Source organism: Triplophysa dalaica, chromosome 3 (assembly GCF_015846415.1).
Source record: "Triplophysa dalaica isolate WHDGS20190420 chromosome 3, ASM1584641v1, whole genome shotgun sequence".
NCBI lineage: Eukaryota > Metazoa > Chordata > Actinopteri > Cypriniformes > Nemacheilidae > Triplophysa > Triplophysa dalaica.
In genome coordinates, this window is record NC_079544.1 from 25,387,214 (window position 1) to 25,530,168 (window position 142,955).

General features: G+C 37.8%; 12 protein-coding genes across 17 annotated transcripts in view; 4 read left to right on the forward strand and 8 right to left on the reverse strand.

Annotated features, from left to right (window-relative positions):
• Positions 1-3,310: 3,310 nt before the first annotated feature.
• ap1m1 (adaptor related protein complex 1 subunit mu 1) lies at positions 3,311-18,559 on the reverse strand. Its single transcript, XM_056743355.1, has 12 exons — positions 18,339-18,559; positions 17,111-17,267; positions 16,747-16,814; positions 16,456-16,586; positions 16,186-16,333; positions 15,673-15,799; positions 15,363-15,505; positions 15,176-15,247; positions 14,939-15,097; positions 14,715-14,840; positions 6,030-6,105; positions 3,311-4,760 (listed from the first exon to the last, which is right to left on the reverse strand). Exons 1-12 carry the CDS (start codon positions 18,378-18,380, stop codon positions 4,738-4,740), a joined length of 1,272 nt encoding a protein of 423 aa, XP_056599333.1. The 5' UTR covers positions 18,381-18,559; the 3' UTR covers positions 3,311-4,737.
• A 3,023-nt stretch (positions 18,560-21,582) lies between these two features.
• LOC130418116 (lipoprotein lipase) lies at positions 21,583-27,313 on the reverse strand. The gene is made up of 10 exons (XM_056744082.1): positions 27,129-27,313; positions 26,396-26,568; positions 25,935-26,114; positions 25,477-25,585; positions 25,055-25,288; positions 23,670-23,912; positions 23,405-23,525; positions 22,977-23,153; positions 22,717-22,824; positions 21,583-22,633 (listed from the first exon to the last, which is right to left on the reverse strand). The coding sequence occupies exons 1-10, from the start codon at positions 27,217-27,219 to the stop codon at positions 22,492-22,494; spliced, it is 1,578 nt and encodes a 525-aa protein (XP_056600060.1). The 5' UTR covers positions 27,220-27,313; the 3' UTR covers positions 21,583-22,491.
• Positions 27,314-34,120: 6,807 nt separating this feature from the next.
• tpm4b (tropomyosin 4b) lies at positions 34,121-51,867 on the forward strand. Of its 3 annotated transcripts, none has more exons than XM_056742793.1 (9): positions 34,121-34,255; positions 36,577-36,702; positions 45,561-45,694; positions 46,496-46,613; positions 47,036-47,106; positions 49,453-49,528; positions 49,612-49,674; positions 49,839-49,908; positions 51,462-51,867. In XM_056742793.1, exons 1-9 carry the CDS (start codon positions 34,142-34,144, stop codon positions 51,542-51,544), a joined length of 855 nt encoding a protein of 284 aa, XP_056598771.1. In that variant the 5' UTR covers positions 34,121-34,141; the 3' UTR covers positions 51,545-51,867. The 3 variants fall into 3 exon arrangements, with proteins under 3 accessions (XP_056598771.1, XP_056598773.1, XP_056598772.1); XM_056742795.1 differs by lacking the exon at positions 51,462-51,867 and adding an exon at positions 50,329-51,455; XM_056742794.1 differs by lacking the exons at positions 34,121-34,255; positions 36,577-36,702 and adding an exon at positions 39,117-39,492.
• Positions 51,868-52,982: 1,115 nt separating this feature from the next.
• Positions 52,983-58,916, forward strand: rab8a (RAB8A, member RAS oncogene family). Its single transcript, XM_056743223.1, has 8 exons — positions 52,983-53,151; positions 54,170-54,230; positions 54,558-54,618; positions 54,783-54,860; positions 55,005-55,094; positions 55,522-55,587; positions 55,697-55,747; positions 55,893-58,916. Exons 1-8 carry the CDS (start codon positions 53,028-53,030, stop codon positions 55,983-55,985), a joined length of 624 nt encoding a protein of 207 aa, XP_056599201.1. The 5' UTR covers positions 52,983-53,027; the 3' UTR covers positions 55,986-58,916.
• Positions 58,917-59,178: 262 nt separating this feature from the next.
• Positions 59,179-62,696, reverse strand: cib3 (calcium and integrin binding family member 3). Its single transcript, XM_056744141.1, has 6 exons — positions 62,631-62,696; positions 62,182-62,216; positions 60,632-60,743; positions 60,293-60,440; positions 59,883-60,078; positions 59,179-59,315 (listed from the first exon to the last, which is right to left on the reverse strand). Exons 1-6 carry the CDS (start codon positions 62,679-62,681, stop codon positions 59,294-59,296), a joined length of 564 nt encoding a protein of 187 aa, XP_056600119.1. The 5' UTR covers positions 62,682-62,696; the 3' UTR covers positions 59,179-59,293.
• Positions 62,697-65,343: 2,647 nt separating this feature from the next.
• admp (anti-dorsalizing morphogenic protein) lies at positions 65,344-67,277 on the reverse strand. The gene is made up of 5 exons (XM_056743009.1): positions 66,980-67,277; positions 66,575-66,711; positions 66,373-66,495; positions 65,977-66,178; positions 65,344-65,813 (listed from the first exon to the last, which is right to left on the reverse strand). Exons 1-5 carry the CDS (start codon positions 67,275-67,277, stop codon positions 65,395-65,397), a joined length of 1,179 nt encoding a protein of 392 aa, XP_056598987.1. The 3' UTR covers positions 65,344-65,394.
• A 1,770-nt stretch (positions 67,278-69,047) lies between these two features.
• Positions 69,048-82,010, reverse strand: pnhd (pinhead). The gene is made up of 9 exons (XM_056743668.1): positions 81,887-82,010; positions 76,774-76,890; positions 75,025-75,189; positions 74,140-74,220; positions 73,401-73,531; positions 72,911-73,178; positions 72,290-72,471; positions 71,541-71,599; positions 69,048-69,339 (listed from the first exon to the last, which is right to left on the reverse strand). The coding sequence occupies exons 3-9, from the start codon at positions 75,071-75,073 to the stop codon at positions 69,189-69,191; spliced, it is 921 nt and encodes a 306-aa protein (XP_056599646.1). The 5' UTR covers positions 75,074-75,189; positions 76,774-76,890; positions 81,887-82,010; the 3' UTR covers positions 69,048-69,188.
• Positions 78,766-82,096, forward strand: LOC130417447 (serine/threonine-protein kinase NIM1). Its single transcript, XM_056743010.1, has 3 exons — positions 78,766-79,084; positions 79,835-80,103; positions 81,335-82,096. Exons 1-3 carry the CDS (start codon positions 78,766-78,768, stop codon positions 82,094-82,096), a joined length of 1,350 nt encoding a protein of 449 aa, XP_056598988.1.
• A 14,499-nt stretch (positions 82,097-96,595) lies between these two features.
• Positions 96,596-104,013, reverse strand: ccl25a (chemokine (C-C motif) ligand 25a). The gene is given in 6 exon segments (XM_056743011.1): positions 96,596-97,661; positions 97,941-98,052; positions 98,197-98,314; positions 99,845-99,918; positions 100,516-100,676; positions 103,993-104,013. Coding segments are annotated over 6 exon segments (501 nt in total). The 3' UTR covers positions 96,596-97,646.
• A 3,775-nt stretch (positions 104,014-107,788) lies between these two features.
• On the forward strand, positions 107,789-119,186 carry ranbp3b (RAN binding protein 3b). Of its 2 annotated transcripts, none has more exons than XM_056744529.1 (17): positions 107,789-107,819; positions 112,533-112,588; positions 113,307-113,343; positions 113,426-113,512; positions 113,634-113,705; positions 114,306-114,371; positions 114,759-114,872; positions 115,060-115,160; positions 115,387-115,506; positions 115,763-115,857; positions 115,962-116,031; positions 116,595-116,691; positions 116,780-116,904; positions 117,089-117,209; positions 117,298-117,440; positions 117,526-117,724; positions 117,925-119,186. In XM_056744529.1, the coding sequence occupies exons 1-17, from the start codon at positions 107,798-107,800 to the stop codon at positions 117,966-117,968; spliced, it is 1,569 nt and encodes a 522-aa protein (XP_056600507.1). In that variant the 5' UTR covers positions 107,789-107,797; the 3' UTR covers positions 117,969-119,186. The 2 variants fall into 2 exon arrangements, with proteins under 2 accessions (XP_056600507.1, XP_056600508.1); XM_056744530.1 differs by having other exon boundaries at positions 107,793-107,819; positions 114,771-114,872.
• Positions 119,187-119,851: 665 nt separating this feature from the next.
• On the reverse strand, positions 119,852-122,837 carry capsla (calcyphosine-like a). 2 transcript variants are annotated; one of them, XM_056744534.1, is made up of 5 exons: positions 122,705-122,837; positions 121,780-121,899; positions 121,166-121,343; positions 120,793-121,002; positions 119,852-120,221 (listed from the first exon to the last, which is right to left on the reverse strand). In XM_056744534.1, exons 2-5 carry the CDS (start codon positions 121,854-121,856, stop codon positions 120,120-120,122), a joined length of 567 nt encoding a protein of 188 aa, XP_056600512.1. In that variant the 5' UTR covers positions 121,857-121,899; positions 122,705-122,837; the 3' UTR covers positions 119,852-120,119. The 2 variants fall into 2 exon arrangements, with proteins under 2 accessions (XP_056600512.1, XP_056600514.1); XM_056744536.1 differs by lacking the exon at positions 122,705-122,837 and adding an exon at positions 122,252-122,356.
• Positions 122,838-133,686: 10,849 nt separating this feature from the next.
• The window catches only part of LOC130418405 (neurturin), a 20,622-nt gene continuing 11,353 nt past the window's right edge, over positions 133,687-142,955 (reverse strand). For both annotated transcript variants that reach the window (XM_056744532.1, XM_056744533.1), the window contains exons 3-4: positions 137,592-137,859; positions 133,687-134,559 (exon numbers count right to left, since the gene is read on the reverse strand). In XM_056744532.1, coding sequence (XP_056600510.1) covers positions 134,105-134,559; positions 137,592-137,832 — 696 coding nt within the window. In that variant the 5' untranslated portion in view covers positions 137,833-137,859 and the 3' untranslated portion in view covers positions 133,687-134,104. The remainder of the gene's footprint in view (positions 134,560-137,591; positions 137,860-142,955) is intronic.

The window sequence follows — 142,955 nt, forward strand, 5'->3', positions numbered from 1 at the left end:
GGCCGACATGATGAAATGAAGATAATCTGTTCCAGTTTCATAATAGTCTGAAATTACAGACAGTAAAACTCACCTCATTCACATGAGGGTTTATAACCCCGTGGGTTTATCATATTCACTTACACACACACACGCACACACATACCTGTTTTATATTTCATACACAATGGGAAATGAATTAAACTGCAAAACCTGATCTGGAAACCAAATGTCATAATAAACGTGTTTTTGTGGAAAGCAAAAGTCTGAGAGCACTTCTGAAAGCGCTTCCATATGACTTTTCCCCCCCAATGTGTAAAACCTGTTACAGTTATGTAAGAAAAGATAAAACTTAACAATAATAAACATTTATTTCTATTTGAGAATGTTCTAAAAAAACATCTTTGCAAAAAAGTTTGTATATTTTGTATACCTTTCATAAACTTACTTAAAATGACAGTGTAATAAATTCAATTTGGTCTATACTTGTCTGCAATCTTCTGTTGAAGATTTACTTCCAGTAAAAGTATAATGAAGTATACTATATAAGTATACTTGTTTTCTCTTTTGATCAAGTATAGCCTATTAAATACAATTTTCATAATAGTGTATGCTGTTAATCAAGTATGCTGTTAGGATCACTTAGGGAAAACTTAAGCATGATTTTAGTCGAATTACTACTAAACTAGAAATACTTTTATAACTAAACAAAACTGCTATTGAACGAGTAAACTATATCTATCAGTTCACTGGCAGTACAAACAAAATTGCTGTTGTCAACACGTGTACTTAAAGTTGACTAATGTAACACATATAGTATCCTTAAAAGTATACTTTTATAAACTAAAAGTGGGCCAATCTAGTCAATATAACTACACTGACATTAGTACACTTTCAACCAAAAAAGTGCACGTCAATAATGTACCTAAAGTGCTCCATTTTCATACACTATTATTGTATTTAATACACTAAAACATTGTTCTGAAGTGCTTCTTAAGAGAATCATAAGAACATATAAGTGTACTCAACTTTGCTATTTTGAGACACCATTCATATGAAGTAAAATTTGCTTTTAACATACTATCGATGTAATAAAACATGTAGTTACCACCTGATGTACACTTCACCCATCTTTCATTTACTAGTGCGGGACATACAGTATAGCCTACTTAAAAATGTACATGATCTTTACTTAAGTAAAGGATTTAAAATATATTTGTAGTACATTTATTTGGTAATGATTAATAGAGGGAGTCACAGCATATGGTCAACGGAATTCATTTCCAGGTTTAAATGAAAACATCCAAGATTTCTAAAATATAGTCTAGATTAGTATTTTATTAGATTAGTGCATAATTCGAGGGACATAGAATTTGTCCTGTGACTTCGTTCTCATTTGTATCTCAAGTCAAGCTATGTTCTGAACTTCACAGAGGAATAAAGGCCAATAAAATTTCTGGTCAGTGATTCAATCCTCATTGAGGGCTGGACTAGGTTTAACATTCCTGTGGTTTCTGTGTGCGCAGATACTGTGAGAAAGCTTCCTGAATGATCTGCTGGTATGAATGGAAGCTATGATGTGAAAGTGTGATTTACCTGCTACATGACGAACTGTGCAACGCACACAAAAGCTTTTGTCATTTCTGCAACTACAGAAACTGGCCAATCCAGAACCAAGAATGTCATAGTGAACCCCAAACAATCACTAATTACAGTTTGTAACAAGAAACAAATATATTCTGGGAGTAGAATATAAAAAGAGTAGTTGAAATGTGCCCTTATACCTAAAGTGACTTCAATAAATATATTTACAATCTACACGTTCCCAATCAAACATGACCTTTGTGTTGCTGTCGTAAAGAGCAACATTTTTCTATTTTGAAATGTAAAATATTCTGGCTACGAACCTAACCTGTAAAAATGTTAAGGGACTCCTATTTTAATGCATTGTATTGTCTTATAAATAATTGCTATTACAGTTAATACATTATAACTTACTTAGCAATTCAATGTTACACTACACATTTTAAATTGGTTATAAATCTTTACAACTACATATAATGCATTACAACACATTTTATGAAGAATTATAATGCATTTAACCCTTCAATAACTCTTTATAATGCATTATACATACATGCTTCAAGGAAAGTGTTACCATGATTCCTAACGTATATTCCTGTCATATGCATTCAACTTTTATCATCTAATTGTAAGATTTATGAAATTTGCTATTAAACATTCATGTAATATCAAAAGTTATTAATAAATGTATTTTTTACAATATACATATTTTGTATGTAAATATAATATAATAAAAATATATATTACACATAACTTGATCGAATATAGTAAACATACTTATATACTTCAATTACACATGTCCATAGTAAAAAATACATAAACAACCTAGTTGGTGTTGTGTTCCAAATATGAAAGTTTTTTTTTAATGTTTAATGACAACAAAGCCTACAAACACAGAATTCTAGGAGACGTCTTTTCATTAAGCGAGATCTCAGGACATTACTCAGAACAGTCAAGACCTGTCAATCAAAAACGTCAAGCACTTTACATTTGATCAACTGTATTTTACTGTTTTTTCTTTAAATGTGTCTGTTTAATTTTATAACAAAGTGAATGCAGAGTAATGGAACTATTAGGAAAAAAACAAAGAATTGCTTTAAGTAAATAAAACTTTTGCATCCGACACATGACGTGTTTGAAATGCGTGAGTTACGTGCTTGTCAAGAACGTCCTGAACTTCATAGAACGTGAACAATGAGATCCTAATGAATGGATGAGTAAATTCAATAGGCCGGGATCTGAAAACCTGCTGGGATGAACTCAAGAACCAAACCTGATGAACAATTTCACAGGCAGGAATCAAGAGACTGAGAAAGCATGAACTCGTTGAACAACATCCCACACAGAGGAAGCCCATAAAATGTATTTACAAAAGACGCTTTTAATCCACTACACGCGATGTTTGTGTATTTATCTGCACATAGACATGAAGCATGTGCTGTCACACGTTCTGAAGAAGGTGGGGACGCAACAGAAATCTCGGTTATTGTTTTTTACTCCTGGGGATTTGTAGCATAATGATAATAAAAGGCTTTCAACATTGCAGTTACTGTTTTTTCGCAAGAAAGTGATTTTAACAACAAAAAATTAACATATATCTAACATTTCATAGTTTCTAAAGGTTTATAATTTTGATGGATAGTCTAAAATAGCGATACAGATTTAAAACCATTTATGTCAGTACAATTTATTTATGCATGTAAAATAAGATTCACACAACTTTAAATAAGAAGACAGAGCCAATGGATTATTTTGTAAACAGATGCTTTATGATGTTTGAAGTACAGAGAGATGAATTATGACTCCCAGGAGATAGAGGAAGATTTTGAGTGAAATGGTTTGATGTCACATTTCAGCTCCATGGTATAAATGGTAACCCTCACATTCCATATTTTAAAGGCAAATCAACACAATATATTATAATACATCTAGCTGTCTTGTGTTGTAAATGGCACCATGGTTGACTTGTGATTTGAGTTTGGAATAGTTGTGTAGAGATCATGTCCTGCATTTCTGCAGTGTAGTAAACTTACACGAGGTACTGCGACTGTAACAAATAATAGTGAGTTACAAACACACAAACATCAAATAAATCCAAAGAAAACTCGCAACCAAAAGACCCTTAATGTGCAGGAATCACGGCCTGTCATGAAAACTGACTAAAATGATGTCGAGCCATAAAGTGCTACCAAAACAAATGCAAAACCTGTGTATTGACGCATTGACTTTAATACATTTGACCTCATGACTGTTGTCTATACTGCTAGATAAACAAACAAACAAAAATTTCTGTGTTCTAAAAGAAGAAGCATTTACAGTATGGAAACATGTTGATCTGAAATGTGACATGCAGGAGATCGAACACATTTCCGTTGATGCTGAGTGACAACGGTTTTGTTCACGTGACATGTAATATCTGTATACTGTCAAACACACATAGACACACATGACTGGTCCATGACAACACCATTCTGCGTCCCATCAGGCCACAGTAGAACACACCCATCCGCAGTATTAGAAACAAATCCAGAAATGTGTGATGAAACTCAGAATTTAAATAAATCCACATCAAAACGCATACAATAATAAAAAAATACCAATAATACTGTTTCACATAAAGAAAACTAATGCTGGGTTCACACCAAATGCGAACAATCGGGTTCCACGCTCTTTAAAAAAAGTTACTTATTTTTGCTTGAGTGACGCGATCTGACAAATATTTAAAATCGCCTGCTGCAAGTTGTGTCTATACGAGTCTTTGCATTGACTTGCGTTTGGTGTGAACCCAGTGTAAGATTGGTTATTGTTTCCTTGTGATATTGTTTATTCTCTAGCTAATTTATTTCATTAATGATTCAGTGAGATATAGCAATGAAAATCTTGTTTCACCGCTGAGATTTCATTTTCTTAATACAAGACATACTTTCAGATTTTTTTCAGTTTTTGGGATGAAATATTTTCAAGAGATGCTCTTCTATTTTCTTGGTCGTTTCATTTATATATGAAAAAATACAAATTAAGTAAAACTGCAAAGGTGCAACTCATCACGTGCTGTATTTCACAGATCACTAAAATGTTGTCAATACTGCAGATGAGTGTCTAGCCTAGGCACAGCAGAGAGAGTGAGAGAAAGAGAAAGAGAGACCCGTGATGCTCAGCAGTAATGCAGTTTATTTACTGCGTCCGCAGCTGATAGTCTGTAAAACAGAAGGAAATGAGCAGAGCTTTAATTAAATGCACAGAAGCACAGGAAAACACAGCAGAAAAGTTAATTTAATGACAGCTGAACTTTCTCTCCACACCCTTCACAACACAATCAAAACCTCAATCAGTCAATAACAGTCAGTATGACCGAATGAGGGTGTGTTCACACTTGACAGATTTGATCGATTAAAAGGACAGCGTGGATTTTTTTGGAGGATCTATTGACAGAAAAGCAATATAATATACATAACTATGTGTTAAGAGGTTTATCAAGACCTTATATAATAAAACCTACCGATTTTATTATCTTAGAATTGTCAAATTCTATCTACCTACACCACAGGTCCTCTTGCATGGAATTCTCCATGTTGTTTCTACAGTAGCCCTAAACGGACACACTGCTCTACATAGCGCATTTCGTGAATATGTCATCTCCTTAGGCATAGAAGTAAAGAAGTGACGACATCTTTGTCCTGTTTAAGCCACAGTAGGGCTTCAAAAATAAGGGGGGAGGGGTGAAGTGAGCCATTGGTTGCTATTTGCAACCTCACCACTAGATGACGCTAAATGTCATTCACTGGACCTTTAAAACAAACTCCGTTGCGATTTTTCTGATGGATCACTTCATTTGAGAAAGCGATGCCATCTGAACACAACTATCACATGATTAAATGACATATAAAGAAAGTTTAATGGATCTGCATTTGTGCAAACATAAGAGGAACTCCAGAAACTGTTTTGACTCCTTCAAACATTTTATGAGCCCATCTCGAGCTCTTGGCTAGTTAAAAGCACATTTTGCTCAACACACTGCATTGCTCAGTACATATGATAAAAGCTGATTAAATGGGTTGTGATCTTTCTGTTTTTAGGTTCTAGGTTAAAAATGCAAGTATGAAGACTGAGTGAACCAGCACTAAAAGTATCTTTTTCCTTTTCTAGTCCAGACAAAAAGAACCAGAATTCATCTTGTAAAACTGATCTATCTCTTAAATCGGATAACATGCCCCCAACAAATCTGCGTCCCAACAAAAGTGCTTGGACGGCTTAAATCTGCAGAAACAACATACTGTACCAGTGTTTCTATTTTTAGAATGATTTCACCACCTCTGCACGCTTCTCTTTTCATAGAAAAATGTCACCTCCGCACTCACAAACTGATCTCCCATCGTTCTTTACCGCATTGCTTAATTATTGCCAAATACCTGCAATGCTGTAAACACATGAAGACAGAAAACATAAGACGTGAGGAACAAACGTACCCCCGTTCTGGGTGATGTAGCGAACCCAAGGCAGGGCCTGATATCCGCTCTTCTCAATGATCTTCAGGTAACGCACCTGTCAAAACAGAGAACGCATCATTATGATGTCATGCAATGCATTGTGGGTGAATTCATTCAATCCACATGTTCTGCAATAGAAGAATTGATAGTTGTAGGTAAGTTTAGATTTTAGACATCAGTGTCTCGTGAGGTCCCCTCAGGGCATCTGGATGAAGGTCACAGCCGGGTACACGGGCAACCGAGCTTGGGAAAGTGGCTGAGTAGAACTTTAAAGCCGGAAGCACATGAAGAAGTGAGATTGGGGAAATGGCACCTTACTCCGGGCAGCGGTGTTGCGTCAAGCGTTGTATCTGTAAGGCCGGCCTTGCATCACTGTTCACAACAGAGCATTTGCACAACTGTTCCAAACATGCTGAAAGAGCACAATCACGTTTTGTAAGAGCCGCTCGAATCCCCAATACCCAGAAGTGAACAAGAACATGGCATTTTCTATTTTAATACACTCTTTAACACTTTCTGCTGTTGTTACACCTTCGTCCAAACAATGGAAGACGGCCAGACGGGTGGACGAGCGCTGCCTGCAACAGGGTGGACATTTTGATTTAGGCGTATTGAATTATAGTACTGTAGTATTGTCCATCTACTGTAGCTTTGTTTGTTAAGGTTTTAATCTTTGTTCTAATTGCAGACTCTATTCTCTAAGACAGAAAACCTCCCTGTCTCAACGTTCAAAAATACACTCCTTCAGATGCAAAATAGAAGCAGAGACTCGCACGAAAATAAGAGATGTTCTACAAAAGAGCATTTCGACGAAGTCACTTCAAATAAACTTAAGGACAACCCTGCTGTCCTCCCACGCGGGTATTTTCAGAAGCGCTCTGGCGATCGTGGGCCGGTAATGTGTCACTCTTGGGTGCCGCTCACACAAACTCACCGGGCCACCATCGGTGTAGAGCCGGGCGGGCCGGAGCGTGAAGAGATGGACAGACTGTAAAGGTCTAAATGTAGTTTAACGTCAGCTTCTGTACGATGTTTGTTTTGTGTAAATGTAGCAATTGAATGTTGTTTTGGTTGTGTTTATGTGATGCTCTTGATGAGTACAGTGAAACGGTCTATATTTGAATATTTTTATATATTTTGTCTTCAGTCAAACAGAACTGACACAAAGCGTTTAACCTCAGTTGTGAACTTGTTTGCTTTATTAACAGATATCTTATAAACAAATACAGACTTTGTCAAAATGATAACTTGAATGTCCCATCCGGCTAGTTTCACATTGCTCAATTTTGAATTCGAAATCTAATGTGCAGTTTAATGTACACATCAAAAACAACAAAACACTCCAAAAACTCACTGTAAACATGACTGAACTACAAAACATGCACAAAGTCATAACATGCCAATTTTACAGTTATTACATTTATATTTATATTGCAGCATTCTGAAAAAATAGTAGGGTTGTTCCAGAATAAAAGTTAGTGTTAACATAATACATGTCTGTGCCCTGTGAATATTATTTTGTATTTCTAAACACATACGCATACATTGAAATAAGTAATACAATTGTATGTATAATTTAATTTTATATAAATATTAATTTATACATGCAAATATTTCCTCATATTTACATGTATGTGTAAGTGTATGTGTTTATAAATAAATAAAAAATATTCACAGTGCACACCATGTAAACACAAACTTTTCTGTGCGATTAATTGTTAAATAGCCCTAAAAAATACCATTCACAATACCGCAATACAATATAAACACTATAAAGTAAATATTTAGTCAGTTTACATGCGTAAAATAAACAGATTTCTATCAAAAAGCAGCTTAAACAGTCTTCAACTGTTCGAAAAACTGCATTGACATGGAAGTTTGAGACTTGCCAGGTTTCTTGGGTGCAGTTTACATGCATCGATAAATCGGAGTAATGTTGAAAAAACTAACTCTGCGGAGCAAATTTTGCTTACGCCGTATATGTGCTTTCCCCGATAAAAGAAAAACGTTTGTCACTATTACATGACTTGTGCTTCTTATGCATAATCGGGGTAACACATGCACTCATTGTCATATACAATTTTTCTAATGATGATTGAACCAGATGTGTATATACACCCGGTAATATTGAAAAGCAACCATAATTGATTTTTTCCTCTTTCATTTGAGAAAACATGCTACTTATGCATTAACATTAAGAATAAAAATATTAACATCGTAAACTTGTTCCCTGGAGGTGATAAAAGCTTTTCAAACAATTGAATAAAATTGTTTCAATGCAAAACATAGTTTCCAACTTTCCTTTTTTTTGTGTGTATCTAAACAATGCATATGTACTGGGCATTGACCTCTGGATACTCAATTGTCCGATCACATATCGGGATTTATAAAAAATAAACTCTAGCTCTTGACTGTGCAAACGTTAAAAAGGCCACATTCCCCTTGATCACATTATTCAACATTTAGTTAATGTGTAATGTTGCTGTTAGACCATAAACAATACATGCAAAATGATGAAGCACAAAGTTCATTGCCAAGCTAGATATTGTCTCTTTTCAAGGACTACAGAGAACGGCTGGATCGTACTACAGCCCTCTACTTCCCGGGTCCATGATGTCACTATTCCGAGTGCTTTTATTAACCTCCGCCCAAAGGAATATGCCAAAAAAATGGCAGACTTCCAAAGAGAAGATGCCAATCAGTCTGGCGTCCTTCCCCTCGCCATAGTAGGAAATAAATTGCGATCTCTAACAAAGACTGACATTTGCACATGTACCAGCAGACCTCCGTTTCAGTTCGATCGATCCGCATGTTTTTAACTGATGAAGTGAAGTTGACGCAATTGTTACAGTTTAGTGCTAAAAGCCGAAGTTTTATGAATACACGTGCGAGAGGGGGACCGACCAATCACAACAGCCTGAGAAGCGGAAGCTGGGACATCTTCACACACACGCACTAAGGGGGGACCCAATCATGACAGACCTGGTCAGCTTTACCAATCAGAGTGTTTCAGAAGGAGGGACTTTATATAGGCCGGAAGAAATCCAGTCGTTTTGTGGGAAGAGGGACAGTAGTGAACAATAGACTGGAAATATGTGAAATATAAAGTTTTTTTTTAACTAGAACATGAACATCCATTGATAAACACCCCAAAAACATAATCAAAGCCTCTAAAACAGCAAAAGAATGGGACCTTTAAGGATGAAATCCACACAATGCAACGTGATGGCTTTAGTGCTGATGTGTGTGTATCGCTTAGATCTTGTGGTCAGTGGTTTCTCTTCACGCCGGTCTTTTGTTAAATCAGCATGTGTGAGCTCACAGCCGGACTTTTGCGCAACGAGAAACCATTACAGCAGCCGACTCAGCTCTCACAGGGTTACCTGCTTACAAACAAACAAGCATGAGGGGATTGCACACGGAAGCTTGTATACGGTAAACAGAGAGCTTGTGTATTTTGGTTGGTCGCCTAAGTGAAAATACCATTTTTTAGGCAGTTATATTATAAACAATTATAACTTTAGGGCCTTTTAATGTGACACTAGAGATGCTGGCCTCGACTGAAATTATTAACACAGTTTTATTTACTGATATAAATTATAGTTCTGAAAAATTGTTAAACACGTCATAGAATCTGCCAACCGCATGATCTCCAAACATGAAGTCACGTTTAAATCACACATATTTCAGAAACGCAAGAGTAAAGACAGAAGCTCACAATTGAAGATTACACAAGTGGCTGTTCATCAAATCATAATTATATCCAATGCTGGGAAAAGTATTTCTGTTTTCACATAAAACCATACACGTTAAAAATAGCACACTTGTAAGAGTACGCATCCGTCTATTTGTGACTGTGACTGGGCACTTGTAATGGTCAACACATGGGATTCTCTACGCCAGCGTCTGACAGACTGTCCGGTCCCCTGAGACAGACTGCAGATCAGATTGTGGTTGGCCAGTCTCAGACAAACGGCCCGAGGCCTGACCACACCGCTGGCTGGATCATGAGCGTGAGACTGTCCCTCCATCAGCGGGCGGCACTGATCTCAGGGGACCTGACGCCTGGCACCGATGAGTTTGTTTCAGGGCTGGAGACAGCGCTGGCGTATCAAACCCGGGCTGGGCGGCAGGGAGAGGTTATCAAAGCCTTCCTGAGGTTTCAGAGCAGGTCAACATTCAGACTGTCTCTCTCACGGGAACGCGACAGTCAAAACAAGTTCACCGCAGAGTTGTGACCCCACCTCAAAGACCTTAAGACATTAAAGCATTCATATTTTACACATCTCAAACTGAAGCCCGCTGGGATGGATGTGATGCGGCAGATTTCTGATACATCTTGATTTACTGCACACGTTTAACGTTCCCTAAAGCTGTAATTGAGCACAAGACATTTGGGGGAAATAAGATGCTGTCCGACAGCTGCGGGGCAGACGAGAAGCAGCCAATGAAAACGGCAAAAAATTAGAGAGGAAATGGCGTATAAGTTAAGCATTTAATTCGATTTGACGTACGACTGATTTACCCTCATCATTTTGCCGAAACATCCTCACTGTGAGGAGCAAATTGAGTTTTCAGAAACATTTGTCGTTTATATCCGTGTGGGCTGTTTAACTTACTATTGAACAGAGGAAATCAAGCCGTCCAGTCAAATTTTCCTCTTTCAAAATAATGGATTCTTTTACTGAAGCCGTTTTCATTCTGCGTGCAGGGCACACAGAGTTCAGCCATATGACCTCGAGCGACAGAAAACTGCAGTTTTCAACATCAGATCTCTCGCGTTTTCCCAAAACTCCGTATTTATGTTTTTTTCTTGCATTCTCTGTAATTTGCCTGATGTGTCTGTATGTCACGGCAGTCTGTTATTTAAGCGTGTATGGCCTGCAGACTTTATTGTTTCTTTGGTTTGTGGGTTAAAGAGAAAGACTGAATGTCAAGCGATGCGAGTGTGATAGGAGTTAAAGGTATTAAAGGAATACTCCATGTATAGTAACACTTACAAAAAAAATATTTACGCAACAACAAGCCAAGAACCAGCATTTTTTTATAGCTTTAAACCTGGAATATTTTTCTAAATCAGCATCTACTTAAAAATATGTACACGCATACACATACAAAAAGATTCTTCAAAATGTTCTTTGATGCCTTAGAACAAACTTTTGGTTCCATAAACAACATTTAACATCTGAAGAACCTCTATGTTTCACAAAAGGTTCTTTGTGGCAAAAAGAGGTTCCTCAGAACCATTTAGGTGTGTCCTCGACAAAGGATTTGACAAAGGACTCGACAAAGTCGAATCATTATTGTCACGTCTCGCCTGTAGTCGACGGATAGTCGAAAGGCACGTTGAATATACAACAACTACAGAATGTACCTTTATAATAAATAATAATAAACAACGAAACACGCCAGATTTATGACGCAATGTGCAAAATAAAAGTGTTTAGGTAAAATGTATGAAATGCAGGGGAACATATGAAGAGTTTGGTTCCAAAATGAAGGAACTCTTTTTTTTATTGTGCATTCTATGAATCAAACTGCAGTTGGTTTGTTTTGATTTAAGCCATAATAACATATAAAAAATACAGCAAACTATTACACTAAAACATAAAAAACATGATTTTTGAAAACATTTTAAAACTGAGTTATCTAATTTTGGAACCAAACTCTTCATATTCAAAACACAAGCCACAAAAAGTAAAATGAATGGATATTTCCCTTAAACATCATGTAACAATGCTGTGCCACACAATACTAGACCAGATCTCGCCTCAAAACTATTTTCAAAACTACTCGATGATAATGAATTACTTTTTACAAACGGGAATATAGCACATTCATTAGCAATGAACTACCAATAAAGTGACTTTATTTACCGAAAGTAAAGGAGGAATGCAATAAAGCATGAGGTTCCATATGTTCCCCTGCATTTCATTTAAACAGTCAAAAAGTCCATTTCACCAATTTTCCGGCGCATTCTTTCTCTGTCCTCCTGACACACACACTTGCTTTCAGTGAAGAGAATGACAAGTTCTGAAAGTCTGCACCGTGCTTGCTATATGCAGTGATTTTGGTAAGATTACTTTAATCATTCCGTGTAACGATTAGTCTAAGTAACAAACCACGTGCATTTACAGACAAAGTGTTAATTCATATTTATATGCCCAAAAATTCAGTAAGTGACAAATGTTTAGAAAAGTTGAACACATTCATTTGCGAGTCATCTGTGGGTGGGTGCGTGCGGAACAAGCTGCTTCTCTTTACCGGTCTCACAGCACAGAAGACGCGGAGGCATGCGATTCTGCACTGGGTCATAGGGATCATAAATAATATTTTTAGCGGAGCAGTGCCCGTCTGCTACACCACTGACCCTCTAACCAATATGACATGATCCCCATTGCATAACAACTCTGCAAAGATTCGACTATGAGATTGGTAGTCGAATCAGGCTCCTCCTATCAAAGCATCGACTATTCGGAGTCACTCCAAGAAACTTTGACTGAATGGTTCTTTGTGGAACCAAAAATGGTTCTTCTATGGCAGACAAACATAACATGTGTGTAGTTCTAATCATGCCACATACTCAGATCTCTTAAAGGGAAACATTTCTCATTCAGAGGAATCAAACTCTTGAACTTTACCTCCTGATTGAGAAGGGCAAGAGAGATGCTCAGAAGAACACTTGCCTTTATTCTTAGCGTATCAACACCAACATTGCACGCGTGAAACTGAAGCACAGAAAACACTAAATCAAGTAAATGATAAAAGACTTAAATCCAGTGAGACTCATTTAAATGTGAAGGGCCTGTATGCGTGTTTAAGAAAGCATTCAAATCAATCGGCAGTCCCATTCTGTTCTGCCCGCCTTCATAAACTGCTGACGCTTCAGAACACAAACACACGGAACGACACACAGCTGACCCTAACAAATAAACACAGCGTCTGCTAAAACACATGATTCATTGTGTTTCATGAGTTGTGTCTGTCCAGCCTTTGACCGTCAGCCAGCGTCTGGATCACAGCATCAAAGCCACAACACACACACAAACACAGGGTTTACATTTAACTGTTAAATGAAGCAAAAATATACATGCTACCCGGAAAAACAAAAATGAAATGCAGATTCTCTTCAAAATGTTTTGACTGATAATTTCATGAAAGTGTACTGTATATTGACATGTTCCATGGCATTCCATGGCATGTGCACCAGTAAAGAAAGAAAGGCAGTTGAATTTCAATGCTTGTCATGAAGATGCGGATCCCTCAACACCAGAGCTATGGCACATCACATAAAAAAATCCTGGTCATAATCACTAGTACAAATGCGTCAATATGAGCCACATGAAGTGCAGACGACACGGTTGATTATAATACACACAATCCAGATTTAAGAACGTAAAAAAGTGATTATTTTTTCGTTTTATATGAATATGGATTGTGGAGTTCACTGCATTATAAATAAACTACTTTCTTTTTCTGTTCAAAGGGTACAAAAGAGTCACAATACATTTCTAAATCTTGCAATGCATGGTTTTCTGTGAATGTCTTATTGCTTCAACAACACTGTCTTTCAACAGTCTGATCAACTTTCAATGACACAGTCTGTAAAACAAGCAGATCTGTAGTGCCATCTATTGATCAGACACAATAAAAGAGCACTCGCTGTCCGAGAAACAGGTTTACAGCACCCAGGGAAAAAAACTACTACATTAAACATTAAAGAAACAGTCAGTAGCGCCACCTGGTGTCAGAAACATGAAGATACAACAACAGGACATCTAGGCTTTTTGTTCTTATGAGCAGCTGTAACATTTTAACCAAACAAAGACCAAATACTGGTTAAATGATACTACAGTACAAATTTAGAGATAATTAAAAACTTAGGCTAAGGAATGGCATTCCTGATGAAAAAAAGGAAAAATTCCGCCGGTAGATATGGTTGCTAACACCAAACAGCACTTATTCTGTCGCACAACAGAAAGACAGAAATGGCCGGAGAGAGTAAATTACATCAGGCATGATTTAACAACATCTCAATTATCCATAAACTTATATCACTTCTTCATTTAAACACATACATACTACCAGTCAAACGTTTAGGGTCACTTAACTGAAATGTTTCTCACAATCTTAAAAAAACCTTCTGAACTGAAGGTGTACAATTATGTGTATAATAAACACCATTTTTTTGCAAACACAACAGACTGCAAACTGGCGTTCAAATCTTTCACCTTTTAACTATACAATCAGTCGTGGCTGGATGAAATCAAGACCCGCCCTACATTATTTTCTCAATTCAGAAGTTGTTTCACTCGGGTATACGTCACGATATGGGGGATCATAGACAATCCTTAATTCCTTTTGATGCCGACTTTAAGTGAAAATCAATTGCCCTGACATATCGTAAAATATGTCATTGTCATTGCCATTGCCAGTTTTGTCTCAAGCTGCACACCAGTAATATTTTATCTCAGGCATTTTAATAAAATCTACTTAAATATCCTGATTTAACAAAGGCATAGTCCTGGGTTAAGCTAAGCCTTGTCTGTGAAACCAGGCCATAGTTATTCTATAGTTTGCATGTGTTTTCTGAAATGAGGGCACGGTCTGCTTTTCACATACACAAAAAAGCGTATCAAAAGAGAGATTTGAAGGGAACAGTACCTGAATTCCAGATGTGGTGAAATAAGGAATCTCAAACTTCACACTGATTGGTGGTTTGCCTTCCTTGTCTTCAGCTTCCACGCTGGGAAGCCCAAAATGAGCTCTCATCAGGTACTCCTTTCCCCCCTGAGATCGATAGATCCACACATACCATCAGCTGGGGGTTTGTGTGTATATTACAAGCAAACAAGACTCTGAATATGTGTGTGCGAGTGTGTTCTTACAGGGAAAGACTTGATGGACCAAACTATCTCACTGTTCTCCGGCACCCACTTCACACTTCCCACGGTGGTCTTGAACTTGGGCGAGTCGGCATCAGTCGGGACAGGAATGTGAATCTCCACATTATTGGCGGTGGAACGTCGCTTAAACTGAGACTTGGCCTGAAGAAACACACAGGAGCGAGTGTGAGACAAGGTTTTTGAGCTCATATACAGATGAAGTAAGGTGTGTGTTCTCACTTTGATCATGTACTCGATTCTGCTGTGTGAATGTTTCTCAATCACAGACTCGATCCAGATCAGAGGCTTCACCTGTTCAAACAGGACATTAAAACACAATCAATCAGAAGCAGAAACGGAATCAAGCAATGGACGCTTTAACTGTTTACTGATAACATTCATGTGTTTGAAAGACGGAGACACACACATGCGTGTTTAGGCGGTATGACATCAGCTCAAATTCTCCGTCTGGAGGGATGAAGGAGATAGTGCGATCGTTCTCAAAACGAGACAGACGCACACACTGGTGAAACTTCACGTCCTCCAGCTCCACAGATTTACTCTTACCACCTGAAGACAGAAAGACGAGTCGAATCATAAAAACACAATGCATCAGAAGAATCCACCGTAAAATATTTTGGATACATTTCTTTATAAACCAACGTAAAATAAATATATAAACAGCTGAATACGGTGCTGACATCTGTAAGGAGAAACCAGATTTAAAAGCGACTCACGGCCAGTGTTCTCGAACAAAACCTTGTCATTCAGACCCAAACGTAGCTCTGGCATTCCCGAGAGAAACACTCTCATCTTTATAGAGCCGACGATCTCGCTGCGAAGAACGTTACCATTCGCGCTCACCTGGAAAAAGATCAGAACCACAAGTCACTCACATAGAACACATAGGTTGATCTCAGGGATCTATACATGGGTTATCACATAATCCAATGATTTTGTTTAGAGTTCCATTTATCTAGTTGCTCTGAAACTGTATTCTGTTGCAAAGGAGAGAACCCAAGTTCAAGCTAAATTAGTTCAGCATTTTCCAGGCACTGTTTGAAACAATAACTATTCTGTACAAGCCAATTGGGTGAAACGTTCATGTTGTAATGAAAACAAGCAGCATTATCACCTCACACAACAAAAGCACAATAGGATGGACGTTACTGCGACCTGCGTCCTGTTTGTTATTACAAATTCCTGTGTTTATTTTCAGCAGCTCTAACGCTGTGTTTCTAATTACATACCAGGAGGTTGACAGACTCGATGACGTCCAGGAAAACCTCGTTTTTCCTGTACTTGATGCCTTCTGACCTCCAGGAGACAGCATTGGTTACGGTCGCGGGGGGCCGCGGAGCTCCGGTGTCCAGCTTGTGACCTTCCTGCGTGATGTATCTGTGTATCGACACGCAATGATAAACGCGCACGGCAATCATAACTTTCCATCAGTTTTTCTTGATTGACATCCACTGGTGGGCAAAAGAAAGGTTTGGATAAAGATGTAAAAATGGACTCACTCCTGAAGGATCTTGCTGTCAGTTGTTTGAGGGTAACCGAAGTCCATGAGTTCATCCAGCAGCTCGTAGATAATGACAAAGTTATCTCTGATACTCTCCTCCTCCAATTCCTTAAAGTATTCTGAGAACACCTGAGACACACAGTCACTCCTTTATACAAATCCTTCATCATAAGAAAGATGTTAAAAGGCCCCAGAGGCTAAAACGGGGCACTTATTTCTCAAGCTTTGGTTTTTGAAGATTAAATAATTTACTAAGCATAAAATAAACCGTAAAACTGATCTAACCAACCTGCACAATTTTGTAGAGGAATGAAAAAACCAAGGAAACACAAGCATTCTTTTTGGATGTTGCAACAACTGTTTGCTCGCAAGTTAAGAAAATATGTTTAAAAAACACAAATCAAGCAAACTCTTCCTATTAAAGCTCCGTTTTCCACTAGAAGCACCATACTTTCATCAAAATGATTAGCTCTTTCAGCATCATATTGCAAATACACATAATTTTATTTAATGTGATACCCAAAAATACCCAATGAATAAATCGTTTTCCTGTACCATTGGTACTTAAAAATCAGAGTACTAAGCACTAACAAATAACAAATTACACTGTAAAAACTCATTCAGGATCAGTTAGATGGTGTGGGGGAGGATACGATACAAGTTGTTGTGTTTAATCCACATGAAACGCACTCCTCCATGAGCCAGGATGGGTGACAGCGTGCCCTCTTCCTCTTTATCCATCAGCAGGCTCATAAAATGCTCAATCTCTGACATGTCCACATCACCGCGATAATTACGACAGATCAGGACCTGAAAAACACATGTGACTTATAAACAACCATAATTCAACGTTTTCAATATTAAAAAAGTAGTTCCCAAAGTTCTCAAGCTTTCCTTCTTCAACATCTTCTACTGCATAAATTCTGATTCCAAAACGTTCCAAAAACAAATGCAGAGAATTTTGTAATCCGTCACAAAATCTGTTTTCTTACTTTACTTATATAATGGAGTAAAACTGATCCCAGTTCAGAGGGTCAGAGCTGACATTAGACCACCATGAATATTTCCCCAAAACACTAGAGTAGCCATAGTTACCAGAGCCAGGAATGAACAGATTAACAGATTAAACTATAAGAGCTTTGTAAAAGGTTGAGTTTCTTTTACCACGAAAATGAACCATGGTTTTACTATAAATAAAACTATTGTAATCAAACATGCTTAGTATAGTTAAAGCATGGGAAGGTTACTCCAAATTAGGCATGGTTTTGATTCAATAAACAGGTGTTTGTAGTAAAACTGTGGTTATACAAATGGCAATCAATCCGCCAAAAATATAATGCAAAAGAAAAACTTTACTGCAATTTATGTCTACATTTGACCGTAAATATACTACATATTTAACTACCTTGGAATATCATGTAAATGCCAATAATTCAGTGCAATGGTATTACTGTCACTATAACGTTCCCACACTTACGACAGGTGGACAAGGGTTTCCAAACCCTTCATATTTGTCAAAATTCTTAATTCCAAAACAATAATAATCATTTTAAATATTCACATGAAAATATTTTTATTCGTTTATTTATCGTACCTTCTAACTTATGTGAAAATAAAATGAAAAATACTCAAAACTAGTATAAAATGTAACTGAATTTTCAGGGACTGAATTTCGATTTAATCATTAAGGTAACGTCAAACAATACTCAGCTACGCAACCAATTTAATTTATTTTAATTCAATAAATGTAACTGCTTTCAGACGAGCAGAAACGTGTAAATATATTTTAAATCAGGAATTATAATTGATATTGAAATACTCTCACGTCATGTTTGCTAATGGTTAGCTTTAGCCTGCGGTGCTAGTGAACCGTTATCTTACCTTCCCCTTGAGATCCAACACATAAACCGCGCTGGCCGACATCTTCTCGCCTTTAACGACACCTTATATTGCTGAGCTACAGAAGTCCGGTCACTTCTGAGGCATTAATGAATTTAAAGAATAACTGTCATCCGTTATAGAAGCTCAGACAACATCCAAAATCACCAGAGTGCGGATGAGAGATATTTTGAGGAACCGGGAGATGCTGCTGCGATGAGCTCGTGTGACCGCAGCGCCACCTGCTGCACTGGAAGAACGGTTGGATTGAATAAAATAGATCATGTCTCTCTCTCTCTCTCTCTCTCGCTCTCACTCGGTAAAATGTGTCCCTCACTGGAGTCCACCCAGTGAATCTCAGCCATTTCCACCACTGGTGATGGCTGCTAGATTCGTCATGTCCAATAGATGTCTCTTGATGCCAAGCAGCTCTACAAGTGCTATTTAAAGTATTTTTGTTCAATGAACTTCTCTTGAGGTTTAGCTGTCAAAGAAGGTTGTACATTTAGCCTACTGCATATTGAAAAATTTAGAATCAGACGGACTCAGAAGGTGTTTATGTACTTAACGTACAGCATTCCAGTAATGGCCCACCTTAAAACTTTTTGGATTTCGTAAATCAGAAAAAAAACCTTGCTAGTTTGACATTTTAGTTTCTATGCTGTTTTAAATGGTTGCTATGAAGTTGCTAGGATACATCACTGGAGATGAGATATAACAGTCAGTGTCTGTGGTCAGTAATGCAATGATCTGCCAGTCCAGGCTGGTGAAATCCAAATGCTCGAAGTTTCTCAATGTTCTCATGAAAATGTTCTTCAAAATGTGCTGCAATGCCATTTTTCTGTGATACAACCTCAGGCTTTAAATAAGGAATTAAGTCAACATCTTTAAATGAGCTCATATTTTATTTCTTCATTTTTTATCTCCATTTTGAAATGGACAGGGTTTTGAGTGGCTGTTATGGATTTGCATGATTTTTAGTTTGTTGGCCAGAAGTTTGATTTTTTTTTATATATAAATGTCACATTATCATCAAATACATAAGCATACACCTGATTGGAACACTTCACTTAACATCCAGTCAGAAATTCTTTAAAAACTGTGTGGAAATTGGTGAATCTATATCAAATGCTAAAATAAACTGATGTGATTTTCTTAATAAAGACACAGGTTCATATATGTGAGGAGTCTCACTTTTACTGACATCAAAAACACGTGTGCAGAGAACTTTAGTGTGTCGGTATGTTCTGCATGCCGTTGTTCAATGTGAGTTATGTCACTGACGTCAAACTTTTATTTACGGTACAAGTAGGTTCACAGACACAATGTAACCTTGAGATCTAAATGACACTCTAAATGAAAACATTTACAGTTAAAACATATATAGTAAGAGTTTAACGGAGTGTAAGGAGTTTTCTAAAATAAAAACCATTTTAAATCTTTTAAAACAAAACTGATTTAAATTTAATCAAGATTATACTAGAAATATCATATCATATAATATATATTACAATATGATATAATATAATATAATATAAATATGTAATACATAATTAGCCATAAAATGTAGATGTATTGTATTAGAAATTACCTATATTTTCTAACACTTCTTCACTTTGTTCAAACTCGCTTCTGCTGTTCATTTAGTTACTATTCTAATATTATTATCTATTATTATAGGAAGTAAAAACTATATGCAGACACACACAGGCCTCATTAAGCACTGACCAAAACATCACGAGATTGAAGATGTGATATTACATTATAAAGACGGGGGGCGCTGTGCTTGATGTTTCAGATGTTTCCATTGACATGTGTTTGTGTAGGTGTACACCTGCCACAATAATTCTGTTTCTGATGAGGTGTCTGTCAATGCACACCTATTTCTGAACAGTAAAATAACTGGAGAAATGAGAACATTAGACACATTATCTCTTTAACCTCAAAATATTACAATTTTGAAAATATTTTTAATCAAAATCAAGCTCATGTTAAAAAAAATTCCATCAAATTTTGCGTTTTTATTCATTGTCCTGCATTGCTGTATTGTAAGCACGCTTTGGCATTAATTATTAATGTTGATGATCATGTTAATTAGGCTTTGTCGACCAGGTAGCCAACAATAGCTATTTTAACACATCTACTTACACCGACACCACTTCATCTGACCAATCAGCAACAGAATGGACAAAGACATCAGTCAGTGAACACAACAGGGTTGAAACACTTTCATCGTGTTTTCTATGTAACCTCTCCCCTGGTTTTTAGATCTGTGATTTATTGTTGGTTTCCCAATGTTCCCAAGCCATCAACCCCATGAACTCTACATGACTATACCAACGTCTGTGTGTCTCAAATGTCTCTGTGCTTTATCAAGCCTTTACAAACCTGAACATGTGAGTTTATAAGACACCATTCAAAACAGTATTAAAGACTTCTCTACTGTATGAGTAATGTTACTCAATGCAAGTCAAGCAATACTTCAATATAATTTTAAGAATGCTTCTGAGACGTACATAAAAGTTGACTTTTCCATTTGTTCGTTTAAAAGACGTATATCAACTTCTTTTTTTATATGAGCGCACAGGCAGATGAATGAATAAAACCGAAGACAACATTCACCTGACATGCACTCAAACATCACACTATCCAAACTGTTGCACAACAGGTTTGTGCAAATCCTCACAGACGGCAGGTCTCCTTTCAAACATTCAGCAAATTTGTTTACAGGATAAAGAGAAACATATTTGTACAAACATTTTAATGAAACATTATGTATTGCCGGATGACAAATAAATTTGCCATTCAAGCGTTGCACATGTGTCATTTCACAACCAGTGTTATCAAAAAATATTGCGAAAGTAAAAATGTAAACAAACAACAATCACATATTCAAAACCGTGAAATATCTGTCACATAAAGATATAAAATGTCTGGCAAAATATCTGGCACGTGTGTGAGAGATAGGGGAAATATTTCATAAAATCCTGTACAGGCTACCGGATGAGTTTTAGAAGAACAACATCCGAACTTGTGCTCGGTTTTTTGGCATTTGTTGGTTTTGGAGTTGAATAATGAGTGAATAATGATTAATTTACACTCTTGATATGATTTTATTGAAACACATTAACATAATGATGATCATCATCTTCATCAAAACGTATATACATTTCAGAAGTATACAGCACACAGGACACTTTTCACGTGTCATTTGTCGGATGAAAATAAAGAAAAAAGAAGAGATGAAAATTGTTAGCTTCATTTTTCAGAAGCATTTTATTTGCACTTTACAAATGACTTTGTGCTCAAATAAAAACTTAGGCACTTTGTAAATGATGTATTAATCAAATGTCTGTAGGAACTAATGGTTCTTCTTTTAAAACACAATATTTACCTAAAACAATAATTTATTACAATTCATGTATAATTTAAGAGAGAAAAAAGGGAAAAACTAAATCAGATTGGAATGTTATGTTATTTATGTCTGGTTGCACTGGTTAAAGTTCACTGCCTATAATCTTGAAAATGCACCACTAGAAAATAAAATATTATCATTTATACAAACAACTAATGTACTTTATCACTCTATAGTGCCGGTTTCCCGGACATGGATACATTTTACCCAGGACTAGACCTTAGCTAAATTATGAAATTTAGGTGATTTTAACAAACATGTCACACTAAAAACATTACATTTTGAGCATTTTGAGACAAAACAAAAGGCACTAATGTATTTTAAGATATGTCCGTTCAAGTTTTTATCAGATAGGACAGTTCTAAGACTAGCCCTTTGAGTTTAAATTACAACTTCTGTTCAGACACAATTTTTATCTTGATACGTTTCATTCAGTTAAAATTCTTAACTCTAGACTACTAAATCAACTTGGATTAATATTAAATAATGTTTTCCTAAATAATGTCCAGCTGTATGTTTTGACCATTAATAAACATACTGTCGAATAAAATATGCCAAAAGGACCATGAAGATATTTTGCATTATTTTGAAAGATTACTTGTATACAGTTAAATGAAAATCATAACTTGGACATTTGTAGAAGCCCGGTTTAGGAAATTCAACCAAAACATTTTTCACATAAAGTAAGTAAATACCATAAAAATTCCCTAAACCACCAGCACACAGAGCTTAACTATGATCTCATGAACTTGTGTTTGGCTTTGAAGTGACTTCTGCTGGGATCGCTGTCGTTTCAAATATCAGTTTGTCTTTTGTCATATCTGCAGTTGCTTCATTGATACCCTGTTTGAAGAAACTTCCATGATGCTTCAGTCTGTGCTGCCTGAAAATCCAGCAATGGAAAGAATGGTGTGAAGACCTGACATTTGACACAAATTAAATTGTGTGAGTAAAAACACACAGTACCTCTGCTCTCTCCTGTGCTGCGGGCTTTCATTCGCTTTCACAAAGATAACAGAGTCTCCGCCCTGAGTCAGCAAACCATACTCACCCTCTTTAGGTTTAAATATCACCCTGAAAATGTAAAAGCAAGTATGTTATTAGGCAACTTTGACAGGTGACAAACGATAGATGTTTTGTGGCTTTGTAGGGTCACTTGCATCAGTGCGTCTGAATATTGTCACCGTCACACACACACCCAAGTTATTTAAAAAACAACGACTCACTTTTCCTGCGTTTCTCCTGATTTAATCCTCATCCGGCGAATCATGAACTCATTGGTACTGAAGAAGCCGTAGAGATACGAGTCCTTCTCCCACTGGAGCTTCACCATCAGCAGCTCACCGATGTCCTTATCTGACGTCACCAGGAATGAGATGGTGCTGTTGGTGATCATGATGGGACTAGATGGGAAGACGAGGGTTCATTTAAAAAAACACTGCATATTAACCTACGTGCAGCTGAATGTTAAAACAGAATGAAAAGAAATACATTCCCGAAAGTGAAACGCAGTATTTGTGAGACAAAACAATACTCAATTTAATTTTGTTGAATGATCAACGGAAACATATACAGATTAATACGAGAGGGAGTAAATTATGAACAAATTTTCAAAATCGGGTGAACTATTGCTTTAAGTTTTCTAAATACTCACACAGTGATGGTTATATCATCTCTCTCATCAGTTGTGCCAAAGAGAGACACTTTCATTGGCTGCTCCAGTAAAGTCATGTTTGTGCTGCTGAACACATGCACCTTCATCTGGTAATGAAAAACTGAGTAACAAAATAATAATACATTCAGTTTAGATCAATCAGGGCTTATCTGTTACTAAAACAATGAACAGATACATCAGATGTGATCTGTGTGGTGGGATACTACGTGTCCAAATTTCATGCTATAACCTACAAAAATCTCACCCTTGAAAGGCATCATGTCCCGCGTTTTGAGGTACATCTTTGCGGTCCGGCTGGAGCGGATTTTGTTGACGTTGTAGCCCAGTTTGTTGCAGCGGTTTTTGCGACAGCTCAGGCACAAGCCCTTGTTGAAGGCGTCTCTGGAGCTGCAGCGGAACGCAAAACTCTCATGTTCGCGGTTCACCAGCGAGTCGATGAACAGGTGCACGGAGCGCTCATGAGAGCATTTGACAATCTGGTCCATGTCTGATTTATGTCAGGAAGAAGAGAGAGGTCACAGACTTTATATACAACACATGCTTGTGGTTTGGCTTCAAGGTTCTCACTGCCCTATACTGGAAAAAATTGGAAACCATTAGAGACATTCTAATGGGTTTAATGGTTATAATGGGAATTGTTTTGGTTTTAATGGGGACTATAATAACCTAATGTGTTGAGTTTTATTGGTGGAATTCTGCCTGGTGGTTGGAAACCAATAGAACACCTTTATATACTACAGGAATCATTTCTGAAACACACAAAATCCAGGAATTTTGTGATGGTGCAGTTTAATTACAGTCGGCATTAACCACTGATCTATATAATGACTGGATTGTGCCTAGAACACTAAAGCAACGACAGGAGGTGAAGCCAGCAGAAGCGATCGCGCTGCCATCTTGGTGTGCCCAACTGACTTAAAACTATACATTTTATTTCTTTCTGTCAATCATTTTATGTAAAGCACTTTGAATTGCACTTGTGTATGAAATGTGCTATATAATTAAACTTGCCTTGCCTTGCCTATGATTTAAGTTCACATGTATGTTTAAATGAATTGTTACTTCTGATGTTTTTCCAATGCTTATGTTTATTTTGGGCAGAATTGTGATGAAATCAATGCATAGAAGGTGAGTGTGTATTGCACACTGTTGTAATGGCACATGCGTAAATGTTTAGAAATAAAGCTTCATGACTTAAAGAAAATATAAAGCCTGTATTTAGATTTCAGCATAAGCTCATTTGTCATATGTTGAGATGTCTCGTGAGTCTACTGATCTGATACATACACTACTGGAAGGAAAATGAACTGAACTCAATTTAATAAGATGAGAAAATTCCCGAATTAAATCATTAACCATTATCATGCTTACGACATTTGCGTTGTACTGTGAGACTTGATATAAAAGCTAGGTCTGTTAATTTACTGTTTTATCATTAATATGTGATAACTCCCTATTTATTTAATACAGCGCTCGGGCACCACCAACATGGCGGCATGGTAGCTTCAGTGTAATGACGTCATGAGCAATCCAGTCATTTATATTGATCAGTGGTATTAACCCATTATTAGAAACATAAACCATGTGATTTTTGACGCACCAACATGCAAAGTTGTAATTGTCACATACTGTAGATGCCATAGGTGGCAATGAGCTTCATTGTATTTTGAATGCTGCAGCCCGGTTGGAAGGTTCCACCGTTTGGGTAGATGTCCACGTGACCCACGGGTTTCTGGATCCCGATGCTGAGGTCCGGTGATCCTCTGGTGTTTGTGTGCAGGACATCGACAAAAGTGGCATCATCAGGTGACAAACGCCGAAGACTGTCGGCATTCTCAAAACTGGGACCTGCTGGGTCCAGACCTGTACAGCGCAACCAAAACACACAGCAAATAGCATGAGACTCATTATATACTCTTCCTGATAGCAATAAAATAAGAAAAATACCCCTATGACCTCATATACGAGGCCAAATAACCTGCATCATTATTCTCTATAGTGCTTTTTTACCTAAATCATAAGGTGTGAGTGGTAAATGAAAGGCTTCTCACCTGTAATTCTGTTAATTTTGTTGTTTGTGAGGTTTCCTGCCACGCCCGCCACGTGTGCACCAAGACTGTAGCCCAAAAGATGCACCTTCTCTAGTGGATAGTTTAACTCCTGTAAAACAAAACAAACCAACTCACCTCAAGAAACCCATCCAGTTATATTTCACCCAATATTCACCAAAAAGAGACTGGATTTATAGTTAAAACGAATGTTCTCGTGAAAGTCCCTTATGATAATAATGGGATAACACATCTCAACATATTATGGAAATGAGGATTCAGAAATGAGAAAGGCCTTAAACGTGTCCAAGAAACAGATAGGGTTTATATATGAAATATGTATTTGTAACCCACACACACATCAGTAAACGTTAGTCAGGACAAAAATAACTATTGCTGTGTGTTAACTGTCAGGTGGCCCTGCCCTGCCCGGAATGTAAGCAATGCTTTTCTCTTCACACCTCCAACCAGTTGACAAACTTGGCCACATCCTCTCCCACCAGTCTGGTGTTTTCTGCTGATGTGGGGTAATGATTACTGGCCCGGTCCAGCCAGTCCACCACAATGACATTAGCATCAGGCTCACGCTCGAAAAGAGCCGTCACAAGTTTATAGATCCAGCTTTCAAACAGTCCGGCAACCTGCAGGCAATATCACAAATTAGGATTGTGTGAATATAGAATTATTCACTGAAACATACAGTCCCTTAACAGATTAACAAAGAAACCCATAGTTACAAAACTAACATAAAATAAATAAATAAAATAAATGATAAACAGTAGTTTAAAATAGGAAGTCTACAAGCTTTAGTAAGCTCTTACACACTGACACTGAGATCAAATGTAAATATTGTTGACGACACATGTTTTTTTTTACTGCTTCTATTTGTCATTGACCACTTAACAAAATGACAATGACTCACCGACCATCCATGGATGATCAAAAAGGTTTGGACATCAGTCTTGAAGTGACAGTCGGAAAGGGACTCTCGTTTCCCTGGGATCAGGGAGCAAAGATCCTCGTCAGGGAATTCTGCATTTCTGATAGAGAACTTGGACTCAATATGACTGTAGTCCACTTCTTCAGTGGAGTTACCTGAAAGTACACAAACCTGTTCACATCATTCACATGAAAAATATTCCATAACAATAGATAACTATTCTAAAGTTTGTATTATTTTCTGCAGATAATTAGGTCTATATTTCAGACCTTTCTTATGATTTTAAAGCTGTGGGTTTCTTTACTTGTTAATCCAGAATCTAGAAGCTGACTGTATAGAATACAACCATTGTTCCTCAACCTGCCATGCGCATTACGTAAACAATAAACAATTTTAAGCAATTTTATATTAAATATGATAAATTAAATAGTGAAATATTAAATATAAGTATCCTTACCATAAACATGGTAGACGATAACATACAATAAAATATAAATCCTACACTTATAATTCTATAGAATACATTGATTTACTAAATAGACTTAAATATTTAATATATAACGTTTTGGGTTTTTTAGTCATAACACTCACAGATGCCATCAGGCAATGCAAACAATATTTAATGCACTAAATATGTTATATAAAAGCACGTGTTATAAAATAAAATAATTAGATAAAATTCAGTCTGTAAATAGCTAGAGTTAAAACATCTTACTTGTAAAGTGAGCTCCAGTAGAGTTAGAGATCGGTTCGCTCGCAATAAAAGAAAATCCAATTACCAGCAACAAGATACTTTCTTTTCCCATAGTACAGTATAAACAAATAATATACAGTTATTTATGGCCGTAAAAACAGCCGCACTTTCTGATTATTCTCGCGCGTGTAGCGTGTGAACCTGCTGCTGCGCGCTGCACTTATACCAAACAAGGCGTGTTTTTTTCGTGCTCTTCAGCGATTGGGCGGGGGGGGCAGGCTATCAAGCTATACGTTCGCGGAGCTGCGCAGACCAATCGACGTATGGCATCAGAATACCGCGATACAGAGTCGAAAGCTGTCACTCTCGCGATAGTCTATGTCGAACGCCGATGGGTCTGCGCAGGCTGCCCCACGTGAAGTCGAATACGCCCACTATGAGTTCAATGAATGTTCATTCAACCCGCTGTCAATCACAAGCGTAACGTAAACAAGCGCATTTAAATAAGTTGATCGACTTTCTATTTCTAGTTGTCTTTGTAGCCTCTTTTATAGAAAGTTAAACATGCAATGTGAATAATTTTAAATGTTACAACATGTTACCACACGGTAAAACTGTTTGCAATATTGAGCCAATTGTACGTTTGTGGTTTCTAAGATTTAGCCTGTAGTTATGTGATTATTGTTGTAAAACTATTCTTGTAACACAATGTCTGGTTTTAACAAAATATTAGTGTAGCCTTTCACATCTGAGAAGCAGCAAACATCTCAACTTTGTCTCTACTTAATCTCACTGCTGTCTTAAAAAAACAGAAGTATTAAACAAGATCTATTAAAACAAGAATTTAATTTTGTTGTGACAGATTCACAAATAGTCATTATGGTCCTCCTTGACTACTGAAGTCTGACTATTCTGTGTGTGCTTTTAATCAACTGAAAATAACCTACATTGCTTCATTATCTCTAGGGAGTCAGATTTGCTAATGTTTTATAATCATTTATGATATTCTTTCAGCCTTAGGATATCGTCATAATTTGAAGAATGTTCTGCTTTTTTATGTTGTAAAATTTGTTTAGATTGAGACCAGTTTAATTGCACATTGCTGCTCTTGTGTTGTACTAATTGTTTCTATTGTTTGCATCATTTGCAACATGCTGTGGATTAAAGAGTGTGCTAAATGACTAAATGTGAACTTGAAGATGAGTTGAGATGAGCTGTGTTCGGTTAAGTTTCAGTTGAGTGCATGTCCACTTCCTAATAATTAAAAAGTCATTGAACTAAAGCAGTGAATTATTATGTGAATTTGTAAAGATCTCATCTGGTCAGATAATGTCAGACTGAACTTTGAAAAATATAAAAACCTAATGAACTCATCTCATTCTATATCATCACTTTATCTCCTGATATTCAAATTGGTCTGTGTGTTTTGGAAAACATGGAAAACTCCATCCATATGTGTTAGCCTGCTGTGATCAATCTATGTGCTCAACGTCCCCTTTTTCAAAAAAAAAAATTAATGGCAGAGTGGGTTGAGAATATACAAACATGTTTGCAACTTTCACTTTGGTCCGGTGGACTTTACAATCTTTACTGTAAAAATGTTACAACACTTTGACTATAATAAAAATATGGTTCATTTTATATTTCTGAGAGCAGTACCTATCTTCCAGTATGATAAAGACAGGAGGATGAAGACTCTTCTATAGCTACATAGGGTTGGCCAGTCTTACTTGTGCGATGATGCCCCCTTTTGGATTAAATACTAACCCTACTACAAACAGTAAAAAGCAGTTTAATATCTGACAAATATAGAAAAAATTGCCGTTATACATGGTTTAATGTTTTTATGAATCGATATAAATGGGTTGTCTTAACTTTTCACTTCTTTCTATCAGTATGATATCATCATTGCCCTGATTCAGAAGTGAAAATGGTATGAAAGTGGTGTAATATCAACCCCAGTGGGCAGAAATGACCATTACACCCACTAAGCACAGGGACGAATTTATACTATTATATTTTTAGACGATTTATATTTTAATGCGAATAGGCTACTCCTGTATTTTTTTGTGTCTTTGGACCATCAGTGAAATTAACTTAACTTTGTTTCAAATTCCTCTACATGACAAAATCAATTTTGTTTGTTTTGACATATGACGTTTAAATTGAGACCTTGAAGTTGACCTAAGATCAAATATCTGACATCTGGCCTACAGGTAAGCCCAAGTAAGGTAGCCTATTCACATGTGCCAAAAAGGACAATACACTTATTTTATGTGTAAAATGGCATTGAAATTTAAGTTGCATCAATTAAAAAGTTTAATCAGAATACAATGCATTTTAGTTAGTGTGACTTTAACAAGCAACTGGTTGTTAAGTTTCTCAAATTATAATTAAACTCTATTGCCCAGTTTCGCAAGGTTTAGCTTAAACCAGTACTATGCTTTAGTGAAATTAGGATATTTATGTCGCTTTTATAAAAATTCCTCAGTAAAAAACATTACTGGTTACATCTTGAAACAAAGCAATGGCACTGGTATATTTTAAGGTATGTTAGTGCACGTTCTTTTCAGATAAGAAAACTCAAACTTTCATTTTAGTCTGGGACTAGTTTTAAGCCTTGTCTTTGAAACCAGGCATAAATCATTAATACCAAGTAAGCCCTTTAGCTACTGAGAGGCACGTGCTTCTAGTGCATTATACCACATTATCCCCGTATATATTGTTTGAAAGGAAAATGATATTAGACAGATTCAAAACTCAAGAGGAGAAAAAGTTTGGGCTAATTTTTTCAATCTACTCACACTGTTTATACTACAAAATGGCGTAGAATAGTGCATAAGTGAGCGATTTGGGTCGCAACTTAAGACTTTTATTCATGTTCTACAGTATACTTTTCAAGACTAAAGTGCTAGATTATTTCGTTCTTAAATCGTAAATCGTATTAAATTTCTATACTCAAAACACATAGTGACGGTTAATAACCTTAATTTATTTAAAGACTTTTGTTTTCTGAAAAATATGATACCTTTCACATGATGATGGCACATTGATGTGTGAAAACAACCATTTTTTTGCTTTGGGTTAGGGTTAAGATCCGATGTTCTGCATCTGGCATCCAACATGAAAATCAACATCATATTTCATGTGTTTGTAATGAATGACTCACTGTCTGCAGCAGAACATCCTCCTCATGTCAAACATCTCACATTCATGTGAATCACAGCTTCAACAAATAAACTGGGTTCATGCTTTTACCTCAAACGCCATCAATAACGTTTACCGAGAAAACAAAAATATACGTTCGCAAGTTATAATTCATCTACAGCACACAAGAGTGATCTAAAGAATCTGACAGTTTCTGAATGAGGTTATATGGATGGATGAAGAGAGAGAGAGATCTCATCTGAATTTGTTTTTCCCTGAGGTCTAAGGGCTCTGTGACTCATTTTGGCTGGGCTCTCAGTTGAGATTTGACTCTACACGATCAAACCATACATGCCGGAAATGAACCGGGGATGTTACGATTCTCTAAGCTCACTATGAATAATACACAAGTCTCTTTAATATAAAAATCTAACACTTTTTCTGTGCTTTTCTGGGATTTTATCAGCGTTCCACGTTTTCCACGTTTGCAGTAAACACAGCGGCCCCTACTGTTCAAAACATGAAGGCTATTGCGATCCATTTTACATCTCAACCGAATCGTCATTCAAGTCGAGTTATACGGTGAATCGTTACATCCCTAACCAAGAGTTACTACAAGTAGGCTATCTTTTACTTTGTATGAAATCATTTGCCAAATGCATAAATGTTGATAACTTTGGATGAAAGTGTGAAATAATTCTGTCAATGTGGTCACATAGCTCATAATTACATTCATTCTCTAATATAAAAAATATAAAAAGAAATCACATAATGTTAAGTATTTTCCTGAACTGTGTGATGGCCACTGAAAGATTTTAGATACTATAATGAAAGTTTGTTTACAGAAGTTGAAAATCTCTAGAGGAGCCAATCGCGGCGGCGTTTGGCTCTATTCTCAGGACCTCACCATTGCTCTTTACTCAGGGTATCAAATCAGTCTATTCCCAAAATGCCCGATGTTTTTATGGCTGTTTTTACTTTAAAAGGACACGAGGAGGGGAGATCTACTTCCTGTGGGAGGACATTTTTTTCTGTCTGTGACTGATAAATCTATTTCTCTCTCTCTCTCTCCATTCATTCATATCACATCTTATTTATGTTTTCACATGTGTTTATTATAGCTAAAGTTTCCACAAGAAAAAAACACAGAGGAGATCTATGTAGTATCTCAATTATTTCTTATAGATGTATATCATTTTAATGATGGGCAAATTTAAACTTTTGCGCAAGTCTCTTGTATCTGTTTTTTTTTTTTAGGACAAAAAGAGACCAAAATTACAGTCTTATTCTATCAATCAAATATAATCTTAAACAGTCTTCATTCACTTGATCAAAGACCACATAATCTGAGCTATTGCATGTTGTGATGTTTCAACACAAATTCTTTGTGTCTATATTCATTTTACATTGCTTAAGCTAAGAAAGAGCATCCTCTGAGCAATAACATTCTCCACACGTCTCACGGATTATTCATCTCATCAAGAACCAATTCTCCTGAGACTCCAGCGAGCTCTTGAAACACATTGTAAGGTTGATAGCTGTAAGGTTGATTGACTCATGCTTCAATGATTGCTTCAGTTGTTTGTTTTGTGTAAGCACCGGGCTTTAAACATTTTCATGATTTGATACTAGACTGTATTTTTAGACTGAACAGCTGCTAAGCAAACAGACTGACCATCACAACCCATCACCTGTCTGCACTGAGACTATCATCTTTAGATGAGCTCTAGTAAACCAACACTTATAATAAGTTTATTGTACTATTAATAGCCTATACTTTTGGTACACTTTTTATGTACTTGTCATGAATATATTTAAAATTACCCAGTACATAAGTATACTTTAAAATGTACTACTTAAGTATACTTATTTTTTTCAAAGACTAAGTGATTGGCCTGTGAATATCATAACCAACATTCTCATAATAAATTTGATCAAATGTAATGTCATTATTCTCATCATTGATTGTCTTGTATTTGTTTCATTTTAAATGAGCACATGTTTGGTTCTAGAAAAGGAGTAACATGCCTAATAATATGATCTTGCCGTAGAGACACAGCAGAGAACAGTCCCAATTTGTTCTTTTTTCAGACTTTCCTTTGGCTCAGAATTGACTTTTTCCACATTTTCTTTTTTCTCCTCTTAACCCGCCTTTCAAATCTCCAACCAACCCTGTTAATATCATCGAACACAAGTTTGTAGCCTATATCAAACAATATAAGGACAGTGAGAAGTAGTAAATAACAGCACTCTGCCCATAAAGATAAAGTTGATAACCACTTACATTTCAAGCGATACAAATACTGAAGCACAATTGGGGCTGTGCGATATTAAAGAAAACTGCAATGTGCAGTACCATGCTAAATAATGATCATATATACCACTTTGTAATATGTTGCTGGTGCAGAAGTACTTCCGGTTTCATCTTTATTTATTATTTTATTTTATCTTATATATATAATTTAAATTTTAAGATATTCGTTTAACATTTTGATTCGGTTAAAAATGCTCTGTTTTCTTAACCTTTGTGTAGTGTTAAAAAACTGAAATGGGAAATTATTTGGGGGAAGCTTTGGATCAGGGTTGTTTACGTCATCCAAAGAGGTCTATCCATACCTTAAATAATTCAGTTATTGCAAAATACTGAGATATGCATTTGCTATATTCTGATCATTTCGATATATTGCACAGCCCTAATCACAATACAAAAGAAAACACAAAAAGAATTCTGCACATAGGCCTAAAGAAAAAATAAAATAAATGGTTTATGAGCTTGTAACACATTTGACTTCTGTGAAACAGGATATTTATATGTATAAAAAACACTTTTCAATCTTATGTTGTTCATTTTTCCCTTGCTTGACTAAACTACATGTAAACTGCTGTGTAGACTACAATTATTGCTGGCTTGTTGAAAAAAATGTTAAATGCTCTTGCATTGTTAAGTCTCTCTTTGAATAAAAATGTCTGCTAAATGAATGAATGTAAATGTTTAACATTTTAATATAAAGGGATAGTTTGCCGCAAAAATAAAATGTCTCTCCTCATATATTTGCCCTCATGCGGTTTTAAATATAGCATATTTTCTTCTATGAAAACACAAAAGAAGATATTTGGAAAAATGTGGTTTTGTGTTCATTCCATGGAAGTCAATGGAGTTCAGTGTTGTTTAATTATCAACATTCTTTAAAATATTTTCTTTTGTGTTCTGCAGAAGAAAGAAACTCATACTGGTTTAGAATGACAAGAGGATGAATAAATGATGATAGACAATGAACATTTTTGGGTGAACTATCGATTTGATATTTTAGAGATTTTGACATTGGGAAGGCATTTTTTTAATATACTATCTGCATGCTGAGAAAATAGCATGAAAGCACTGCATATCACTTTGGATAAAAGCCAAATGCATAAAAGAAAATGTTCTGTCTAATAAAATGCACACAATGAAACCTATACACACGCAATACAAGACATTAAACAGAGTCCATTTATGGTAACCATAAGCATGTTTAATGTACCAAGAAAAACGTCTTGTTTAGTAGAAGACCAAATATGGGAATCGGCTGCCTGTAAGACATTTCTTGGGTAAAGGTTTAGTCGGGGAGGGAAAACCTCACATTTGGTGCTATGTGAAAGTGAGTGTGTGTATATGTGTGAAGGGGTTAAGACAGGGTAGTCTGAGGGTCTCGCCTCCACAACCTCAGGTTTAAACCATCAACAGCAGCATTACATTTCATAGTACACCCCCTCTCTCTCTCTGGCGTCACTGCGGGTGGACTTCATCTTCTCATCTGACAAGAGAAAGCTCTGTTATTTCCCTCTCTTCTCTGAAACCTCCAGCATTCTCCTCGACTCTCTTTCGGTTCACAAGCACAAAGGGCAGGATGGAGGCCATTAAGAAGAAGATGCAGATGCTGAAGCTGGACAAGGAGAATGCCATCGACCGGGCGGAGCAGGCCGAGTCGGATCAGAAGGCTGCAGAAGACAAATGCAAACAGGTGAGTGCCCGAGGCCAAAAAAACAGAAAGGATGGAACATTCGTTTAAAAGATGGAACATCTTTACATTTGTCAAAATGTAAATTTATTGGACAAATATAATATGTATTTTAAATTTTCAAAAGGAAAAAGTGTTTAGCATGTATGAAAAGTACATTAATAATGCTACAGAGCTCTACAATATGTAAACCATTAAAACCGCTTAAATGATCGAAATTAAGATACTGTCAGACAAAGAAATCTCTAAATGCACTCTTAAAAATAAAGGTGGTCAAAAGGTTCTTCACAGCGATGCCGTAAGAACCATTTTTGGTTCAACAAAGAACCATTGGAATCATTTAGCCAAACATTTTTTTCTGTGGCATCGTGAAAGCACCGTTATTTTTAAGATTGTGTCAACAATTATATAACATGTTTTATGATGGGTTAGTTAAGGATGAGGAGAACTGGAGAGATCCATATGATGACCAAAACTAAATTCAGGTCAACAGGGACAACCAGGAATAATCCAGAACCATTTCAGCTGTTTCTCTGGGCCTGTTTACAGGTCTCTGGAGTATCCTGAGAATCTCTTAATGTTCTGAAACATTCCAGGACAAGAACACGCCTCTGTTATATTTTATTTTTACCTTTTGAACTTTATGTGTACACGACTTTAAATAGTGTGAAGTTACAACACCGTTTACTTCCATAAAGAGATGCAGTTTTACAAAAAATAAGATAAAATTTTGCGGGACAGGACCGGATTTTATTTATAAACATTCAATGATGGGAAATAATCGCTATATGACAGGTGGTTTGAGGAGAGGGTTTGAAAGATAAAATGGCCTGGAATATTACAGTATGACTAACAGTAGCCTATACAATTCAGCCAAAAAGTAACATTACATTAGTTAATTTTGGAGACACCTTTATCAAATGAAACTCACAGATAAAAGTTAATTCAATTTTGCTTTTTTCGTTCATCCATTTGGATGACACTTTTCATTTTAAGTATGTTTAATTTGTATGTGTGTTTCCTGAGAACCCAAAACACACAACGTAGTGTTTTAATCTACAGTAGTGTCGCCTGGGAGACTGGTGGTATGCATGTGACGATGCTTCAAAGTCTCCAAAAATTCCAGCACATTAACATGGACAAACATAAATCGGCTCGACACATGTCCAGAAATCTGGCCTAAGCGAGTCTCTGACATAATAACATTTAACAGTGGCAGATGTCACTAATGTTCAACTCAGCAGCTGTGTGGACAGAAATATCCCAGTCTCTGTGGACAGATGCATGATCACAGTGTAATAAAAGTCTACTGTTATCTATGGCCTATGATACAGTTGTGTAGTTTGTGTAGATGTACTTAAAATACATACAGCCAACACAAGACACACAATTGTTGAACTTTCTAGAAAGGAAGAAACGCAGGTGCTTGCACAATGACATCATTTTCATTTTCTGAAGTAATTGCCCTAGAGACCACCCAGAAACCTGTCTAGGAAAGCCTTAGCAACCACCCAACAGGACAGCAATACAACTAAACAAACCACAAAATGCCTAAAAACACCTTAAGCAAGGGCAAGTTATGATCATGCGTAGGACCTACGCAGTAGGCAACGTGGCGGTTTTCCTAAGACAAGAGCCGAAAAAGAAGCAGCTCATTTGAGAAGCATTAGCAGTGATAGCGGCATGTAAACAATCTTTGCTGCAGCTTGAGATTGTAAATACTGAAAAATAAACAATTAACTTAGATAATTCATTCGGAAATGCATTTGAGTAAACATGATGCTATTGCAGAGTTTTTTGACCTGAGGGAGGGGTTCAAACAGAACAATCACAGCGCGTATGGTCGGCGTTGAGTTGATATGTTGGTACATTTTTGGAGAGGTGCACATCAGGCTATGCAGAGATATGCACAGCCAATGGCGATTCTACGCAGGACCATAAAGTACGTTTTAGCATCCTTCCAGCAACTGCCTTGCAACAACCTAAGACCCATAGCAACAACCAAGGAACTCCCTAGCAACCATCTGACCACTCAAGCATCTGAAAAGTGGAGCATACTATTTTTTTCATTGGCTTCCCATGTAATATAGAATTGATTTTAAGATTTTAGTTTTTGTATTAAAATCCTTCTTCAGAACTCTTAATATTCCATCTTTCATTCACTATATGTTATTAAAGCATCTCTTCAAATGTATATTTTCTCTCAAGTTTATCCAGGGTTAGCAGTATTTTCATGTCTTTATTTTATTGCCTAGAGTGTATTTGTATAATTTTGTGTAGATTTTTCCTATATTTTGTTTCTGTTGCTTTTGTCTTTGTGTTAGCTGGAAGACGAAATGGTTGGTTTACAAAAGAAACTGAAAGGAACAGAAGACGAGCTGGACAAATATTCAGAAGCTCTTAAAGATGCGCAAGAGAAACTGGATCTGTCTGAGAAAAAGGCGGCAGACGTGAGTATTTATGAATTAAATAATTTAATCTTATAAATCCCGAAGACCTAAAATAAATGCACCCTAAAATTTCATGTGAGTAGCATTCTGATCAGTAGCAGTACAGTTCAAATGAAAAATAAAAATGAGACCGATCACAGACAATATATTAAGGTGCATTTCATTCTTTGTAAAAAAATGGCCAATGGAGTCACCTTCCATTCAAAGCCCAAAATTAACAACAGCAATTACTATAATTACATCCCTGAACGCATGTGGCACCAGAGTAAAACCTTTGCACCTGGCTTGGATGGGAAGCTTCAGACAAATTGTTCCCATTCCAGCTCTGAGGATGCTTTAATCACAGCGAGAGCATGTCGGCAAAATACTGGAAGAAAAAGTTTCCCCGGATTCCTTTCCTGCTTCTGCTGACAGCCCGGTATACATGTCTTTCCCACTCCTTCTGTTAGCGGACGCCCAGAGACGTCTAATGATTTACTAGCTAGGCTGTTGAATTCATTTTTTTTACTCAACATCCTCAGACTCTTGGCTCTCAGAGGAAATGGATATTTAGGGTGAGAACCACCTCTGAAAGCCACAGGGAGACAGACCAAACCACAAAGCATAAGAGCCAGACCTGCACAAACGCAAACCATTATGAAAAACAGTCTGGACGCCACATTCTCTTACTGAAGAGCTGCACTCTTAAAAGTGCTGAGAGTTACATTTATTGATTCAGCAGACGCTTAATCCAAACAGAAACGAGAGAGCATTTAACATTAAAAGCCAACAACAAGTATACAAAACTATGTTTCGTGTCGGTAGAAATATAGAAAAATAAGTATTTTCCTGCCTACACCTTATTCCATGACTTTCTCTATTCTGTGAAACACAAAAATAATAAAAAATGTTGTCGCAGATATTTCTTTCCTAAAAAGCTGCTATTTACTTAACTGAGCATCACCTGAGGACTGGTTCCTATGAAGTGAAGTCTAAAAAGGTAACTTAAGTACTTTGCCATAAAAAGATTAAATGATTATTTACATTTCATTAAACAGTTCCTTGTAGTACATTGTAACTTGTGGAATATCTCTATACGAGGCAATAATATGGTACTGTGCAAAGCAAGGTCATTTCTTTCTTTTTGCTCACCATCGCATACATACACACACACACACACACACACAAGGCCCGCAGGAATGTGAGGAATTCAACTAAAGCAAACAATGACCTCCGCACTCTCGAGTCTAATGCACCCCTTCACATGCATACTCACTCCTGCGGTCTGCAGTTCACTTAAACATCTGACAAACACTCACTCCCACACATGCTGGAATTGAATAACCACAAAAGAAACTCCATTTTTACTAAATCACACAGTGAATTCGCATTCACAATAAACTGTGCTGAACTGCAGCCACTACACAACTTAATTTGTTGTGAAATATGTACAAATTACAATCTTAACATTTTACTATTTCACCATTCCACTGGTGTTTTTTATTTCGCAGGTTGAAATTTAACATTTTCATAAATTGCACTTGACCTCGCTAAATTACTCTTCTAATCAACATATTTTATAACAGTAATAAAACTGAATCAGACAATACATATGTAAATAGCTAGTTCATTCAAATAGTTCTAAAAAAAAAGAATAATCATCTTTCCTAAATGATTTTGTTCATCAGCTGTAAATCTTGAGGTGAGATGATTTTATTCATGTAAATATACTATGTCAATGATTGCTACTATACAATTACTTTCATTGATTGATGTTTCTAATACATACCACTGGTTGTAAAATTGGGCTAGTTTGACTGGCCATTGGGCGTGTTTTGTTACAGAAACCTGGCAACCCTGACTGAAACACTCCCAGTCGTTTCTGAACAGAACTCGTCAGGAATTAATATTGATCTTCCACTTATACACCCTTTTTACAGTGAATTTAATTAAATACAATATAAAATTGAAGACTATCTTTTTTTTGCATTAATACAATGCCATCAATACGTTTCTTTTCTTAATTTCAGTAGTTTTTCTGCCCCCAAAGTGCACGAAACTCAAGTCTCGCGAGATTGGTTTGAAAGCGCAGCTCTAGCGGTATTTAGATGTCACACTCCGATCGGCCTGCGCACTACCGCATGAACTCGAACACACATCACATCAAGCCACGGCAATGGCATCTTAAAATATCATCATTATTCTTTTGTGCAATAATTAAACACTGGAATTTACATACAGAAACATACTTTAAACGTACTAAGCAGATATATTTCTAATAAATCGAATTCTTCCAGAGTAAAATCTTACGTTGGCTCATCAAAGTTTTACGCACTCCCAACGTTGCCTCGATGCTATCGCCTAATGTCATTTATAAGCAACACCAAATATGTCCAGAAGTCAGCACATAATAGTTTCAGAAGCAGGAAGACCACCCCCATTCTGATGTCATCTGATCCAACATCTTTCTGGGATCTGACTTTCTTACGCATTCCTGGCTGGCTGGCTGCTTTTCTAGAATCTCCAATCTGGATGTGCACGCGAGCAAAAGCACACATCTGATCCAGATCTGCACTGTTTATCTACTTCACTGGATTTTATCCGTTCGCAAACGTGCACAGGCTTCAAACACGTTCTATAACGTTGTCTAGGGGTTTTATATATTGATATAAAGTTTCGGAGATGTCCATAAACTCTCTTGACGCGGTGAAGAGGAAGATTCAATCACTGCAACAGCAGGCGGATGATGCCGAAGACAGAGCACAGATTCTACAGAGAGAACTAGACAATGAACGAAATCTACGGGAGAAAGTGAGAGATCGAGCTTTACCTCGTCATACTTTGTCTCTTTTCTCTTTCTCTTCTGTCTCTTTCTTTTGCTTTTAGTTTATTGCAGGGGGTCGGTGACTCGTTGGATTGAGAGGCCGGGGCTTGTTGTCACACGAGTAGTTTTCGCAAAGAAAAAAGTTTTGAGGCAAAAGCCCAATCGCAATATCGCATGCAAACAGAATTTAATCAAAATTTCTGTAAAATAATGTAGATTGCAGAGGTAAAATAATCTGGATTTGATGAGAAAAGTTTGAGTCCAAATTGAGATCTTCAATAATATTGACTTTTGATTGCAGACTTGACAAATCTGAGCTCAGTTTGACATGCGTGTTGACATCTCTTCTCAGACTCTACTAATGGAGACATTTGTGAGATTCCTGCTTCTCTTTCTCAGTAGAGATATCAGAGATTCAGTTTACTGGAATCAACACTTTTCATTGATTTATGAAAATATTTTAAACTCTGTTTTGAGTATGTTTGGTTGTTTAAACATATGAGTGTGTTTGGCAACCTGTTTCCTGGAAAGTACATTTGACCACAGGAAGTTGGGGGAGTGACACCTACTTTACCTCTTCACTTCCTGTAGACCTACTATTTGTTGCTTTGTGCTTTCACACCTGTATCACTTAGAAAATCTAAAACATCAAACCTTTTTATTCTGTGGTTCTGAAATGGTAAAGGCACCCATTTTACTAAATGCAACATCAGATTTAAAAGTAAGCTCTGATATGAGGGGGGGGTTTGAAGCACATCCTGTAGTCTGGCTCCTCCCTATGAGCTGATATATCAAAGGCCATACTCCATTCGAAGAGTAAAGCTCTTGATCTGTCGACTCTAGAGGGAAAAACCCAATTCCATCTCTTAATGTGTCCGTTTAAAATGAACTTGCCCAAAGGAGCAATAAAAACAATGTCACCTTGCCTTCATTTGAATCGATGTTTAGTGATGTTTCCCCTTCCCGAAAGGCCCTTTCGAGGGCTATATATCCCATTTGAAACGCACCGCAAGAAACTTCCACCGAAACATTGGCCAGTAGATTTAACTTTAAACGGTTCCATACACTGGCCCTCGCACTGTCTCTGTGTCTCATAAAGATGAGAAGATATCTTGTGAATCTGAAACTGTATGCTTCATATAATGTGGAAGATATTTGTGGAGTATATAAGATATTTGAAGAATGATGATGTGATGGATGTGAAAGTGTTTAAGGCTCAAAACATTTTATCTAGATGTCCAGCCAGATTTTTAATGGGCTCTTTGCATGCGTGACTTTCTTCGTTTCACAGGAAGAAAAGCACTTCTATAAAAACTTGCATATAGCCCATAGCCTACTTCTTCGCAGGCACTATTATTATTAAATCTCTATTGTGAAGTAACTCACACATTAAGGTGTGAGTTGGTGGTCTAGTGGGTTAAACCACTGAACTAGTAAATCAAAGGTTGCTGGTTTGATCCCAGCATCCACCAGCAGTGTGTCCTTGAGCAAGACACTTTATTCCACATTGCTCCAGGGGGATTGTCCCTGTAAAATAAGTGCACTGTAAGTCGCTTTGGATAAAAAAAATGTTAGTATAATATCGGAATTAAAATTGTCATGGAGATTTAGCTTTTTCATATTTTAGTGATTATTTAGTAAATATTGGGTAATATTTAGTGGTATATTGTGGGTTATAAAAGATTGTTCAGATGAATGCGTCTGCTTTTCTAAGTGATCAGATAATTCATCCATCCATCCATTTTCTTCCGCTTATCCTGGGCCGGGGCGCGGGGGCAGCAGTCTAAGCAGGGATGCCCAGACTTCCCTCTCCCTAGACACTTCCTCCAGCTCTTCCGGGGGGACACCGAGGCGTTCCAAGGCCAGCCGGGAGACATAGTCCCTCCAGCGTGTCCTAGGTCTTCCCCGGGGTCTCCTCCCGGTGGGACATGCCCGGAACACCTTCCCGGGAAGACGTCCAGGGGGCATCCGGAAAAGATGCCCGAGCCACCTCAGCTGTCCCCTCTCGATGTGGAGGAGCAGCGGCTCTACTCTGAGCTCCTCCCGAGTGACCGAGCTTCTCACCCTATCTCTAAGGGATCGCCTAGCCACCCTGCGGAGAAAGCTCATTTCGGCCGCCTGTATCCGGGATCTTGTCCTTTCGGTCATGACCCACAGCTCATTACCATAGGTGAGGGTAGGAATGTACTTGAACTCCTCCACTTGAGGCAGGGACTCTCCACCCACCTGAAGTGGGCAAGCCACCCTTTTACATTTACATTTACATTTAGGCATTTGGCAGACGCTTTTATCCAAAGCGACTTACAGTGCACTTATTACAGGGACAATCCCCCTGGAGCAACGTGGAGTAAAGTGTCTTGCTCAAGGACACACTGGTGGTGGCTGCTGGGATCGAACCAGCAACCTTTTGATTACCAGTTCAGTGGTTTAACCCACCATCTCCACCACCATCTTTTCCGACTGAGAGCCATGGCCTCAGATTTGGAGGTGCTGATTCTCATCCCAGCCGCTTCACACTCGGCTGAAAACCGTCCCAGTGCATGCTGAAGGTCCTGGTCTGATGGGGCCAGCACGACGACAACATCCGCAAAGAGCAGAGATGAAATCGTCTCCAAACCTGACGCCCTCCGGCCCCTGGCTGTGTCCCTGAGGGACACAGTCGAATGCCTTCTCCAAATCCACAAAACACATGTGGATTGGTTGGGCAAACTCCCATGAACCCTCCAGCACCCTGGAGAGGGTATAGAGCTGGTCCAGTGTTCCACGACCGGGACGAAAAACACACTGTTCCTCCTGAATCCGAGGTTCTACCATCGGCCGGATTCTCCGCTCCAGTACCCTGGCATAGACTTTCCAGGGGAGGCTGAGAAGTGTGATCCCGATAGTTGGAGCACACCCTCTGGGACCCCTTCTTAAAAAGAGGGACCACCACTCCGGTTTGCCAGTCCAAAGGCACTGTCCCCCCCGCCACGCGGTGCTGCAGATGCGTGTCAGCCAAGACAGCCCCACAACATCCAGAGACTGGAGGTATCTCATCCACCCCCGGAGCCCTGCCACCGAGGAGTTTCTTGACTGCCTGTCAACGTGACGTCAGCCCGGGTGATGGACAAGTCCGCCTTTGAGCCCTCAGCCTCTGCTTCCTCAATGGAAGATGTGACAGCGGGATTGAGGAGATCCTCGAAGTATTCCTTCCACCGCCTGATGATATCCCCGGTCGAGGTCAACAGCTGCCCCCCTCCATTGTAGACAGCGTTGGAAGGGCACTGCTTCCCCCTCCTGAGGCGGCAAACGGTTTGCCAGAATCTCTTGGAGGCTGACCGATAGTCCTTCTCCATGACCTCACCGAACTCCTCCCAGGCCCGAGTTTTTGCCTCCCCAACCACCCGGGCTGCAGTCCGCTTGGCCTGTTGGTACCCGTCAGCTGCCTCGGGAGTCCCACAAGCCAGCCAGGCCCATTAGTACTCCTTCTTCAGCTTTACGGCATCCCTTACTTCCGGTGTCCACCACCGGGTTTGAGGATTGCCGCCTCAACAGGCACCGGAGACCTTACGGCCACAGCTCTGAGTGGCCGCGTTGACAATGGAGGTGGAGAACATGGTCCACTCGAGCTCAATATCTCCAGGCTTCCTCGGGATCTGGTGGAAGTTCTGCCGGAGTTGGAAGTTGAAGATCTCTCTGACAGGGGATTCGGCCAAACGTTCCCAATATACCCTCACAGTACGTTTGTGTCTTCCGAGTCTGTCCAGCTTCCTCCCCCGCCATCGGATCCAACTCATCACCAGGTGGTGATCAGTTGACGGCTCCGCCCCTCTCTTCACCCTCTCTTCACTCTCTTCTATGTCTATGTCAGATTATTCATCTGTGTGAAAAAACTATTATCAACCGTTTTTACGTGTTTCTCTTTATGTTTCTGAAGGTCATGAGAAGACATTACGTTTTTTGTCTCAATTGTTGTGTGGGAGAAATAGTTGAGATGTATAAAATATTTCAATGTGAATTTCTTGCCAAGAGGAAAGAAAAACATTACATGTTTTCTTATGACAGCGAGAAAATGGGGTATATGCAAACGGAGCGATGCCGTATGTCAATCTCAGCAAGCTCTGTTACATCCAACACATGTTACGTCCATTTCACTCTGTCATTTCAAGATGCACAAAGTATTACGGTCAAAAACGCTAGTCAAATTATCCAAACACTAGGTACGTTGACAACCAAAAAGGAGAAGCGCTTCGGGCTATCTGTTTCAAGCTACATTCACAATATGAAGAAATGCCAAGTAAACTTTTGTGCTAACTCGAGTCTTGATCACAGATGCATATAGCAAAGTTCACCCGTACCGCTGTCGGTTTGCTGAAACCCCCGAGGCACGGGGAGAACATGCAAACTCCACACACACAAGTCGGAAGCGGGATCACTTCATACCCTTTTGTAGAAAATATTTCTAGCCATTTTAAATGTTGTTTCATATCGGCTATTGTACTCTGTGTCATCATGGAAAACAAAGACAGGCCAAAGTTTAATGAAGAATGAAGTATAGAGAGACGCAGGGATGGTTGGACAGAAAGGAACACTGGGTTCATTCTGACGTCCTCTATTTCAATATGGAGAAATGAATGTTAACTGTTAGCTTTGCAACTATATCCTTAATCTTTTAAATTCTGAAAATTCCATTGTGGTTATCCCAGACATCCCTGGAAATATTGCCATTTAAGAGAAACGTGTTTGACAGGATTTGATTTTATCCTCTGCTTTAACAGTGCGGCCCATTCTTTGAGCATAATGAAGGATTTATGGATGTGAAAGCTACGTTTTCTCCGGGTTTTATCTTTGATATAAAAGGGGAAATGTTTTGGCATAACACTTTCATTCACAGATCAGGAATGTAAATGAAAGAGGCAGTATACAAAGACGCACAAAAGAAGATATATTTGGGAAATGTCTCCATGGTTTTTGTTTATACAATAGATAGTGAGTGTTTGGTTACCAACGTTCTTCAAAATATATGTATTCTGCGGAAGAAATAACGTCCCCCTTTAAGAAAGTAAATGGGGTAAATTCTGATATAAAGTTAACTTTGAAGTGATAAAATGACATGCTAATCGTATGATTATTGGAGTACCTCGTATGGCGTGAGGCCCACAAGATACAATTCATTGTAAGAGGAAGGAGACGTGGCCAAAGCACACTACTCTTATGTAAATGGATTCAATTCAAGAGTCGTCACATGGTTTCAGTGTCCATTTTTTCTACTAAATACAAGAAGGTTGTATTTGTGTGCTCATTTCTCACATCTTCATCTACTTTCAGTTGTTTCTGTTATTGTCCATTTAACCATTTCATAAACTAACGATTTATGATGGAATTGTGAAGGTTCCATAACTGTTGGTTTAGATGTTAGAAGAGCAGACAACTCAATTTTATTTAATTCAATTTTATTTATATAGTGCTTTTTACAATGTTGCATTGTGTCAAAACATCAGGGAGAAAGGGAAAAAATATATATATTTATTATTAAAGTAACAGACAGACAGCAGATGCTGATGGAGAAACAGCGGAGCGGACGGCCGTCATTAAGTTTTTACTTTTTTAGTTCCTCAACGCTGACATTCATTCTCGTAACTGTGAGCAGACTCTGAATATTGTGATTTATTTACATCTGGCTCTCCAGAATAAATGAACAGCACATGTTATTCTGGCTTTCGAGGAAATAGAATCAGTGCTAAAAGACAATAACAGTCTCTTACTCCAAAAACACTTCTGATCACTCACTTTCTTTGAGCTTAATGTTTTGGATTTAAATACGATCAATTGTGGTCAACAGATCGAGGCTTAGCCAAATTAGAAATATACTTAAAACAAAACTCAATCATAATTTGAAGCAAATCCGAAAGACATCAAATAATAATTCCTTAATATCCTAAATAATGCAATTTCGCATTCAAACGTAAGATGCTTATAGGATACAATATGACAGAAATTCCATTAATGTTTACAGCTTCTGTTCATCATTGCTTATGGGAATTGAACCAGTTCAATCGATTGTGTGCATGTGCAGGCTGAAGGTGATGTGGCCGCTCTGAACCGCAGGATCCAGCTGGTGGAGGAGGAACTGGACCGGGCTCAGGAGAGACTGGCCACCGCGCTTCAGAAACTCGAGGAGGCTGAGAAAGCCGCCGATGAGAGCGAGAGGTCACTATACACACACATTCATACAGAAATCAGATTATTAATTGAAAAACACTTAAGTTTGACACATGGATATTTTTTATTGATGAGCAGTATGAGGTTGAGAAACCACTATCATGCCCTTCCTGCCAAAATGCCATGACTATCGGTCCCCCTCTCAGTGCACGTGTATTCATAAACTTTGGCTTTTAGCAATAAACAGTAACAATGGTGCAACTTAACTTTATCAGTTAAAAACATGCAGATCGATCGAAGTGTAACCGAGGTCTGCTAGTGCATGTGCAAACGTCAATCTTTGTTAGAGATCTATTTTTTCCACTAGTGAGGGAAATGACACCAGACCGAATGAAGTCAGACCGTTTATTTATTAACACTAATAACAGAAGCGTTAGTTTTGCCTTTATATGTTATATCTAAGTTGGATAATAAACAAGCAGATTGACTAGGCAACATTTGCAAGCAGAACTTTAAATGACGTTTCATAGAAGTGTTTTAGAGGTTTGCGCACACACACACAATATCAGTGTGTTACACAGAACAGCTTTCACAGCCAATTTTAAAGTCATGGAAGCTGTTCTATTACAGTTGGTCATCTTATATCCAGCTGTAGGACTGTGATGAAAGTAAAGGTATTGAAGTGCGCAGCTCAGTTAAATGTTTACAATCTCTGATATCCAAACACTAATGGAGACACATTTTTACAATTAGTGATTCATAGGAAGGGAATATTTCCCATTATTCAACCTCACACAACCAACATCTGATCTGATTTCTGTGTCTGAATAGTTGGTGTTATTTGTTTAGGGGCATAAAGGTGATTGAGAATCGTGCCATGAAGGATGAGGAGAAGATGGAAATTCAGGAGATGCAACTCAAAGAGGCGAAACACATCGCAGAGGAAGCAGATCGCAAATACGAGGAGGTTAAACATACAGACACACACACAGACGTCTGAAATATAAAGCGGTTCTCAAAATGTGTATAGGTGTTGAAGCTTTTTTTTTACCTATGAGTGATGTCTGTATCGGAGTTATTATAGTTTTGATTTTAGTTTATTTCATTTAATTAATTAGCTTTTAATTTATTTTTATTTTAAGCAATTTTTTTATGCTTTTGTCATTTTATAACTTATTGGTTTATTTTTAATATTTCTATATAAGATTAATTCAATTTTATTTTATTTTTCCTGGTTTAAACTTACTTATTTTTGAGGCAACATTTAAGTTTTTCATATAATTTTTAGGTCAATATATATTATTTGATTTCAAAGAACAGGAACGTTTTCAAAGTTTTAACTTTAGTAAACTGTAATAACCTTGGTCTGTATATGTGTGTGTGTTTCAGGTCGCTCGTAAGTTGGTGATTTTGGAGGGGGAATTAGAAAGAGCAGAAGAGAGAGCGGAGATCGCTGAACTGTTAGTAAATGTACATTCTTAACTTAGTTTTAAAGAGTAACTATTACAATGTCCTTAAAATTACATTCCATTGCTTTATTACATTCAAAATGCAATATAATACAAATATATAAATAAGAAACATAAATAGAATTATAAATAATCATTTCAAAGGTAAACAACTATCTTTAGCTCAACTATCTTTAGGCATTTAGTTGACCTAAATTTGTTTTAAATTGTTAAAGTTCTATTTTTATTATTTGCTATTAAATAGTAATATATTTGTCCACATAAAAATACTGTAGTTTTATTAGGGCAGGTTGTCGAAAGACACTTCTTTTTTAGTGTGTGTTTGACGATAGCTTTACTCAAGCAGTAAAATGTTTTTGAAATAATATATTAGAGCAACTCTGGAAATCAAGTTCATCAGTTCATGTCCTCATACAGCGCATCACGTGTTTAGCACGTTAATCTGTGCAGTTCCTTCGCTCAGACACGCAGAACAACCCGATGGCATGTTTAAATTACAGGATTCTGCATCCACATCTAGTTATATGAACGAGTTTCACTTGCAAAATAGACTAAAACTAAGTAAAATAGGCGTGCTTCATTGATGAGCGTCACACAGAAACAAGCACAGGGACAAACGCACTTCACACAAACAAACGGCTCTGTTTATTGTACCTGGCATTAAATCACATGCGTGCTACTCTGGTAAATACATATATACCACACTGTACAGCCCTGTCAGTAGGAGCGCATGCATTTGAACAGCCACAAAGACCACTTTCAGCCTTTGGACATAATATGTAACATTACTGTAAACATTATGGTAGGCGTGCTAGTCAGACAGGATAAAGGCTGAAGTCCTAAAAGTTCACTTAAAATATAAGGAATGTGTCAAGCACAATATTCTCTCACCATTCTCTCTCACACACCGTAGACGATTAACCGAAAATATATATCACATGTTTTATGCACGGCTTGTGAGTGAAGTACGGTAAAATACTGCTGCATCCGAAAGCCAAAGAGTGCTCTCATGCAGAAACTCCAAATAATCACTGCAGAAGAAGACCATAACACAAGTAGTTCTAGAAATGCGTAAGGAGGAAGGACTCTGGGTCCGAGATCTCCTACTTCCATACTATACAGTAGGCGAAAATAAGTTTGAGTCATGATCAAAAGGTCCGTAAACTCATTATTCAAAAAACAGTAGGTGAGAAATAGCGGGATGGTCTAGTACTTCCGCCGAGATTTGTGAGTGTGGATGGGATGGACACTTTTCTTGTCCCATGATGCCACAGGAGCTGAGCAACGATCAAACTTCAAAAGTAAATCAAATAAATATAGCGGAATACTTTAAGGCGGACGTCCGTTTTCAATGTAATTGCCAATAAATGAATTTCATGTGACTAAATTATGTTTTTATCAACACTCACGTTGTTGTTAAAACTTCATAGTTCAAAGAGCATACACGGGTCACATGACCATAAAAAATGATGGACACAGTATGTCCAAAATGTATTCATACTACACCCACTCATACTATGTAGAGCGTACTGTTTTAACAGCCAATGGGTATGTACTACTTTAAATTTATTCCCTTTTCGATTTCGGACGCAGCGACTGTTACTCAAGCCGCCTCTGGTATTTTCATGATAATATTGTATATTTATAATGATCATGTTTGACGGGTGTTGCTTTTTTAAATGCACATTATATGTGACTCAAACATCGCAGCCTAGCGGTTGTCAGAGCAGAAATTGAAACCTCTGCCCTCTTTATTTTTTTCTGTAATTTATTCTGCAGCGTCTTCTGTGTTTACGTAACATGTCCAGAGTTTAGCAGGCTGTGCATCAGTAATAATGGTCCGTGGGGAAACGCAGTGCTCCATGTGTACTGTAGTTAAATTGAATAAACTCTATGACTATTTTGTATTCAAATTACTCAAGTTACTTGACGAATCGTTTCAGCCCTAGACCAATCAAATCAGATTAGGCAGACAGAAAGGAGGTGATTAGACAGATGAATCGCCGAACGAATCATTTGTGAGTCATTCAAGAAGTAAGGTAATAATAACTGACTACTTTAGAAAATGAAAGTGTTTTTACACCTAGTATGTACGTTAACATTACATATTTACCAAAGTAGGACCTAAACATTTACTCTTTAAATGTTTTGATTCTCAAAAAAGGAAAGAAAGAACACTTTCTTTGCTAGAAATGTATATTTAATGGTATATTCTTAAACAGAATATTAGATTCTTTTGTATAAAAATGTTACAGTGATCCAGAATATTAGATATGCAGTAACTTGACCATAAATGTCACATAAAGTCTCATTGTCAAAAATGATTTGTTTTTATAGTAAAGGTGCAGATCTGGAAGAAGAGCTAAAAAACGTAACCAACAACCTCAAATCTTTAGAAGCCCAATCAGACAAGGTCAGTCAGCTGACCTCCAGTCACCAATAATTCACCTGTGTGTTTGTGGTTTAAATAACGTCTTGCTTCTTTTCTATATGCAGTATTCAGAGAAAGAGGACAAATATGAAGAGGAGATCAAAGTTCTCACTGATAAACTGAAAGAGGTGGGCAGCCTAAAAACACAAACAGCTGTTTATCCTTATATTTTTCCAAGCAAGTATTTCTAAACACTTTATTTGCTTAATGAATCACATACTGACACATTTTGAAGTGATAGCAGCTGTATCGCATCAGGTCATTCTCCTCCTCGTTTCTTTCCCCCACACAGATTGAAACTCGTGCTGAGTTCGCAGAAAGGACGGTCGCCAAACTGGAAAAGACTATCGATGACCTGGAGGGTAAGCGGCCTTCCCTCTGTTCTCTCTCTCTGATTCAATTCCTAAGTAATGCAGACTCCCAGCCTGTGATGTCACGCATACCGACAGCTGGAATTTCACCTTTGTTCTCATTGTCTGTGTGTGTGTGTGTGTCAGTTAGTTGAGTCTTTTCATTATAGTGACAGGACAGTGCTAATGCTGTTAGATCTGTTAATACAGATTTAATATGGTTTTGAGCTGACATGAGGGCAGATAGCAAAGTGACCATAGCCTTACCATGTTCATTTCCCACCTTTGGCTTTTGTCTTGTCTTTAATCTTATAAACTTTTCTTTGTCTCGTCTTCTTGAACTTTAACTCATTGTCCTCTCTTTATCTTTTTACTTCCTGTTTCCTGTGTGCACCTCCTGTGTGCGCTCCACTCTTGACCTTTGACCTCCAGATGAACTGTATGCTCAGAAGCTGAAATACAAGGCCATCAGTGAGGAGCTGGATCATGCTCTCAATGATATGACCTCTTTGTAGATCTCGTCATGCCTCTATAGTGCATGAATTGGACATTTTAAGACTCTATACGCTGGAATGTTCTGGAAATGTTTGTTCTGAATCTCTCTATATCTCTCTCTCACACACACCATTTGTGCCTTGTGTATTTTCACTCTTTTAAAGTTAAAAAAAAGTTTTGAAGTTTAAATACAAATAGACTATTTACTTTCTTAATGCACATTCTGCTTTTCATTGAAAAATATTTGTGTTTACAATTTTATGTTGATTCTTATGAAGTTACTTTCAAGTGACATTCATCCATCTGCTTATTCTTTTTCACTCCTAAACATATTTTAAATGGCAATGTTATGATGGCTTTAAGAGACACTTTCTCAAGTTTAATAAAGATTTTTTCCCGCCCTTTAAACTCCATCGGTTTTGTTTCTTTCTATCTGCTCTAAATATTTCCATCTAAATATTTCTTTGTTCACTCAGCTTTGTTGTACTTCACTCAAAAGAGGATAGCACAATTTCTTTAAAACAAGTGATGATGAAAATTGAGCAAGTTGTTTGCATTTGGTTAAGACACCAATGGTAAGGACATTGATGTTCCAATGTGATGCTGAAACATGCTAAAAACTTTTGAATTAGAAGTGTATGTTTGGTCTTTTTGCATTTTAAGAGCGTGATCGAACAACGGTGAGCTTATTTTGGGGTGTGTACTTCTGAACCTCTTTTATAAGGGAATAATCCATGATGCATTGCGATTGACATGATCAATATAAAACTATATATTTATAGCCATAGTGTTAAAGTCTATAAACTAAGATTATGCCAGTATGTGATGTGTGAACATATCCTCAAGCTCGGCAATTAAAACAACATTTTCATAGATTGCTTTAAATCATTTAAAAGTATTTTTATTCAAGGCTGTAGTTTATATAAATATTAATAAATCTTAAACATGCATGATATGAATTTCGACACCTTTGTGAGTTACATCAACACGTTGTGCTGTCTAGATTTTACAGATGTAGAAATTCACATGTGTGTCATGTTTAATAAAATCATGATGCTTGTCTGTTTAAGAGGGTCTGGCTGAGTCTAAGCAACAGAACCTAGAGATGCATCAAGTTCTCGATCAAACGCTTCAGGAGCTCAACAGCTTGTGAACATTCAAGAGAAGAAATCCACGACATTCCAGTTTAGTCAATCATTCCAACAGTGTTTTGTGTTTAGTTTGTCATGTTTTCTATAATAAGTTATGTCATGTCCTGCCAATGATTGTCTATATATATATTTTTCATAATAATTCTTACTGTACTTTTCCCAGTGAGCTAAAAACATTTGCTGCAATTCTGTCTGTACATGACTGTCCTGGGTTAAATACATGCAAAGCACTTCTGACAACATCTGTATTGAGCTGGAACTGTACTGTATGAAACCCAACACGTGTTTAATGCTTGTAATAAAATCAACTTTGGAGTTACATTAATGATAATTGCATTTATTTTCTTTTTTATTACAACTTGTATTTGTTTATTCTGAAAGAACAGGAAGTGAAACATAATTTACACTTAAAGTGGTCATTTGACTCGGCTAAAAAGAATATTAATGTTTGCTTTAGATGTAATACAATGTGTTAACACGATTTAAGGTTAAAAAACGCTGTATTTTCCACATATGTTTGTATCTCCTCTTTGCTCCGCCTCTCTGAAACGCGCTGATATTTTACCAAACTGATCGCTCTGAGAAGCGAGGTGTGCTATGATTGGCCAGGTCACTCGTGCGTAGGGATTGGTCAAATACAGTACAGAAATGTAACGCTTTTTCACATATTCGGAACATCAGCCTGCGCCTGCGACGGTACAATGAGATTTCCAAATGACCCACATTACGTGTCTTAAAACATGCATGGGCAATTTATAACACACAAAAGACGAAAAAACCCTCTGGGGTTTATTGGAATTGGAATCCTCCAATAAAGCATCGGAATGTAAAGAAATAAATCACATTTGAGTAATCTAGAAGACCATATTTTTTACATTGCTATTGGGACTGCAAGTGGGTCGTATTTCAGCACATGGGTAAAATACAATATTCTTTCAAATAAATCTATTGTCCATATAATCTAAAAATATACATGGGCACATTTATGTATAATCATTTATCATTTTGAGTGATGAAATGTGACCGTGAACTGGACATTTTCGAGAAATTGATCCACATATTGAGCTAACAAAATTCATTCAAAACATTTTGTTTTTTTTTATCAAAAATCCATTAGATCTGGTTTGTAGTTAATACAGCATTAAGATTAATATCCACAGCCAATACATTTGTCAAATATCTCATATAAAAAATAATGTTTTGATTTAGGAAACGCATTCGCGAATCCTACTATGAGAAAGGTCTAACGTTAGAGAACTTACGAATCAAGACTGGACAGACGTGGCGGCTGGACAGTATAAATCCTAGTACGATGAAGGAGCAGCTCATGACGCTCCAGGAAGAAAATGAGTTACGTTCCTTTGACCTCATTAATATTTATTGAGAAGAGCCTTTGCCGTGATATGATTGGTCGAAGGGCTGCTGTCTTGCGGATTCTGCGCTGTCTGCTGAAGAACCGGGCGGGATTTCCGCAATACATCCAGTATGGCGAAGACTTACGATTATTTGTTTAAACTGCTGTTAATCGGGGATTCCGGCGTCGGGAAGACCTGTGTGTTGTTTAGATTCTCTGAGGATGCCTTTAACTCAACTTTTATTTCGACGATAGGTATTTATTTCACTGTTGTAACGGTTTTAATGCCTCTGATAGTTTAGAAAACGTCAGCCTGTGCTAACGGCTAAGCTAACGGGCCAGTCACTTCCAGCACATAACAGCTTCTGGTTTTATACTTTGATTTGGCACTTTGACAGTTTTGTGATGATTTGTATTTTGTATGCTTTTTTATGTGATTTATATGGTGTATGTATCAAGGTTTCAGTTTTGTTTGTAACTCTTTTGTCAGCCGGTGATTCGCTGCAAGTTGCTCTGACAGGGCGAATCGGACACTACATGATAAACTTATTTTATTATATATTTGTTTTAAACGTCTTTAGATATGAAATAGCTTGAAATTCCAGACGATGTCTAATGGAAATCAGATTAAAGTATAAAATCTAAAGTAAAAGAGATTACTTGTGACTGTACCATGGTAACGTTATAACATTTTGATGTATTTTATAGTACTGTTCATTAAGGTGTCAAATTGGGATTCAAAAGTAACTCTTTTAAAGAGATTAACCATGGTTTTACTACGATAAATATAATTTATTATCTGTATTCAAACCATGGTAATAAATGATTTGTCAAAAATCAAATACACATGTTGACCAACTTTAGATGTTTTACCATATAAAACCATGGCTAATTTTCTGAAAAGATCAAATAATGTTACCATATCAAAAGAAAGGTGTCATCCCCAGAAATATATATATACTGTGGTGCTTTTTGGTAGTTTAATAGCATAAATGTTTTATTTTAATATAAATGTATTTTGCTTTGCTGAAATCAGCTGTTTTATCAATCAATATAATGTAGCTTAAGTCACATATCCTTTCCTGCCATGTTCATAGGGTAGTATAAAAATCTCGTAAAAAAAGTCAGTTTTTATCTTTGACATCATTATACAATAACATACATGTATATGAATATATTTATGACTAGTGTGCAATGGTCATTAGTAGACTCTGCATTATTGCATTTGTTGTATCACTGTGACAGCTGTGCGCTTGCTTATTCTTTCTTACAGGTATCGATTTCAAGATCAGAACAATAGAACTAGATGGCAAGAAGATCAAGTTACAGATATGGTGAGTTTCTGCCCGACTTTACTCTTAATGCCACGCTTGAACATTAGCAGATTGCTGGAACAGCACAGGTGACTTCATTTCTGGAAGTACATATGAAATTGTTCTAAAGGAACCATTGTATGACTCAAACCACGAAGCAGGTTAATTCCTCCTTTATGTTAAAGCGTGCCTTGTCATTGCACGGGTTAGGAAAAGATCGTCTAAGTTCATCATCCACTTTTTCTGAGCATCATTTCACATTTCCTTTCGTTTGACGTTTTCTATATTCTGCCTACATTTGAACGCACCTTTGCAGGCTTAAAAGAGTTGTTCGGTTTCTTATTGCAGGGACACAGCGGGTCAGGAACGGTTCAGAACAATCACAACAGCGTATTACAGAGGTGCAATGGTAAGATGCTTATAAACATTTATACGTATTCTGTTGTGTATCTTATAGGGTAATTTTTAGCAGTCTAAGGTCTTTCTTAGCTGTTGGTTAGTGCTATATTCTTCAGCGCTTGTTTTAGCGTTCACCAAAAACAAATAGTGATTTGTCTTGTGGTCTGATCTCAGGGTATCATGCTGGTTTATGATATAACCAATGAAAAATCCTTTGAAAACATCAAAAACTGGATTCGAAACATAGAGGAGGTGAGTGTCTTAACTTCTATAAGACATAACTAGTCCAACAGTAGAGTCCTATTTTGGTCACCTGCTTGTTAAGGGCTTTACTGAGTCACTCACACTACATACATAGCAACAACCACTGTATTCATGTTTGTGTTTTCTTCCCAGCATGCATCAGCGGATGTGGAGAAAATGATTTTGGGGAACAAATGTGACATCAATGAGAAGAGGCAGGTCTCTAAAGACAGAGGAGAGAAGGTGAGTGGACTGAACAGGGTTTGGCTTTCGCATTCTTCATTCTTTCGTTAGGGATGTACAGTTGCAAAAATATTAGAATCCATTAGCATTAAATCATAAAATACAAATGGTGAGGTTCACTAAATAAGTCCCACATAATGGAAATGTCTGAAACAGTACATGACACCGTTGAATATTTGAAGGTCTCTTGACCGAAATGTTTGATCTAAAATACCTTTTGATTGATTGTCTGATTGTTTAAAATTGAAACATATCGGATTTTCGCATCAGATTTTATATGCTAGATTACTGCATGCATTCATATTTCACACTCTTAATCAATTTGATTATAATGATTCGATGAATCGGTGATCTATTAATTGTTATTATCTCCAATCATCATACGAGTGTTGTTGGTTTAAATCTGCTGTACCTCTGACCTATTTAGCTGGCGTTAGAATACGGAATCAAGTTCATGGAGACGAGCGCCAAGGCTAACATCAACGTTGAGAACGTAAGTTTTATGGCTGATCCTCATCTCGTTTCCTTATCGAGTCTTCAGCTGATAGAGCCTTTAAAGATCTAACGCAGCGATGATGTCATGTCTTCTGTTCACCTGACAGGCATTCCTAACTCTCGCCAGAGATATTAAAGCAAAGATGGACACGAAATTGGTAAAATTATCTCTTTCTGACCAACTTTAGTTCTGCCTTTGGAGCAAAAATACGATATTTTTAAAAGTTTTATTGATGCATTTGAAAACGAGGTGTCATAATGAAAACCTTTGGTCTCATGAGATTATTTTCTCCTTTCACGCAGGAGGGTAACAATCCTCAGGGTAGCAACCACGGAGTCAAAATCACCACTGAACAGCAGAAAAAGAGCAGCTTCTTTCGCTGTGTGCTACTGTGAAAGACCATGGCCTTACTGTCCACCACCCCGAGGCTGGACGTGACTGGACAATGCTCTCCCACAATGCGCTCCTCCTCTTTCCTCTCTCTCTCTTTCTTGTTCACGCTCGGCTTCCAGGCCTCAAGCAGTTGGAGTTCCTGACTCTTCTTATCTTCTTCCATTGAAGCGATGCCATTTCTTCTTCCGTGATGCCATTGCGGCGGACTGCGTTGGTTTTCCTGTCCAGGTGAAGATCTAATGCGTCGTGTGATTTGTTCAACCTCAAATTGTGCGTGTTAAGGAAGAGTCCGTATCCCCGTCTCTCTTTATAATGATCCGAGCGCACAACTGCCAAAATCCACCCTGTAAGCGGGGACGGCCACACAGCGTGACCTGATCTTCCGAGAGATACATTAACGTCGTTTATCATTCCATTTCACTCTTAACCCTCATGCATTTTTTGACGATCACATGACCTTATTGTAAGGATAGTAATATTACAACCCTCCTCTTATGATGATGGACTGTTTTTTTATGATTTTTCTCCCAATTTTATAACCTGCAGCCCTTCTGAAAAATTTGCAATTAACATGTAAAAATATCAGAATTAAATGAAAGAGATTATTTTATTGGCTGGTTAGGAAACGGTAGTCATCCTTAAGTGTGAATAAAAGTCAGTCCGGTTTTCTCCGACACATCATGACATTTTAAAACCAAACTATTATAAACAAGTGAAGAACCTGATATTTTCCATCAAAACGTGATATTTTTTGTGTTTAACTTCTTCTTTTTCGTAAACGTGCACAAGAAGCTATTTCCAAATAGTTTGCTCTTTTATGCAGTAGCCCTAGCTTCCGAAAACTCATAAATCCAAAACTCAGGACATCTTCCCAAAATGAAAGGGTTCTGATGCATTTAAACACTTAAATTCAGTTGAGTATCATTAAATGAAACTGACACTTCGGCCCTTCAACGATGTGGAATTCCTGACTAGTAGTATTAAGAAGTTTGTTAAACCAAAGCGCAAGCTATACTTGAGCTGTACTCCTTCCATGTGGAATTCCATGCACTTTATCAGTATCTTCTGTGTTGTGTGTAGTTCGTGCCAAGTGATAGTTTATCATCAAGGAAACACGTGCTTCCATGGAGTTAGTCTTAAAATGTAAGAAAAGTGATGAATACATTCCCCCATATCTTCATCTACGGAGAGAATATTTCCTCCAGGGCCTTGAATTGCGTTTGGTTTAGTAAAGAGTACGCCATACTTGTTGATTTGGCTGCTAATGATGCAGTGGGAACGAATCATTCAGTTATGTTCTCGGATGATTTGTTTATTTTTTGGTAACACTTAACAGTAAGTTTTATTTAACACGTGTGAACTCTGTTAGTAACCATGAACTCACAAGGAATAAAATCCAAACTTGTGTCTGTTAACGTATATGAGGTAACATCAGTGATGAACTAACAGAGATCATAAATGCTGTGACATTGTTAGTTCATGTTATCTAACACATTCATTATGTAAATGAATGAAACAATACTGTAAAGTGTTATCTGTGGTATTAATAGATTGAACAGCAGTTTCTTAAGATTTCGGGCAGTCAGTGAGTGGCACAAATCAAAGACCAAAAACATTTCTCTGCTCGCCAGCAGCCATGTATTTGCATGGATTTGGTCTGTATGACCGGGTTTATCCAAACCAGAATAAAATAATTTAAATAGGCAGAGGAGATGTGGTCCCGTCTAATGCGATGCACATTTTGTAGTTTTTTACCATTTGGTGCAGTGATGTATATAAGCAATAGGTCACCAAACTTGAAATCCCCACGATCTTTGAGTGAAAGAACAAAATCCTCCTGAAGGGTGAATCGCTCTTGTTGAGAACATGTCCGGGGTCATATCTAATCCTCCAAATTATTTTGATCATTATAAAGTACGCAGCAAAATTTTCTGTTATATTGTATTGCTTGCAAGTACAGTGACAAGATTCACCATTGAAAGACAACTGAATGGTTCAAAAAGTTGCCACCCAGACATGTTTTCAGAAGATTCACATAAAAACAGAAGCACAGTGTTTGACTTTTTTTCCAGAGAGGTAAAGATGTTTTCCTCTTGCTGCAATATTTTCTGTTATTAAAGAGACAGTTCACCCAAAAATACAAATTTCGCCATCATGTATTCCCCCCTTGTGGACTGAGATGATGCTGAGTAAATGATGAAGGAATTGTCAGTTTTTTGGTTGAACTCGGCTGCACTTCAAACATCAGTCAACTTGAAACGACTTTGGTTTGCACTTCTTTATTTTCCTTTCCATGACATGATGCTTTGGGTTCATCGATGTCATTTTTTCTCATCTGATGTAATGCTTTACTCGTCCTGCCGTTTGTCTTAATAACTAAAACTTAAGCTTTCGTTTCTGATCTGCGCATCATGAAGGTGATATCCATGACCTCCTGTATGTATCGTTTGTGTGTGTGTTCATGTATTGATGTTCTGCACATTGAAGCGTCTTTATCGGCGGTTGGCATCATGTCTGTTTGTGTCAGTCTGAGGGTAATGACGGGCCTCAAACGCAATAATTCATTTGGCCTTTCAGAATGAGAAAATGCTCAAACAAGCGTAACGGAACGTTAGCAAACAGCTTTGCAGTTGTATAGTGTTTATCTGAGCAGTTTCATATCTGTTTAGTTTGTCTCTCTTCCTAGTATTTACAGATTTAAAATCGCTGTCATATCATTTACAGAGTCTTTTATATGACCATGTTTTCAATTGTGAGGTAACCGGGGAGATCGGTAAATTACATTTTGGTAATAAAAAAGAAACAATTGTAAATACTCTTACAAAAAAGAGAGATCTACTTAAATTGTACTGTACTTTCTAAAAATTTTGAGAAACAGATCTACAGTTTTTGTCTGTACTTTTGATTTATTAAAATGAGATTCTTTTAAGAGATGCAGCTGTGTGTGTGATTCTTTTCAATGGATACATTTTCAGGTGTTGATTTATCTGATAAATGATGTAGCCAGAATGGTAGAAAATAGCAGTTTTAACATTTCAATTAAACATTGCATTTGTGTCTAAAGAAAACGAGCTCCTTTTACATGAAAAAATGGTGTACTTTATTTCATGTAATGCTCAATAACTTCTATTCGGCACATTTTTGCATTGAATCTTTTAATGTAAAGCATCAGTGCTTAACAAAACTGAGTGTGAAGTGAATTTTATCGTTGCATCATCTTTTTTAGTGGCCTTTTGTTGAGCATCCCGCGTAGTTACATCCCCTGTAAAAACAATCCTGTTGGTCAATCCCAGAACGTCATGGAAAATCTTTATATCCTGATATGAAAGGTGCTGGAAGAGATGAAGATTATGCAATTTAATAAAATAGTGAAGACATGAACTGCATTTACAGTTATGTATTAAAACTATAAATAAAAATAACTATAAATAAAAGCTTACGGAGTAAGCTGGAAGTTGGTTTTAAAAGCAGAATTTATAGTTTTGTGACGGGACTTTATTTGATTATTACAATTATTTGAGCTATGAAGTTGTTTAAATTGGAGATCAACATTTTTAGTTAAATGTATAGTTCCAATCATCTAGTCACCCTTGTGAGGTTGAAAACCTGTATGTCTTTCTTCAGTGGAACACAAAAGTAGATAGTTTGAGATATGTATCTTTTAATTTTTTTATACAAATGGAAGTCATTGGAGTTCAGTGCTGTTTGGTTATAAACAATCATCAAAATAACTTTTTTTGTGTTCTGCAGGAGAAAGTCGTACAGCTTAGAAATGACATGAGGATGAATAACTGATGACAGAGTTTTGAGAAAGTCTCTTAAAGAGTAAAATGTAATAATCCACCCCTTTACTGTTGTTAATGGAAATCAATGAGGTTTGTGATAGTGACGTGTGTCACCTGAGGAAGTCTGGAGCTCTCGTGATCATATTCTGAAAATCCTCCAGTGACAAACGTCCGTCATTATCCAGATCGGCCTCATCGATGACCTTCTCGCACACCATTCTCACCTCATCCTCTGTCAGCTCGTTGCGAGTCAGTTTATTCAGAGTCTTCTCCAGATCTGATTTACAGAGGAAGTCGTCGTCGTTGAAGTCTAAAGGAAAGACGTGATGTTTATTCAACGCTGCTCCTAATTCAATAAAAGAAGTTTATTCAAGTGTGCCATGAGTGTACATCTTTTAAACTGGAAAAAATGAAAGTGTACATTTCATGTGCTTCTCTGAAATATACTTAAAACGACACTTGGGTATAGTTGAACTTGTACTCAACGTGAGATTCCTGAGCAACAAAATCAAATAAATTCTCACCGTATATCTTAAATGCATAGTAGGCCTTCAGGTCCCGTGGTGCCATCTCACTTAGAACTGAAAACATGTCTAGAAAATCATCCAGAGTCATGTTTCCTTCTCCATCTTCTGAGAAGACCTCAGCGATCCTCTGACGAAACGGGTTATCCTGAACAACAACAGAAACTGTACAAAACACTTCACAAACACATGATGATGAAACTCTGCTGAGGTTTTTCTTCTCTCAGGTTTAAGGGGATCTAATAACATTTAACCTCACCAAGACCGCTATCAATTAGTTCGACATGTATAATTCACGGGAACATGGAGACTGCAGAGGGGCTGTGAGATGTGTCAAACCTTCAGCTCGGGCATGCTGCCAATCAGCTCGTACGGCAGACGGACGTCCGGCTGCTCGGTGTAATCCAGCGGTACAAGTTGAGGAGCTAAATCTCGATACCGATGAAACAGTCTGAGAAAGAGATAACCTTCTTTAATAATCCTTGATACATGTTTCAATGCGATGTGTTTAAAATGTGTTCACCTAAAAGTAAACATTCTGTCATCATTTATTCACCTTAGTGTAATGTCAAACCTGTATGCGTTTCTTTTTCCTTCAGAACACAAAAGAAGATATTTTGAAGAATGTTGATAACCAAACAACACTGAACCCCATTGGGTTCCATTGTATGAACACAAAATCACTAAGACATTTCTCAAAATGTCCTCTTTGGTGTTCCACTGAAGAAAGACTCACATACCGCTTTACAACCACATGAGATTGAATTAACGATTATAGAACTACCCTAAAAAAAAAAATTCTGCATTTTTTCAAAGTGATATGAAAAGATGCATCTTCGACTCCTGAATTCTATTCAATTGGGATAACTGGTTATAAAAATCTGCTTTTGAACAAATGTTTTTTGCAAGTGTTCTTTCCATAGACTTCTCACTACTAAAATTGAGATCATGAACACAAAAACGTAACGTTAAACATTTCTTAAATGACATAACGTGTAAGTGTTGGGTGTAACTAGTTACTAAGTAATTCGTTACTGTAATTGAACTACTTTTTTAAAGTAATGGATTACTCTTATTTTTTCCGTAATTTAATTACAGTTAATTCTGATGTAATTGCACTAAATACTGTGTAATATGTTCAATAGTGGAAATTACATCAAAATGATAAGTCTAACTTTAAAATGTATGCTTAATGTATCCTTCTCACATTTGCATACTTTGGTCAGTTAAAAATAAATGAATGAATTAAATAAGCCGTTTCATGTTGAATCACTGAACTAATCAAGGCTGATGTAGGATATAGAAAGTAATTAGTAATAAGTAATTAAATACTTTTTGGAGAGATTTATTTGTACAGTAATTTAATTACACGATTGAATATCTAATTAGTAACTAGTAATTAATTACTTTTCAGAGTAACTTACCCAACACTGCTTGTAACATAAAAACACTCGAATTTACATAAGTGATAATAATGTTAGCTTAAAAGTGAATAAACATGAATATTTAAATGAAATCATCAAATGTGAAGAGTTTAAGTCCTTTCACTATTTTTGACTTTAAACTTGGTGGTGACTTAACTTTTTTACTTGCAATAAAACATGATTTCAACCTCACTGTAAAAGTACACGTTAAATATTTTAGATGTTGAATAATTCAAAGATTCATAGATAATAATTAATATAATTTACTTCTATTATTTAGAACCTAATAAAATGATATTCTTGATCAATTTATTACAGTTTTTCTCTGTATATTTGAAGGTTTTTACATTTGAAAAATCAACCGATGAATGTTTTCTGTTGCTTTTTTCCTTACAATTCTCGTTAAAAACTTGCTAATTTATTCTTCTTTTTTATCAAATATTTTTAACAATGCTGTTAACTTACCTCAGAATTTCTTTTCTGGTGAAATAAGTGCAGTCCTATAATACATACAAGAGAAGCATAAAATGCAACAATATATAAAATATATTTTTTTACACAATATTAACCTGATTAAATTGAACATGGAACATGTACATGTTTTAATATAAGGTATTTTTAGATTAAAAGTTATGCGTAATAAAAAAATGTCTCAAACAATTTTGTTGCTTTTAATTTAAATTATACAAATGAATTTATGATAATCATGTAAATTATGTAGTTCGTAAAGTCAGTCCGTTACTATTCGGATGAAATTTGTAAAGCCTATGTGTATCTATTCTTGATGATTTTATCCTTTAATTCTGTCTGTTTTCCACAGCAAAATATCTCAAAGTCTTCCTTTTTACAATGTAAAGGCATTTTCTTCATGAGCTGCTGCTAAAATATAATCATGTGAAAGTGATGTGACAGACCTGATAAGCGTCGAGCTGTTGAGATGTGAAGATGGTCTGTTTGTTGCCCATGTTCTCAGTGCCATGGCAAAGTCTCGGTCAACTCCAGCCGTGTGCCAGCGGACGCTTCAGATATGAAATACTGGCACACAGTGAGACAACAGTACAGAGACATGAAGATCAGGTGTCGGTCTCCGTCAACCTTTAGTTCTCTGTTATAATGGCAGCATTTCATCATTTTACTGGCATGAATGAGCGGCTCTGGTGATGTGAATACAGCCTGTCGATCAGAGGGAGAGAGAGAGCGTACAGATGGAGACTGAGGAGGTGAGAGCATCAGATTACTCATGTCTTCATGTGATGATGTGATGCTCATTATATACTAAAGGTTTAACTCAACACAGTCTTTATTTTGAGGATGTGTAGATTTGTACTGTGTCAATGAAAAGGTCATGTTTCATTCTAAAAACAAAATGATAAAATAAACAAGTTTGATGAAACTTGTTATGAGGATTTTTTGCATGATGATACAGACAGTGCTCTTTCATAGCTCATGAGATTTTTGAAGTTCACGGTTGTTTCGTTTACATCTCAACTTTGTCTCAGATGTGTCTCCTGAATTTGCTAAAGAGAACTAGAAAGAGAATTGTTGAAACAAATGAAGAGTATGAAGGGTTGAGGTCAAATAATCTGGATTTGACTGAATTTGATAAGAAATGTTAGAGTTCATCTTCAATAATGTTGACTTTTGATCGCAAACTCGACAAATCTGAGGTCCATTTGACACATTGTTGACATCTCTTCTCAAACTCTAATGACAGACACATTTGTCAGATTTCTTTTCCTCAGAAGAAATATCTGAGACGCAGGTGAGAGTTCTTTCATTTGTTCTCTTTTGAATCTTGTTGATGTCTAGAAATAATTGAGAGATGAAAGAGATCTCATCTGGGATTTTTCTTTCTTTTGGACTGTAATGTGTTACACTGTAAAAAGTGATGTGTTGTCTCAACAACCATATTGTATCATTTTAAGTAGCTTCTACTTAAAAATAAACAAATTTATAAAATTTCTAGCTTAACATAAAATCCTTTGTTCATGCAACACAAAAATATAAATTACAAGAAAAGCTCAAAAGTATGCATGAAGTGTATGGAAAAATTTGAGTTGTGCAAACTACAGTTAAAATTAAGTAAACCTAACAATACATTTCCCGTGCAATGAAATACCCATAAGCCCTTGTGCCTGAAAGTTTGATTATTCTTGCTTTTTTTTAAAAAGCACTTTTTGGGCATTCATATAGATGTTAGTAAGATGTATGACGAAATTTAAGATGTCTTTAGTATTATTGATGTTGTTTTGTAGTGAATAATCGTTTTCTTTGAAGGTACCCTTCAGGTGATTCGAGTTTGCTTTGGTAAGCCATCATATTTCTTGCCACAATGAGGAAGACACACATCAGAAATGCAGTATGTGGTGTGCTTCTGTGGAGAATCATTCAATGACTGACATCAAGTCAGTGTTCAATTATTTCAAAACTACTTGTATAATAATATACTTCAGTATGCTATATGAATGTTAAGGTAAATAAATGAAATATTTAAGCACAGCCCACATGAGCGCTGTAAGTTGATTGAACTCGTGCTACATAATTTTTTAAGTTTTAAGATTCAAGGTCCCATTTTTCTGATTAGATTCTGTAAATTCACGCTCTTCACATTTTGGCCTCAGATGTTGTACTTTGAGCACAGATGTCGTGAAAATGCCTTCAGGTTCAAGTGTATTGTGTGTTAATGTCAACAAAAGCTTTGCAATTATGTTATTAAATATGCAAGCTTCATGCTTTGTCTCATTATTGTGAGTTGAATTGGTTGGCAGAGACGACTCATGGTATCAGTTGATCCTGTACCATGCATCTGTTCTCTCTCTCTCTCTCTCTCTCTCTCTCTACTTTTAACTTTCTCTCTCAGCCGTGATGTCAGCATGGCTCTATTTGTCATCTGTTGCCTTTGCTGGAACAAATTCCTATTTGAACTTAATGAGAAATATTTGTAGCGGTTCAAAAAAGACTAGAAAAAGGTAAGAAGGAAACTGACCTTTAAGAATCTTTGACTGAAATGTTCTTTGGGGAACCAACTTTTTTCTTCAACGAAGATCCTTGTTTGAGAACTTTTATCAGTGTGAGGTAATATGGGTAAAAGTATAAGTATACTTTAAGTTCATTTTATTATTCATTGAAGTATAATGTTGAAACAACATTATAATTATTTAACTCTTTCCATAATTATGTTTTATTAATAATGTATTTAATTAATCTTTTATTATTATTGGTTATTCATTTTTATTTTATTTATTTATTCATTTTTATTATTATTTTAGTTATAGCCATAATTTATTTCATAATTTTAAATTCTACAAGTGTATTTATGATCATAAAAATCATGTTGCAAAATGCATATTACATACTTTAAAAGTAAAATGTCTGAACCAACTCTGTGCAAATACGTTTTTATGGAAGTAAGAAATAAAGAACCAACTCAAATCAATTTTTGGTAAGAATTTATTTAGACTTTATAATAGTTCACAACATGCAATATACACATTTAATTTTTATACAAAACAACTTATCAACTCAAGCTCCTCTATATATTAAATTTGATCTATTTACACATATTTACAGTTCAGCAAGAACACCCAACAGCATCATCTGGGAGAGTCCTGCCACAATAATCTAGTCTGTATTTTGTCCAATCCCGTGGCTCGTTCAAACCGCTCCGAGATCAATATATCAATGACACCCGCAGCTACCTGCCACCATATCATCATACTGCTTCAAAACCACATTCTCATCATCATCAAAATACAGCAGATTAATGCTGAAGAGTTTGTCTGGAACACAGCACGGCGTCTCGATGCCTTTGGTCAGTTTAAGGGCATTGATGATGGACTGCACCGTGGCGTGGTTTGTCGGCCTCATGTTTTGTCCCAGAGGGAACGGGCAGGAACCTTTGCAGTGGTAGGCGTTGTAACCACGTGGTGACACAATCCAGCCGGACCAGCCGATCTCCTCAAAGTCCACGTAAAGAGGCAGACGTTGGCATGGCATCTCTCCACCATCATCGTAGTCTGTGGAGCGAGCGTTGCGGCGGCCCGCTGATGGCCGAGGGGGGCTGGGAAACGGAAGACTGGACACAGCGGCAGATTCATCTGAGCCTGAAGAGAAAACAGTTTACTTTAGAATGACAATCTAAAGTAAATCAATAATATATCTGCATTTCTTTGGAAAGAGCTTAATGGAGGAGTTTGGATATTACAGATTTTGTTTTATGATAAGTGTTCACACTGAATATTGTGATTAATAAATTCTCACCTGTACCTTTAAGAGAGCCCTCCTGAGATGTGGCCCGTCTGCCATCGTCGGTAAAGAGAACCAGCATGGGCTGCTTGCTGTGATGGTGATCACGGCCCGATGCAAACCGCACGGTCTTCAGATCCATTTGAATCCCCGCGAGGCTTCTCACCGTCACCAAGAGACCAAGATTACTGCCCTCGTCTGACATCCAAGACCTTACCTGAAGAAATAAACATCATGTTACTAAAGAAAAATGAACAGAAACAATGTATGCCGAAAACAAAACATCTTATCTTGTTTCCTCGCAAGCAAGTCTGTTATCTTATCAAGTTTTCATATGATAAAAATAATTCAGATTTTCACCCTTTATCTGTTAAACATGAGCACATCCGTTGAAGCTTCACAGATACTTACAGCTTGCGTAATGGTAAAAACCTCCCAGCCACTGGAGTGAATGGGAACCAGTCTGGATGACAGCAGCTTCTTCCCTTGAGAAACATTCATTTTGCTGCTATCCAGAATCTGATAGACATTGACCTGCAGAAGAGAAACCATCTCATGAACAACTGGAAGAATCTTTTAATCCTTTACTTTTTAGTGGGTGAGTATGACGTACCTGACAGAAGTGATGTCTGTTGAAGGTCAACGATGCTTGAGGCCTGAGCTTGAACAGATGAAGTTCAGCTGTGAGGATCTTTTCACTCTTGGCCACCGTGGAGAGGTTGAAGCGAAACTCAACCTGATCGCTGTGCACTAAACAGAGATGGTGACATTAGACTGGACAAAAATATACAATTGAAAGAATTGGATGATAACACTGCCGTTGCATTCGAATAAAGACCAACTATTGCGCAGACAAAATCACTTTACGCACGGAGTTGAGTTTTTACACACGGCTTTAAAATCTTACATACACGTGAGATGTACATACAAATGTGTTTTTGTCACGATCTAACCTAAAACCTGTCTCTTTTACGTTATTCTACGAGCAGATGTAAAGAAAAGATGACTCGTAACTTACATTTATCGAAGAAACTGCGGACCGTGTTTCCCTCCAGCAGCGTCGGGTCTTTGGTGACGCCATCCACATCAGCGATGGTGTTGTACAGGTCCAGCATGTATTGTGGAGGCTGTTTGTGTCCCCGAGCCAGAGCCGCAGGAGGATCTTCCATTCCAAACACTTCCAGGAGCCTCTTTATTGCCTCCGAACGCACTTCTTCAGACTCGTTTTCCTCGCCAAAGCGGTTTTCCAAGTAATTCAGAGACGGTCTGCCTATGGTTAATCCCACAAGGGAAATGCAGATCACCACAGGCAACATGTTCACCGGTGCTGCGAATGCGCAAATCCTCAGAGATGTCCTTGGGAAGTGGAAGGTGGACTGACTGAACCAGCTCCAGATTGGCACCGGTTTATATGATGTCGCCAAGGTCTTTGTCTAAAGCCGTCGGTCAACAGCAATAAAGAGCCGCTATTTAGTCGCAAATGTAAATCAACAATCAATGAATGTAAAGCAAATCTAATTGGAGCTGTTAACAAGGTGCGAACTGGAGCAGTGCTCTTCTGGGAGGAAATTACTGTTTCTCAACTGTGCAGCGGTATTGCTTTATAAAACGAGCCTTACTTATTTCAATTAAAATAAGAAAGTTAGCCAAAATGGTTAAACTACCCTGTTGTTAAAGTGCGTAATGCTCATATAAGCGGGACGAAGCGCGTTTGGAGAGTCCGAGATCCTCTTTTACGCACTGTTTGCGCACCGCAGGTGGTTAACTTCCTTCAAAATGGATCCATTAATTGAAACAAACGAGGATAATCTGATAGAGGAACAACAATTATTTCGACAAAGGTTCCAGCATGTGCCCTGTGTTTTCATGGTAATGGCAAACACACCTGCTCAAACAGGATTTGCGCCCGAGCACATAAAAAATGAGCTCATTGGCTTGAAAATCAAGCATTGATGTTAATGAAAGAATTAATGGATATTTGCATAAAAACGGGGCTCGTTCCTCGCTAAGTCTGAATGAAAAGACAGTTAATGTAAGTGTGAGGGATTCTGTTGGGTGCTTTAGATTTGTTTCATTTTTACTCTGATGTGTTTGTTTTCATTAGTGGCTCATTACAGTGTATTTTCATTTCCAGGTCCGTCTGGCACTCTGGAGGTTTCTCAATACTAATGGAGCTTAATGGCTTGAGCTCTGCTTATATTATACAAAAGATTTTTGTTTTCTTTCAGTTGTTAATGTAGGTTTTTGCAATGCCTAAAATGACTTGTTAAACAATCTGACTATATAGTCATATAACATAAATGTCAGTCTTCTACAAATGTGATCTTTCAGTCTTTAAATTCATGTAGGTGGTCACAAGCAGGTTAAAGCATTACTACATTTTATGATTCTATTATATCTTCAAAGGCTCAGATTAGCTTTCGCAAATACTGTCCATGTTCTGGATGTTGTCACTCACACACTCGTCACAAGTCACACACAATTGCAAAATGCTGCATTTTGAGGCGTACATGTGGGGTCCGTAAAACATCACATGAAAGACTTCATACATTGTATATTTTCATCAATTGTTAAGACGAAGGAGCAACTATATAATAAAAGTATCTTTAAATAAAATGCTGACCTGATTTTTTTAAGTATTCAGGTTGGGGCAAGTGTCACCTTTTAGTAATAGTTAAAGTTTATAAATTTATATTTATCTAGCTTTGAATTTTGATAACTTTTATAATGCTTATTGTTTGCTCTAAACGTAAATCAGTCAGTCTTTATCTATCGGTCTGTCTGTCCGTCTGACAATAATAATGTTTTATTCAGGATTACCGTATTCTGTTGTCCACTTTGCATATACGACACCTCTTTGTCATTTGCATAGCTTGCTAATGTCTAAATTCTAGGTTGATTTGTAATGTGATTAAAACCTGTGACATGATTCCATGTTTAACATTCTTTATGAATGTCATCACAAAATCCTTTAATCCATAGAGTGAAGACTGCAATCTACTTTTAAGTGTTGACATAGATTTTATTTACAAATATTTTTTTACATAATATACATATATTACAGATGGGATGTTTGTCATCGGTGAACTGCATACCTGTAGCGCGCCTTTAAAATATCCTTAACTCATTCGCACCTCCCATAAGACCTTGACATTAGCGCCATGCAACATTGTGGAAAAATCATTCAATTCTGAATTCATCGCAGTTTCCAGAGGTGGGCACTGTGTTTAAGATTGACACAGACAGGAGGTGATGGCCAGGACTGTGCGGATTTGACCATGTTGACTGAGGAAAGTGTGACTCTCGTAGTCTTGTGGAACACAAGCGTTTACTTGACCTTCAGCCCGAAGCAAACACTCCCCTGCATGAGATGCACTTCTGTAACAACAACAAAAACAGAGTAAGTGAGCACATTCACAAAACACAGAACGCACACACTATATATACAGCTACATTTATTTAATCAATTGTATTGGGCTATGTGTGTTCCGTGGGGTTATTTTATTCAATATTTAAAGATGCACCAAGTCTCCATGTCACTTTAATAATTTACAGCTAAAGAAACCAAAAGTACTTATGGTTTTATGTGTGTAGTAGTATTTCGGTTTAGGTGTCTTGCCAACGCTGCCATTGGTCTGCTTAATTGGTATGTAGAAGACTCAAAAATTAAATAATAATACAAATCTAACTATATAGACACTGTTGGATTAGAACAAAAGTTGAACCGGCTTAAAAAGCACTACAGTGAAGCTGATATTATCATGTACTGTTTTTTGAAAACCTGTGAATGCAAAAATTGTCCATTTATACTCAACTATTTACACTACAAAAAATACTGGTATAGCCCAAGAGACCACAAAAAAACAATGTGATTCAATTAAATGAACTAACTTAACTTAAATGCAAAATGTTCTGAATCAATCTTTTGTATAAAGCTCGATGTAAGTAAATAAGAATATTTCACCAAAAAACATCTATACAAAAATATATTATAAACCTGTAGTGTACATTTCAAAAAGTAAAAAAGAAACATTACGATCATCGTAAATAAAGTTTTCATGTTTAATTTTTTAGTTTTTTTTTGTCTCGTATACTGAAAGTTTAATTTTTAACTATATCTGTTTTAAATATTTTATTTTCTGTCATAATGCGCAAATACATTTCTCAATAGTGAAAACAACATGCAACATGCAATTGAGTTATTTTCTCTATTCCATGACTTTTAACAGCTATTTACAATACTGTGCAAATGTTAATATTTTTACCCTCCAACCCAAAAAAGGATTTTAAGCCAGTTATTTACATCTTTTGATGTTCTGTTTGTAGTAAATATAAGGGCCGTTGAAAAACAGAATTAAGACACTCGATCTCGCCGCCATGTGGTCACCTGGTTCACGGAGCGCTTAACAGTTCCAAACAAATCCGTGCTGTCGACCTATTTAAATGGATTTTAGCAGGACAGACAACAACAACTATATTTGCACATTGTGTAGACTGAACACTACGTTGACTACATTTATAGCCGCATTTTGTCTGGGGAGTAATATAAATATAAGATCTATAGCCCTATTCGGATGGTCATTGTTTCTCATAAGGTCGTCTGTAAAAATAAGTCTGAATGGTTCCTTGATGATAAAACTCATTCATTCGGACAAACATACATGTAAATTCACAATGGAGGTGTGAGTTTGAAATCCTGTGAACATGGAAAATGTGCTTCTCACTTGATCAGTCACATGACAATTTGCACATATTTAATAATTATAATGGAATAAAATGTTTTTCTTGTCTTGTTATTGTTCCTATCATATCCCTCTCTGTGTAGTAAAGCAGTGATCCTGATCTAGCGGTCAAGTTAGCTAGAACTTATGTGAGCTTGTGAGGTGTGTGTGTGTATATGTTCTGTGGACAGAGTCTTAAAGGGGTACTTCACCCAAAAATTCTGGCATCATTTACTCACCTTCGAGTTCTATATAAATTTCTTTGTTCTGATTAACACAGAGAAAGATATTTGGAAGAATGCTCATAACCAAAAAAATCTCGACCCCCATAGACTCCCATAGTAGGAAAAATTACTTTATCACTTTTTTGTTGTTGTTCTGTTGAACATAAAAGAAAACATTAAGCAGAATGTAGGAAAGCAATAGTTCTGGGGCACTTTTGACTACTACTGTAATTTTCCCTACTATGGTAGTCAATGGGGGGCAAAATCTGTCTGGTTATAAGCATTCGTCCATTTACATTTAGTGATTTAGCAGACGCTTTTATCCAAGGGGACTTACAAATGTGATCAACAACGTAAGCAATTGGAACCACATAAGGACAACAAAAAGCAAAATGCAATAAAACTGGTCTCATACAGCCTACCACAGTATTCTTCCAAAAAAAATTATCGCAGATTTGGAACAACTCGAAGGTGAGTAAATGATGACAGAAATGTCATTTTTGAGTGAAGTATCAAGCGTTGAAGCAAAGTGTGTTGTGTTTTAGTGCGCTCTATAAAAGGCGTGTGTGTTTGTTTGTTTGATTGATTTTGTGTTTGCTTAGCTGTGTGTAGGCTTGGATGTTTCGTTGTGTACCTGAGAAGGCAGCAACTCCCCGCGGTGCAGCTTCCCAAACATCTGCCCACATCTATTTCCTGTTGGAACATTAGCAACACAAGAGAAAGAGGCCATCAGTTCACCACCTGCTGTTACTGCGGGACACCCGTTTAACATGCAAAGTGCTTTGATTTGACACCTGCAGGGACCATTTGTGACTTCCTCGCACCTTCTGCCAGCACTGCGACAGACACCACAGACGTCTTCAATAAGCAAGATGCCAGCTTTATTAATTTATTTCGCTGTGTGAAGACGGCCTAATCGTATTATGCAAGAACTGAATAAGTACGGAAATACTTGCAAATGTCAAACTCTTGAAAGCTAAAGTATAATGATGTTTACAGCAATTTAACAACTAACTTTTATAGTGACAACCAATGAGATAAAGCAGCTGTTCAATGTTAAACATCTTATGACAAACGCATAGTTCGCACATGTCATTGGATCAGAATGTGGATTGGATGTGAGGAGGGAAGTGAATCGTTGTGATTCTCTTTGTGTTCAGCTAATGGGGGAAATGAGTGATTTCCTCTAACCAGCAGCAGTTACTGGTGTGACATTTTCCTGCATTGGAGGACTTACAATCCCCTCCAAAAAGGGAATTGAATCTTTATAACACAAATGTAAAATCAGCAAGAATGTCCTTTTCGATTTTGTCATACAAAAAGGGATTACATTTGAAAATCAAACAGTGTATATGTAATGGTCATTTGTGTTGGTTTACTCACCCTGAGACTTTCCACCTTGACTCCGTCATCGCTGTACGTAGTCTCGTAGTGATACTCAACATATGGGATTCTGTAGCAGCCCTCCATCAGTTTACATTGAGCTACAGTCTGAATCAATTCCACTTTGTTTGGAGTTTCAATGAGGGTGGAATCAAACTTTGTGGGAACGCATGAAAATCCCTCTGAGAAATAAAACAGGTGTACAGGTATGATGGGGATCATTTATTCATCGCAACGATTATTTAGAAAAACTGTGATCTCATTATTATTCCTTAATTTGTCATCATTTATTATTTATCTTTCAAAGTGTGTCCAGAATAATGTTATAAAGATAAATATATTCTTATTTATTACACACTTTGAAATTCTAACACTAAACTGGTGTTACTAAATGTTCTCCCGATTGTTTAGTTTTTTTGTCCACATTTACATTTTTTTTACATTTTTTGCTATGAAAATGTGCTTTAACACTTCAAATTCAACTATTTATTTCATATTTTGTTCAATAGTGTGAGGACATTCATTCACAAAATAAGCATTCAAATACCTTTTTGGGGTCACTGTACACAAAGATAAAATATTTATTTTGTTGATTTGGTTTCTTTTTCTCCCCGTTCTTACCTGGTGCTCCTTTCACTCCCACACACTTGCCAGCGTCTATAACAGTCTCATACGGCGTCTCCGAGTAGTATGTCTTTAATGCCGGTGCTCGTACGCACTGAATCATTCTGGCTTCACAGTGGCAGTCCTGAATGATCTCGACCTCACGCAGACCTTCATATAGCATCACTCTGTCCACACGGACACCGGCAGGCTCACAGGTGGAGCTCAGACCACAGGACAGGTCTGCTGCCCCTGAGAATGATGATGATGGCTCCAGCCGTCCCATCTATGATAGTGAGAGAAAGAGATGATCTATGCTTCTAATATATCAGAATGACCCTTCATTGTAAATGCAAGTAAAAAAAGACAACCAAATATAGGATTTGCCTTCATAATGAACATAGTAAAATAGTAATAAAACAAAAGAGCTACATGAAATTGAACACGTTATTTATTTTGACATATGAGATATGTCTCCCTCGTGTGGTCAGCTGTGGAATCGCGTTACCTTCTTGTTCCTTAGGTAATCCAGCATTGAGGAAAATCTGGAGGCCCGAAGATTCGTGTCAAATGATACTGACTGACCACAATGCGATTTACACACGCCAACATCCACATTCACAGGACTGCCTGAAATATCTGTGACGTTTCAGGAAAGGTTTAGTCATACAATTAAAACAAACAAACAATCAGGTTTCCTGATTTTTCTCAAGAAAAACATTATTACAGGAAGTTATTATTGACAAAGCAGAGAAATATACTTTATAATAAAACCATTGTGATGGTATCATTACTGCTTAATTTAGCATCATCACAAACATGATTTACATTCAGAAACTTGTACGGTGATCCAATAGTTATTCATTACGTTAGAATGTGACATTTGTCAAATACCAAATTGTTCCTTGGTGACTCTCAGTGTTGTGGTTGCAATATTTATATTATTAACATTTTTGTAACAGAGTGTCTGTTTTTATTAGACAAATATTAAAGCCTCTCTCATTTGTTAGTCTCGCTTGATTACAACGTCTGCTCAATTAATAAAGGAATCATGATTGTAAAAATGTTCATTTGCAAAAAAACACACAGCTTTGTTTAAAAAACAAACAACATGTTTTTTGTTGTGCAATCAAAGTTATATCATCAAACTGCAGTTGGGGCTGTTTTGAATAATAACATCTAACTAACACAATAAAATACAATAAAAACATAACACATGCGCGGCCGATAGAGGGCGACCGAATCACCTCTGCCGACGTAGATCACGTGACTCTGGCGCCTGCAGCATGCGCGCTCTGTGAACAGGTTTCTGTCTACAGCAGCTGAATCTGAATCAAACACAAAATATGCATAAAATCAACCATTTTTTATAGTAAAAGTGTAACATCCATGTTGTATGATCAAAGTTAGTGATTTTTTTGTCTTTTATTTGTAGTAGTATTTGTGTTCATTTTCTTAAAGGGGCAGTTCACCCCAAAAATAAAAATTCTGTCAACATTTACCCCAAATCTGTAAACGTTTTTTTTTCTGATGAACACAGAGAAATATATTTTGAGGAATGCTTGTAACCAAACAGTTCTTGGACCCCATTGACTAAAAGTAGGATGGCAGTCAAAAGTGCCCCAGAACTGTTGCTTTTCTATATTCTTCAAAATATCTTTCAAAGAAATGTATACAGGTTTGAAACAACTTGAGGGTGAGTAAATTAATAGATGGCACTATACTCGCAGTACTGAATATGCACCATTTAAAGGTATTACCATTGAATCATCGATCTCCAACCAACCCACAAATAAAATAATAAAATGAAAACATATTTTTCCATATCGTAAATAGCCCAAACAACAAAGAAAATGTATTTCATGTTGAGTTAGCAATTATCTTGCTATCTGGTTATCCATATAATATGATATCCCACGTGATGAGAGCCGCAAGGCTCGATGTGTCACCTGTGGTGGGAACATGCAATTTTTCTAGTTTTAACTATAACCAGTTATAAGTCAACCCTCTCTCTCTGTGAAACCAAAATGCATCAGTCAGATTTTCAATGACACTCACATAGAGAGTTAAGATCACTCAAGTACATGATGTTTACGCAGATCATGAGGAAATAATCAACCATCAATACTCACAGGTCTGATGGACGGCGCCGAGCAGAAGAAACAGTGGCAGTAAATCCATAGTAATGTTATCCAGTGTCTCTCTCTCACATGCACACACCTCTTCACTTTGTGCTGTGACTTCTGCCGTGTCTCAGGGTTTTTATACGGACCTCCTCTTCAGGTTAAATGCTGCCGCTTGGTGTCAAATGAATGGGAGAGAACTAATCAAATTTCCATCACTCTGATGCCTGCTGTTAGGTGACGTGAACATCAAAGGGAACATCTTGTGTTTAACGGTGAGATCCGTGCCCATCCTTTCACTAATTAAGTACTTAAAGGACTTTGAGCTAGTAAGCAGCACTCGTTCAAAGGTATTAATCATCTTTTATCTCAGGGGGGGAGGTGTTTAGCACCTCCGCTTAAAACAAAACGGCTCAAAGCATATAAACGTGCCCGGCGTGGGAGCCCAGCCCCCTGGAGAGAGCAGCCGACCCTTTGTGTTTATTCAACGTCACAACAAATGGTGCCTTTAAATGTGGAAGACAGAAGCTCTTCTCTCTTTCACTGAGAATGATCACGATTACTGAAGATAATATGAAGATCTTTTTTTGTTGACGTCTTACTATTGAGAATATAAGTTTCTATGTTTTAATGTCATCTCCGTCCAGAGCCATTTTCACCTCGCTCATTATAATCACAAACAAACATGATGACTGTGATATCGTCACTATTTAATCCGGTAATCTGCTCAAGCAAATGTCTAACATCAATCACGGTTATGTATTTCTCGATAGCAGTATAAAAGCGTTGTTTCTGAAAGCGTTGTGTGTGGATTTGTTCCAATGGAATAAGGGATCCATTTATCCATGATAAAAGCCTTCTGAGAGTCTGGAGCCCTTCTCCACATGAAACTTGTGAATTCAGCAAACGTTTTAAAGAGCAAAATAATGAGAACAGAAAAGATGGAGGGAATGAAAGAACATTTCAAAGGCGCATCGTTCACCTCAGAGCTAAAAGAATGAAATGAAAGAATGTTAATTCCAATAAAAATTGTAAATAGTAAAGGAATTTTAAAACCATACATTTTACCATTTATGGGAGTTCACCCAAAAATAATGAATTTCAGTCATCATTTACTCACCCTTACATTGTTCGAAATCTATTAACATTATTTTGTTCTGCTAAACACAAAGGAAGATATTTGTAAGAATGTGAGTAACCAATCAGATCTCATCCTCCATGACTCCCATAGTATTTATTTTCCCTACTATTGCAGTAAATGGTGGATGAGGTCTGTTTGGTTATTGACATTCTTTCAAATATCTTTCTTTGTGTTCAACAGAAAAAAGACATTTATTCAGATTTGGAACAAACTGAGGGTGAGTAATTGATGACAACATTTTTGGGTGAACTATCCCTTTAAACTGTGTTCTGGTAAAATGTTAAATATGTGTGATATGCTAAAAGTCAATCAACAGACTTTTCAAATATCTATAGGATTTTGCACACCACAACTGCGGTGTTCAAAGAACAAGCCCAAATCTTAAAATCTAAAAAGTGTCCTTCTGATAATAATAAATAAGGTGGCATACAGTGTTAGTTCTGATTAGATTCATATTAAAAATGTTAAAGTGCTCTTTGAAACATATTTAAACAAACAAATAAAAAATGTTATTTTGTTATAGTCTGTGCTGGCTTCACACAAACCTCAAGTTTAATGCATAAACCCTTTGAATAAGATTCTGATATGAGTGAAATGCTGAAATAAAACACATCTACCTTCTGTGACTCCATTAGTGTTAACAGAAAGACATAGAGACAGAGCGAGACCTCCTGCTTTCTGTGATGTCACATGTCTGGTCCTGATGCAGAATTATCCTATGTTTATCATTCAGCCTGAGGAGCACAAAAACAAATATTACTATAACCCAATAACAAGAAAAAAAGGTGATGATGTCCAACTTTGGAAAACGGATGTATTTATTTTTACTCAAATATTATAATAAAGATGTATTGAAAACTGTGTATGGGTGTTGTAAAGTCTTGCTTGAGTGTAAACTGAAGCTCAACTTTGAGAAACATTCAAACATGTTTGGCCAAAAATGTCACATGTCAACACATGAGCGAAATTTACAGACCTAGCAAACAACAAGAACACCCTAGCTAATATCGTTGGGAAAACCCCACGGTAAACTCAATTAATCAAACATAGTAAAGTAAAAAAGTTACGTAAACTTAATTTTATGAAAAAGTTCTACTCACTTAAATATTTTAAGTTCCTGAAACATATTTTGACATTTGACAAAGTATAACGATTAATTTTGATAAACTTGAAGTTATAAAGTAAAACTGAAAAAACATTTTTTAACTTAAAATAAAAAAGGTAATTCAACACAATTGGTTGAGAAAGATTTCCAATTCCCAAAATGCTTTGCTTTTCACTTTTGTGGTCACCATTGCTTAGAAGAGTGGTGCATGTGCTAAGGTTGATGGAGGCTATATGTATCCTTCCTGTAACATTTGTTATGTCACCAGTAAGCAATGACTGTGCTTATGTAAAAAATTCTAAAATTCTGCCTACTTCATGTCCTGAGAATGATGAATGAAACATTTAAGTCAGACATACTAGGACTAACAGTAATCAAATGTGAAACCAAGAACCTCTAAAACGTAAAAGATTTGAGGCAACGAGCTACCTTAATTTTTTGAGGATTGGCAATTTATCCGCGTTTAAAGAGTGGCATCATGGCTTTCTTTGAGAAATGTGGAATTTTGCAAATGATAGCGCTCATGTACAAACAATCATACAATATTGTAAAGCGATACAAACTAAATCCATGTTCCAGATACAAAGTACACGTGCTTTTGAGCGGCTATAATCTGATGGCTGTGTTGTCTGTGGCAGACAGTAGAGGCCAGGTGTGAGTCACCCGTCTGGAGGTCAGTAATCTGTGTGCTGCTGGATTACACAAACACAGTCCAGCAGACCGGACAGCTCGGGTGTGACTAAACAGGTGTGTGACAGGGAAACGCTGCTGTATCACACAACACCAAGAACTTCACTCAAAACATTATTATTGCCTCCCAAAGAGTTTAAGACGCCCTTAACTCTACATGTGCAGTTTAAGTGATCTGAAGAGACACACTCCACTGGACATATCTGACATCCTGAGGACAAACTGGAAGACAGAAGAGGATGCTTTTAAGTATGAATCCTGCCGTTCTGCCAATAATAACACACAAGGATGGAAGAGGTCATGTTCTCTGTGAGTATGGAAGTACACTTTTGCATTTCAAATGCAATTCATAATTTTAACTCTGGTGTGGTGTTAGGGTCATAGGGACCCTTTTTTGAACATTTAGCCTACTAAAAATTCAACCTCAGACAGTTAGATTGGTTCGAGAAAAACATGTTTTTCACCTATTTCTTGGATTCGTTTTGTACAAAAAGTGAGAAGCACCTTTTTTCATTTATTTGTGAAGAGGTTAAGGCCAACTTTACAATTTGTACGGTCTATGATGCTTGTATTTGTAAACATCTGAAAAGCGTCTTTACTTACACACACCATACAAGAGTTAACAGCACTATGAAATGAAACATTTCCCATATAAAAAAGAACAAAAAATCTGATAATGAATGATCTGACGATGCTATCCAAAACTATATTGAAGTGTTTTGAGTGTATTTGTCCAAAGAAATGTAAGTAGAACCCTGATATTAATGATATTAAAGAGGACTTCTGAACAAAACTGAGACGTTAAAAAGCCTTAATGTCTCTCTGTACAGGGCAGGTGGCACAGCAGACGATGCCCTCTCGTCATATAGAGGTCTTCTCTCAGTTGGCCCGGCAGAAAGTGAGCAAAACAATCGAGGAGAGAAAGAGAAACGGCCGTTCACTGGACAGAAAACCTGCAGAGGTCAGCGTGAAGCAGACACCCTTTGAGAAAGCTGTCTATGACCTCGCACACAACCAAAAGCTTGTTGATGACCTCACCTTTGGCAGGCGGATCGGGTTTTACGAACTTCGTGGGGAAATTGGCAGCGGAAACTTCTCTCAGGTCAAACTGGGCATTCATGACCTTACCAAAGGTGAGAAACTTTTTAAAACATTTGACATTACAGTGGCACCAAAAGGTATTTGAACATTAAATATGCGTGAACCACAAACTTAAACATTTTATATTTTTTATTAAAAAATTGCTTGTGCTATCTTCTTTCAATTTAAATGTTCCTTCATTTTATATTATATCACATAATCATATACTTTAATATTTATGTAATGTTATAACATTTGTTTTTTTAGTCATTTTAAATATCACATGTACTGCTTGTCAATTACTTAGTGTGTCTCCATCAAGACTGGAACAGTACGTCTCGGGGAGTCAGATGTAGGTTAATCCTGGACAAGATTATTTATAATCTCAGTCACGAGACCCCTCCAATTCCTTGATATTTCATAAAATGATGTTATCACGTTGTAAATACAAGAATTATATCATGCAAAATTATTTTATGATTAACATATACAAACAAAAACTCATTTTCGTGGCCTATCCAAGTAATAAATATTAAAATGATGAAATCACTCTACGATGACAAAGAGAAAATGATAAAAGAATGCGTGCTGTCATGTGACATGTTAACCATCAAACAGGAAATGACATCACTGAGAGGAAAAACGTATGTGGTCCCACCTGACGGTGTGTCAAGTTCTACCAGTATCAATGAATATGAAATAATTCATTTATATATATATATATATATATATATATATATGGATAATTTTAGACATTTTCATGTGCCCCATTTAAATGAATATTTCTCTTTCTTTTTTTCAAGAAAAAGTTGCCATTAAAATACTGGACAAGATGCGTTTGGACCAGCATTCCCAGAAGTTGTTCTCGTCTGAGATCTGCTGCATGGAGAGACTGTCCCATCCAAACATTGTGCATCTGTTTGAGGTGGTGGAGACATTTCGCAGGCTTTATCTAGTGATGGAGTACGCCCCCGGAGGAGAGCTGTTCTCCAGGATTGCAACCAGAGGGCGACTGTCTGATATAGAGAGCAAACTAGTGTTCTCACAGATACTGTCTGCTGTTAAACACATGGTGAGTAGATCTGGTGATCATGATCTTTATTTTAAATGAAGATTGATTATGGCAATTTGTCTTAATTAACATCCCTTCTAATAATATTAATATAAATACGTATATTTTTTATGTAAAATGTCTTTTAATATCGTCAAAATAATAAATGTATAAAATGACAGGCGAATGATACAATGAGTCAAAAAGAATAGAAAAATAGAAATAAAATAGAGGATTAGGTGCATTGCATTGTTCTTGTATTCTACACTGTGTTTATTGTACTTTTAGCAGATAGAAGTGATGTAGTAAAGACCACCTAAACCTAGACAAAGTCGTAACCAAGACCAAAGCCGGGCGAAACCATGTCAAGACCAAGACCAGAGTGTGTTGAGAAAAAGACCAAGTCAGAACTACACCGAGACCAAGACAGGGCAAGACAAAGTCTAGATCAAAACCAGACCAGCACTTCTAAACATTCATCTGAAAAATCCATTTAACCCCAACAGATCAAACTAAAAAAAATATATAATATAAAAAAATTAGAAAATCAATGCATTTTATTGCTTTGATTACATTTATTTTGAATATTGACTAGTTTATAGAACATTTGCATAGAATACATTTTAAAGTCGGAATGAATTAAATAATATCAATTCAAATTGATTTACAGTGTTGCATTATATATTGTTAATTACTTATCCGTACACAACTTTTTTTAAATTAATTTGCGCTTGTAATCTTTAATCAAGAACATTAACCTTCTACCCCCACGAAACGACCTTTCTTCACTTCTGGTCATGAGGAATGACGAGAGGGCGGGGCTGCAATGACTGACAGATGACGAACTGGATTACAAATCTGACTCCATTTTGTTGGCAACAACCAACTTTTAAAGATCCAATCAATACTCGATGAATGAAATCAAGTCCCGCCCTCCTTTTTTTCTCATTTCAAAAGTTGTTTCACTCAGATATATGTCACGATACAGAAGAGAAAACAATCGCTACTTCCATTTCATGCCGATTTGAAACATGCAGTCGTATACATATTAGTGCTCTCTTGATATTGCTTAATTATAACAGATCTTGTAATTTAAAAAAACAAGATCTCCTTACTCGCATTTGTAGGAAACAGTTTAAATTTTGCTGACATTTCTATCACAATCCCATGTTCAAGTTTTACATGCCACCTGAAACATACGGCATGGTATGTTACTATCTAAAATGTTATTTTCTCTTTTCACGCTCTTTAGCACGACAACAACATCATCCACCGGGACCTGAAAGCTGAAAACATCTTCTACACCACCACTTACTGCATCAAAGTGGGTGACTTTGGATTCAGTACTGAATGCCATCCCAGTGACCACCTCACAACATTCTGTGGCTCTCCACCCTACGCCGCCCCAGAGCTCTTTAGAGACAAGAGTTACATTGGGCCGCTGGTGGACATCTGGGCTCTGGGCGTCCTGCTGTACTTCATGACGACAGCAACGTTCCCCTTTAACGGTTCTAGCCTCAAACGACTGAGGTTCTGTATTCTCAGGGGTTCTTACTCCATCCCAGCGTACATCCCAGATGCCTGCCAGCAGGTTATCAAGGGGGCGCTGAGGCTTGTGCCCGCTGACCGTGTAACTCTGGCACAGGTAATGTCTAGCCCTTGGCTGCATGGTATCGAGTACCCGAGGCCTTACACGCCTGCCCTACCAACACCATCACACCTGGTCGATTCGTCGAGGACACTCTCTGTGGATGAGCAGTCGGTTAAGAAGGCATTGGAGAAGCTGGGCATTACCGAGGCTCACCTGAGGAACAATGTGGTGTTGGAGTGCCGCAGTCCCTTGACCGGGGTTTACCGCATTCTTCTGCATCGCATTCAAAGGACAAGATCCATAGAGGCAGCTGGATACACGGTGCTCTATCCGGCCAACACCCAACCCATAAGACGCCGCTGGTCACATCCTACAAGCGTTCCAAAGAAACACGACGAGTCAGCTGTATGTTCCATCCTATAGACACAACAGACAAATGTTACACTACAGCCTAAATAAGCTGTTTTAACATGAAATATACTCATATCTAAGTATCAAATCTTTTTTTATTATACAATTAATGCCCTAAAAATGTGAAATGTTGTATGAATGCTAGTTCTTGAATCTTGGTTCCAAAATCAATCAGGACTTTGACAGTGTACAATCATCTTTAAGCTTTTAGTTGGGATGAAACTTTATTTATGTGCACCAACTCCAACATGAAAAAACAACACTGTAGCATTCGGCTAGTCACGCAGTCCGCTTTCGTCGCTTCTGCCCAAGAGGCCATTTGACTGACAGGTAAAGCAACCAATCACGTTTGGTTTTGTGCCGCGTCATATTTAGAGACGTAGAAATGTCCCCGCAGTAACAGACCGGTGTACATTCACGAATGTCAAAAGCTTACAGCAACAACAATGATTATAAGTTTATAATCATAAAATTAAAAATAAAGAAATCCTTTGAAATTCGACCATTAAGATGACTTTGCACGTGCTGAAGTGTTTCCAGAAAAGTGTGCCTTGTGCATCACACGTTTAGCCAACGGTCCGTGGGCATGACGTCTGAGGCTAGCATTCGGCTAGTGTTTTTCAACCTTACCCAATTAAATATTAACATACTACAGTATTCTCAATTTATCGGTATTTAAAGTTCATAGCCATACAGACTACAATAATATAAATTGCCAAAGTGCAAAAAGTTCTATAATATAGCTACGCTAAAATTTACTAACGAGTCGACTATAGTAAAAACTAAAGAAGGCTTACAACAAAAGAAGTGTTTTTCATGTGGGGATCCGTGTTCATTTATTCAGTTTTTGATATGACATTATATGGGAATTAAACTGCTAGAAACAATATGTTGAAAAGCTTGTAATGTCCTACGATGTGACTTTCTGGGTTCTGTTTGTTAGCGTTTGTATCACAATATACGTACGTGCAGCTTTTTTCATGTTAACTGAGACACTCTATGAGACGTTTTACCTTAAGCTTCTGAAAATAACTTTGTAAGAAGTGTATTAAAATAATTGATATTTCAAATGGTGACTGGATGCAGAAATTTAAAGTGTTTGTGATACACAACCGGATAACTTTACATACAGTTGAGACTCCGATGATCCTACCCATGAATAATTAGAAAAGCGATTAAAATGCTGTCTCTCCATAGACATAATTAAAGGTTATGGCGTGTTTTACGCGAAGGTTAGCGCCACATTTCGATACATTTTAACAGAGTGGAAGTCGAACAAAACGCGCTGGCGGCTGAAGGCGGACTCTGCGGGATTGGATTTGCGCTCTTCCTTGCTGTCGTGTACACGCTCTCAAGTGGTCACGGTCGCAAGTTTGGGTATTTGGACGCAGCCTTAGAATTTCAGGTGGAAACCCACGTTAATTACAGCGTGAGTGACTTCAGTTGACGAGAAGTTGTTTAATAAACGAGTTTTGAGTCGCGAGATCACCTGTGAAAAAGAAAAATTCTGTCATAATTTATTCATCTTTGAGTTTTTACAAATGTGTATATATGTTTTTGTTCTGATGAACACAGAGAAATAGATTTGGAATACTGCTTAAAAACAAACAGATCTCAACACCCATTGACTCCCATAGTAGGAAAAAATACATTTTTTTTGTTCTGTTGAAGACAGACAAAAAGACATTTTGAAGAATGCAGGACAGCAAACAGTTTAGGGGACTTTTGACTACCGTTGTTTTTTCCTACTATGGTAGTCCATGGGTGTTGATATCTGTTTGGCAATAAGCATTCTTCCAAATATCTTTCTCAGAACAAAGAAATGTATAAAGATTTGGAAGAACTCGTAGGTGATTAAATGATGACCGAATTTTCTTTTCGGGTGAAGTATCCCTTTAAGAACGGCGTCTTCAAATGCGTAGCACAAAACCCGGTGTTGCATACACAACTTTCATCTGTGAGTTACCACCAGATCATGGTATCAAAACACAGCACCGTAATCAAGTAAAATTAGTACAAGTGAAATTCATTTATTCCATGTATTTTAAAGAAAACGTCATGTATTTATCCATGAAGGCCCTTACAGCATAAAAACAATCGGAACAACTTAAGTTAGCAGGTGCATAGCGACATCCTGACGACCATCAACCGGGCGTCGTTACAGTAAGTTTTGTGACACTTTTCTAAAGGGTCTTCTTTTTAGGTTTTGTGACTGAAGCTACTACTAGATCAGAAGAGGGCGCCAGAATCTCATTTTCTCATTCAGTAGGCCTACGTAACGCAACCAAAATAATCAGTTACATTTTTCTTTAATTTTGTTTTAACATCTTTAATGTTGTATTTGTCTTATTTTGTGGCTTATATATCACACTCAAAACACCAGTGTGAGAAGGGAGAGAGAGAGATAGTTTGTTGCCGTCCTTGCTCTTAAGGCACACTGTTAAACGTGCAATACCACCACCACCTATACTGGACTGTCAACCAGATACTGCCTGGCACTGAATTATTTACAATTAATCGTAATTGTAGTATTTAACACAATTACAGTATTCACGGCTATTAATATCAGGGCTTATTTAAACAGATCATTATTCGTTAACAAATCTATGAGCATTGTGGCAAAGATGAAACACGTTAAAGGGATAGTTCACTCAAAAATATATTTTTCTATCATTTACTAACCCTCGAATTGTTCCAACCTGTAAACATTTCTTTGTTCTGCTTAACACAAAGGAAGATTTTTGGAAGAATGTCAGTAACCAAACATATCTCATCTGTTTTGATACTGACATTGTTCAAAATATATATATATATATATATATATATGAGTAAATGATGACAGAATTTTATTTTTGGTTGAACTATCCCCTAATGTAAATTAGACCTACCCACTATTATGAGTGCTCAGTCACTTTTGCTATTAAAGGGGTGTCTTTAAAGTTTGAAAAGATGATTTTTTTAATTGTTAAATGGTTTACAAGGCAATACAGACATTTTGAGAGGCTGGGACAAGACAGTGCATTGGCATGGAGAAACGTTGAAATCAAATCTTTGTCTGTGTTGTTTAATCGGAGATACAGCAAAACAAGTAATCATCCACTTTTCAGCTATCAGTTCTTTGCAAAACCACATAAATGGATAAAAACAAAGGAGACTTTGACTTGTTCTTGAACTCAATTCCAAGACTATGATGTCATGAGAAATGTTTTTTGATTTAATGAATATTTAATTACTTGCACAGCATGATGACAACAGGATTAACACATAACCTAGGGACACATTTTTATTTAATTGAGTGAATTTCTCTAACATAACATTACAATTATGTAATATGTCAATTAAATTCTATAGGGATGTACTACTGTATATTGGGTGCTATTGTCACGGTTCTGCCTATCTTGTCTGGCTAATTCTTGGTCTTGAGGCAGAACCAAAACAGAATTCCTTGTTTCATGTGGGGAGAGAGATTTTGGACCTTTTGGGCTTCCATACTCTCCCCGAGTCTCGTCTGTGTTTCCCGCCATTTCGTGTCATTAGCTTCCCCTTAGTGTTTCATCTGTTTCACCTGTCCCCTATTAATTATCCTGTCATTGTCTCCCTTTAAGAGTCCTCTTGTTTCATTGTCTTGTGCGGTTCATTGCTTGTACTTGTGCTCTGTTCCTGTATACCGTGATCTTACCTTGTTCCTGTTTCCCGTGTCAAAGTGAGTGTTAGTTTAGTGTTCTGTTCCAAGTGCTTGTTTTCTTAGTTTTAGTTTAGTAAGTCAGCGTCCTTGTTTTTTGTCAAAGTATATTTATCCCTGTATTGTTTTCCCCCATCGTGGGTTTTGTTTTGCTTGTTTGTTTAGTTTAGTGTTTATTGTTAATAAATATATTTGTCAAATCTTCATCCGCCTTGCCTCTGCCTGCACTTGGGTTCTCTGCCATGCCTATCGAGAAGATTCATGACAGAATGAACCGCCACAACAGAACCCAGCAGGCAACCGCGGACGATTCCTTGCGGTCCCACCAGGCCCGACTCCTGTTGGGTTTTAAGCAGGGGGATCGCGGGATCAGGCAGTTCGCTCGGGAGTTCCTGGCTGCAGCTAGGGAGACTGAGTTCGGTGAGGCAGAGCTCAAGGTTATTTTTAACTGCTGCCTCACCGAGCCTCTCCGGCGGTCTGAGATGAGGATGTTGAGCTCCCTGTGGATGGGCGACATGATCAGGTATGTGGTCAACCGGGATGATCCCTGGCCATTAGTGCCAGACTGGGTGTCCACCCCCGTGGCTACCGTCCCGGAGGACCGCGCCCTGGCCGCCCTTACCCTGGGGAGCTCGGCACCCTCATCCGCAGCACCTCCTGCGGCCACTCTACCGTCGGCCAGCCCCACTGGCCGGCGGAGGAGAAAGAAACTACCCAGTCCGGAGCTACCCAGTCCGGAGCTACCCAGTCCGGAGCTACCCAGTCCGGAGCTACCCAGTCCGGAGCTACCCAGTCCGGAGCTACCCAGTCCGGAGCTACCCAGTCCGGAGCTACCCAGTCCGGAGCTACCCAGTCCGGAGCTACCCAGTCCGGAGCTACCCAGTCCGGAGCTACCCAGTCCGGAGCTACCCAGTCCGGAGCTACCCAGTCCGGTGCTACCCAGTCCGGTGCTACCCAGTCCGGTGCTACCCAGTCCGGTGCTACCCAGTCCGGTGCTACCCAGTCCGGTGCTACCCAGTCCGGTGCTACCCAGTCCGGTGCTACCCAGTCCGGTGCTACCCAGTCCGGTGCTACCCAGTCCGGTGCTACCCAGTCCGGTGCTACCCAGTCCGGTGCTACCCAGTCCGGTGCTACCCAGTCCGGTGCTACCCAGTCCGGTGCTACCCAGTCCGGTGCTACCCAGTCCGGTGCTACCCAGTCCGGTGCTACCCAGTCCGGTGCTACCCAGTCCGGTGCTACCCAGTCCGGTGCTACCCAGTCCGGTGCTACCCAGTCCGGTGCTACCCAGTCCGGTGCTACCCAGTCCGGTGCTACCCAGTCCGGTGCTACCCAGTCCGGTGCTACCCAGTCCGGTGCTACCCAGTCCGGTGCTACCCAGTCCGGTGCTACCCAGTCCGGTGCTACCCAGTCCGGTGCTACCCAGTCCGGTGCTACCCAGTCCGGTGCTACCCAGTCCGGTGCTACCCAGTCCGGTGCTACCCAGTCCCAAATATTTTTTGGGGGGGCGCCGTGGGGAGGCGACTGTCCGAGCGGCCGTTCCGGCCGCGGATCCGTTCCAGGAGCCGGAACCAGGCCCGCTCCAGGAGCCGGGACCAGGCCCGTTCCAGGAGCCGGGACCAGGCCCGTTCCAGGAGCCGGGACCAGGCCCGTTCCAGGAGCCGGAACTAAGCCCGTTCCAGGAGCCGGAACTAAGCCCGTTCCAGGAGCCGGAACTAAGCCCGTTCCAGGAGCCGGAACTAAGCCCGTTCCAGGAGCCGGAACTAAGCCCGTTCCAGGAGCCGGAACTAAGCCCGTTCCAGGAGCCGGAACCAAGCCCGCCGTCAAGTCCGGCCGCCCAGCCGCCGTCAGAGAGCGCTGCCCAGCCGCCGTCAGAGAGCGCTGCCCAGCCGCCGTCAGAGAGCGCTGCCCAGCCGCCGTCAGAGAGCGCTGCCCAGCCGCCGTCAGAGAGCGCTGCCCAGCCGCCGTCAGAGTGCGCTGCCCAGCCGCCGTCAGAGTGCGCTGCCCAGCCGCCGTCAGAGAGCGCTGCCCAGCCGCCGTCAGAGAGCGCTGCCCAGCCGCCGTCAGAGAGCGCTGCCCAGCCGCCGTCAGAGAGCGCTGCCCAGCCGCCGTCAGAGAGCGCTGCCCAGCCGCCGTCAGAGAGCGCTGCCCAGCCGCCGTCAGAGAGCGCTGCCCAGCCGCCGTCAGAGAGCGCTGCCCAGCCGCCGTCAGAGAGCGCTGCCCAGCCGCCGTCAGAGAGCGCTGCCCAGCCGCCGTCAGAGAGCGCTGCCCAGCCGCCGTCAGAGAGCGCTGCCCAGCCGCCGTCAGAGAGCGCTGCCCAGCCGCCGTCAGAGAGCGCTGCCCAGCCGCCGTCAGAGAGCGCTGCCCAGCCGCCGTCAGAGAGCGCTGCCCAGCCGCCGTCAGAGAGCGCTGCCCAGCCGCCGTCAGAGAGCGCTGCCCAGCCGCCGTCAGAGAGCGCTGCCCAGCCGCCGTCAGAGAGCGCTGCCCAGCCGCCGTCAGAGAGCGCTGCCCAGCCGCCGTCAGAGAGCGCTGCCCAGCCGCCGTCAGAGAGCGCTGCCCAGCCGCCGTCAAGTCCGGCTGCCCAGCCGCCGTCAAGTCCGGCTGCCCAGCCGCCGTCAAGTCCGGCTGCCCAGCCGCCGTCAAGTCCGGCTGCCCAGCCGCCGTCAAGTCCGGCTGCCCAGCCGCCGTCAAGTCCGGCTGCCCAGCCGCCGTCAAGTCCGGCTGCCCAGCCGCCGTCAAGTCCGGCTGCCCAGCCGCCGTCAAGTCCGGCTGCCCAGCCGCCGTCAAGTCCGGCTGCCCAGCCGCCGTCAAGTCCGGCTGCCCAGCCGCCGTCAAGTCCGGCTGCCCAGCCGCCGTCAAGTCCGGCTGCCCAGCCGCCGTCAAGTCCGGCTGCCCAGCCGCCGTCAAGTCCGGCTGCCCAGCCGCCGTCAAGTCCGGCTGCCCAGCCGCCGTCAAGTCCGGCTGCCCAGCCGCCGTCAAGTCCGGCTGCCCAGCCGCCGTCAAGTCCGGCTGCCCAGCCGCCGTCAAGTCCGGCTGCCCAGCCGCCGTCAAGTCCGGCTGCCCAGCCGCCGTCAAGTCCGGCTGCCCAGCCGCCGTCAAGTCCGGCTGCCCAGCCGCCGTCAAGTCCGGCTGCCCAGCCGCCGTCAAGTCCGGCTGCCCAGCCGCCGTCAAGTCCGGCTGCCCAGCCGCCGTCAAGTCCGGCTGCCCAGCCGCCGTCCAACCCTGTCAGGCTGATCTTCAGACCCTGGTCCAGCCCGGCATTCCAGCCGTGGTCCAGCCCTCCAGTCCTGCAGGGGACTAGGACGGTTCCCCCCAGGACTACCCCTGTCAAGCCTCCTGGGGCTCCGCGCCCTGGCGCGTCCCCAAGGGCTGGAACTTTCCCACCCAGCCCTCCCCCTTTTGGACTTCCCATGTCTTCTTGTTTGCCCCCACCCCCCCTCCCTTGTTTGTTATTTTTATTAAGTCACCCTAATCCCCTATTGATTCTTGCCTGTCTGCCACTGATTTTGTTTTCCATGTTTTGTTTAGTCTTGTCTATGTCTCAGTCTGTCTTGTCCTGTGAGTCTCCTTGAGGAGCGTCAGGATGTCGCTCCTTAAGGCGGGGGTTCTGTCACGGTTCTGCCTATCTTGTCTGGCTAATTCTTGGTCTTGAGGCAGAACCAAAACAGAATTCCTTGTTTCATGTGGGGAGAGAGATTTTGGACCTTTTGGGCTTCCATACTCTCCCCGAGTCTCGTCTGTGTTTCCCGCCATTTCGTGTCATTAGCTTCCCCTTAGTGTTTCATCTGTTTCACCTGTCCCCTATTAATTATCCTGTCATTGTCTCCCTTTAAGAGTCCTCTTGTTTCATTGTCTTGTGCGGTTCATTGCTTGTACTTGTGCTCTGTTCCTGTATACCGTGATCTTACCTTGTTCCTGTTTCCCGTGTCAAAGTGAGTGTTAGTTTAGTGTTCTGTTCCAAGTGCTTGTTTTCTTAGTTTTAGTTTAGTAAGTCAGCGTCCTTGTTTTTTGTCAAAGTATATTTATCCCTGTATTGTTTTCCCCCATCGTGGGTTTTGTTTTGCTTGTTTGTTTAGTTTAGTGTTTATTGTTAATAAATATATTTGTCAAATCTTCATCCGCCTTGCCTCTGCCTGCACTTGGGTTCTCTGCCATGCCTATCGAGAAGATTCATGACAGCTATAGATTTTCTTAACAAAACTGAAAAAACACAATTTATGGCTTTTAATATTTGCAACATTAACAGAACGGATTCAGTGTCTTTGCATTCGCGTACATAAAACGCTGTGGTGAAGCAGTTAGTGTCAAAGCATCAAGATTTTCCCAACCATGTTTGATTTACTACCATACAGATGAAATATTTACAGTCAGTGAGTGCCAAATTCTTTCATTTTGATTTGCTGTATTTTAGGAAATTCATGAGGCACAGGGGTTATGAAAACATATGAGTCAACTCCTTTTCTAAAGATGCCCTTGGAGAGATTCTCTACTAAAGCGCATCCAGATCAGATTGTGAATTCAACATCTTTTATCATAGTCATGTCAGTTTATTAACATTATGTTCTGGTCTAGAGTAACTATTAAGTCCATGTAGAAACAAAATGTTCCACGCTCTGTGTTTAAACCTGTCTCCTGCTGAACACTGTGTGTAGAGAATCATTTTTTATCATGTTTAAGTTTGGGTAAGAATCTTGATGACATATTGACTTGTGACATGATGAAGTCCTTTAGGGGTTTTAGATAATTGAGGTTTTAGGCTGTTAATCCTGGTAACATCAGTAAAAGCATAAGATTTTGAATGGTGCAGGCGATTAAAAAAAATCTCAGAAGTGTTAAAAGTTGTTATCACTGTTGATGGATTCATTTATTAAATTGATAAATTATGAACAGGTATGTAATTAAAAGATAATAATAATTATCATCAGAAAGTTTAAAAGGATAATAAGTGTTGTCATAGGTCTTAAAACACTTCCCCTGGGGAAACTTCTTTTAATAATGTGTTTAGGTGTAGCACATTGTTGGCATGATAGATTGTAATTGTTGATCTTGGAGTTCCCCAGATATTTAGCTGTTGTGTGAAACAAGTTTAAAGGGTACCAGATGCAGGACAAGGACACCAGATGTTTTTGTTTGCCACATTTAAACATGTGTCAGAACAGCGGTATATAAAGTCCAAATTTGATGAACTAGCATGTATATCATGTGAAAATGGGTTTTAGATATGAGGCGTTATCCATCCTCGAAGAGGCATTTTACAGTTACTTTACTGTGCTTGTTTCTGTGTTTATTTAGGCAATTGTTTGCGTTCCACACTCTTTTTTTGACGTGGTTATTTTAGCATACGTGACGTGAAAAACATCACGCGACGGGGAGTATCTTCACGCATCTCAACGCGTCAAACAGTAGGTGTCCTTGAGATCTTCGTGCAAATTTTTAGCTCGAGCTGAAATATTTATCATCTCTTCATTAAAATCATCACTAGCCGATAAAATCAAACGAAAGAGAAAATGTGCATTCATGTGCTGTCAGCCGTGTGATAAAAGAGAAAACCATCAAATGAATTAAATGCTAAACAATATCAATATCATATTATTATTCATCTAATATTTTGTTATGTCAATAATTGTATTATGTTGTTGTGCTGCAAACCTAAGAACCTTGCATTGTTTCTCTGACCTCAGAATCATGTATGAAAGAAACTAGTACAACAAAAGCATAAGTGCAATCAAAAAGAAGACTGGTCTCATATAGCCTAACTCAGTATACAGAATCATTCATTCATACATTTTTTTTTTTTTATGGGTAGAGAAGAAAAGAGTAGAGAAGAAAATAAAGTCAGAACAGATCATTAAGATGTTGACGGAAGAGATGTGTTTTCAGGTGTTTCTTAAAGATGGCTACAGAATCTGCAGATCTTGTAGCAGCAGGCAGATTATTCCACATAGGTGGAACAGATCCGGAGAAGGTGCGTGAGAGAGATTTTTTACCTTTATGGGATGGCATCACAAGACGCCGTTCGTTTGCAGAGCGTAGGGTACATATGTCTGTATTAGGGAGTGAAGATAAGGTGGTGCCAAACCAGTGGTGGTCTGGTAGGCCAGGAGCAGAGTCTTGAATTTGATGCGAGCGACTATAGGGAGCCAATGTAGCTTAATGAGTAGAGGAGTGACGTGTGCTCTCTTTGGTTCATTAAAGATAACTCTTGCTGCAGCATTCTGGATCATCTGTAGAGGTTTGGTTGTGCAAGCTGGAAGTCCACCCAGTAGCGCATTGCAGTAGTCCAGTCTGGACAGGACTAGAGCCTGCACTAGGACTTGCATAGCATGCTCTGATAGGAAGGGTCTAATTTTCCTGATATTGTAGAGGATGAATCTACAGGACTGGGCGGTGCTGGCAACGTGAAGTTGAGCTGATCATCGATCACCACTCTCAGGTTTCGTGCCTTTCTGGAAGGTGTGATGGTTGATGAGCCCAGTTGAATGGAAAGGTTGTGATAAGTCTTTGTATTAGCCGGGATTACAAGCAGTTCTGTTTTTGAAAGGTTCAGCTGTAGGTGATGGCCGTTCATCCAGAGCGAGATGTCGGCTAGGCAGGCTGAGATGCGTGCAGAAACAGTCGGATCATCTGGGCAAAAAGACAGGTAGAGTTGTGTATCATCCGCATAGCAGTGATAGGAAAAGCCATGTTTCCTAATGACAGAGCCAAGGGATGTCATGTATACAGAGAATAGCAACGGACCAAGCACTGAGCCCTGAGGGACACCTGTGTCGAGATGTTGGGACTCAGACACCTCACCCCTCCAAGATACTCTAAATGACCTACCCGAGAGGTAGACCCGAACCATTGTAGCACCATTCCGGAGATCCCCATAGCCTTGAGAGTGGACAGGAGGATGTGATGGTTAACAGTGTCAAAGGCGGCAGATAGATCCAGTAGGATGAGAACAGATGAGTTAGAGGAAGCTCTTTCCAGTCTCAGGGCTTCAATAACAGAGAGCAGCGCAGTCTCAGTGGAATGACCGCTCTTGAACCCAGACTGTTTGCTGTCCAGGAGGTTGTTCTGGGTGAGGAAGGATGAGAGCTGGTTACATACAACACGTTCTAGAGTTTTAGCAGCGAAGGGAAGTAGGGATACCGGTCTGTAGTTTTCTAACAGTGCAGGATTAAGAGTAGGGTTCTTTATTAGTGGGGTAATATGGGCCTCTTTGAAGAGTGTAGGAAATGTGCCAGTGGTGAGAGACAAGTTGATAATGTGAGTCAGAGAGGGGACAACCGATGGAGAGATGGCCTGGAGAAGATGGGTGGGGATGGGATCTAGAGGGCAGGTAGTCGGTGCTAGAAGAAATTACCTTGGAAACTTCCTCTTCAGATATGAGAGAGAACGAGGGGAACAAGCATGTGTCTGGGGATTGACTGTGGTCCATAGGGGGTGGCGCAGAGAATTGATTGCTGATTGTGCTCGTTTTCTTTACAAAGAACGATGCAAAGTAGTCAGCTGTTAAGTCTGATGGAGGTGAGGGGGTAGGCGGGCAAAGGAGAGCAGAAAAGGTTTTAAAGAGCATATGAGGGTCAGGAGAGTTGTTGATTTTAGTGTGGTAGTATTGGGTTTTCGGCAGAGGAGACATCCGCAGAGAAGGAAGAGAGAATAGACTGGTAGAGAGAGTGGTCAGTGGGTTCTTTTGAGTTGCGCCACTTTCTCTCAGCAGACCTGAGAGAGGCGCGATGCTCACAGAGAACATCAGATAACCAGGGGGCAGAAGGAGATGCACGAGATGGCCTAGATCTAAGAGGGCATAAGATGTCTAAGCAGGAGGTTAGTGAACACATGCTCAGCAAGTGGTGAACACACGTACACCCGGAGCAGTGGGCAGCTATCACTGCAGTGCCCGGGGAGCATGTAGGGGTAAGGTGCCTTGCTCAAGGGCACCTCAATCGTTACCTGCCTGCCCTGCGGATCGAACCAGCAACCTTCTGGTCACTAGTCCGACTCTCTAACCATTTAGCCACGATTGCCCCTAATGTCTCATGTACAGCTTTTTTTACAATGAAAATTGTAAAAAGCGCTTTATAAATAAAGTTTTGAGAGTTAAGTAAATATCTAGATTATAGTGATCATATATTTTGGCTTGCATCTATAAATGTGTAGGTTTAAACCTGTGATAAGTTCATACGGGTGTCTTTGGACAAACAAATCTGTTCAGTGATGATCTACTTTTTACATTTCCAAATTTAAAAACTGAACAAATGATTTGGGGATTTTATTTCAACCAAATTAAACTTTTACCATCGTTCGCTTGCCCTTCTGTTATTCCAAACCATTTTGACTTCCCTTTTTTCAGCAGAACACAAAAGGAATACACAGTGAGATTGAGCAGTCAGTTCACTCTTAAAGTGATAGTTCAGCCTAAAAATTTAATTTGCTGTTTATTTACTCACCCGCAGGCCATCTGACAGCTCCAGGCACAGACAGGGGCGGATTAAAGTTGTCAAGGGCCCCTAGGCTGCTCTTTAGGTGAGGCCCTCTTAAGGTGGCTTTCAGGTGCCTTTCATGCTTGCAGTTTAGTTTGTAATGCAACACGGTTTGCATGAAAAATCGATAATGTAAAAGCTGTCACACGAACTAAGGTGCACACCTGATAAAGAATTAATATTATAATTTATAACTTAGTAACAGACATAAAAAGTACAGTTAGTTTTGTGGCTGTAAGTTATTCCCTTTAAATGTTTTTGAGCTTTAAATTTGTATTTTAATGTGTATAAGTAACTTTAGAGACGGTCCCTAAATTCACGAATATCGAACGTCAAACCAACTTTATGCCATCTTATAAACTGTGTATAAAACAAAGCCATAATTAAAAACCAACCTGTAAAATATGCGTGTCATTGTGGAATAACTTCTTGAAATATTACCGAAGACATGACGAGCTAACTGCTGCAACAGGATCCCGCGGGTGTTTTAACCGCAGCACCGATGTTAGCTAATGCGAGCTGCCAGTCCTCCTGGTGCTATTTTCACGTTGTTCTTTGAACATAGGTATTGTTCGTTTTTGCTCCAATATTGTACTTTCTTTAGGCAATTTAATTTAAGATTGCAGTCAAAATTACACGGCGGCCTAATGAATCATAAATAACTTACAATGTGACGATGAATTTACTTGAAAAAATTGTCTTCCTCCTGTGTTTTGAACAACGAGACTTGATAACAAAGTTCATTCACACTGTGTTTTGAATTATCCGCATTTCTTCTTCTATTGCAGTCTTTTGGCGGTTGGCGAACCAACTTCGAGTGCTTCTACCCCTTTACGAGACTATTGGTCAAGAACACCACAAATGTGGGAAAGTTAGCAAAAAACAAAGCTCATTTCGAAAAATGATGATTGGTCAGTTTTACTGTCACTCAAAATTAATCATCCCCATAGATTTACTGTACTGTCAGCCAGCGGTATGCAATTTAGAAGGCGCCCAACCCCGAATGCGCAGGCTGCGCAGACAGCGTTTGACATCGCAGAACTGCGACTGCGCCTTGATCTTGAATTACTCTCGTGAGAATTAGAAATCCCACCTGGACAGAATCCAAATCGATCCAGGAAGTCACATATCTAATATGGGAAATCGGCCGACTTTTATTGAAAATAGTATTTTTAAGTTTCTTTATATATTTTTAGGATAGTTTAGGTCATCAAAGAGAGCCTAGAGGGCCCTGAGGGTTTGCTACTGCTACTTACACATTCTGAGTAACGTCAATTTTTGTTTTTCACATAATACAGAAGATCATACAGGTTTGGAAGAAGAGGAGGGTGAGTAAGTGTGACATGACATCTGACGCTGGCGAAGGAAGTCTGAGCTCTTCAAACACCGCAAGACTTTTTTCATTTCGCTAACATCTCTTCAATCCAACACATCAATTACTTTATACTGCCTTTCATTTTTATTTATGAAATATGGAGCTAAAGAATGTTTTAGATTCGGAGCCAGAATAAACTGCAGCGACTGGAAACAGTTGGCAAGCCAAGTTCTGAAGTTAACAGAGATGACATATGAGCCGATATCACACCATTAGCACCCTGAAGGTGAAGAAATGAGAGTTTACATCAAAAGAGAAGCTGTATGACAATGACAGCATGTTGAGACCTGCAGGAGAAGTGCATTTTCAGAGAGTGCCCACATGATGAGACTAGAGGTAAATGCTTCATTCTTCTCAACAAGAAGAACTGTAGGCTACATTTTCTTGGCTCTTCATCGACTTGGTTTTACTGTGTACTCAAGTCTTTTATTTGCTTAGAAAGTGAAAGTAGGCTACACAACACATTTAAAACATATCTGTGAAAGTTTTAACTATAAAAAAACAGTTACTGTTGATGTTTAGAAATGTTGTGTGTGAGAAGACTTGAAGGCCTCTCAAAGGGATAGTTCACCCAAAAATGTGATGCGCCCTCATTTATTTACCCTCAAGTGATGCGAAACCTGTATGTGACTATTTCTTCTGTAAAACACAGAAGATATTTTGAGTAACGTCTTGGTGGTTTTGTGTTCATAAAATGAAAGCCAATGGGGTTGAGTGTTTGGTTATCAACATTCTTCAAAATATATTCTCTTGTGTTGTAAAGAAGAAAGAAACTCAAACAGGTATGGAATGACATGAGTGTGAAGAAATGATGAAATAATGGACAAAATCCTTTTTAAATTGTGTTAATTTGGTACATGATTCCTTCAAGATTTTATAAAACCATGTAAGTTTTTTTATTTGTTCATACAGCCAGCTTGTAGACAGTAGGAATTTAAACGTTTAGTGGATTTCAAATAATGTTCTCATGGTAATAATGTCATCCACAATATTTTTAAATGTTAAATACTTGATTGTGATTGGTCAGCCGAAACAGTCTGTTGATTATTTTCCTGTCGTCATGTATGTTGTCGTCCCATTTGAAAGATTTCCTACAGCTCTGTTGTTTTTGTGTTTCTCAGGATATCAATACATAAATCCAGAGTGAGTCTTTACAATGTAGAGAACTCTTTATTTGGTTTGAACCCTTAAGCAATAAAACGATTTCATCACTTCCTCTATACAATTACATTAAAGATACATTTTCCAGATTAAACAGAACAAAAAGTCCATAAAAAATGCACAGCAGCGACAACAGCTTAATAATAAATTCCAGTAATTTTTAAGAATAAAGAATTTGAGATTCATGAATATAGATCTGTGGATACCGGATATCAGATTTCTCTTATCAATAACAAAACAATAATCACTCATTGAGCTTAATGCATGAAGCTAAATAACAAATCTTAATGTATACAGCATATAAACTGAAAAATCACTTCTGAACGTACCTTGGAAGTTAATCCAAAACCTTCCCACCAACATTTCTCCAACAATTTTATCACACTGACTGTTGATCATAGATACTGTAGGGCAGTAAATCAGGTGTGTCAAGTGAAAGTTCATGGTGCAATAGCTTAATCTTATAAACCTACACGAAGGCTCTATTCTAAAACCTAGTGAACTACTTGTTTAGTGTTTCATGTCAATGACTTGTTTATTTCCTTTTTTTTAGTTAGGATGCTTCCTAGGAAGATAAGCAACAAGGTTATTGGGGTTAGGAACTGAGCCTTTAAGTGAGGGGCAAAAGCAGCATGTGTAAAGGGAAATAATGGCAATGATTCCCATTGTGAGCATTTAACCAGCAGTCTGTCAATAAAGCAACAAGAGTCAAACAGGAAGTGCTGAGCCGGTCCATGCTAAAAAGTGTCCTCGAGATGACCGCACTCGAAGCTTTATGAAGACAAGGAAGAGAGCCGCAGGACTCAAAAAAGCGATATGATTAGCTGACACATGTCGGCTGCTTTCCCTCAGGTCTTCTTTTGGGTTTCTTTGCCTTGTTTAGCCCCTTGAATTCTGCTCATAAAAAAACAAATCAGTTCATTTATATATTACTACAAACAATGACAGCAGGGTGCCTGCAATTTTTTTGATAAATAAAATATTTTAAAATAAGACATGCATATTTGAATATGAATCTTAAAAACAACAATTTCAGTTCATCCAGCAGTTTAGTTTTATATTATTATTCATTTTATATTCTCTCATAAGAAGATTTTTATGTACTTGCACATTTTTCAAAGTAAATAAAAATAGCATTTAAAAAAAGTTATCTCTTGTCTTTAATGTACGCACCTTCTTCCTCATAACAGAGCCGGGAGATTGTTTGTCCACTCTCTGCATCAGCTCATGAACCCACTTTTCTCTGGGATCGACACACAACATGCGGCCGTGTTTCATCGTGAAGCTGTGGAGACACACAGATAGTCACTGTGACAGAAGACGTGTCAATGCATAACTGATTTGTGTTCTGTTATCTCTGTTTTCCTTTTCCCTCTCCAGTGATGTGAAGCAGACAGTCGGAGGGATAAATGCATTGCATGTTACTCACATAATAGCTGGAATGTTGCATCCCCCATCCAGCTGTTGTTTTCTGTAGCTGGTCACTCTGTTTTTCATGTGCGGTTTCATTGTCTTGATGTACTTCAGACAGCAGTCCTCATATGAGCCTACAGCCAGAGAGACACAACAGACATCGGAGCATAGTAAGAGCATGCACTCACTGCACAAGTGTATTATTTCACCTCTACAGATTATCAGACCTTCACATTAGAAAAACAAATCACAGATCTCTTTAATTCCTCAATGAATTCTCCTAGACATCAGTGAGATTAAATGGAAACTCTTGACAAGTCTAAGAGTCAACAATGTGTCAAACTGAGCTCAGTTTTGTCGAGTCTGCAAACAAAAGTCAATATTATTGACATCTTTGTTCTTGGCCTTTATGCTGATTTAAAGGAGTTATATGTTGTGAATACGTGTATTTTTGTGTTCTTGGTGTATTATAAGTTCCCCATGCATGTATTAGACTCGTGAAATTGTAGAAATTTAAATTTTGGAACAAAAGATCTGCCTGAACCAGACCTGCCTGAAACGCCTCGTGTAACCAAACCCCCACAAATCTATGTCAGTTTGTGGTATGATTTGACCAAGACCGCTCAAATGTATACGCAAGTAATGTGGATGTACCTGTCAGTACAATTGCTTATGAACCTGATGTTCCAAATATGGTAAGAGGCATTATTTTCCATCGCACGCTCTTTAGTATTTGACCAATCACTACGCACTGGTTAACTGGCCAATCATAGCACACCTCGCTTTTCACAGCGATGAGTTTGTAGAAAATCCGCGCGTTTCAGAGAGGCAGTGCAAAGGGGGGAGACAAACATGCACAGTTTGTGGAAAATAGAGTGTTTTTAACCTTAAATTGTTTATACACATTGCATTACATCTCAAACAAACAATAATATTCGTTTTAGCCGTGTCATATGACCCCTTTAAGTAATGTGTTGTTATCAGATTAAGCTGTTAATGATCTTCAAGGAAGGGCTGAATAAAAGCAGTGCATGTGTTTATCAAGATTGTTGGGCAGAACCTCTGCAAAATACACGTCTGATAAGACTTCCATTATGAAGATCCACAAGTGTGCTTAGTAAACGGTGAATGATTTGTTTTTTAAAAACCATTAGAGAAATGTGTCAACACAGTCATGAAGAGTACAGTACACTTCAATGCACCTTTCAAGTGTATTTGATATCTCTTCCTTGCTCTTCCGGGTGCATAGAAAAAGCATGTTGCATCAATAGCATTCGTGTATTTTTTCATAAATTAGCAAAACAGAACAGAAACAGAAATATAATCACTCTATAATTACATAGCGAACCTTTAACATTCACAAAAGGTAAGAAAGAAATGGTTATTTTGGCTTGAGGTCAAAAGGTTTTTTTTAAGGAACCAAAATGATTTAAATGTGCCATCACTGAAGAGAAATGTTTTTAGCATCTTTATTTTTAAGAATGTTGAGTTTTTTTACATCTATAAGAATACCTTTAAAGGGATTTTCACTTCATTGCAATTCAGGCTAAAGAACTGCTTTACTGTTTGTTTGTTTAGTTTGTTTGAAAATGCAGATAAATAATGCAGATATTGCATTATTTATCCATAATCCATAAAACTCCTTCACAACATTTGGTTCTTACTTTGTGCCAATGTGATGTACAGGAGACCCAGAAGGACGATGAAGAAGAGTATGTTAAACCTCATGGTGTCTTTACTGTAAAATGAGAAAGAAAATCATGATTCACTTCACAGTACACAGTTGAAAATGCATACAAGACTGTTAATATTGTACATATAAACCTTATGATCATAAAAGAGCCTTGACCCTTGGATATCATTATCACATTGATAGTCACCATAAAAACTCTGAATTTTGATATTTATATCGAGCAAGAAGAGACAGCAACACTGCAAAAAAAGTCTCTAAGCAGTCTTGTTTTAGGAAAAAAATATAAGAAAGGTAAGTTCATGTTTAAAACAACATTGTAAATTAAATTTATAATAAGTTACTGGCAAACCTGCTGCAAAACTACAGCAAAGTTTTACAATGCTTGCTTATATTTAAGCATGGTAAAATTACATAAATGTAATGATATAAACAATGAAATATGAGTGAAATCTTTAGTAAATCATAGTGTCTGACACCCAGAATGGTTCATTTTAATGCATTAAATAATAAAAAAATGCATTTTTATTGGTAAACAATACAGAAACTATGTTTTATTTTTAAAAGCAATATTACTGTTAGAGATGTGTTCATGTGTTATTGTTAAGCTATAGACAAATGTTTCTGATTTCTATGTCTACTCACCTGTATTCAACAACGAAGAGAGGAGAGCGGTTTCTTCCCAACACCAAAGTTCTGTGCACATTTCTGAGCTGCGTTTATTTATTACGAGCCCAACCCTGATACCTGAGTCAGGTGAAGCCACATCCTTCACAAAAATGAAAGCAACCGGTGAGATCAACATTCTACAGTTACTTATCTGTCCATCACAGCTTCATCTGTCCATGTATTCCTTTGTTTCAAGAGCTTACTTAATAGATAAATAGCTTCACCTGATTTTATTGTAAGGTTATTTTAATTATCTTTCATTAAGTTGTATTTCAAAATATGGTTTCATTGTTGTGACACAGCATGCATGAAAGAGGTTTTAGGTATTTATCTAAGCACGTCCTTAAGTTATAGTCCACAACTGAAAAGAAATGACTGTCAAATTTTAAGAGACACGTTTCTTTTTTTCTTAAATAACAGCACCTGGAGGTGCTTATTTCTGCTGTAGTCATGTGTCGATCGTTCATTCCTTGTCAGGTGTTAGTGTCAAAAAAAAACTGATCTGAAAATTGGCCTTACAGCGTTTATTAGGAAACTCAATCCAAACCGGCAGGGCTGTTTAAACTTGACTTTCAACTTCAAGCGTTTTGCAATTTCACAAAATGCACTGCCAAGAGTGGCGTGTCGGTTTTCAGCCTCTGAAGACCCAAACAAACGCTTCCATCGAGAGAAGAGACTGGCTTCTGAAAACAGGAATGTTGGAATAGTTTTCTTGTATTAGAAACCTCTTAGCATGTTATGACTCTGTGACATTTTACTTTCAGATTGTCAGGTTGTTTTTAATGTCCTTTTTTTAAATTCATTCTACCCCAAGGTCATAAATCCTGCATGACTGCATTAAAATGCAAATACAATGAATTCTTAAATCATTTGAGGTTGACAGATTTGATATCATAAATGTTGTGCGACTGATCAGGTTTTATGATTTTTGCCTTGTGGACTATAAAACGGATGAAGATATTCCAGACCAACTCCAAATAAACTCTTAAAAACAAAGATGCTTCAAAAGGTTCTTTGAAGACAAATAAGGTTTTTTTCCCTTATCTTGGGAACGTTTGCGTTTCACAAAAGGTTCTTTGCGGTGAAAAATGTTCAGATTACAAACAGGCAAGATAGAGATGGTTCTTTAAATAACCTTTGTGTCAGGGTTTGACAAGGCAGAAGAACCCAGATCCAGGCAGACGGTGATGAGGGGTAAACAAAAGTTTTATTTTAACACATAACACGTACAAAATAAAAGCCCATGATGGGTGGTGTCAAAGACAAACCAAAATAATATATAAAACGACAAGAACGAAAAGACTCAGGTGAACTATCGCTCTCTCTCCACACGAAACCTAAGGCTATGCCAGGGCTCCGCCCCAAGACCAAGAATAGACATGACAAGATGGCGCAACCATGACACTTTGTCTGAATGTTTTTTTGTGGAACCAAAAATGTTTCAAAGACACTTTTAACCACCTTTATTTTTTAGAGTAAGCTACTTGTCATGTATCTTGAGACTATTTTACCCTTCTGTAAACCACCAGTAACACCACAGTGACACCATGGTAACAAAGTCCAAGACCTGAATAATAAAATAATCGTAATAAATTCCCAATTCTTACAACCTGAACTTTTTAGATCATTACAACCCATTTTAAAATATTAAAACCGTACAAATGCATTGGGTGGATTCAGGTTAATAAGACACCTTTTAACAATATGAGGAATGTAAAAAATGTCTCAATCAACCCCAGTTCACCATATTAACTAACTATTAAATCCTTGTCAAACATACCCAAATTGTCAAATCATGTCAAAACTTATTTAATGTTTAATGCAAAGTGACTTTTTAATGATAAAAAGAAGAATTTGAGCGTATATTTCACAAGAACACATCTCAATATATTTCACCCTCTCGTGTTGTATCATGTTCTGACAGCATTTTAAAGCATGTTTCAAACTCTTCTGTCAGCACAACATTAAATCATGTGCTTTAAGTGTTGACCCCGTGGCCCCTAGAGACGCCAGAGTGTCATTGTTGGAACTTCAAGTGGCCATACGATACCACGACTTCATGTTTTGGGCAAGAGCAGAAGTGTTTTGTTTTTGTTTCTCACGGGTGTGATGCTCTTGACAATGCTGTGAATGTTTTTTTTGTGAGTTTTTTTATTTATTTGAGGATCATCTGATTTGTATTTTTATTGTTTCATTTAATTTCATTCCAAATCAATATGCTAAATTTTCCAAATATTGTGCTGAATATGTGATCTTTGTTTTCATATGCTCTTTGATAAACATATATTGAAACATAAATTGTAATGTATTGGTTGTAGTGTTTGAGTGTTGGCACCCATGTAAAGCCCACAGGGGAAAATCGATGATTGAATGCTGTTTTTGAAAACCCTTAGTATACTGTAAGTAATCAAAATGTTACATCATGTTTACAAAAGATGTGTGTTTTTCTCTTTTCCTTTAGCCTATTTCTGTATCTTATGTATAGATAGTTTGTGTGTTTTTGGACAGATGTGTGAATTTAAGAGATAAAAATACGGGTTTTATTCATGTAGAATCATATATAAATATAAATAGTGTAGGGGAGTGGGGAAGTGGTTATGTAAGTGCAGGTGCTGTGCAGTATATCTATATACATCTGTAGTATACAGTTTGTGCAATGTGCATTGTATGCATATGTGTGTGCAAAAAAGATCACATTGTCATATGAGTGTGTGAAATCTTAAGTGTTTGTTGTTGAATGGTGTCATTTGTCTAAAAGACTGAAGTTTCACGGGATCAGAGAAAGAGGGTGTGGAAGAGGAAAGAATGTGGGCATGTACAGCTTTCCTTCCCGTAAGCGATCATAAGAATCTTAATGGATTATTGGCACTGATGTCTATTGATAGCACATATTTTTAACAAAAGACCTCAACAAAATGATGGTCTGCTGCCAACTGCACCACTGACAAAACAAATATTCACATTGTCCTCCTGATATCCTTCACATGTTATGCTAGCTTAACTTGTCTGAGGTCATTTTCTATTTCTCAAAATACTTTTAGTAGGAAAAATATTGGTGTCATTAATCATGTGCAGATTAGATCTGCCCTGAGCATTGAAAGACGTCCAAAATCAGACACAGTCTTTCTGTCATAAATAATCAGATAATCCACATCTCCATGGATATATTATTCAGCTGTAAGCAAAAGACTGAGATGTTGAGATGTGGAGGAGAGTGTTAAAGTCCTCGCGAGTGTCTCTTAGAATTTCTGTGAGCTCAAACAGAAGTTGATGAGATCATAGCAACATTATTGATTCAACACCTCCAAAAACAAACGATCTGCAGTTATAATCTTCACATTCATTTTTTATACACCGAAAAATAATTGCGCTGAAGTTAATTAAAAATATAGTGTATCATTTTCGGGACAAGTTTTTTAAGCGCATTCTAAATGAAATTTTAAGCAGCAGTACCTTAATTTCTTTAGTAGGCATTGCTTACATTTTTTAGTAACCCTAACCCTATATTCCCACTCACTTTTGTGTTATTTCTACCAAAAAAGTCTAGTTTGCCCTCATGATAAAATGTAAACTCATTTAGATTAATAATTTTATGTTCTTAACACCTAAAATACAGAAACACTAGACAGCTGTGAAATGTTAAAAGCTTTATTTTTGCACTGAATGAATTTAAACATGAAACATACAGCAGTTCAGAAATTGTAATTTCATTGTACAACAAAAATAATTAAGCAATGCTAAAGAACAGACGTGATGACAACATTATAACAACAGTAACCATGAACATGCCTAAGGCTAGTGGTTTTAATGTTTTAGTATTTGTGGTGTTTTATGCATGAGTGTATATGTGCATTTTATTACAGTGAAGAGTTATGTAATATTATGTAGTGTTTGTGTGCGGTCTTAACTCACACATTTGAGTCAAAAATGTATGGAAGAATTTAGTTGCCAAATGAGTTGCTAAAAAATCACATTGATTTTGTCATGCAAAATAAAAATCCACAACAAATGTGTTACTCATTTATATAAATAATTTCAGATATAAGACTTTTACTTTCCAGATGTTCACCATTTTTTAACTATTTTGGCAGACACTTTTATGACCTTTGCATTGGTTACAAAAAACGCTTTATCATTGAAGCTACATATTTGATATATATTCAATATATAAGTCGCTTTATCTGTTATTAAATCAGACTGCACCAATCTGCAACCTTTTAACATATCAATTAAATGAATCATTATTTGTCAAATAAACAAATCATATCCACCAATTGTTTTTATTTTTAGACACACGGAAATATAATTAATCACATGGGTGATAAAACAATGAGGTCTTGTAGATATCCATTTTAAAATGGGGTTACAGGCCACAGAGGTTGACGATGTCATCATCATTTGGTCTTTCTCTCTCAAATAACATTCATGATGCTTTAACTTTCGATCCTCTGTGTAACAATTGACAGGGTGCTTGTTAATCATGACATCTCTCTCTAAATGAGCCAGCAAGGTGTTTATTGTGTAATGTCTGTGAACTGGCATGTCAAATCTTATCTTGATTTATTATTGTTCATATTGACATAAACTTGGCCAAGCAGAAGCTAAATTACTATATCCTAAAAGTATAGTTATTTGTTAAACAAGTATTGTTAAAATGCTGAAAATAAAGAGACCAGGTCTAGTTTTTCACATTTTGTAGTATTTTGGACCGTCACTTATTTTCATATATTTGTGTATGCTCAAGAATAGTTTATTGTTTGTTTTAAACTCTCATAATATCAAATAGGTAAATAAATTCCTAAATCAACCAACACAAGTTTCAATGTTTCAGTTTCGCCATGAATGCATATGAGAGAATTCCACATTTGTTATTTTTAATTGACAGTTCTGTTCATGACATACATCACTGAATGACATATTGAGTTCTATTCAAATCCCCTTATTTAACCCTTGTCCTATTGGAATACAAAATAAAAAAGCATCTTTCTGAGCCCCTTTAATTTATTGGTTTTCTTTTTCAAAGAGGAATCTAAATCTTTCATTCAAGAGATTATAACCTCTGAATAATCACTTCCATTCATCTCAATCTTTTCTTCTGTCGGGAGTTGTCTGGATGCCGACTGTATTCATGTGGTTACATGGTTTTGCCTAAAGGCCTGTGAAGTGAAAACTCACTCCTAAAATATTTTAATTTCATGCTTATTTTTAAAAGACTTTGTTTCACAGTGACAGCGTTTTCTGGTTTGGTCCTTATGTGTAACATAAATTAAAGTCATCTTGCAATGTTGATTTGGCACAATGGTTTCTATTCCAAAAACCATTATGAACCATCCCCTGTTTGCTGATTTCATTATAGTGTCTTTTGTGGGTCTTATTCCAGGACTGTATAGTGTCCTGGAATATTTTTTTTTTTAGATTTTATGAAAATAAATTATTAAAATAAACTTAATATAATTATGTTCCTGTTTTTAACAAAACAAATTACTAAAAATTGCGTAAAATCTACAAATTTTGTTTGTTGAGTTAACTATTTTCTTTGAGTAATTTTAATTGAACAAATTATTCAGTAAATCCAACTAAATTTTATTATGTTAAACCCATTTAAATTGGTCAAATTAAGTTTACTTTTTTATTTTGTGTTGAGACTACAAAAATATTTTTTTAAGATAGTTTGAGTTGATCTTTAGTTTCCCAGCATACTTTGTATCTGTCTGCCATAGGAGATTAATTTTCAAGAGTTACTGTCATTTCAAGTGTTTTTCAGTAATATAGACTTGTTTGTGTTTTGTGTTGATTTATCTTTGAGATTAAGGAGAGTTTTGGTATTATTTTGAAGTTTGGGTTTTTTAAATTGTTACCATTGTTCAGAAGAGCTGTGCTTTTGTGCCTAGACTGAGGGAGGCACAATGTTATTCATTAAATGTGTATTTTTATTTATTGAGCGGTAACTGTCTGTCAGTGCAGAGACCATCAGTGCCTTCTTATTGACAATGAAATCTTGTGAAAAAATAGTATATTTCAATGGGAAAGTAGGTGATCAGTTAAGACTGAATTAGACACCTGTTTTCATTGTAAAAATATGTTTACTTTAAGTAAAATTTACATAAAATATTAAAACAAAAACTATGTGTATTTGATAAGTAGCAGTTACTTAATTCTGCTTAGTAAGTAGCAAATTTTAATTAAAAAAATCATGCAAATTTTCCAAGGATTTTTTTAAGTAAAATCTACAAGTTATTTTTTTCAGTGTACCTCCTGATAACATCCCACGAATAGAACCCAACTCATTATCAGTAGAGACTAGAGACCTACCATTATAACTTCCATTAAAAACAATAGAATACCAATTAAAACCATTAAATCCAGCAGGTTTTGAGGTCTTGATCTGCAATCCTAAAATATGTATAACACAAAGCTGCAATCTTAGCAATTGACGCCATCATGTGGTAATATTTGAGTACAGCCTTTTACGTTTCGGAAGGGTAAAGCTACTTTAGTTGCGTTAATGTTTAGTTATGATCATGCGTTTAGACAAACACAAAGGCAAAATCAAAATATTTAAATTGTATTCCATATCGCTTGGTCTGTCTGAATAGCAAATTGAAATATATAAATAAAATAAAAAAAATCAGACAAACCTGGCATGAGTGAAATAGATTAAAATGATAGTATTTATATTAGGGTTAGTAGCCTTATATATTTTATAGGCCTACACAGGAATTTATATTGTATCAATTTATTGTGATTTAATTAAGTTAAGCAGTTATTTTCTTTGTATACTCATTACATTGGTATGAGTATACAAGTAATGTAATGTTATTAATTGTAATATAGTATAATACTAATAGTACTGTATATCGTAAAAGGCAACACGAGGAAAGGTTTGGATATATAGCCTAGCACATTTCTTGCACATATGTAATTAAAAGTACTTCATTACATTGATTTACAAAAAAACTTAAAATATCAGTAAAACCTATAATTTTTTTCCGAGTAGGCGATGATTATTTTTATAACACCATCAAAACGTTTCAAGCGTTAGAAGTGGTTTACAAAAAACTGCATGGGGAAACGTTAAAATGAACAGAAAAGTGAAATAACTCTTCATCATAATTAAAGCACAAAATGCATATTTAATATTTAAAACCACATTCACATATTATCAGTGAAAAACAAGTTTATACTGAAATGCATGTTACTCAGTGAAATAAAGCGCACTTGTGCCGCGGTGCATTGTGGATGTGCGCGGAGAAGTAAAATGGCGGACTTGGCGAACGAAGGTAGGCAACCGTGTGAATTCGCGTAACGCGCATAGTAAAATAAATAAACAGCCACCATGACCCGTCCGTGTCACATTTGTATCAGTTAATGTCCCACGTGTGAAATCGACACGCTATGTGTTTATAAGTGGCTTTGAAGCGGAGTTTGTGTGGATGTTCTGCGCGCATTAGCCAATGAGTGTGTTAGCTTAGCGGGCTAACCAGCTCTCTGACTGCCTGGCTGGCTGACAGACTGTGTATTTTAGAGCTAACAGGCTAACCCCGGCCTCTCTCTGTGTTTCTCTTTTTTGATTTTAGGCGGGTGGAAACGCACGCACTCGCCCCGGCACTCTCGCGCGCGACATGCATACACACTCCCTCAAAAGCATAAATTCAATGCATGTCGACCTGTATAAGACTGTTTGTGTGCATATAACTGCGAGACCAAGTGATTAAATATGTATTTAAGGTTTTAGCATCGGCCTACAGATGTTTCTTCCAAGTTGTAATCTAAGGCAGTGTTCAGTTCCTGAATGTGTGATGAATATTTAGATCCTGTCAAACACCGCATACATTGATTTATTTTTAACGCAATGTTAGTAGTGATGTGACATGTTGGCTAGATCCAAAAACAGCGACGTGTGTTATAATATATCACATGACATCAGTTTATTCATATATATTGCACTTTATTTATCATTGTTTACTCCCTATATGAAAGAATTGATGCATTTGATGTGGACATTGTTGTGGTTTGTGCAAACATTATTGTGCCATACACTATTTGCATGGATTAACCCAGTTTGTGTTATTTAATTGCATTCGCGTGTTAATTTAGTGCATGGTCTTATTTGTCAATGTTTGAATAGGCAGCAGAGATCAGTTTGTTAAATGTGGTTGTTTTATCAATGCACAGAAATGAAAGCAAATGTTTAGTGGGTGGGGTAGTGAGTGAGTTGCTCAACTCGTGTTTTTGGCTAACTTGATTTTTGTTTCGGTCTGATATCACTGCTCGAGCTTTTATGCACGTTAAGCTGAATAAAATAAAACCCGTTGATTCATGCACACATCAGACCTCTCGAGAGGCCGGCAGAGTGGGCGGTGCTGCCTCCTCCGTCCAACCGCCTGTAGATGCTCCTCACGCGGCTCGTGTCGCTACCGGGGCCCGCTGCCTGTGCTCATGAAGGCCCGCCCACCCATCTCCTGCCCCAGGGTGAAGAAATGCAACCCCATGCACACATGATTTGCCCCCTGTATTCTAATATCCTGCTGTACAGCAGCCTTGAGTGGTGAGGTCACCCATCTTGAGGATCTGTGTGTGTGTGTGTGTGTGTGTGTCACCCCCTGACCTAATTTCAGTGATGTGCTTGGATTTGTAATGCTGACTGGAAGAGAGGTGGTGGGTATTTGCTTAGGAAGAGTAGTTGTTATGGATAAAGGTGTGCATGGGTCTATTGGCACGCCTTCTTGTTTTGTAAAGGCATTTGTGAGATTTGTTTTTAACTTGTATGTCTCCATGATATTAGAGAAAGAATAGATAATTTGCTATATGATCCGATAAGCAATTAAGTTTGTACATTCTATTCATAAGATAGTAAAATCTATTTATAAGTGGAAAATTCTACAATCTAAAGTCAGCCTTAAAACCTCTCGACTGTGCCAGTTGGGTCTAGTGTTTATGATTTGGTCATGGCAAGTACTCCATAAGTAACTGCAACAGAGAATTTTGCACAACGTAGTTTAGAGCAGTGGTTCTCAAACTTTTTCGTTTTAAGGCCCCTTCTGTGAAGTGTGCATTGCTTTGCGCCCCCCCCCCCCCAATTAATACTTAATAATCTTAAAATTATAATCAAAATGTAATGCATTCTGGGAAAACCCAACACATTGTGAAAATGTACGTTTTACATATTTTGATACCATATGAAAGCTGGATTCAAGCCCTTTCCAGAGCTGTGCACAGGTCTCATTTTTACTTTCACTTTAATAAGCGGCAATTAAGCGAAATTTGCTTGAATTCATAATGGGTTCATTGTTTATCCTAGTAAAAATACACAAAACAGTACGACACTCGCTTATATTACAAAAAAATATTGCAATATGAATAATCACTGCACACATATCATGCAAAAAAAACAGTTAAGAACAATTTAAAAAACATACGGTTTAAATAAAGTGCCTTAATCAACAAAACGAATAACCACTGCACAAATCGTGCAACCATCAAATGAGAAACAAACAAATATAAAATAACTTCATGTTAAATATGTAGGGATATGGCTAAAAAATATATCAACGATATGATGCTTCATGTCGTTCGATATCGATAATCATTGAACTATTTTTTTAAGTAAAAATGAAAAGTAGAACATTTTGTATTTAACCAATGTATTTTAACTGACCCACATTATTAAGGCATACAGCAAATACAATTAGTTTTAGCAGTAAAAAAACTAAAATATTTAAACAAATCATCTTCTTTATTATGTCTTACTCTAATTATATTAAGATAAAAGTTTAAACAAACTTTATCTTTGAACTTAAAATGTTACAAAATGTGTTCACTTCAATTTAATGTAAACATGGAACAATCAAGGCAAACTTTGAGGTCTGTATCTGTAATAAGTAATACCAACAAACCTTTATAACAGTAAACAAAAGCCTGACTTCTCCACCATGCTGAGCGGAAGCATTTCTTTTGCATTGAAGAACGCTATTGCATGGATTATGTCATTATATCGCTGGTAAGATTTATCATATGCCATTGATACCGAGTACCTCTCCATCGTGGACTGCTTGTGGGTTGTTTGTTGACTTGAGGTAGATGGGCGACATGATGTATATGGGTGGCAGCGGTTTAGATGGTGGAATAAATTGCTTGCGTTTGCTTGCTTAGCCGGAACGTTTTTTTTCACATCGCTTACACACTACGTTCTTGTGATGTTGGTTGGACTGCCACACTGGCGAGCTCAGTTTTCCCTCTTTGTTCACAATTTCCTCGCTGACGGCCGGCACGGCATTCATCTGCCATGTGTTATAATGTCAACATGGCGATGACGCAACCAAACTGAGACTAACGCAACCCGGCAAATTAGATCTTATTGGTTGTTTGCTTGTCAATCGTAGCTTGTCATGTAACAAAACATCTTATAGGCTGTTTAAGATCTTTGGACGTCACGGGCGCGCACATTTTAAGGAAATTATCTTGCGCAGTATCAAACTTTTTTTAATATTGATATCGACAATGTTGTACCATCGATAAATATTGAAACCGTTTTATCGCCTAGCCCTAGTTTGTACAGCCCGAGCTTCGTCTAGAAAAACAATCACTGCAAGACTTTTTTCATGACAATAGAAATAGAAGACTTTTGAGCTAATAATTCATGAAATCGTTCCGGACTGTTAAAAAATGCCGTCAGTAAATATTCGGTAAATATGTTTTAATGCATTTTTAAGTCTGGTCTAAAATCTTTATGGCTTTAATATATTTTCTTTGATCAATCACACTGTTTTTTAGTTGGTATAAATTAATGCTCATATTGTACAAGGAAATGTCCTAGCATTATGAGCGGTTGATGCTGATCGGCGTATTGTTAATAAGTGCCGTCATTCGGTTGTTAATATATTAATGTTTCACCATGTTATCTAAATGTATGGCTTGATGTAAGATTGCCTATTCCATAATACATAAAGCAGTGTGCCGTCATATGGATTTAAAGCTTAAATGTTCTCTCTCTCTCCGTTTGTGTCTGTGTCTGTCCCCTGGTTGGGCCTGGGTTCTCCTGAGTTTTTTTTTCTGGGGTGCGAACTTCGAATAATTTTCGAATAGCTCTCATCGATCTTCGAATATTATTTTTGCTTTTAATGCCCATCCCTACCGTTTACGTGATTGATAAGAAAATGCACTTTCATGTTATACCCTGCTCACGGATGCAGAGAGAAGGTAAGAGAGCGCGATCTTAACCTTTCACTTTATGATGGTGAAACATTGCAGTTAATCTGCGGGTCAAATGCATTTAGAATCGTGAGGGGCGATCTGTACGGAAAACGACTAAACTCCGATCAGATCCTTTACACAATTAATAATTGTTTCACAATATTTTTTGCATTATAATTGGCTAATTTCAAAAGTGCTGCAGAATCGAAATGGAGGTAGGTGTATCGTTGCACACAGAGTTTTCTGCAGAAAGTGCACCTTCTCTGAGGCCTACACAGGCCATATGACCCCTTTAATGAGCTAGGTCACTAAAAAATTAACGTTTTCATAATTTTTTCACCATCATCATGTCAAACCTGAGTTTTTTTTCCCTTCTAGAGAACACAAAAGAAGGTATTTTGAAGAATGTTAATAATCAAACAACACCACATTGACTTCTATGAACATAAAATCACTGAGACATATCTCGAAATATCTTGATTTGTCTTCCACTGAAGAAAGACTCACGATCACATACAGGTTTTCAATCACATGAAATGGTAGAATGGTTATTTTGGGGTCAACTATTCCCTGAAGCATCTAATTTACAGTAAATCGTTAAATGTGCATTTAAGTGTTCACAGGTTGTCTTTGTCTTTACTGTGGTTAGTCTTGTTTCTGGACTAATTTCAGATTGAATTACTTGCTCTTAAGAAGTTTGCCTGCTACTGTATGTCAGATATAGAAACAATGTACTTTGCAGCACATATGAAGATTCATATATAGTTTTATAATCTTCTGTGCATTTTTCTCTCTGACAGAGAAGCCAGCCATAGCTCCTCCAGTGTTTGTGTTTCAGAAGGACAAAGCGCTAAAGGTTTGTCTACTTTTCATCCCATAATATTTTTTTTCTTCTGGAAACCTATGTTAAATCCTTTTCTGCTGTTCCATGTGTTTTACAATTGCCATGAGCACCATCAATCCGGAAATATGTAAAAATTCCAAACATACGTTTAAAATTATAACTCAGTCTTCACTAGGTATGTGCACGAATGATCGAATATTCGATTCGCGATAACTATTATAATTAGTGGTAATTATACGCTTGATGTGAAATTGTGATTAAATAAAAAAGTAACAAATTACGTCTTTATTAACTTAATTTAAAATAAAAATATTCCATTTTTTATGTGCTCAAATATTCAAAGATAAAATTATCGAAAAATGCCCATCCCTTGTAATCACTTTGAATTGAGTTGACCTGATGATAGTGGAACTGGATAGAATTCATTAACTATGGATTTTTCAATAAATGTTCAGCCAGTTCATGTTCAGAATATAATCATCCAGGAGCCTTGCCATGTAAATCCACCAACTCATCTGGTTTATTTTGCTGGTAGTGAAATGAGTTTCATCTGCCCCCAGACTTACATACAAATCATCTTTAAAACATCTTCCAGAAGCACGTCAGGAAAATATAACCCGATGTTTTTCTCCCTGAAATTTAGCTTTTTAAATGTTTTCTGTAGATTTTCTTTCTTTATACAGCCCGGCTCTATGTGACTTAATACAATGTGTTTTCTCTTGTGTTCCAGAGATCAGCGGATGGGTCGAGTGCGGAGGATGGAGATGGTAAGTCTGCAGAAGAGACAGTATCTACTCAAGTTTGCTCATGTGGATTCTGATCATTCTATCCATCTGATTTATCTCTTAGATTCAGACCGTGATGATGGAGAGTACTGTCCCCCAGTGAAGAGAGAGAGGACCTCATCTCTGACCCAGTTCCCACCCTCACATTCAGGTGAACATGCTCTCAGTATTCCCAGTACACAACCCTTCATTCTCAAGCGTTCCTCCGATTTCCAAGTTTGTTTTTTATGAAACTGATTTTCTCTCTGTTTTCTTTCTCACTGTGTTTGCAGTTTCCAAGAATAATATCTTTATGCCCTCAAGTTTATGCCAGTCTCCAACTGGTAATTCCGACTCGGAACCAGGTGAGAAATCAATATTAATCTTGGATCGTCCTGTTGGGTGGAAATCTTCTAGTTTCCTCTACTGTCACTTGTTATTAACACATTTCAGTCATGTCGAAAACACAAACTATTTTTTTGGAGGTTTAGAGGTCTGAAATTACCCTAAAGGTCCTACACGGAAGCACAAAGTTAGGCCGAAAATGTTTTAAAGTAACGTTCTTAAATACACTAAAGCAAAACTGAGTGAGACTGAGATCTGACAGAAAGCGGCCAGAGCAATTTTCTCTCTTAGAAACAAAACCACAAAGTACACAGATGGTGAAAGCCAGCGCTTGCAACATACCGCTCAGTATATCATGTAAATCTTTGTGAATATATAACACCGATCTGTTTTTATTGTTTTTCAATTTTCTTTTTTTTATTGTTTATTTAATCAAGATGAACATTATCTGTCCTGTGCATACAGAGAATTTACATATTGCTGCTTTTTCTGTTCCCAAAGGGCTCTTCACTGCTATGATGCAATGTTGTGTCTGCATAAATGAACTGAAAATGTTTGTTTATCGAAGGTCGTGGAAGAGATATTTGCTTAACAGTTGTGCTTCTGTTTGTCTGTCTCAGAAGAGAAGCCTGTTGGGTTTAGGTTGAAGCCCCCGACTCTCATTCATGGCCAGGCCCCCAGCTCAGGTAAGATCAGCTCATTCCTGCTCTTTACCTCAAACCCAAAAAACATCATGTTCTCAAGCTTTACGAAGAAAATTTTCCTTTTTCAGACCCTTTTTTCTAAATACTGCCATCTGCTGTAAAGTTCAAAATAGACCCTCTTACTGTAAATACAAGCCCTCAGCATTTGTAACACAAAGAGACTTATACAAAGTCCTTTGTGATCAGAGCAACCTCTCGCACGCTGAGACAAAGACGTAACATCACTTTGAAAACCTTACTATACCAAATCTCTCCAAAAGACAGAAACTTTTGGTGTTCGTCAAGAAGAAGAATCACCTGAAGTTCACACAGAGACGTTGTTGTGTGTTTCTTCTGCTGTGTTTGGTTTCTGATTCAATCCGTTAGTAGGTTGTTTTCCAGGTGTTCCCAGTCAGAAGCCCAAAGAACTGCAACGCAGTGTTCTGAGACCAGCGGTTCTACAGGCACCTCCCTCCAAAACCCTCACAGAATCCGTCAAGACCAGTACGTCATTACACACCACCTCACACTGGAGTCTGGTGTATCACTTCTTCTTTCCTTCATTAATTCACTTTTTTGTTTTGAGTTTCATTTTGTGTTGAGAGAAATCTTTCTTCAGTTTGAAAGAGTCATAATATCAGCTAAATTATATTGTGTGTTTGTTATTTTATTGGGGTGTTTGTGCTGACAGACTCCAGCTGTGGAACAAACGGAGTGGGGAAGTTTGGAGACGTGGCATCAGAGATTCGATCTGTTTTTCAGAACAACACAGAGTGTTCGGACATCTCACCGGTGAGTGTTCCGCACGTCTACTCAGTATTTACTTGACTAACCTCCAGTGTAAAGTCATTTCATACATTAAAATCCTTACTAGACGTGACTTGGGATGGGATCCCTCTCTAACTGTATGTTTTAAACATGAAATTGTTTTGATTGTTAGTCGTTTCTCGCAGTGCTTTGTTTTAAAACAAGCTGTGTTGTTCCTGATATTTCGTGACTACAGTTGTGTTCATTGCAGAAGCGAGAGAAGGACGGAGAGGAAAATGGAGGTGGACAGAAGGAAGATGGCAGTCCGAAAAAGGACAGCGCAGTGGACTCATCGTTTGTTTTTGGCCAGAATATCAAAGAGCGAGCAAAGGTCAGGATGGGATTCTGTGTTTTCTGAATGAGGGATCAGATTGATCAATGTAGTTAACGTACATGGATTGTTGTATTCTGTAACATTGAATCTCTGGCAGACAAGGATAGATGATGATTGTTAGGTAATGACAAGTTATATTTATTTAGATTAAAAAAAGCATTAAAATAATGCGAAGGTTGGTATATTTGCCCAGCACAGTTGAAAACATTTAAGCAAATGAAATGATCATCTCGTGTTATTTTCTCTTGAACAGTTGGAGGAAAACAAAGCGCTCAGCGACTCAAAGGAAACCACAGATTCTCAGTCTGGCGGCACAAATTATTTCTTACAGTACATGGGCACCTCTAGGTAACCAACTCTAAATCTTTCTGAATGTTTCCTGTGTGTCGTCTCTCTCTCTGTCTGGAGTGTAATGTCCTGGTGTTCTGTAAATCTGTCTTTGTTTTCAACAGTAACGCCGCCAACAACTCAGATAAAGACTCCAAGTTTGTCTTTGGCCAGAACATGTCTGAGAGAGTGCTGGTGAGTGAAGAAACTACAAACGCTCCAGATTACATCCAACTAATATGAAATAGGAAAATTAAATGAGTTTATACGTATATGGTTAATTCCAAGCAAATGTCAACCTTGTCATGAAAGAGTTTTTACCAAAAACGTGCTTTTTTGTCAGATCTGTAAGGTGTGATTATTTTCCTTTTTTAAAACTGAAAACTCCTGTATGGATATTTTTTTAATGTCTGGACACCATTAACTTTGGTTTAAGAAAATAAAAACAGATGGTTCAATATATTGGTAATAAATATATTCTCTGAGAGTTTAAATTTCAAATTTTGACTCAAAACATCCATAATGCTGGAATTGCCCACATACATACACGCAACGCAGATGTATGTCCGCACTTTGAATCTCAGTCACCTCTCAGATCATACACACACTCAAACCCAGATCCTTGCCGTATAACTTGAACAACATGATGGGGACTGATTTATGGCTTTATTTTTGGCCGAACCGTTCTTTTAAATCAAAAACACCAGTTTATACAGTAGATTGCTGTTGCTGACTAGGTTTTGTATAATTCATATCAGAGCCCACCTAAAGGAGGCGAGACATCTACAGAGAGCAGTAAAGAAACATCAGTTCCAGTTTCAGAGCCAACATCACAGGAGGCCACGCCCGAGAAGAGTATGGACTCATTTATACTAACTACCAACACAAATACAATGTTGGATGTGTGTTACATATCATTTTCTCTCTGATGTGTGACTGTCAGATCACAGTGTGACCGAGTCTCTTGAAGAGTCGGCAGCTGCTTACACCAAAGCCACTGCCAAGAAGTGCATTCTGGAGAAGGTGGAGGTACGAACCGGAGAGGAATCAGAGAGCAATGTGTTACAGGTGAGAGACGTCATCTGTTACCAACAATTTGCAGACACTCTTAGCCTTTAGTTTTGACAATGGACAGAAAGTCTGACAGAAAATGCCCAGTTGACGTGATGTGATGAAATTACATTTTAAAAATGAATTCAAGAAAATTGTTGGAAATGTATGTGAGAGATGTGAACATGTCTGGTGTCCACAGATGCAGTGTAAGTTATTTGTGTTCGACAAACCTGTTCAGTCGTGGGTGGAGCGAGGCCGCGGTCTACTCAGACTCAACGACATGGCGTCCACCGACGACGGCACGTTACAGTCTCGATTAGGTAAGAGAGCCGGCAAGTCCGTCCGTTCTCTTCACAGGGACCTGATTGCGTCATCTTAATCCACCAATCTGCTTATTTCTTTTTGCAGTGATGCGTACACAGGGAAGCCTGCGGTTGATTCTCAACACGAAGCTGTGGCCTCAGATGCAGGTGGACAAAGCAAGTGAGAAAAGTGTTCGGATCACTGCCATGGACACCGAGGACCAGGGCGTGAAAGTCTTCCTCATATCGGTAACACTTTCATACGCACGTTTTCGATTCCACGGGTTAAAACGGTTTGACTTGAAACCTGAAGACCGCTTCTGATGTTTCTCAGGCGAGCTCCAAAGACGCCGGTCAGCTGGCCGCAGCTCTGCATCACAGAATCTTGGCCCTGAAAAGTCGCGCGGAACAAGAGACCGAGAGCACACCCGCCCCGGCCGAACCGGAGATACCACAGTCGAATGAGGATGACAGCGACGATGATGAGACCGCTAACAGTAACAGCACCGGTGCAGTGAACTCCAGCATCAGCGGTACGATCACTATCACTTTGTCTCTGAATATAAAGCCTCTGGAGCACAAGCGTAAAATTAATAGCTTTCCATTTGTGTGTTTGTCAAACGCTTTAAGACAAAGATATATACATCAAATTCATTTCCAAGGTATTTTATCTGGAGATCAAACCAATCCTTACCAGATCCACGGTTTACATTGTGTCCATTTTTACTTTCAGGTAACTGTGAGAACAGTGAGACGGGGACCGGCGAGAGCACATAGCACCCTGACCCTCCGCTCGACTGACAACTGCCCACCAGGGTTTTAGTGCAGACGTCTTTGTGCACAGCCCAGACCGGCATGGCCCCCACGAAGCGATGCTGTGGACCCCCAAGGGGCGGAGTCTCTCTTACTCAAACTTCTGTAGTTCATTTTTCCCCTTCTACATTTATTGTAAATCTGGAATTGATTTTTTTATCGTTTTGTTTTGTTTTTAGTTCTTGTTTTTCCTTTTGGACTGCAAATAAACAAATTAAAGACGACAAAAAAAGGAAAAAAATACAGGGACTTCTCCATGAATGGCTTTGGACTTGGTTGCTCATCATATTGATGAGTTTGGGGGCGTTTCTCTTTTCGTTTAAACACGACTGCAGTTTCTACCGTGGGACCGTTTTGTACTCATCCTCTCTCTCTCTTTTCGCTGGCTGTTGGCTTCAGATCACATCTCGACCTCACCACTCAAAGGCTCTTGCATCATCACGCTTACTGGCAGATCAGCTTGCCGGTAGCACCACAGTCATCTGTTGTACCCCTGTGTTTAGTGAAGTCGTAACTTCTTCCGATCCCAAGGTTGATTTCTGTCTCCATGCGTCTCCTGGATATCCCCACCAGTTTCTAGGACAAGCGGACGCACTTTACTAGTCTGCGAAGATGGTAGTTAGATTTCTCATCTGTGTTAACCAATAAAGGACTAAACCAGCACATGGACTCGTGCTGTAGTGAATCTGTTTCTAGAAGTTGCCCCTTGTACACGAGAAAAAACATCTTTACCCTATTGTCTGTTGATAACATCAGAATCATCTGTGTAGCTTCATTTAGGGGCAGATGTTTAATATTCCTTTTTAGTTAATTTGATGAGAAGTTAACGTTTGAAAGCGCATCTCGATATTAGTTTTTTTCCATACTCCAGGGTTTGTATTGTGTTGGCCTTTTTTTTAAATATTGATTTACTATATTAACTTTTTATCTATTTTCATGTCATTGGAGACCATATGTCAGAAATGGAGATTTTTCTTCGTGTGTTGGAAGTTTTGAGTGAATTTAGACAGCAAAAAGGACAAAAAAAAACACTTGTACTCTTGAATGTTCTGTACATTTCTATGTGTATATTATCACTTACTAGCACACAGTGTCTCCAACCTCCTTTACAAAATAAATAGTAATATCAAAGTTAAAAAAAAAGAAACATTTGAAATAAATTTTTGTCTTATGTCAACAGTGCGGGCCTGTAGTTCAGTTTCTCTCATGAGGGGTTTTAAATGCCTAAAATGTGTTTTGACTGTTTTGCTTGCCTATTACCAACATATATTGCTGAAACAATCAGGCTTTTTATTTTTCATATACTAGCATTTTGCGCTTTTACATTTTGACACACAACACAATTTTCATCACCGTTACATCAGGTGGTTTGCACCCTAGTACATCTGAAACGTTCTTACTAAATTTGAAAGCAACATGAGATATTTACAGATTATCGCCTTGCCGTTTATCTCATTGTGGTGTAGTTCTGTGAACATTCACCAGATGGGGCACCAAACACACACGGGAGCTTAAAAGAAAAGAAGATAAACGGCATCGAATTAATGGATGGGCAATCTAAAAACCCTTCCCTATGAACAGCTGGTGTGATTTAACAACTGTTTGTCAGACAAATCAATAAACCTCTTTTGAAGCCGACAACTTTACGAGACCAGATTTTGACAAGTGTCATGCCGTTACTTGCGTGTTGTATTTGTAATTCACAATTGACTCAGAGGAAATGGGTATAAACACCAGGGTGGATTCAATTCAGATGGATTCGTCAGAGATCTGAGGGCTCTGCATGCTTTTCGACATTGATCGTCTTCAGGAAACAAAGCAACAATGTGCAAAACATCAAAGCAAGATGTAGAAATCAAATGTTTAATGATAACAGACACAATCATTTGCACAACAAATTATTCTATAATTAGCAACATCTCTGTGTGTAATAGCAAATCTAATGCATTGTATAAATTTGATTTCCAAAAGCTTGGCGAATGACATTTTTTTTTACCAGGTGAATCGAGTGTTTCTCAATGTGGCTCCAGGAGGACTTCAGCATGATGAAACGTCAACTTTAACATTGAGCAGGATTGAGAAACACGGATGTCTTTAAGACTTCTGGAGGGATGTCTAGAGTTTCCATGCATTTTTCATCATGGTGATGAAATACTCATCGCTGTCGATAGAGGCGCTGACTCCACTGTAGTAGTTAATAAACTCTTCCAGCGTGACCTGTGATCAAGAAGAAAGAACAGCTATCACATGACAAATGTCTAGATTCATAGATATGTATTTTGACTATAATAAATATTTGACTTTTACTAAAGAAAGTATAGAAACATACTGTCACCTTCAAAACTCGCTGCGTTTCAAACATCTCCGATCTAACATATTTCCCACCTCATCGCAGAAATCATTTTTGGAACAGCACTGTTTTAATGTTACCTAATACTTTTACTGTTACTATATCCATATGTTATTTATGGGTTTGAAGAGGAAAATATCCTTAATCTGAGGTGTCTGGAACACGGTGTCTAAAAAGACCATTTCATTACACTGAATTTTATTCTCAACTCCGCATTTCGATCCAAATGTGCTTGGCGGATTTGTTTTTAAGAATGTCCCTGATCATTTCACTTTTATCTCAACAGTGTTGTCTACAATTTCAGGTTATTTACAGACACAAGTTATCTAACAAATAAGTCAAGAGAAAAGACGGCAAATGGTCATAAAAACTAAAACCTTGTGTCTTTAGGCTGGCAATGCATCAGCAATCATGTTTTCCTGTAAAACGGGAGGGTACCTTGCCATCCTTCTCGTACGGTGAATCAAAGCTGTCTAGGAAGGAGCGGAAAACTTGTTCCTCCGTCCACTCGCCGCTTTTGTATTTCGGGTGATGTTTGCTGTTATAAACACCCTGTAGATCCTGTACGGTCACAACTCCGTCTCCTGTCTTATCCAGCTTCTGAAAAGCCTGACTGATCACCTGCTTCTGAGCATCTGACATGGGCGGCTAAAGCATTTAAACGGATGAAGTGAGTAACATACATCGTCCAACACAATCTCGCTACATTTCATAACTATTTTACATGGTGGCTAATTCGTAAGAATGACATCATAGAAAAAATTCCAATGAGATTTTCAGGTGATTGGCTTTTGATGTTAAATAATCGTACTCTTAATTTCTTGAGAAATTCATCAAAGTCGATCGAACCGCTACCGTCCATATCCATCATAGCAAAGATCTCCTTGGCTTTCTCTCTCCCCACAGACACTCCGTAGTTTTCCAGCCCTTTCTCAAACTCCTGGAAATCCAGAGATTTACTTCCATCATCATCCATAATGCAAAACATCCTGCACAGAATACAAAGAGAGATATTCAGTTTATGTTCTCGGTTTTGCTGTTGAGCTCAAAACATATTTTTTTACTATAGTTCTTTACGTTTGTAGTGTCAGCATGAAATATAAGGATTCCGAATGGCCTCATAACCAAAGCCAGAAAGTTTCTCACCCTCTGAATTTTGCTATACAATTGCAACTTACACTTTTGAGATGCTTAAGCAAAAACGAACATGGTTCTCTATATGTAGTTTGTGCAAAATATAGATGGTTTCATTTTTCTGATGTTTCAGATTTCACAATAGTAATCTATTTTTTTTCTTGGACCCTTTGTGAATCTTAACCACAACACAACACCACCTCAGTTTGTCCTGTCACAATGTGTACATAGAGAGTCACAAAGATACAGGCGTACATGTTGGATTGTTTAAAAAAAAAATACTTATCCTACCTTCCAAGTCCCTTGATTCCTGCGGCGCCCCTCTTAAGACACAGCTGTCTCAGCTCCTGCAGAGCATCTGAGGCCATAATCACCTGTACAGTCTCTGTGGAAATCACTGCAAAACGGTGCCTGTGACAGAGAATTTCACTCAAATTGGTGTTTGTTTATCTTTATGCAATGACTCTTTGATCTAGGCTATTAAAGATGCTTGTTTTTTATTGGTTTAGAAGAATTACAAACAGCCACGGAATGCTTTCCAATTAAATTAATAATAAAATAAAAGAACTAAAAGATAGATATAAGGTAAATAAATTTACTCAAATGTTTACAAATAGTAACATTTCACAGCTTTCTCATTTTTACCCATTTGTTTTAGGGATTGTTAAACTTCTTTAAAATAAAAAGCAAAGGCTTATTTCCCCTCTTGTATACATTGACGTTCACTACATTTAGTTAGAAGAATCAGATTAAATAATAATACCATATGAGATAAGTGAAATAACAAGAATTAAAGACGCAGAAATTGTGGAACTGTGGTGGTCGTCATGATGTGACGTGGGCAACAAGCGTGTTTTATGAAGCGACTTATGTTCCTATGGAAACATTAAAACAAAGAGTGTAACCGTGGCAACTGTACACATGAATCTATATAATCAGTGCATAAAACAATGGATACTGACGTTTTACTAGATATGTTATAATGTGATCTTTCTTTTTAAGACGGAAAATACACAGAAATAATTTAATGTCAGCTATATAACAGTGTCAGCTGTTTTTCACTCCTTAATAAGAAAAATAATTAACAAAATAAATATTTTTCTTAGAAGCATAGTCTTTATTTTATTGTCGTCTTAATTTTAGCTTCTGATCATTTAACAGCGTAAATGGTGCGTGGGCATAAAAACGTGTAAAACGAACATAAGAATTGTCATACCTGTCTGTTGCGGTGGTCTCGGCGTTTCACGTGTTTCTCAAGTGTGACTCGTGGACACCTGCTTGTCTCTACGCCCACCAAACTCAACCATTTGTGTGATTGGCTCTCACGCGTGTCAGTCATCGTCCAGCGGCCCAAATCTGGCTCGAAAACATCGCCGTTTCCGTTTAATGTGCAAAAGCGGGAACGTCAGATTACGTTGTGATGCGGGAACATTCTTGTGAACAAATCATCACATAAACCGATGTTTACCACGGTAAATTACGGTAAGTGTACACTTTAATACAGGTCCATAGAACTCTGCGTGTAGAAATGTTTGTCTAATGTCTGTCTTTACGAGTTTACATGAGTGCCAATCACGCAAAACACCCCTGTGACATAGTTTAACCCAAAGGTAGAAGAAAATTACATTTGTCTTCAAGGAACTGGAGCCTATTTAATGAGTATTATTATACTAAATACTATACTAAATATATTATTTAATAGTATTATCATTGCTAATTGACATCCTTAGTGGTCATTATATAAAAATTACTTTGATATATTGATACATATACAAATACAATTTCAATATTAAATATTGTTGTATTATTCAATTTTATCTAGATATGATCACATTATACAAAAATTAGATATTTAGATGTTCTATTTTATGTATTGGAGAAATTTGGAGACAGCCTTTTCATCAAATTTTCATTAAAATAATGTCACATCGCCACATCATGGTTAGGCCTATATTTTTGTATGATTTCCTATTTTTCGGTTTTTGACATCCAATAGTAGCAACAAACTGTTTCTTATTTAACTTTTTCGGTGGTGAGATGTAATCAGTGGTGTTTTATAAATGACAGGGCAACTTGCACTTTAGGTAAGTCTAAAAACTCATTTTTTTGTTGATGTTTAGTTAAGTAGGATTGCTATTACCTTACCAATTTTACAGTTTGGATGTGCAAAACGCCATGTCAGAGAAAACAGGTTTCGTCTGTGATGAAGTCTTTTTTGAGTCAAAAGTCACATCAGTCTTTCCCATTAGCAACTCTTTTTTTGGGCCGGTTTGAATGTAGGGTCTCTTAAGACCAATAGTTTACTTCAAGTTGTTTACTGTGTCTCAGTGGTTTTAAACAACACTGGATTTCACAACCTATATTAGAGGTTGTAATAGTCTTGTGTAGAGTCAATTGATTCCATTCATGTGCACAACAGAGACATGCACCAGTAGTTGTGGTCTGAATGACGCCCGCAGAATGAAATGGCCCAAATCTGAGTCGCCTCACAATGGGCTAAATGTTTACCACCAATGGCAACGCTTGTACTCCATGCAAATGTCAACCATGCCATGGAAAAATCTGGTTTTCAGTGAAGGAACGAAACCCTTTTAAATAGTTTATTTGTTTGTATTTCACTGTATTGAGGAGCTAAAATTGAATTTTTAAGGAATTGTATTGTTTATTCACCACACATGAGGTGAATGCCAACACTAAAGCAACATTTTCAACCAGCCATCATGGTTTCAAAAGGGGTTCAATGGACTTTTTATGTCAACAATAATAATTTTCCTAAAAGATGTTTGTGAAATGGACAGTGTACACTCACTTTGTCATAACAGCATGGATTTTTATATTTATAACTAGAAAGACAATATTCTTACATTTAACCTGAAACCTTATGTGCAAAAATTTCTCCAAAATTTGTCCATATGATCAGCAAATTGTCTCCCTTTGATTTGAACAATCATAATAATGTTTTGCACATAAACCAAAAGTTCCAAAGCAAAACCAAACCAAAGGTATTATGAAGTTTATAAGGCACATAATTGGCTTTGGGGGGTCAATATCTCGTTTTTTTTTGTCATTGGGCCAATCACTGATCTCTATGTATCATTTGGGCAGTGAATGTTAAAAAAAAACACAATTACTAATTTTAGTACTGTTACAGTATTGTACTGATAAACTACACATACTCTGTATATCCTGAAAAAAAGTGAAGCTTAAATGCAGTGTGACTTGGTTTGGGTAAAGACATCTCTAACACATAATTTTTAAAGCAACACCTGTTTTCACCTTAAAATATTGTCTTTAAAATGATTTCAGTGGTAGAACAACTCTTAACTGGACCTGAGCAACCTCATAGTGGCTAGAAGCACACCATAAGTTCTTTGTTCGGGTCAGTATATACACCCCATCCCCTGCCTGTGGAAGAGTTTCCTAACATTGTTTCTGCATTCGTGCTATCATTTCTTCAGCTAAATAAACAATTATTCAGGTGTATTGCGCTGCCCACAGGGATGCTTAAACAGCGAAAGTATTTACGACACTAGGAACAGACAATTGCACTTATCAACCACATGAGGAAACCTGTGAGCAAATGTTCCATATTGTTGCTTTGATGCTTTTCATTGATTAAATATTAACCTGCAGACAAACATGAGGGTTGACCAATCGTAAATATTTATGAAAAGGTTACGAAATATTACGAAGATGCAAAGTTTCCACCCGAAAATGACGAAATGTGTGTCTTGTCTAATTTTAAATGCATCCTTGGAGATCATTTGAAGGCCTTCATAGCTTTTGTTGTCCTAGTAACAGTTTAAACAAACCTTCCAGTAAAGGCGGGAGACGGATGAAGTGAGCTCCACTGCTTTACTACTATTGGTAGTCACTCGCAAATCTCATCATTTGCATAAAGTTGAACAATTTTCAACTTTTGTTGCTTGACTCCCTTCCCTGGACATGCCCACTTACTGTCACCAACGGTCACTGTCTCTCGTGTTGCCGGAAGTCGCCAGCTCTCCATTGAAATGAATGAGATCGCGTCGCTCTGCTAGTTTCTGGATGTCTGAATGGGGCTTTTGGTGGCGACACTTGAGAAATCTTGTTCACCTCTGAAAAATGTGATTCACTAGCAATATGTCAAAGGTTTATAGGAACCAGCGGCGGATTCACGAAACATTCTTAAGAAGAAAATTCATCTTACCTGGCATACTTTTTCTTAAATGCTAATTTAAGATTTTTTATATTCCCAAAAAAAGTTCTCAAGATTGATTTATAAAGCATATGTAATTTCATTCTTATGAAAAAATGAGAACTTTTTAAGAAGGAACATTCTTTCAAGCTTCCTATAATTTATCTTTAGAAAAATCTTATATTTTGTCCTAAGAAAATTTTTGTGAATCCAACCCCAGGTGATATTTCAAAGCAAGCAGCAGATGTGGAAAGTGGATTTTGGGATGATTATTTTTTTTTAAAAACAGCATATGGAAATGTCCATTGTATCTCTGTGTCAAAATTGAACATCTGAAATCTGTTATTGGCAAATAAAAATGCTCAGCTATAGATCATCTCTAACAATCACTCGCATTTATGCATTTGGCAGGCGCTTTTTATCCAAAGCGATTTACAATGTATTCAGTCTATACCTTTTAATTTATTCGTTTGTGAGTTCCATGGGAATGAAACGCTTCTGCAACTCTTACTATGAGAGTTTAAGGTCAAGTCTGTGATTTTTGTGTGAACTATGTCAGTACAGAGCCTTTGAAAGCACACAGGATTTTATTAAAACTGAAGTTTATAACCCTGAAACACTTCAGTTGATGTTAGCCAGTGAATTTTTTATGTAAAGCTTTATTCTTACCGGAATTATGGTCACCTGTTTCTCACTTTGACTATTTAAGGTCAAAACTGGGAACCAAGATGCGATAAGCGTACTGATGCTGCGAGTAGACTACGCTGAAAACTCCAGCTGCCCAAAAAGATCAGATCTAGTCTGCACTCTGGCATCAGACCACAGATCACTGCATTCCCCTCCGTTGTGTGGTCTGATGAAGATCCAAGAGTCATACGCTGTGTGAGTGACAACTTGGAATGTGACAAGAGGTCCGTGGAAGCATTCCTTAACAAGATCATAGGACGTTTTTAAAAGAAACATCCTAACATCATACAGCTTCAGATATTTTGTGATACAATATATGTTGTTTCTCGTCAGTCATTTTCTTAAATCTTTAGAATGGATTTTACTACAAGCAATGGCAAAAATGCCGTTGATCGTGTAGCGCTCAATGATAAAACCCTGTACAGTAGTCAAAGGAAAAAAACATGTATTTAATTATTTACTCATTCTTGTGTCATATCACACAAAATATGATGTTTTGAAAAACATTAGTAACCAATCAACAGTGACTTCCATCATGGACGCAAAACCAACGAGGCATTTCTCAAAATATCCTCTTTTGTGTTACTTTGAAGAAAGAGTCACATACGGATTTTGAATGACATGACGATGAATAAATAATGACAGAATTGTATATTTTGTGAACTTTCTCTTTAACGCAGATGTCCTCTGCATTCCGTGTCTTAGATGCCGTATCATTGTGGACTCTATTGGGAGTTGGCCGAATATTTCAAACAAACTGATCAGATCCATTGGCATCACAGAGTTTAGCTTGTTGACAGGTCTCTCATTACCACAGCTGCTATGGGCACCGAGTCCATCCATCATACTGAGGCGGTCTCCAGAAGACATGAAAACTGGACAAGGTCTTTTGATCCAGTTCAGGCAAACAAATCATTCAGACAGTTTGTTGGACTTGGGAATAACCAAGACCATGAGGCACATAAAGTTTGGCTGAAAATGTGTACATTTGATCTCTGGTGGAAGCTTGGATGACACCTGATCAGGTGACTTTTTCTGAGACGGATAATACATGAAAGAAACCCATTTGATCTAATTGCTCATTTGTTGATATCTGTTGAATGTATTTATAGGAACTATAACAATCAGTCCGCAATGTTTTAAGTGCATGAAAACATTTAATCACCAACATCATTATTTTATATTGCAGTGTTTTTAATACAGTTTTGCAGTTTCATCGGTTTGGCCAAACAGTCAACAATAATGTCACAAAAAATGTGTACTGCATAAATGTCTATTTTCCTCGTGATAGGGCCTACCTTCCGATCTCTCTCGAAAACCAACATGGAAGTGACTTAGACTGCCGTTCATCATCTGGCCGCTAGAGACTGGCTCAAAAAGAGCGCAAAATCTCATTGAGCCCCATGTTAAAATGGCGATGTTTACATCCAGGTACAAAAAAATATTTTTGTTCATATGGCCAATTTTGCCCTTCATGACAACTGTGAGGGGCTGATTTTAAATACACCCATTTAAATTATATTAAGCTTCAAATTCTGCATAATTAAGGGCATGGCCACTTGAGTAACAGGTGGTCTCACTAACCAGGAACCTCAGCTTCACCCACGTCCAGAGGCGGAGCCAGAGGGGTGTCCTGGGTTAATACTCAAATTTTATTGGGCAGTTTAATGATGATTGACATCTCATTTCACCACTTGCTGAAAAAGCGTCCGGTGTCGCGCGCACGCCGCGCAGCTCTTAAATTAATCAAGGACGAAAGTGATGAGATTAACAGAAGAATAATGAAATTTCGCATATAAGTTTAGTTTTAAGACTAGGCATCGGGATTTTGTAATTTTTTGAAAGTGAAGTCGCTGTATGAGTAAACATGAATGTTGGCACTAGACGGGTTAATCAGATGAGAGAGATCGGTTCCCGATTTAGCCTAAACATTGTGTTTAACGTTACATTTGTGCTAGTTTTATACACGTAAACAGTGCAGTGCCAATACATTACACTATTTACCTGTTTACTTGATGTAGGCTAACGTCAGCTACAGCCACCACCAGTGTTTAAATGTTAAGCAAACTTTGCAATTCTTAAGCTATTGATCTGGTCGTGATACTCAAAAGATTACCTCAATTGCAAATAGCCTGTTTACATATCATAAAGGGCTAATAAAATACAGCTAAGTTACTCCATAGTACGGCCAGCCATGTAACGAATCTAGTTGTGTGTTACGAGATAGAGACTCTGACAATCCATAGTATGTGAATATTTTTTTTAAGCCAAATCACGTTACAAACACCAGGTTAAGTAAATTATTATTTCTCTTTTGATGCCAGGTTAGGTTTACACCTAGAGATGCGCAGATAAGCTAAAATGTCACCCGCATCCGCTGCTTCAAATAAATTATCACCCGCCACCCGCCCGCACGTATAATTTTCTCTGATATAGATATCGGCACCCGACCCGAATCCGATCGTCACTTTAATTACTCAGTAAATTTTATAGCACTATCTTCGTCTGTAAATGCTTAAATCTAATCTTTCGATTTAGCACATACATAAAGTACCATATAAGAGGTACCAGTCTTATAGCTTTCATATACATACAGTGCCTCACAGCCGTTGCATATTACATACCCAGCACTTGATTCACCACTTCGCTAAAACGCTCCCACACGGTACTTTTCTTTCCTACCTTTTGTTTTGTTTTTATTTCTCCCTTTTTAAATTTCTCTCGGATCTGTTTTGCCCACATATCTGCACGCGCGCATTTCTTTTAAATTACTGCAAATTAGCGCCTGCTTTAAAATGCATTTTAAACAAATTCATATTTTTTGAGAAATTTTGTTAATATTGTATATGATATCATCCACCCGCAATTAATCAGAATGTATTTTTTTATTACCCGACACAACCGTCCCGCAGATCATCCGCAGCGCCTGCGGATTTAACCGCCATCCGCGCATCACTATTACACACTGACTTTCTATCATGGTCTATGGACTCCCTGAAGTTGCCTTGGCCACCCCCAGGACACCCCATGTGAAAAACTCTAGCTCCGCCACTGCCCACGTCCCGCCTTTTTGCCATTTTTTTATTATCTGGGAGTGAAGCGCTGCCAAGATGGCACCACCCTGCTCCGCCCATTTTGGGCTTCAAAGTTGCTCTTCACAAACCCACAGGTGACATTTCGGACACTACGAATACTATGTTTCCGATACAATTGTATGACTGAAGATAAGTTCACGGAAAAATAAAATATATTAAAGTATTTTATTGATGCAAGTACAATATGTTGCTAAAAATAAAATTCTGTATTTTTGGAAGTTTAAGTGGCCCCTTTTCTGGCTATTGGCCTGACTGCTGAGGATTTTATATAACTTGGTAATGGTATAATCCAGACATGTGTTTTTAATAAAGAAAAAAGTATTTACTGTATGTTTTATTGTTCTACGGCATTATGAACACAAATCAGAAAAATATTCATTGCTGTTAAAGAAAACGATTATTCAACACTAGCGTAAGGCAGGTCAGTGTTTAATAGATACACCTTTTGCTGTGTCTGTGTAGATATTTCTGTATTAACTGTACACATCTGGACAGTTTTCTCTCATTTTAACTCTCGAGTTAGATTGCATTCAGATTTTGCCTTTTTAAGACCACCTATAAAGACTCTTTTGGCTGTGGAGTGTGAATTTTACATTGTGTAAGCCATTCCTGTATGGGACTGGGAAAACAAATCTCACAGGTGTTTTACAGGTTTTCCTTCCTTGTGTTTTTCTACATTCATGTTACCCTCTACCCTCATTAATCTTTCAGGAAAGCATCCACAACACAGTGGCCATCGTGTGCCTCTCGTGAGCCATGGTGTTTGGTTTACGCCGAACATGACATTTAGTCAGATGGCCCAAAGGCTCCGTTTGGGTCTCTGAGGATGTTAAAGCACTGTTGTTTCTCTGACCTCCTAACCTGGGCACAGAATACACAGAGTTTGGTCTCTCTTACTTCAAATGAGGCTAAAATTTTGATAAACATGTTGAGTAATGGTGCACCACATGTCATGTTTACCATACATGACACTTACTGTTTCTTTTCACATGTTTCAAAAGTTTCTATATTGTTAGGACAATGAACTGTGATGTGCTGTTGAGGAGATGAAGAAGGATTCTGAGGGGAAGTAAAGACTGATTTCTTTTGATTCATTGCATTGTTTTTGCAATGATTTTGGTCTTAACACTGAGGATTTTGTCTTTGTAACTCCATCAGACTTTCATTGGCCTCGTCAAGGGACCACCGAGGAGATCTCTTGGTGGTCTGGTTGGGCACTCCGGTTTTGAGGACAGCTTGTTCTTGGTAGATCTGCAGCTGTGCCATACTCTTTCAATTTCTTAATAACTAATTTAACTGTACTTCAAGAGATATTCAGTGACTTGGAAATCTTCTCGTGTCCATCCCCAGAGTTGTTTTGTCTTCTTGGAGAAAGTTTTGCTGCTTGATTGACGCAAAAGAAGTTGGACCTTCCATCTAGAGGTACATGTTTTTTTTCTTTCAACTAAAACCCGTCGACTTCACACAAGTGATTCGTATTTAACTGTGTTAATATTGTGTTTTTCTTAAACCAATTAACTAGTGATTCAGCTGTATCATAAAAAGAGGACAAATACTTGTGAAATCTAATAATGTGAATTTTATAATCGTAATCACCTTGTTTCGAAAAACAACATTAAAGAGATGTTTTTGTTGATAATTGGCAGGGAAGCTAAATTAGGTCGACTGTCTAGTACTTACATCACCCTAAAGCATCATAAGCAAGCTCACCCAAGTTTTTTTTACCATCAAACTTGAGGTTCTTCTGTTTGTGTCCCGAGATTGTGAATCAGCGCTCGACACATCTGGTGCTTGAGCGTAAACAGGAAAGAGAATTTAGAAACTCAGGAAAGACAAACAAGCAGCATTTTGTTTTAAGCTGGGTATGTTTATTCAGACTTTAGAAATTCCATTTGGCACAAGTGTGACATAATAAATAAGTGTCTGTCTCCCTCGCAACTGAAATATCTAAATATAAATGAAAAGAGCATTTTGCAATAAATACCGTTAATCCACAACACAGATGCATTGCATCGACATTTCTGCTGTTGGTGTGAAAAATCCAACATGGCCAAAGCTGGACGTCACGGACCTTGAAAAGCTGACATGGGAAACACACACGCACATGCACACAAACTTTCATTCACATAATACTGACGCAATACTTATGTTAACACACGCTCAAGTCCTTTACACCACCTTAGAAAAAGTTGTCACTTAACCCCATGTCTAATTTTTACATTTTAAGAGGGAGACACAAACTTTGGAACCGTTGACTGCGTCTTGAAATGTGTTTTAATTCCTTGTCTTAAGTCGCTTTTATTTTTCAGCGCTTTTGTTCTTGAAACGAAAAGGCTTGTCACAATTTTTTTGCGCTATGTCAATACTGATTGTGTCTGGTTAAAGTGAGCTATCACATTCTGTATCCAGTTAGCAAGCTTAGACACTTACTAGTGCTCCGCGCCTTAAGTTTACATATGAAGACATATTGAAGTCTTTGTCTTCAAGCAAACATTTCCACAGGCCGAGATTCATTCGTTTACGCTTGACAGTGCGATAAGATTGGGTCAATTTTATTTTCACTTGGTTGATCGATTTTACAATTTAGATACATTTAGGACTAACCAAATTATGTTAATGTACTACTGAACTAAAATGGAATTGACCCATGTTAAATGACTGTATGCTTCTTTAGCTTTTACAGTAATTCTAGTGTTTAGGACTCGATTGATAGTGGCATGACTGTAATCGCATTTGTAGTTTTGTTCTTAATTCCCTTAGGTATTCAATTAGACCTTTCTATGAGAAGGAACAGCATGGTTATCTAAACTATCGTATTTGTTTAAAATCAGATTGGCCGCTCCGGCTCATTTAACTCAGACTATATGAGTCAGTCTTGGTGTCTAAAGAATTACGTGATTCTGACACCAATTAACACTTTGTACAGTTAGTGTATTGTGTACAAATGCAGAGGAAATGAGCTGAAATTTAAACACGGGCTACATTTTAACAACATGCTTACAAAATGGCAAGGGCTAAACCTGACACTTAATCCTGGATGGCTGAACAGTTTAATGTGGATTTTAACATGTTTTTAGATGTGTACAATGTTATCTGCATGACAACTGGTTAGCTGACAAGGAATGATTTTTTCTTTTGCATTAAAGTAGTGAGGTGCAATGTCTTGACAAATCTTTATTCTATTGAGTTGTTGTAGTTATACTAATATTTTGAAATATTTTCAGTTAATAATTTTAGGCCCAGTTTCACAGACAAGGCTTGAGACTAGTCCCAGACTAAAAAAAGTGTGACGTTTCAACATTTCCTTTAGTTTAAGTTTTCTAATAATATTTGTGCCGATATTTTATTTCATTTCAATAAACAGAAATGTTTCAATCATTTTAGTCTTTCTAAATTATAGTAACATAACTAAACTGCGGGGCGCTTTCGTGAGATTTACCCCTGATGTGCATAAAAGTTCCAGAAACCTATACACTGAAAACTCAAGTTCCATCTATGAAGAACAATGTAAGAACCTTAAGTGACTACAAAGGCCAATTAACAAACACTTATTTTAAATATGAAAGAATATGAAAAGGGGTTAAAATGACTGTTGTTAAAGGATAATAAATGTGTGATGTTGCTTTTAAAAAGGTCTTAATCTGGATTCTTTAAACATAAACATGACTGTGGGTAATGGGAAAACTGGGTTTTAGGAAGCTCAGTTCTGGTTATCTGTGCCATTACTGGAGTTTAAAGTTGTGTATTTTTCTGTCGTGCACGTAAAGATGCAGGTACAGTAGAAGCGGTTTACAGTAATTGAAAGGAAAGTTTGTTTGGACATGTTTTGGCAAGACTTAAAAAACACATTTGAGGGCTTGTTTCAGTGGTTATGTATGCTTAATGTGATAAGGCTACTTTGCTTTATAAAATAGTTATCCTGAGACACTTCTAGAAAAAATCTGTGATTCATGTTACTCACTAGTGTAATCCAGATAGTGGGTGCGGTAGAGCTAGATTCCTTGCATGTACATTTGTAAGAAAACAAACAATAGGAAAGTAAGAAATGAGGTAGTTTTTACAGCTGTGCTGCACTTGATACTTCAGTATTCAGCTTGGATTTATTACAAAATGGGGCTCTGTAGCTTTCTAACATGTATGTATATATATATAAATGTGTATATATATATATATATATAATTAAGTACTATTTTATCTGTACTTCTTTGTGAACGTTTCCAGTGGAAGGCAAGAGAAGTTCCCCGCCAGCAGCTTTCGGTCCCATCAAATTAAACCAACAATCCGTTGTTGGTTAAGAAGTGACCATATTTTAGTTTAGTCTTAAACCAGCGTCCAGTGCACTGTGCTGCTCATCAATGCCCGCTGAATAACGTTTACAGTTAGATTTTCCACCGTTACCAATGGCTTTAGGCCTCTGTTTTCTGTTTTAAAGGGCATGCTTTCTGTAGCTTTTATTTGTTCCATGTTGGCATACCAGACCCCATTTATTGTTTGTAAAAATTGCAATTTGCCCTTCGTTTTGGTTCCATGTGCGGTAACACTTTCCGAGGCTCCAATATTTACAGAGGAATTCTGCGCAGCCGCAGGACCTTAAATATCCGCTGTTCCCATGGTAACGTACAAGCACACTTCCTGAGCTTTTATAGTTACCGAAATGTCATACACAACCGCACGCTCTCGCAGATACGTTCTGAATGGTGTAGAATTTGTTCTTGTTATCAAAGAATGACATTTTCTTCTCAAACATTATAGGTCGACAACAAGGGGTGTACTGCACGTTGTCTTTTTTTCCATTGTCCCTTCCTCGCCGGCCTTTCTCGCTTGAGCCGTTGTTTAACTGCATGTGCTCCATCACAAAGTCGTAGTTGCGTCGCTCGTGCGTGCACTTGCCGCTACAGTACCTGAAGCGCACAGTCTCGTCGCTCTCGTAACCGAGACCCAACTCGCTCACAGTCAGCTCAATCTTGTGAAGAGAACACGGCTTCGGGCCTTTCCTCGCTCGCTTGGTCCTGCGGGCCGATTCGGTTCCCATTCCTCTCTCCTTTCTGTCCACCAGGGTTGCGATCATCTTCTGAAGTTCACCTTCAGTGAAGCTTTGGAAGAGGAGGGAGACTGGGGGAGAAAAACACAGGGAAAAATATGAGCACTTAGTCTGAAAACATACTTTATCTTAGTCAACAACTTCATCAACGATTTTCTAAAATTGTATGGAATGAATAAAATGGACACAAATGAAACATGTCTACATAGAGCAATAGACATCGAGCAATACATAGAGCAAGATTTTTTTTAATATATTGTTTCAGGGCTGTACAATGCATATATGTCGTTCATGCTATGAATAAGAATAGTGTAGCCAGTGTAGCACGTGTGTGATACAATTTTTTTGCACGTGATTTAGACAGAGCTGCTTGTTTGTGTGAGGTGTGTTTGCCACGTTTCTTGTGGTGTAAATCAATGAACTAGAGTTTATTTCATAAGCATTTCACTGTTTTACTATTATTCTAATAGTAAACTGATAAACTACATAAACACTTGAGTACACTTACTCTAATTTACTAAACTAATATTTACTAAAGTAGGATTAAAAACACTATTGTATCTGCAAAAGAAGGTATTTAACTGCAGTTTACCATAGTAAATAATATAATAGTATACTACAGTATTTGGACAAATATATAATTATTGTATAGTAAAAGAATGGATCACACAGAACTCAGAAAAAATAAAACAGGAACTTCAAAAAAATTAAATTACATGGCCCTAGTTTGCCCAACTGTAACATAAATGTCTTTGTCTTTCGTCAATTACCTGCATATTTATGTGACAAACTACCCATAAATATTTGTATGTGTATATATTTTTCAGAAATAATAGAAGTTTTAAACTTCTGCTACAACTGTTAGGCCTGTGCTACAAAACTTTAAACCTCTGTAGCACCAGTCCTACATGCGAAAAAGTTAATCCACAGCCCTGTTTATTTAAATTAGCTATTAGAAATTGAAATACATTTTTTTCAAAATTTGGTACTATTGTTTATTTAGATGTTGATCATTCATTCCACATCCTATAAATATGCCTTTTACTCATAAAGAGATAATTCAGTTAAACATGTTTTTTTTATCCTGATGTCATTCAGAACACAAAAGAAGATATTTTACAATTGGTTTTGTGTTCATACAATCAAGGTCAATGGGGATCAGTGTTGTTTGGTTAGCAACATTCTTTAAAATATCTTCTTTTGTGTTCTTCTGAAGAAAACAACTCATACAGGTTTGAAATGACATGGAGGTGAGTGAATGATTACAGAATTTTCATTTTTGGGTGAACGGTCTCTTTAAGGTCTATAAATCTGTAGAATCACAGTACCACGAAGAATGACTAATTCTGTCTTGGAAATATTTTTATGAGAATTTTTTTTGAAATCTCTACTTAAACTGATCCTTTCCCAGAAGATATTTAATTTAATCTGATTGTGGTCTGGAAAAATCACTTCCATTTTTAAAAAGATCCTATTTATAATTCGTTGTACTTATGGAAAATGAAGACATGATTTCTCTTAAAAGCCATTGAAATAACTGTGAAGCGGTCACCCTGCCCTTTCTCCAGCAAGAGTCACAGTTGTTCTGATCAAGATCACATCCCTGCTTAAGATGGTTTTTAAGCATTTTTTCACTGACCCTTCAAGTGTGTTTTATGTAAGACGAGAGCTGCTCTGCTTTTCTTTGCGGTACAGTGTTTACAACTCTCAGCTACTTAGCTACGTTTTGGAAAAATGCTTAAGTTTATTTACAATATGTACAAACTGTTTATGTGACCATTTCTTCATGTCTAGAGAAGAACAGGCATAAACATTAATGCCTCTGCAAATATCTATGCAAAGCTAGTTCCACAGTCGCTTAGGTGTGCAAAGTTTGTTTAAAGTCCCCATGAAATCAAAATAAAAGTATTTTGGCTTTCAGTATGAATTTGTTATATAAACTATGATCTATAAACTATTGTGCCTCAAACAATGACAACATTTAGAAGATATAAGCATTCAAAATTTACAGATTATCCACTAAAGCAGACCTTTACCAAAACAAATTTTCTTTTGACATCTCACTGGAATTCATAACTATTTTATGAGATTGCTAATTCGCATGAATTTGTGTGTTGCGAGTCGTACAAAAACGTCAATTACTAGAAAAAAGCAATACTGAAGCCCCGCCTCTAAATCTAACATCACTGGTGCAGAATTTTACTAATGAGGTCGTAAGAATTCATATAAATTAGCCAAAATTAGCCACCTAGTAAAATAGTTACTTTTTTAACGTAAGATTGTGTTGGTATTTCTGCTTAACATCAGGCTGGGACGCAAACAAAACAATATTGGCTATTTTACACGAGGGAGGAGTCACTCAATATGTCCCGCCGTAACTTCCTTTTTCATCATACAAAGTTACTCATTTCAAGACTGCATTCTCCGGAAGTTGCATTTGTCGACAGCATACGTCATTTTGATTGCCTTATTTCAGACGTAATCATTGCAGTTTCATTCTTACCTTGAAATGTAATGGTTACTTCTCTGAAATAAAACCCGAAATAATAAACCTTGATGTTTAATGCACCGTACAAATGCGAATTCCCGAAGGATGCAGCCATCGAATTGAGACTCTGCTTTCAAGTGTCTTGTTTTTTTTTCCCTTGTCGGTTGCCATGCAGTTGCTACGGTATTTCTGTTTTTAGCCTGCTGTCATTCAACCCCAATTGATGATATTCTGGTTTCTTGTGTGCCTTCTGGGTCTTTTTGTAATGTAAATTACTGTGTAATGTTTGTTTTTCTTTGGTATTCAATCTCAACTCTTAGTGCAACTTTAAACATTCCTCAAATAACCCGTATGAGTGAATTTATGTGATGGAACATGTTAAATCTGTCTCGCACTCTTCTTTGTCATAACAAAACACTTTTCAGCACGTCTCAAAACCCGACAATGAAGTTGAAAGACTTTAGTTTGTTCGTGTGATAACGGCTGTTGAGATGTGGACTATAAACACACCAGTGACTGTAGAAAGACATTAAATCCTGACGTCAGTCCGCTCTGACACTATCTGATCCATGCCAGCGCTGCCGCTAAGTAAACAGAAAAATGTGTTTGTCTTACACTCGGAGAGAATAGAGCTCATGTCCTCAGTAGCTCTGACAGGCCGTCGTGGTGCTGCCTTCCTCGCTGTGCTTGAGGATGAAGATGAATGGAATTTTATGGCTGGTGGAGGTAAAGATGATGAAAGCCCTAATTTCTTTGGGTAGGAATGCCCATTGGGTAGCGTGGTTCTCATAAGCAAGAGGAAAAACGAGGCACCCAATAGGATAAAGGTGAGGGCGACCTCTTTCCATGCCCTCATCTTAGAACAGCGTGGAGCATTGAAACTCTGAAACACAACAAGCAAATGATCAAAATAGTCATTTCTGACTGATGAAATGGCTCATCGCTGTAAGAATATATACGTCTGCTGTTAAAATGTCCAAATCTTTTGTTGTCGACTTGAAAGATCGCAAGACCATACAGTGTTTTGGCACATAACTTAATTCTGACACTTGAAAACTACGATAAAATAAAGTGGAATAAACAAAAATATGACCCAGTGCAGGGACGTCGCCAGACCCATTTTTTCTTGAGTATACATCTGCTGTGCCCCAGTATCAATATCAAAGTTAAGTTTTAACAATTTAATTTATTTGTCAGTGTAATCATTCAGATTGAAAATAGTGGCAAAAAATGATCTACATGCAATGCAGTAAAAGTGACAAAGTCCGTAAATACAAAATCGTGCCACACTTTCGCGCAGAAATCCATATTTCGTTGCAAAAACTGCTGCTACTCGGTGTTCACGCAGGGGTGACAACACGCGAATGAGGTAGGCTATTTAAACATGACAAAAATAAAGTACGTTTCAAAATAATATCAATCATCTTATTTTGACAAAATCATTAATAGCTCCTGTTCGTATGCCGTATGGACATCAGAATTTGTTTGTGCAAAGCAGGGAAATGGAAGCAGACATAAGAGATGATGAGATTGAGGCAGGTAAGACTTGATAAACTACTGTTCATCCCCAGCCTGTCAAGTCTTGAACATTAGAGGAAAATGTCTCCGGTGAACCTCTGTCAAATCTGTAAAATTGCATTGTTGCTTAGAAGAACATTTGTGTTCTTTACATGTGCCCCAGTAGAACTTTAGTTCACGTCCCTGACCCAGAATATTTCTCAGTTGTGTATCATATAAGTCTCTAAAACTTCTAGAAGAAATTAAAACAGAAACAAATAAAGAGTGTAATTGTTGAAACACATGAAGAGTCTGGTGGTGTTAAATAAATGTAGATTGTATAGGTAAAATAATCTTGTTTGGGTAAATTTGATGATAAATGTTTGAGTTCATATTGAGATCTTCAATTATATTGACTATTGATTGCAGACTTGACAAATCTGAGCTCAGTTTGACACACTCATAGGAAACTCTAATGGACAAATTTGGGAGATTTCGGTTTCTTTTTCTCAGGAGAAATATCTGAGATGCAGATGAGATTTAAGGAAAATTTCCATTTGTTCTTCTTTTAGTCTGACTGATGTGCAGGAGGAAAAATTGAGATATTAAAAGGATTTCATGTGTGATTTTTCTGAAAAGAATTGACCTGAGCATCACTTTATCAGTACTATAAATGTATTGAACGTCATTAAATGATCTGTAGATACCATGAGTGAATGTTTTTGAATGTTCAGGTATGCATGTTTATTTAACTATGCAGTGAAGCAAACAGGTCTTAGATGGAAACTTGTGGATGTTTATTTTAAATGAGGCTTTTCCAGAGATTTTATCACCGTGTGAAAGATTAATTCACATTAATTGGAAGCTTCTAGTGAACTGAACAAGAGTTCCACAGAGCGTTTTGAAGTTTAGCCTTCATTTACTCGCCCTTATTGTTCTGAACCCGTGGGTATTTTTTCTTAGAAACACAAAATAAGAAGGTTTCAATTTTTACTTTCTGCACAACAAATGTGTTCTATCGGATAAACAAGCCAAGAAAAAAACTTAAAAGTTCCAGTGTTGGACTTCAACTTGGATTTCCACCTCACACAAAGAATGAAACCCAAGGGTCGTACAGTATGCACTATGATTGCTTTTTTGTGTCCTTTGGCTGTCCACATTTGTTGTGTAAGCAGACCAGCTCAACGTCTTTCGTGTTTTGATGAACTATTCTTTAAAGATTGAAGCGTGCAAATTATATGCACTTATGAGCTTACGGGCAGCCTGTACTTTCTGTGGTTTAAATAGCATACTTGGCATACTTGGCAGAGCACATTGACCTCTGCGTGGCCTAATACTCTTAAGTATAGTACAATACAAGCTAAAGAATTACTGTCTGTGCGAAACCGTTAAAGATTGGCGTGTTTGCGCAATATGAATGCATTGAGGTTCTCTCTCTCTGGGTGCGAACGCTTCTACGTATTGTCTTCTCTTCCTAATTGAACCGTCATCTTTATGAAGGTGTGGAACATCCGCCTGGGTGGAGACCCGACATCAATGTACACAAGCAAGTCCAAACGATTAGTCTTATATTTCCTGAGGGGAAAGCTTTGTGTGCTGAGATGTTCCAGTCAATGGGAGAATATTTGTAATGGTAAACAGACCTCCATCACTCTTGACATGAAGGGGCGGAGTTAACAGAAAACAGGTAATCGCTCACTAATATGCAGGCCCGGACACAATCGATGGAAATGTTCTGCATTTTTTCCACGCTGATGCAGAAGTTGAGATTAGTGGGCTATTATTGGTCACTGAAAGATTTTTAAAGATATTTCATTATTATTTCATATTAGGGGTAGGAGGATGCACATTGGCTCACAATTACAAATACAATACGTCATAGTGGGTGCATGCAAATGTTGTGTTAAACACAGGACGTGTGCGCGTATTTTTCTTTCACCCTCTCAAAAGCCCACATTCTTTCACCTGTGATGAATTTCTTCTTGTGCTGATTTTGCATTTAAGCATTTTTTCCTGATTCCATTTTTTTATCACTAGCTACTGTTTTACACAGTGGGAAATGAGGGGGAAAACTCTTGCACGGGTCAGGAAATGGCAGATGGGTAACGTCTAAGGAAAAAATCAGACAGGGTGCTGGAAATGTTTTGGCAGACTGGTTTTAATGGGTCATGTGGGACTAGGGTGACCACCCGTCCCGCTTTGCGTTGTACCGCACAGCATTTTCATATTGAGAAAATGTCCCACATTTTCCTCATTCTGTTGGTTTTCAGTTGTCACATTAAGAAAAACACGTTATTTAACCTGAAATGCACACGGGACGCTTGTTTGCTTCATTGTTTATTTAACTATTTAACAGCGTTGTATCAAAAGCAGCAAATTATTTTTATGAGCAGAAAGGTAGAAAAATATATAAAAAATGTTTTCACTCCGTTATTATTACGCTTTCATGCTTACGCTTTACAATCTTTCAGTGGTGTCCCACATTGTCCCTCAAAAAGCTATTACCTGTCCCCCATTTGGTTTGTTGGGTGGTGGTCTTAATGGGTCATGTGGGATGGGCAAACAAGCCCTGGTTGCTGTTTTTCAAGAGTTATCTGAAATCTTTATCTGAAATAAAGGAATGCGTGTTTTTTAACTAACATTTAAATAACAGTTAAGAATTGTACACAGGTTTATACATTATTTTTTGTAAAGTTAAAAACACTGATTGTATTTACTCATGAAAAAATACCCATAATAAAGAATAATGTAAATATAAAAGATTTTATAAAGATGTTATTAAAGTAATGGCATAATCTAATAATGGATAAAGACCTTAGAAGTGACCTGGATTCATTACCCCCCTCATTTTACAGGCAAACACTGTTATAGATCAGTGAGATCAATGTTCATCTCTATAAAAGGAAAACAATTATATATAGAATTAATATATGTAGAATTCAGTTTCTTGATGAGTTTATCGTGCTTTTGGAAATTGTGATAATTTTTTATGTGTTTCAGAGTCTGTATCTCGTCTGCTATGTGTTTTGGACGCTATATTATCTCTCACACAGATTCTCCACAAAAACAATTCAGATTTGGCACATCTGAATGTCCTGCTGATTATATGGCCAAAATCCTTATAAAACATTGTATTCGAAGTATACTGAAGTTTGCCTGAAATGCACCTGATATTTTTTCTATATTCATTATGTGGTAATGTCTGTCATTGGATAATTAATTATAATGAAAGTGACATTACCTCATTCGACTTATTTACTTATTTTAGTTGGAGTTTGATGGATGAAACGAGAAGATAACATTGCTTACAGAGTCATTCGTTTCATTTAATGTACTACTACAGTTAAAAAAAAAGACTCAAAACTGTAAAACTGATGCTTTATAATAGCCCTTGTAAAATAAGCAATAGAGCAATAAGCATCGCATCAGTTTTCTTATTAATGCGGTAGTTATAAGGTTAGGAGAATTAATATAATTAGTTGTTGAAAGTAGTTTTATTGGGATTTTTATTTGTTAATACATTTAATTACTTATTGAACATTTGTTTCTTTTATAATAATATATAATTCCTGGCTTTGGGTTTATTGGTAGTTATCATCGCTTTATTCTTGAATAGGCCACTTAATGCTCTTAAAATGTTTTGTACTTCTCCTGCTTTAGATGCTACGACACCGGTTTATGGGGTTTTGTTGCACATTGCTGGACTAAATGCCTGTTTATACACGCGCCTGGCTCTGCTTCGCAAGCCTCCGCTGACGCGCAACTCCCCAAACGGACGAGACGCTTATACTTCACGCGTTCGCCGTTGAGATATGCTTTGAAACGACAGGGGGCGCAAAAAAGAAATCGTCCTGTTAATCCGCAGGAAGTAGAAGAAAAGTAGGAATTTTACCGGAATTACGTCAGATCATTCTTGCGAGCAGACAGTCCACAAGGAAACGTAGGAGATTTGGTGATGTTGCTACTATAAAAAAAAGGGAGAAAAAGGAGATGGAATGTTCGCCCACTGCATGCCACAAAGCGTGGAGATGAAGAGAAAAAATCACTCTTGTGAAGCAGTTGAGTGTGATGGACGGGGGAATGCATTTCAAACTATTGTTTGTTGATTTAATACATTTTTGCATCAAACTTTTTGTTCACTCTTTCATTTCTGTGCATAATGCAGACACATTTCTACATATTGTTGGTTAGGGACTGCTAAATTTACCTTGCCATAGATTAACCCATTGGATGTCTTATGTTATATAAAATGAGAAGATATAAGAACAGTTCAAAAGAGCAATGTTGATAAATATTGTTTTATTCTGAATACAATATACAACAGACACATTGATCATAAAAGATGTCTGTACAGGTGTACCTGTTCAGCCAAAATCTCTTTAAAGCTTTCATGTTGACTGCGGCGCCGCGCGAACGGTTTGCTCGAGTCACAAAAAATGTTGTGCACGGCGGCACGCAAAATGAGCTCGCGCTCACCCAAAG

Excerpts from the sequence above, each read along its gene's own strand:
- pnhd (XM_056743668.1), bottom strand. The coding sequence starts at position 75,073 with ATGGATTTACTGCCACTGTTTCTTCTGCTCGGCGCCGTCCATCAGACC. Across the intron at positions 73,532-74,139 it reads CGTGATCTACGTCGGCAGAG|ATATTTCAGGCAGTCCTGTG; the intron begins GTGATTCGGTCG and ends GAAACGTCACAG. Across the intron at positions 73,179-73,400 it reads ATTACCTAAGGAACAAGAAG|ATGGGACGGCTGGAGCCATC; the intron begins GTAACGCGATTC and ends TCACTATCATAG.
- capsla (XM_056744534.1), bottom strand. The coding sequence starts at position 121,856 with ATGGCCTCAGATGCTCTGCAGGAGCTGAGACAGCTGTGTCTTAAGAGG. Across the intron at positions 121,344-121,779 it reads GGAATCAAGGGACTTGGAAG|GATGTTTTGCATTATGGATG; the intron begins GTAGGATAAGTA and ends TATTCTGTGCAG. Across the intron at positions 121,003-121,165 it reads AATTTCTCAAGAAATTAAGA|CCGCCCATGTCAGATGCTCA; the intron begins GTACGATTATTT and ends TAAATGCTTTAG.
- rab8a (XM_056743223.1), top strand. The coding sequence starts at position 53,028 with ATGGCGAAGACTTACGATTATTTGTTTAAACTGCTGTTAATCGGGGAT. Across the intron at positions 53,152-54,169 it reads AACTTTTATTTCGACGATAG|GTATCGATTTCAAGATCAGA; the intron begins GTATTTATTTCA and ends TCTTTCTTACAG. Across the intron at positions 54,619-54,782 it reads CGTATTACAGAGGTGCAATG|GGTATCATGCTGGTTTATGA; the intron begins GTAAGATGCTTA and ends GTCTGATCTCAG.
- ap1m1 (XM_056743355.1), bottom strand. The coding sequence starts at position 18,380 with ATGTCGGCCAGCGCGGTTTATGTGTTGGATCTCAAGGGGAAG. Across the intron at positions 15,800-16,185 it reads TCGAGTCTGTCAACCTCCTG|GTGAGCGCGAATGGTAACGT; the intron begins GTATGTAATTAG and ends ATCTTTTTCCAG. Across the intron at positions 6,106-14,714 it reads TCACCACATCTGGAATTCAG|GTGCGTTACCTGAAGATCAT; the intron begins GTACTGTTCCCT and ends CTGTTTTGACAG.
- cib3 (XM_056744141.1), bottom strand. The coding sequence starts at position 62,681 with ATGGGCAACAAACAGACCATCTTCACATCTCAACAGCTCGACGCTTAT. Across the intron at positions 62,217-62,630 it reads AACAGCTCGACGCTTATCAG|GACTGCACTTATTTCACCAG; the intron begins GTCTGTCACATC and ends TATGTATTATAG. Across the intron at positions 60,744-62,181 it reads ACCAGAAAAGAAATTCTGAG|ACTGTTTCATCGGTATCGAG; the intron begins GTAAGTTAACAG and ends TCTCTTTCTCAG.
- admp (XM_056743009.1), bottom strand. The coding sequence starts at position 67,277 with ATGTTGCCTGTGGTGATCTGCATTTCCCTTGTGGGATTAACCATAGGC. Across the intron at positions 66,712-66,979 it reads CCGCAGTTTCTTCGATAAAT|TGCACAGCGATCAGGTTGAG; the intron begins GTAAGTTACGAG and ends ATCTCTGTTTAG. Across the intron at positions 65,814-65,976 it reads GGGCTCTCTTAAAGGTACAG|ATGAATCTGCCGCTGTGTCC; the intron begins GTGAGAATTTAT and ends CTTCAGGCTCAG.
- ranbp3b (XM_056744529.1), top strand. The coding sequence starts at position 107,798 with ATGGCGGACTTGGCGAACGAAG. Across the intron at positions 112,589-113,306 it reads AGAAGGACAAAGCGCTAAAG|AGATCAGCGGATGGGTCGAG; the intron begins GTTTGTCTACTT and ends CTTGTGTTCCAG. Across the intron at positions 115,507-115,762 it reads ATATCAAAGAGCGAGCAAAG|TTGGAGGAAAACAAAGCGCT; the intron begins GTCAGGATGGGA and ends TCTCTTGAACAG.
- tpm4b (XM_056742793.1), top strand. The coding sequence starts at position 34,142 with ATGGAGGCCATTAAGAAGAAGATGCAGATGCTGAAGCTGGACAAGGAG. Across the intron at positions 47,107-49,452 it reads AGAGCGGAGATCGCTGAACT|TAAAGGTGCAGATCTGGAAG; the intron begins GTTAGTAAATGT and ends TTGTTTTTATAG. Across the intron at positions 49,909-51,461 it reads GACTATCGATGACCTGGAGG|AGGGTCTGGCTGAGTCTAAG; the intron begins GTAAGCGGCCTT and ends TGTCTGTTTAAG.
- LOC130418116 (XM_056744082.1), bottom strand. The coding sequence starts at position 27,219 with ATGGGAAAAGAAAGTATCTTGTTGCTGGTAATTGGATTTTCTTTTATT. Across the intron at positions 26,115-26,395 it reads TGATCATCCATGGATGGTCG|GTTGCCGGACTGTTTGAAAG; the intron begins GTGAGTCATTGT and ends TATTGCCTGCAG. Across the intron at positions 22,634-22,716 it reads CAGCACAGGAGAGAGCAGAG|GCAGCACAGACTGAAGCATC; the intron begins GTACTGTGTGTT and ends CTGGATTTTCAG.
- LOC130417447 (XM_056743010.1), top strand. The coding sequence starts at position 78,766 with ATGTCTCTCTGTACAGGGCAGGTGGCACAGCAGACGATGCCCTCTCGT. Across the intron at positions 79,085-79,834 it reads CATTCATGACCTTACCAAAG|AAAAAGTTGCCATTAAAATA; the intron begins GTGAGAAACTTT and ends CTTTTTTTCAAG. Across the intron at positions 80,104-81,334 it reads TGTCTGCTGTTAAACACATG|CACGACAACAACATCATCCA; the intron begins GTGAGTAGATCT and ends CACGCTCTTTAG.